The sequence below is a fragment of the Rattus norvegicus genome, chromosome 1, assembly GCF_021556685.1.
Source record: "Rattus norvegicus strain SHRSP/BbbUtx chromosome 1, alternate assembly SHRSP_T2T, whole genome shotgun sequence".
Classification (NCBI taxonomy): Eukaryota; Metazoa; Chordata; class Mammalia; order Rodentia; family Muridae; genus Rattus; species Rattus norvegicus.
Genome location: NC_141534.1, coordinates 76,020,266 through 76,159,151, shown reverse-complemented (window position 1 = coordinate 76,159,151; position 138,886 = coordinate 76,020,266). Strand labels below are relative to the sequence as shown.

General features: G+C 39.3%; 2 protein-coding genes, 1 long non-coding RNA gene and 4 pseudogenes across 5 annotated transcripts; 3 read left to right on the top strand and 4 right to left on the bottom strand.

Moving 5' to 3' along the window:
• Nucleotides 1–18,506: 18,506 nt before the first annotated feature.
• Nucleotides 18,507–30,038, bottom strand: Nlrp4b-ps3 (NLR family, pyrin domain containing 4B, pseudogene 3; annotated as a pseudogene).
• Nucleotides 30,039–39,913: 9,875 nt separating this feature from the next.
• On the bottom strand, nucleotides 39,914–62,615 carry LOC120099261 (uncharacterized). Its single transcript, XR_015654633.1, has 3 exons — nucleotides 62,528–62,615; nucleotides 62,299–62,427; nucleotides 39,914–40,271 (listed from the first exon to the last, which is right to left on the bottom strand). It is a non-coding gene; the product is annotated as an uncharacterized LOC120099261 (long non-coding RNA).
• Vom1r30 (vomeronasal 1 receptor 30) lies at nucleotides 59,544–60,802 on the bottom strand. The gene has a single exon (NM_001009511.2). The coding sequence runs from the start codon at nucleotides 60,679–60,681 to the stop codon at nucleotides 59,788–59,790; it is 894 nt and encodes a 297-aa protein (NP_001009511.1). The 5' UTR covers nucleotides 60,682–60,802; the 3' UTR covers nucleotides 59,544–59,787.
• Nucleotides 62,616–62,714: 99 nt separating the features above from the next.
• Nucleotides 62,715–109,506, top strand: Zik1 (zinc finger protein interacting with K protein 1). 3 transcript variants are annotated; one of them, NM_001446371.1, is made up of 12 exons: nucleotides 62,715–62,890; nucleotides 63,595–63,694; nucleotides 78,126–78,195; nucleotides 92,210–92,355; nucleotides 93,781–93,904; nucleotides 94,393–94,581; nucleotides 96,163–96,206; nucleotides 100,295–100,415; nucleotides 100,497–100,667; nucleotides 101,280–101,318; nucleotides 103,709–103,835; nucleotides 105,718–109,506. In NM_001446371.1, the coding sequence occupies exons 10-12, from the start codon at nucleotides 101,304–101,306 to the stop codon at nucleotides 106,956–106,958; spliced, it is 1,383 nt and encodes a 460-aa protein (NP_001433300.1). In that variant the 5' UTR covers nucleotides 62,715–62,890; nucleotides 63,595–63,694; nucleotides 78,126–78,195; nucleotides 92,210–92,355; nucleotides 93,781–93,904; nucleotides 94,393–94,581; nucleotides 96,163–96,206; nucleotides 100,295–100,415; nucleotides 100,497–100,667; nucleotides 101,280–101,303; the 3' UTR covers nucleotides 106,959–109,506. The 3 variants fall into 3 exon arrangements, with proteins under 3 accessions (NP_001433300.1, NP_001433299.1, XP_087413662.1); NM_001446370.1 differs by lacking the exons at nucleotides 62,715–62,890; nucleotides 63,595–63,694; nucleotides 78,126–78,195; ... (3 more) ...; nucleotides 96,163–96,206; nucleotides 100,295–100,415 and having other exon boundaries at nucleotides 100,437–100,667; XM_087557536.1 differs by lacking the exons at nucleotides 62,715–62,890; nucleotides 63,595–63,694; nucleotides 78,126–78,195; ... (3 more) ...; nucleotides 96,163–96,206; nucleotides 100,295–100,415 and having other exon boundaries at nucleotides 100,437–100,667; nucleotides 103,709–104,268; nucleotides 104,389–109,503.
• A 1,358-nt stretch (nucleotides 109,507–110,864) lies between these two features.
• Bud23-ps3 (BUD23, rRNA methyltransferase and ribosome maturation factor, pseudogene 3) lies at nucleotides 110,865–111,967 on the top strand (annotated as a pseudogene).
• An 8,711-nt stretch (nucleotides 111,968–120,678) lies between these two features.
• LOC148007202 (zinc finger protein 134-like) lies at nucleotides 120,679–121,770 on the top strand (annotated as a pseudogene).
• Nucleotides 121,771–124,906: 3,136 nt separating this feature from the next.
• LOC100911184 (vomeronasal type-1 receptor 4-like) lies at nucleotides 124,907–130,252 on the bottom strand (annotated as a pseudogene).
• Nucleotides 130,253–138,886: the final 8,634 nt, after the last annotated feature.

Here is a 138,886-nt window from a genome sequence, read left to right as displayed (position 1 = left end):
TGTGTCTATGGAACCATTCCTATTCAAACCACCTCAGCTTCCCTCAATGATGGACAGTAGCCTGAAAAATAGAAACATAAATAGTTTGGTAATGTAAGTGACTGATATTACAGGGACTTTTACTTCTGTATTCTACTTTCCTTCTTCCATTTTTTTTTCACTTAGTCAAGGCTGGACTTAAAGTCAGTCTGTAATGAGGCTGGTCTTGATTTCCTGATATTCTTGGCTCCACACACTCAATATTTTGGTTACTGGAAACGTCCCATCAGCCTATCTTGTGAGTATAGATTTATGTGCATGTGTGTACATGCACTCACATATGAGAGCACAAATAAGTGCATGTTATACATGCATGTGTGAAGATCACAGTTTATCTTTGTTATATATGTATTTGTTTTCTGTTTTTTTATCTCCACCTTGCTTTTTGAGACAAGGATTCTCAATGAATCTGAAACTTATAGGCTGGCTAGGTTGGCCAGTGAAATTCAGGAGATAAACCTGTCCCAATGTACTCAGCATTTACATGAGTGAAGGAATCTGAACTCAGGGCTTCACACTTGTATAACAGCCATTTTACTAACTTCTACTTGCTCCTCTTTCCAACCTTTTGAAAGTCTGAGGTTGCTTCTAAATAGCAAAGCATTTTAAGGATGAACTTCACAGGTCAAATAATAAGACAAATAAACTATCATTCAAGAGATTGAGGCAAGAATATTAAGAAGGCAGTTCACACGGACTAGTGATACATTGTCTTTTGAGTAGTAAGAACATATGCATTACATTACATACACACAACATTATACAAGATATGTGCAAGGATCTACTGGAAGGCCAGAAAGATAGTTCTGTGGGTGAAGATCTCTGTGGGATCCTAGTCTTTGGTGAGAACCTTCAGGCCTAATAGGGACATGGAATGAATGGTGTTATCATCCCTGCAGCCCCACAGATTATCGTCCCATACCCTGGGGTACGACAGACAACAATATTTTGTCACAACTACCAACTTAGTAAGGAGCTACCATCTTTTACCATCTATCAATCTGATTTTAAAAATAACAAATTAAATACTTTGAGTGTAGACATGACTTACTAAAAAGTTATCAGAAAGGCTGGTGTCCAAGTGAAAAGCAAAACACTCTCCATCTACAAGCTAGTGGATATCAGAGTCCATAAATAAGAGACAGCCAAAGCTCCAGAGTCCACTGTCAATCTTAGGATTTCTTGTTTTATGATTAACAAGGAAAAGATCCTTATTAAAGTTTTAGTGTCAAAGTTCCCGTAAAGTGTCCAGTGTTTGAACATTGTTCCCACCGAGTGTCACATTTTGAAGAAAAATATGGACCTAAGGCTGTGGGCCTAGCAAGAAGAAATAGGACCCTGGGCAACATTGGAGACAGATAATTTAGTTTAAGCTGCCCTCTACTGCCCCTCTGAGGAAGACCTGTCTTCTTGTCTTGGAGACAGAAAGCCAGGAAAACCAGGCCAGCCGCATTGGTCCATTTTTGCTCTGACATCCCAAGGAACCATTGTGGGAAATGATAGACACCTGTCTACTTACAGATCTTCCTGAGGCTGTTTACTTCCAGGAGCTGTTGAAAACTGACATAGTGCATTTCTTTCCACTTTGGTGACTTTGATTTATCTTTTTGTTTGTGATTTGCATAATTGCTGACTTGATTTATGTGTTTAATTTCCATGTTCTTTATTATCTTCCATATTACTTTTTATTAATTTTAATTTATGTTTAATTAGTTAGATCATTTTTATTTTCATTTATGTGTATATTTTGCCTTCATGTATGTTTGGACACCTGGTGTCTCCTGAGGAGGTCAGAAGAAGGAATCAGATTTTATGGAACTGGAGTTGCATGTAGTTGTGAACTTCTTATTCCATAATTGGTATTAAAACAATAACATATTCATATATCATAACTGAGTTTTTAAATAACCAAAGCTCTCACTACAACTGCCTCTAGATAAACTTCCAGAGAATCTAATACCCTTCAAAGGTCATAAATAATGCTATATAGAAAGATTTGTATAACTATTTTTAGTGAGATAAAGTGCCTGTGAGTATGTTGTATAGATGCCCCTAGAGGCCAGAAGTGTAGGATCTCCTAGAACTGGATTTACCACAGTTGTGGGTCACCTGACCTGTATTCTGAGAACCAAATGCAGGTTCTCTGCAGGAGTAGAAGACATTGTGGACTCCAGAGCTATCTTTCCAGCCTGGATACAATGAGTTTTGAAGTGACTATTGTCTTATCCACTCTTCTTGAATCTGATTTTCTTGGTGCATTGGCTCACAGTGAATTCTGAGATCAGGGCAGAGGATGGTTGTCCTTTCCAATGAATGCGATCCTTTGTTTTGTTCTTCAGTTTGCAGTTGGTCCCTGTCAACCCGATCTGTGCCATAGTTTGTATCTACTGCTTTAGAAGGTACTTTATTGTCTGCCCAAGGATTCAAAGTACCTGACTAGAATGTCTGACATATTTTTTTTACTTTTCATTTTATTTATTTATTTATGACTGTGACAATTACCCCAATTTTCTAGGAAGTTTTCTTTTGATACATCTGTAGTATCATAGTAAGGGGCTGTAAGTGTCATGATACATAAGGATCACAATTATTGACTGCAAATCATGATCCTGGGTAATGTTTGAATGAAAATATTTGTTATGGATGGTCAGGTGAAAGATGCCAAAATGTCATGTCTGACATATTTCTAATTTTTTACTGTCTTCTTGAGGTATTTGTAGCTATAAACATTGTCTTGGGCATGGTTTTAAATGTTCTATTTTTAATTTCTCTTTGCAATTTTGCTTCCAGGCTTATCACGTAGGGCCTGATCATGAAGCAGGACCTGGAGGCCTGCTCCTCTATTGATGAGAACTTCATACCTAACTATAAGATGCTGGCACCCTGGTTGAAGGAAACTTTTAAGAGGTCAAACTGCCTTTCCATGTCCCCACACTGACCTGTGTAGCTGTAAACATTTTCCAAAACACCAAGATCTATATCTCTCTTTTCTGCAGAAAAATCAGCAGTGTGAAATAACTTAGCCATCATAACTTTATGAAGCTGTTTCATGTGGTCTAGACAAGAGAGACCCCTCTACCAGGTGAAGGATCATGCCTCAGATGGAGAGCTACTAGAACAAATCACTGAAGGGGGTGGTCTTTAGGGGAAAAACTTCATGCAAGGTTCAAAGGATGTTTGCCCAGATAGTACATGCTGTGCATACTGGCATGCCCATCACATTCTCTACAGAGACATAAAGGCCAGCAAGATTTTGATCTACTGCAGTGAGAACACCAAGCTGTGTTATTTTGACCTGGCTGCTAAAGTGATTACTGGGCAGAAGTAGGCAGATTTCTGTGGCACACTGCCTTACATTTTCCCAGAATTTTTGCAAGCAGAGGAATATGAGAGCTGCCCTGTGGATATCTGGAGTTTAGGGGTCTTCCTAGGTGCTCAGGATCTTGCTTTCTGGGGGCAAATATTTTGCAGATGTGAGAGTGCAAATTATTGAGCTCCACAAACTTTAACATTCCTTTTTATGTTTCTATTGATATTTTTTTTCTTTTTTCCTTTATTTATTTATTTATTTATTTATTTATTTATTTATTTTTATTGGATATTTTTTTTTTTTATTAACTTGAGTATTTCTTATATACATTTCGAGTGTTATTCCCTTTCCCGGTTTCCGGGCAAACATCCCCCTCCCCCCTCCCCTTCCCTATGGGTGCTCCCCTCCCAACCCTCCCCCCATTGCCGCCCTCCCCCCATAGACCAGTTCACTGGGGGTTCAGTCCTAGCAGGACCCAGGGCCTCCCCTTCCACTGGTGCTCCCACCAGGACACCCATTGCTACCCATGGGGTCAGAGTCCAGGGTCAGTCCATGTACAGTCCCCAGGTAGTGGCCTAGTCCCTGGAAGCTCTGGTTGCCCGGCATTGTTGCACTTTTGGGGTCTCGAGCCCCTTCAAGCTCCTCCAGTTCCCTTCCTGATTCCTTCAATAGGGGACCTATTCTCAGTTCAGTGGTCTGCCGCCGGCACTCGCCTCCGCATTCGCTGCATTCTGGCCGCGTCCCTCAGGAGCGATCCACATCCGGCTCCTGTCGGTCCGCACCTCCCTGCCTCATCCATCCTGTCCAACTGGGCGGCTGTATATGTATGGGCCAAATGTGGGACAGGCTCTGAACGGGTGCCCCTTCAGTCTCTGTTCCAATCCCCGCCTCTCCCTTCCCTGCCAAGGGCATTCTCTTTCCTCATTTAAAGAAGGAGTGGAGCATTCACATTTTGATCATCCGTCTTGAGTTTCGTTTGTTCTAGGGATCTAGGGTAATTCAAGCATTTGGGCTAATAGCCACTTATCAATGAGTGCATACCATGTATGTCTTTCTGTGATTGGGTTAGCTCACTCAGGATGATATTTTCCAGTTCCAACCATTTGCCTACGAATTTCATAAACTCGTTGTTTTTGATAGCTGAGTAATATTCCATTGTGTAGATGTACCACATTTTCTGTATCCATTCCTCTGTTGAAGGGCATCTGGGTTCTTTCCATTTTCTGGCTATTATAAATAAGGCTGCGATGAACATAGTGGAGCACGTGTCTCTTTTATATGTTGAGGCATCTTTTGGGTATATGCCCAAGAGAGGTATAGCTGGATCCTCAGGCAGTTCAATGTCCAATTTTCTGAGGAACCTCCAGACTGATTTCCAGAATGGTTTTACCAGTCTGCAATCCCACCAACAATGGAGGAGTGTTCCTCTTTCTCCACATCCTCGCCAGCATCTGCTGTCACCTGAGTTTTTGATCTTAGCCAATCGCACTGGTGTGAGGTGAAATCTCAGGGTTGTTTTGATTTGCATTTCCCTTATGACTAAAGATGTTGAACATTTCTTTAGGTGTTTCTCAGCCATTCGGCATTCCTCAGCTGTGAATTCTTTGTTTAGATCTGAACTCCATTTTTTAATAGGGTTATTTGTTTCCCTGCGGTCTAACTTCTTGAGTTCTTTGTATATTTTGGATATAAGGCCTCTATCTGTTGTAGGATTGGTAAAGATCTTTTCCCAATCTGTTGGTTGCCGTTTTGTCCTAACCACAGTGTCCTTTGCCTTACAGAAGCTTTGCAGTTTTATGAGATCCCATTTGTCGATTCTTGATCTTAGAGCATAAGCCATTGGTGTTTTGTTCAGGAAATTTTTTCCAGTGCCCATGTGTTCCAGATGCTTCCCTAGTTTTTCTTCTATTAGTTTGAGTGTGTCTGGTTTGATGTGGAGGTCCTTGATCCACTTGGACTTAAGCTTTGTACAGGGTGATAAGCATGGATCGATCTGCATTCTTCTACATGTTGACCTCCAGTTGAACCAGCACCATTTGCTGAAAATGCTATCTTTTTTCCATTGGATGGTTTTGGCTCCTTTGTCAAAAATCAAGTGACCATAGGTGTGTGGGTTCATTTCTGGGTCTTCAATTCTATTCCATTGGTCTATCTGTCTGTCTCTGTACCAATACCATGCAGTTTTTATCACTATTGCTCTGTAATACTGCTTGAGTTCAGGGATAGTGATTCCCCCTGAAGTTCTTTTATTGTTGAGGATAGCTTTAGCTATCCTGGGTTTTTTGTTATTCCAGATGAATTTGCAAATTGTTCTGTCTAACTCTTTGAAGAATTGGATTGGTATTTTGATGGGGATTGCATTGAATCTGTAGATTGCTTTTGGTAAAATGGCCATTTTTACTATATTAATCCTGCCAATCCATGAGCATGGGAGATCTTTCCATCTTCCGAGGTCTTCTTCTATTTCTTTCCTCAGTGTCTTGAAGTTCTTATTGTACAGATCTTTTACTTGCTTGGTTAAAGTCACACCGAGGTACTTTATATTATTTGGGTCTATTATGAAGGGTGTCGTTTCCCTAATTTCTTTCTCAGCTTGTTTCTCTTTTGTATAGAGGAAGGCAACTGATTTATTTGAGTTAATTTTATACCCAGCCACTTTGCTGAAGTTGTTTATCAGCTTTAGTAGTTCTCTGGTGGAACTTTTGGGATCACTTAAATATACTATCATGTCATCTGCAAATAGTGATATTTTGACCTCTTCTTTTCCGATCTGTATCCCCTTGATCTCCTTTTGTTGTCTGATTGCTCTGGCTAGAACTTCAAGAACTATATTGAATAAGTAGGGAGAGAGTGGGCAGCCTTGTCTAGTCCCTGATTTTAGTGGGATTGCTTCAAGTTTCTCTCCATTTAGTTTAATGTTAGCAACTGGTTTGCTGTATATGGCTTTTACTATGTTTAGGTATGGGCCTTGAATTCCTATTCTTTCCAGGACTTTTATCATGAAGGGGTGTTGAATTTTGTCAAATGCTTTCTCAGCATCTAATGAAATGATCATGTGGTTCTGTTCTTTCAGTTTGTTTATATAATGTATCACGTTGATGGTTTTCCGTATATTAAACCATCCCTGCATGCCTGGGATGAAGCCTACTTGATCATGGTGGATGATTGTTTTGATGTGCTCTTGAATTCGGTTTGCCAGAATTTTATTGAGTATTTTTGCGTCGATATTCATAAGGGAAATTGGTCTGAAGTTCTCTTTCTTTGTTGTGTCTTTGTGTGGTTTAGGAATAAGAGTAATTGTAGCTTCGTAGAAGGAATTCGGTAGGGCTCCATCTGTTTCAATTTTGTGGAATAGTTTGGATAATATTGGTATGAGGTCTTCTATGAAGGTTTGATAGAATTCTGCACTAAACCCATCTGGACCTGGACTCTTTTTGGTTGGGAGACCTTTAATGACTGCTTCTATTTCCTTAGGAGTTATGGGGTTGTTTATCTGGTTTATCTGTTCCTGATTTAACTTCGATACCTGGTATCTGTCTAGGAAATTGTCCATTTCCTGAAGATTTTCAAATTTTGTTGAATATAGGTTTTTATAGTAAGATCTGATGATTTTTTGAATTTCCTCTGAATCTGTAGTTATGTCTCCCTTTTCATTTCTGATTTTGTTAATTTGGACGCACTCTCTGTGTCCTCTCGTTAGTCTGGCTAAGGGTTTATCTATCTTGTTGATTTTCTCAAAGAACCAACTTTTGGTTCTGTTGATTCTTTCTATGGTCCTTTTTGTTTCTACTTGGTTGATTTCAGCTCTGAGTTTGATTATTTCCTACCTTCTACTCCTCCTGGGTGTATTTGCTTCTTTTTGTTCTAGAGCTTTTAGGTGTGCTGTCAAGCTGCTGACATATGCTCTTTCCTGTTTCTTTCTGCAGGCACTCAGCGCTATGAGTTTTCCTCTTAGCACAGCTTTCATTGTGTCCCATAAGTTTGAGTATGTTGTATCTTCATTTTCATTAAATTCTAAAAAGTTTTTAATTTCTTTCTTTATTTCTTCCTTGACCAGGTTATCATTGAGTAGAGCATTGTTCAATTTCCACGTATATGTGGGCATTCTTCCCTTATTGTTATTGAAGACCAGTTTTAGGCCGTGGTGGTCCGATAGCACGCATGGGATTATTTCTATCTTTTTGTACCTGTTGAGGCCCGTTTTTTGACCAATTATATGGTCAATTTTGGAGAAAGTACCATGAGGAGCTGAGAAGAAGGTATATCCTTTTGCTTTAGGATAGAATGTTCTATAAATATCCGTTAAGTCCATTTGGCTCATGACTTCTCTTAGTCTGTCGACATCACTGTTTAATTTCTGTTTCCATGATCTGTCCATTGATGAGAGTGGGGTGTTAAAATCTCCCACTATTATTGTGTGAGGTGCAATGTGTGTTTTGAGCTTTAGTAAGGTTTCTTTTACGAATGTAGGTGCCCTTGTATTTGGGGCATAGATATTTAGGATTGAGAGTTCATCTTGGTGGATTTTTCCTTTGATGAATAAGAAGTGTCCTTCCTTATCTTTTTTGATGACTTTTAGTTGGAAATTGATTTTATTTGATATTAGAATGGCTACTCCAGCTTGCTTCTTCTGACCATTTGCTTGGAAAGTTGTTTTCCAGCCTTTCACTCTGAGGTAGTGTCTGTCTTTGTCTCTGAGGTGTGTTTCCTGTAGGCAGCAGAATGCAGGGTCCTCGTTGCGTATCCAGTTTGTTAATCTATGTCTTTTTATTGGGGAGTTGAGGCCATTGATATTGAGAGATATTAAGGAATAGTGATTATTGTTTCCCTTTATATTCATATTTGGATGTGAGGTTATGTTTGTGTGCTTTCATTCTGTTTGTTTTGTTGCCAAGACGATTAGTTTCTTGCTTCTTCTAGGGTATAGCTTGCCTCCTTATGTTGGGCTTTACCATTTATTATCCTTTGTAATGCTGGATTTGTAGAAAGATATTGTGTAAATTTGGTTTTGTCATGGAATATCTTCTTTCTCCATCAATGTTAATTGAGAGTTTTGCTGGATACAGTAACCTGGGCTGGCATTTGTGTTCTCTTAGGGTCTGTATGACATCAGTCCAGGATCTTCTGGCCTTCATAGTTTCTGGCGAGAAGTCTGGTGTGATTCTGATAGGTCTCCCTTTATATGTTACTTGACCTTTTTCCCTTACTGCTTTTAATATTCTTTCTTTATTTTGTGCGTTTGGTGTTTTGACAATTATGTGACGGGAGGTGTTTCTTTTCTGGTCCAATCTATTTGGAGTTCTGTAGGGTTCTTGTATGCCTATGGGTATCTCTTTTTTTAGGTTAGGGAAGTTTTCTTCTATGATTTTGTTGAAGATATTTACTGGTCCTTTGAGGTGGGAGTCTTCACTCTCTTCTATACCTATTATCCTTAGGTTTGATCTTCTCATTGAGTCCTGGATTTCCTGTATGTTTTGGACCAGTAGCTTTTTCTGCTTTACATTATCTTTGACAGTTGAGTCAATGATTTCTATGGAATCTTCTGCTCCTGAGATTCTCTCTTCCATCTCTTGTATTCTGTTGGTGAAGCTTGTATCTACAGCTCCTTGTCTCTTCTTTTGGTTTTCTATATCCAGGGTTGTTTCCATGTGTTCTTTTTTGATTGCTTCTATTTCCATTTTTAATTCCTTCAACTGTTTGATTGTGTTTTCCTGGAATTCTTTCAGGGATTTTTGCGATTCCTCTCTGTAGGCTTCTACTTGTTTATTAATGATTTCCTGTGTTTCCCTAAGTGTGTTCATGTCTTTCTTGATGTCCTCCAGCATCATGATCAAATATGATTTTGAAACTAGATCTTGCTTTTCTGGTGTGTTTGGATATTCCATGTTTGTTTTGGTGGGAGAATTGGGCTCCGATGATGGCATGCAGTCTTGGTTTCTGTTGCTTGGGTTCCTGCGCTTGCCTCTCGCCATCAGATTATCTCTAGTGTTACTTTGTTCTGCTATTTCTGACAGTGGCTAGACTGACCTATAAGCCTGTGTGTTAGGAGTGCTGTAGACCTGTTTTCCTCTCTTTCAGTCAGTTATGGGGACAGTGTGTTCTGCTTTCGGGCGTGTAGTTTTTCCTCTCTACAGGTCTTCAGCTGTTCCTGTGGGCCCGTGTCTTGAGTTCACCAGGCAGCTTTCTTGCAGCAGAAAAGTTGGTCTTACCTGTGGTCCCGAGGCTCAGGTTCGCTCGTGGGGTGCTGCCCAGGGGCTCTCTGCAGCGGCAGCAACCAGGAAGACCTGTGCCGCCCCTTCCGGGAGCTTCAGTGCACCAGGGTTCCAGATGGTCTTTGGCTTTTTCCTCTGGTGTCCGAGATGTGTGTGCAGGGAGCAGTCTCTTCTGGTTTCCCAGGCTTGTCTGCCTCTCTGAAGGTTTAGCTCTCCCTCCCACGGGATTTGGGTGCAGAGAACTGTTTATCCGGTCTGTTTCTTTCAGGTTCCGGCGGTGTCTCAGGCAGGTGTCCTGCTGCTCCTGGGCCCTCCCCCACGGGAGCCCAGAGGCCTTATACAGTTTCCTCTTGGGCCAGGGCTGTGGGCAGGGGTGAGCAGTGTTGGTGGTCTCTTCCGCTCTGCAGCCTCAGGAGTGCCCCCCTGACCAGGCGGTTGGGTCTCTCTCTCACCGGGTCTGGGAGCAGAGAGCTGCTGCGGGCCTGAATCCGCGGGTGTGGGTCTGGGAGCAGAGAGCTGCTGCGGGCCGGGATCTCTATTGATATTTTAAGATCATCATCAAACTGTTGATCAATCCCAGCAGAAGTTCCACCATCCACAAAATCAAGATGTGCCCAGTGATTATGGACACTGAGGCATGTTTACCACCTACTTCCACACAGATTTTCCCAGGTATCCTGAGCCCAAGCATTGTCCAGACCATGAGAGTCATTGGATATAAGGTTGACAGGAATATGTCCTCCTGTAGTCTCCCAGTGGAGCTCAGGGAATCTGTGAAGGCAGTTAAGACTATAAACCTTAGAGGCTCCTCTTCTGGGGATACCTTGCAGAAACACTGTAAAAGAGGAAATGGTCATCACCCAGGAATTGTCCACTAAACAGGAAGAGACCATTATTTAGGAAGTGACCATCATTCAGAAAGAGCCCATTTCTAATGGTCAGTCTCAGGATACAGGTCCAGCTTCATAACCAGCATCACATCTGGGAGGTGTTGAAGAAGGCAATCATGAACTGCCTCCAAGTCCTGAACTGCTGCTTGCAAACATCAAAGTGAAGTCAAACCTACTTATAAGAAACTGGCACTGAGGAAAGGTAATTGTGGAATTACCCACAGGACTTCATGGGTACAAGTCCTCATTCATTTTTATTCATACTTCTTGTAATATTCATACTTCTTGTCCGTTTGTGTCAAATGATGAGTGTGTCCACTTGTGACACACTTAGGAATTCAACAACCTGTCACCTCAGAAAGACCAGTTTCATAGCAACCCCTAAGGGGCTACCTCATGCTTGCTGAGCCAGAAGTGAACAGCATAAGTGCTGATCAAAGAAGGGAGAGAAGAGGGTGGGGGCATGGCCCATGGAAGCAGAGAATTCTTGGAGAGCCGGTGGGGGTGATATGTCTCTACAAGTCCAGTCCAGTAAATTCTATGTGTTTCAAAGTCACAAAAAGTCCTCCTTCCTTTGTATTTCTGCTTGGAAGGCCTGAATAGGAACAGCCCCAGCTCCATGGCTCATGAGCCATGGGGTTGGAGGTTGGCCTGCCTGATAATCGGACAGCCCCTCAAGGGAGCCAGGCCAGATGTCATGGAGCCAGTGTGGTTTAGAGGCTCCTCCTGCACAGGAGGAGGTGTCCACACCAACACAGATATGTCCAGATAAAACCCACACAGGAAGGCCTGGTTTTTCACTGGGTCTTGCTCAGAGGAGAGAGCTGAGTTGCAAAAGTATCCAAAAGTTGTATGTTGAACAGTAGTGCTGTGACCTCTCCTCAGGCCTAGATAGTCATCAGAGATTGTTCTATGGAAAATGACTGCCCTTTGCTCCTTGTTTCTTGCAGGGAACATGGTCTTCTTCCTGAGGTAGACTTATCTCCCCAGAGAAGCTTGCCTAGTCAGCCTGTCCTACCTGCCCCAAAATGTGTTCCCAAGTTGAGAATGAGGTCTGCAAATGTATCGTGAGACTTCTCTAGAGGGCAGCCTCCTGCCAACCTTTTACAGCTCTCCACCCTACCATATTCCCCTGCCAAAGCCATTAAGGGTTACATTGCTTGAGTCCTTGTACCAAACTCAGAGCAAAACTTAAGAAAACCACAGCTGTGGAGTGACTTTAGGGGCAGTTGGTCACTCTTCACCAATTCTGTCCTCTAGTTACTCACCTCCTGCCTTTCTATGCTTGTTCCCTCAAGGCTACCATTCACCTTGGCAACAGGATTTCACACTCAGCACCATGAGCCACACAGCTAGTGAGTAATAGATGTTGTGACCAGGGTCAAACTAGAAACTGTTATAATGAGACCAGAAGCTGTTGTGGCCCTGTCCAATGCCAGTTTCAGGTTTCTACCTGGAGTCCTCACTTACATGGACATATCCACAAGGTTGCTTAAAATTTCTGAGTATTTGCACTTTGCTTTTTCTTGCTCAAGTAAGCAGCCTTGCACACATTTTGAGATAGCTTCTGGAAAGCTTTGCCTGTTCCTACCACTGTCCTTTTGGTTCGATGTCATCTCCTGCATTCTTTCTTTCTAGGTGCCAACATCTGTCATAGCAAAATGTAAGTCTATGTGACTTAAGCCTATGTGACTGACATGGATGATACCTCCAACAAAATGTCTCCCCTAATTTGAACACAAGACAACAGGTTACCTGGCATAGCAATCCTGGGATATCTGCTGAATTTAACAACATGACCCTATAGCATTCTGCCCTTGAAAAACACACTCCTATTTCTTATCTACACTGTTCCCTGAATAGCCCTAAGCTCTAGTAGGACAGATATCTTTTTTTCCCACCTAATCTCAGAAGAGTGGAGTGTCTTATTTCACTCTGTTTCAGGAAGAGTCCCTAGGACCCTAGCTCACCAACCCAAAATGCATAACTCTAGGAAAGTTTATTTCACAGTTTCTATGCTTGTCCTAGTCACTAGACCAGGCTGAGCTACACAGAGAAAACCAAGGAGGACTTTTCCAGGCCTCAAGCTCACATGGATTGGACAGCTGGCATCATGTTTCCTTGCCACCCAGGCACTTTATCATGGAACCCCTTATGAGTCTTTGTTTGTTTTTTTCTTGTAAATGAGCAAATTCTAAACAGCCAGGTCTCAACTGTTCTTTCTTAAACTGGATTACTATGTAATCATAAAAAACTGAAGATGGTCTTAAATGACAAATACAAACCACAAACAACATTTAAAAGCACAATTGATGGATAGAGATACATGAAAATGAAAACCAACAGACAAATAGCCCAAAAAACAACAACAATAACAACAACAACAACAACAACAAAAATCCTTGACTGTGTTGCTCTTAATAACAGACTCAGAGAGGTATGCTAAGGGAACGTATTCCACCTACAGCAAAATTGGTTTTTATTCCCTGATAGATGTACTCAGATGTCTGAGGCATACTTCATTTTACATTCTGACATTTGGTTCTTTCTGCTTTAGTTAGTGGAAATACTATGGGGGTTTAAGTCTTTACATTGTCTCATCTATAATTCAGATGGGATGGAACCCAGAACACAGTCCTTGTGGGCTTTTACTTCCTATGGATTCTGCTGCCTCAGTTCCTTCTTAGGTGCATTGTAGGGTCCCATATAACTCAACAGGCCACCTTGTAAGCAAAGAGAACTTGAACGGGATCCTCCTTTTCTTTTTTTGATATCACCAATGCAGAAATATTAGTTTTTAGCTACTCTGACCTATTAAGTATCAAAAGTTCAAGGCCAGTGTAGGCAAGAGTAAGTTCCTGCCTGATTGTTACCCTGTCTGAAAAAGGACATGTGCATTCTATTTTGAACTATCAGATCTTCTCTTTGGGGCTGGGGAGGTAGGTGTTGGGGAACATGTCACGGTGAAACAAAAGGATCCTCTGACAACCAGACAAGGTAGAATCCTTGAATTGTCTTGGGTCTGGTGTTCACAAGATGCAGATGTGGGAGTCTTCTGGCCTGAGATCACTGATATACTCTGTCTCAAAAACTAAGGAAAAACATTTGATGAGTACTCCTGCCCTACACGCTTGAGGAAAAACACACAGACAACACACACACACACACACACACACACACACACACACACACACACACCCCTACTCCCTACTTCTATGGTCATATATGCATTATGCACAAATTCAGTCTTTATTTGTAACAGTATCTAGAGTTTTCCAACTATATCATTACCTTTTCCTCCTCACTGTTGATTAAACTTTGTAATCATGCCATTTTTGTTTTATTGCCAATGAACTTGTACTTAGTTCCCATGGTGACACAACTATCAAGTCTTTCTGTGGAGGAATTATTTTGGTCTTTCTCCCCTTATGTTTTGACTCCAGGTGTCTATATGCAGTATAGGTAGCCAAGGACTGGTCATCCTCTTGCCTTCTGCCAACTGAGGTAGCCTAAAAGTATTTATTTGTTTGATTGACTGATTGTTTTTTTAATATATGTAGGTGCGGATGTCCTTGAGTTTTGAATTCTTTGCCTCCCTTAACAGCCTACACAACTAACCCTGGGTTTCCTTCCTTCCTTCCTTCCTTCCTTCCTTCCTTCCTTCCTTCCATACTTTGTTCCTCCCTCCCTCCCTTCCTTTTTGGATGACTTATTTTTCCTACAAAGAATATTTCCATGTACCTCCAATATTACCTGCAGCTGTACTTCCCTCTTTTGAAACTGGTGAGCTGTGGGCTGGTTGGAGGGATGGAAAGGAGGTTGTCCCAGTCCCATGCCACCTCAAAAAAACTAGGGTCAGTGTGTAGCAGTTTTCAGGACTATCTATCTCTGTGTAGCCAGGTAGCTTTTCCAGAATGTTCTAAGTAGCAGCTCTCAAAGCTGATCTCATATAAGGTCTCTATGGACAGAAGAGAAGGCACAAACCACTACAAGCCTGAGCCAAGTCACACAGCTAAGGAAAATAAGAGATGGAGCCCCATGCCCATGTGTGAATGTTTTGTCCCCTCACTCCTTGTGCAATCCAACCTACCTTACATTTAGCCAGTTCTAGGATGTCTGTGGATTTTTCTTAACACTGGATGTCAGAGCTATACTGATATGTATACCTGTAATGTCAGGACTCTGGAGGCTTTTTAGACAGGAGACTAGCCTTAAATGTAAGGCCTACCTGGACTATATAGAAAGCAGTAGTTTTGCTTTGGCAGCAGTATGAGTCATAAAAAGAACAGCAGCAGGAGTAGTATGATAGCTCAGGGTGCGTAGCATGCAGGAGTCCCTGGGTTCTTAGCAATCATCAAACTAAACCATAATTCCAGGACTTGGAGGTGCAGACAAGAGGACCAGATGATCAAGGTCATCTTCCAACATAGGGATTTTGAGGCAAGGCTAGAATGTGTGACACTCACTCTAAAAACAAACACTATCCTACCCTTAAATCTTGAAGCCCAAGTCTGAAAAAAGTGACTTGGCAGCTCATAACAACCACATATACCCTGTGAATCAGAAGTGCCCTCTGTTGCAGAGAAGAAAACTCGGCATCCATATGTGTACTAATGATTTCCTGTGACTCATCTGGAATTGGCCTGAGTATTGACTTCATCCTCTGTGCACAGCAGTGAGAAGCTGTAAAGTAGTTACATCCTGCTGAGCCAGTGGGATGCTTTGAAAAACTGTGCATCCTGTGATCCCTGCTGGCCCTGTGGGAGAAGGCACTGGGGAGTTGAGTAGTCAGTGTTCCCTGATAGTCCCTTGGGAGAAAATGGGGAAGAAGTTTTGGAGGGTCTTGGGACTTTAACTTTGGTCATTAAGGAATGCAGGCCTTGTCACAAACTGATATTGTCCTACCACTTTGTGGTGGTTCTATAGAAGTACCCTGTCAGTGCACCTGATTTACTGGGGTCCCTGCCTCAACTCATAGCAACAAGGTCAAGAGAGCATGCACTGATACACTGATCTAATATGATTTTGCCCTTTTCTTTTTCTCATGCATACCATAATAAGGGAACCAGATACCTTTCATATCTGGGCTATTGGGGAATGTGCCTTGAAGAGATTACATAGATAAACTGCTGTTCTTGGCCCCCTCATTCATAATGAGGGTTACCTGTATCCCATGTGAGATCTGAGTTTATTCCCCAGAATGCAAGGAGAAGAGAGAGCATACAGGCTGAATCTTATCACCTAGCACTTTGAGATAGACAGATATACCTCCTTATTCTTTTGTTTATTATTTATTTTGTTTTTTGTTTTTTGAGACATTGTTTCAGTATTTAGCCCTGAAATGACCACACCAGCCTAAAAAGCACTGAGATCCCACTCACAGAGACACCGAAAGGGAGATCGATGCAATAAGCAAGAGATTTATTGATCCAGTGCATTAGAGTAGTTCTGCAATTGGGGCAGAGGCAACCCTGAACAATAAAAGCACACACTTTTTATATGTTTTCAAGGTATAGGTTTTAGGTTAAAGCATGAGTTGGTTATTTCTCCTTGGTGTGGCTTATTACCTTTTGAATTCATTGGTGGCCTCCTATTATCCTTTGAACTCATTGGAAGTCATTGTTGGAGAGATATCTTTGGGATGCAGAGGGGGTGGTGAAAGATCCTGCCCAACTACGGTTAGCTCATTAATGAGGATGGGGGACTGCTAAGGGCAGTTAGCTCATTTCCTGGAACAGGGTGATATCCTAAATTCTTTGGACAGTGTGTTAAAATCCCAGTCACCTAGCCTGGTGTTTCCCTAAGGCAGTCTTTGTCCTTAAAGTTTGAATCTTACAATACCTGTACATGTAAACAAGGATACACATACATCAGTACTCCATTTAAATGTGCTTGTGTGTGTGTGTGTGTTTGTGTGTGTGTGTGTATGTGTATGTGTGTTCATGTATGTGTGTGTGTGTGTGAATGTTTGTGCATGCACACTATAAGTATTTGTAGATAACTTTCATAATGGGATGTGTCTTTTCCTGTGGGTCAAAGCTAGTGTTGGTCCCACATAGAATGCACTACCCCATGCTTTAGCAACCGCCATTCCTACAAGTCCAGTCCTAAAACCCTAATGGCATTATGACCCATGAAGACCACACAGAAAAGGACTTCAAGACTGAAGAAGGCACTAATCCCCTTTGCTTATTAAAAACTACATATGAAGTCCTAAATATCACCCATAATAATTTTATTGTTAGCTATGTTTAAATGTTAAACACCTTTACTATGATGGCATCATAGTAAATATATTATGTAATATAGCATCTTGCCAAAGATTAGAACTTGGGCTAATTATAAACTGATGGATAACTATTTGTTCCACAGGGCAAATAATGTGTCCTTTTTATGTGATAAGTACCTATTCTTCGATTTGATTCAAAGCTAATATTTGGAGCTCTTGAACCTCAGTGACACATTCCTCTCCCACAGTGATGTGGTAATATTGTGTAAAATCTTGAACAAGGCAGAATACAAAATAAAAGAACTGGAGTGAGTCTTTGTGTTCTCTCATCTCACAGATTCCCATCGAAGGAGGCATCTTAATTTTGATCCATATGCTGTGATAAAAATGATCTGACCTAAGCAATAATAGAAAAAAATGCTTACTGGATTCAAAGTTTCAGCTTATGAGTCATCACTGTGGCTATTCAGAAGAGGAAAAAATACCTAGGATCATAGTCACATCGAATGCACAATGAAGAGCACAGAGCAGTGTATTAATGTACACATGCTAGTGCTCAATTAACTTCCTCCACTCCTGTACAGGTCACGCTACTGCTTTCTGAGGAATGTTGCAATTCACTGTGGACAAGTCTTACCACTTCAGTTAACTTCGTAAAGAAATCATCTGTAAACATGGCCAGAGAACATTCTTATCTAGAGAAGCCCATTTTAGGTGACTTTAGATTGTGTCAAGTTGACATTAAAACTATCACAGGACAACAGTATTTAATTTGTGCACTTGTGTCCTGTTTTTCTATTACTCATTCGTAGACTTCTTCACTTTAAAAAATGATCACCACTGGTCAATGAAATGGATCAGTCAGTTAAGGCACTTGCTGTCAACCCTACAACCTGAGTTCTATCCCAGGAACCACATGGAGAAGGGAAAGAACAAATTTCTACAGGATGTCCTGTTTTGCTACACATCTTCACATAATCTTTTGCATGCTGTAGCATGTAGCATATGTACGCAGGCACTCACATACAGTGTAAATAAATAAATGGAAGGAATTTATATTAATTTAAAACACTAGGTTGTTATGAGCATTTCATACTCTTCTAGAAGTTCTGAATTCTTCATCTGCCATGTGATAGTTCACAACCATCTGTAACTCTAAATCCACATCATCTTATGATTTCTGACATGTGCAGGCACTACGTATGCATGTGGTACACAGACACATGCAGGCAAAACATTCATATGTGAAATAAAAAATGAGTAAGACTCATTTAAAATTTTCCTAAAATTGAACTGATTATAGAGTGTGAAAGTTGATTTCTAGATGGGTATATCCACATTGGAAGCCATTGTTTTAGTTCAGATTTCATGGCTCTCTACATGCCATAGAACTCAGAACTCTCATCCCTGAGTGTAATGTCTATGGACACATGACTCCATGTGCTGAAAGATAGGTGCTTCCTGAATCATTTGTGGGAAGTATTTCCACCTGAGGAGCTAAAATTTTTACTGAGAGTAAACTTGAGGGAACTTCTATTGCTCTAGAAATTATATCTAGATGACTCTCAGATATTGTTGGTGGCAGGAATTTGATGACATGTGCTTTACATATAAAATTCAATGGTGGACAGTGTTGTGGTGTTAGAAGCAAAGATGGTGTTCCTGATTTGTGGCTAGTGACAGAAAAGGGGGTGGGAGTGTATGGGAATGTGTATGGAGTTCTAAAGTTCTTGATATGTACACTTTTATCCTATTTTTCTGCCTTGTATACTGTTATTCTGTATGCTTCTATGGTAAACATGCTTTTGGTTTTTCAATGGTTGAGTTTATTGTGTGACATTGTAAGACAAACTTTAAAAGAAAAAAAAAAGAAAGGAAGAAAAATACGTAGCGAGTAGCACCAAGAAGCCACAGATAGCTAGCAAATTATCTTCAGAGCTGTCCTAGCATCAGAGGAGAATAGGATAACCCAATCAGAGAGAAAAGTAAAATTTAAGTCATATAGGAGCCTCCAAATATCCAGGAGAAAATCACTGAGGAAATGTCACTGAATCAGAGGGAAATCCTCTTCTCCTGTTCTGAAAGATGAGCAGGGTGTCTCTTGTGCACCCCCAGGTGTGCACTATCAGAGAATTTGGATTATAGGCATGTACCACTATACTCAGTTTTATATGATGTTGAGGAAGAAATCTTTTACATGTGCAGTTCAGCAGGCAATACTCTGTAAATTGAACTTCTTCCTGGATCCCTGTACATATGAACTGATACAATATTTCTACTACTTCATATCCACCCATCTATCTGTCTGTCTGTCTATCTATCTATCTATCTATCTATCTATCTATCTATCTATGTCTATCAACTATAATTAAGAAACATACTCAGGCATGGAGGCACATGCCTTTCATTCCAGGACTATGGAGACAGGTAGATGGATATCATAATTCCAAGCTCAGTACAGCTATATAGTAAGATCCTGTCTCAAAACAATTAACACAAAATAAATAATAAAAAGATGAAATAGCATATATTTAAAACAGTCAATTTGGGGCTCAAGATGGCATCTATCAGACTGGAGAGAATTCATTGGTTAATTTAAGAGTGCTTATGTTCCTCCTGATATTAAGAATTTGGATCCCAGAACCCACAGTTATTTAAGTATACTTCCAGGGAATCTGATGACCTCTTCTGACCACTGATACCATTTTGACATGTGTGCATATTAAGAGATAGCCACATACACACAAAATAAAAGTGAAAGTTTCAAAAGTGGAAGCTATTGCCAAAAGAGGTGAATTCATTTTTTATATATGTGTGTGTTTTTGTACATACATAAACATATATATGGACATCTGTATGCCCATATATATGTCCATATATATGTACATATACATATACATACACACACAGACACACACATGCACACACACATACACACTGTTGAGTCTGTTTTTGTTGTTTGTGTGTATGTGGTTTCTAGACTGAACACTTGGCATTGCACAACCAGGAAGAGAGAGTTTTGAATCTGTCTATATAAGTCAGCAATGCACAGGGAGAGGTTCTGAAAATGGGACAGAAATAAAGATAATGAATAGTCTGACATGTACCTCTGGTCCATCCTTTCATTTAGGACATTTTGGATTCAGATAGATAAGTCTCTCAGTGCAGAACCATGGTTTAAGCAGTAGGCAGCAACAATAAAATCATAATAATCCTTAGCCACAATGCCAATCTCTTCCCTACGTTTTATTGTTGACTGTAGAAAGACTTCCTCTTCCATCTCAAAAAGACAATAAAGGAACTTCATGGTATTTACTTTTAGTTCAGGGTCCAATAGAATTTCTAGCCACTGAAGCAATTCTTACTTACTGAGACATCTGGTAGCCAAAAATTGCTTCCAGGTTTTTTGTGTTCCAATTCATGTAAAAGGCCAAAAATGAAATAGCCCCCAGCCACCCAAATACACCATCTTTTGACCTTCTTTAGAAAACAGTAGATCTTCTACATGGTGAACATCCTAACTAGGGTGGTTCATGTGGGTCTCTACCAGATAAAACATGGCAGCACAGAACTCCTGGCCAGAATATGTAAGAATTTTCAGATCCCTGCTCTGTTCAAAAATTCCAATGTTCAACAATGCAGGGATATCAGAGTCCACGATTCTATTTCTCCTGAGAGTCTCATAATTAAACACAGGTGTGTCAGTCCACATGCCTGCCACAGCTAGAAAATACAAGCCTTGCAGCTGGTGTTGGCTTTTTTTCACTTGGATATTGGAAATTTTGGGGAATGAACAAATTGAAGATGTGAGTAGTATACAGGGAGGTGGTACGTCAGCAGATGGAGACTGGGTCTTTTACCTTCTCTATCTCATTTTTTAAGACAAGTAGCTACCATGCAGCAGATCACAGGTGAACAGCTGCTCATTTTCTCTTATGAAACTGAAGGCCTCCAGGGCTCTCTTCTATCTTGGAACAAGGTGTGGAAAGATATCTTAATATCGCTTTCCTTGAATCCAGTTATTGTTCTCACATTTGTGTACTCAATCCAGTCCTTCAATTCCTCAAAAACCTCAAAATTAGCTGAGATGAGGAGAGATGATTCGGGGACTATCATCTTCCTGAGAAAACTGCTCAGCAGTTTGGCTGCTCTCTATGCAGTTGTCACACAGCTTTGACGTCTGTTTGGTAAAACCCCATTCCATCCCTTCTAAACTGTCAATGATAAATAAGAGTTTCTCAGGTTGGAATAGGATTTCTTCCATGGGAGCTGAGGGACTGGGCCACTGTCTGGAGATCAGTTAAGTCAGGCTTGCTGTCTTCAATTGTTTCACATCCTGACAGCAGAAGTAGAAGGTGTAGGAGAATTTATTCTGAAACACAAGGCCTTATGACCAATCATGAAAATTTTCAAAAGAATAGTCTTGCCAATTCCAGGAACATCAATTGTGGCTTCTCTTCAGTTCCCTTTGGTACAAGAAGGTTCTCAAATTGATCATATTCATCCCGGAAGAAATTCTGAATACTGATGCTGAACTTTCAAGAACAATTACATGTCAACTTCTTAAAATGAGCTCAATATATATTTGGGTGTACTGAGTCATATTGGGAGAAAAACCACAATATATCAAAATTGAGTTAAACATTTACCCATATATAGTCTTATCTCAATATTTTATTTCAGAATGTACACTTAAATATTTTTTAATAATGTGTTTGTGGTTTCCTCTGGAAGGCAGAGTTGTGAAATATACCCAGAGCTGGATTACTGTTGTCTCATGAGCAGTCCCACATTGGTGCTGGGAATTGAACTCAGGTTCTTTGCAAAAGTGAGGCATACTTCTAGCCACTGAGCCATTTCTTTGCCCCCCTTATGATGAATGTGGTCTGTGGGCCCAGAACAATGCTAGTTAATGTGCAAAAATTTTCACTGGCCCTGGAGCAGAGTTGCAATTCTCTGTGTGTCATGAATGTTATAACGTTTAACGGTCATGTGCTGTTTCAGAAGCTGGCACTTGAAGAGAGGTTGTCACTTTACCCCATTTCAGACCAAATCATGTTACCAACAGTGCCTTCTTGTGTTCTTGTCAGGGAATGGATTGAGCACTAACTCTGCAACAGGAAGGGAAGAGAATAAAACAGCTCAAGAGTAATCCTTGAGACCACCTACATTATGAACTATTTCAAGCAGATTTTTATAACAGGTTGCCTCAGAATATAAAAGGACCTGGAATGAGTAATAAAGCTGACATTAGAATAATGTGAAACTCAGCCACTGGAGAGATAGCTCAATTGGGAGTTCCAACTAGCTCCCCCTCCCCAATCTGGTTTCTGCTGGATTTTGTGAGATGATGATTTTTTTTTTGATGATGATGATGTTATGAGAGCCTGATTTGGGTATGTAACCTTCCTAACATTATTTGTTTTTCAACTGGAATATCGCTTTAGAGGATAATCTCTGCTTTGCATGGGGACTCCAGTTGTTCCCCCCCCCCTCTCTCTCTCTGAAACATTTTTATTGGGTAATTTTTATTTTACATTTCAAATGCTTTCTCTTTTCCCAATTTCTCCTCCAGAAACTCCTATCCAATTCTCCCTCCCTCTGCTTCTATAGGGTGCTCCCCTATGCACTCACTTCATTCCCACCACCCTGCCCTGGCATTCCCCTACACTGGCGCATCAAGCCTTCACAGGGCCAAGGGCCTCTCCTCCCATTTATGCCAGACAAGGCCATCCTCTGCTATGTATGTGACTGGAGCCATGGGTTCCTCCATGTGTAAATTTTGGTTGGTGGTTTTAGTCTAGGGCGTCTGGTTGGTTGATATTACTGTTCTTATTATGGGGTTACAAACACCTTCAGCTCCTCCAACTTTTTCTCTAACTCCTCAGTTGGAGACCCCTTGCTCAGTTCAATTGTTGGCTGAGATCACCCACCTGTGTATTTGTCAGGCTCTGGCATAGCCTCTCAAGATAAAGGCTCCTGTCAGCAAGCATTTCAGGAGACTGAAGGAAAGGCCCTATCAATTTCTCCCAGAAGTTATGAAGGCCAAATTTGATGCTGCTTTTTATGTATCTATGTATCTATTAATGTGTCTATCTAGGCATCTATCTAGATATCTAGTTATCTAGATATCTCTATCTGTCTGTCTGTCTATCTATCTATCTATCTATCTATCTATCTATCTATCTATCATCTATATATCTATCCTACCTACATACCGTTTATTTCTATCATTTGCAAGTTATTATTTTACTTTGACTTGCTGTGTATTAAACAAACATATTCATTCCAAATGAAAAGCATGACTTTCATAGATAATATGCTGGACCATATAGTATTCTCTGTTGTGTGCAACTGCTTTACTGAGACAACAAAAATAGCAACAATGTATGTTGGACTGCATGGCTCTCCAAACTCTAACATCAGTGTCTGTTAACTCCTGCCACATACTCAGATGTGCACACCTAACGGTGTAATTATACATGGCTGGCATAACAGCAGAAAACTAAAAAATGGCATTACTTTTAACATAAGATTGACTGCATAATAATGAAAATAGGTAGTGTCACACTGATATTAAAAGTATAGAATAATGGGACTAGAGAGAAGCCTCAGTAGTTAAGGGCATTGGCTACTCTAGAAGATATTCTGAAAATGGTTTCTAGCACACATACATATCTGTTGTCTCACAGTGCCTATGCATATGATGCATCTCTAGAAGGCCTGGACTCTGCAAGCACTGCACTCACACACAAAGCCCTGCACACATCCATGCACATGTGCAATTTTTGAAATGATACCTTAAATTTTTTCAACTTATACAAGCTAGGGGGAGGGAAAGGAAAGGAGAGAAGGGAGAATCACAGTGGGGAAATACTATAAGCAAAACACAATGACATATATACACACACACACATACATGCATACATACATACATACATACAAATTAAACATTGAAACATTTTGTATTCCAAGTATAACAGTTAATTTTTAAAATGTGCTCAATAATAATAAAAGGTAAGTTGACCAATTAGGGAAACAGTAATAGCAAGGCAAATTGTATACCTTCATAAAAGGTCTCAACTAAATTTAAGAATCACCAGATGGGGGCCAATGAGATGTCTTAGGGCATTCGTCACAAGGCATATGAGGTCCTCAGTTTCTTCCATAAACCTCACAGTACAGAAGCAGAATTAACTCAGAAGTTTTTCTCTGATCTTCGTTTGTGTACTATGTCATGCAAGTGTGCATATGTGTACATATCAAGATATGTGTAAGAAAGGTCAAAAGGAGCCAACACTGATTTTGATATTGATGAGAAATAGCTACACAGGGGAAGGAGGGCATAAGGTCAGTTAGAAACAAAATCCAACCTATAGCCAAGAAAAGATAAAAAGAGAGAAACACAAAACATTGTATGGAGATGTAATATGTGAAGCTCAAGAGATGGCTCAGTGGTTAAAAGCACTCAGAAGACCTGGGTTTAGGTCCAAGCATTCCCATGGTAGCACACACCTTCTGCTGGTTTAGTACCAGAAGAACCAATGTCCTCTTCTGGCCTCCAGTGGCACGGTCACACATGACACACATATGCAGGTACTCTAACAGACACATAAAGTAGTTTTCTAATAGTTCTCATACATATTTTGACCATCGTTTAAAGATTCAATATGTGTGACTGGAATCCCAAAATAAGGTGGGATAGAAAGAACAACACAGAGACAATGTTTAAACAAATGTAGAATGAAGGGTAAAGAATATTTTCTAGTCACAAATATAAGATTATCAGTGAATCCTAGCATAATGAGCAAAGGAAAATGAAAATGATCATAGCAAGATACTGAAACCTCAAAGACAAAAATATACATTAAATCTTAAAGCATCCATGGTATCATCTATCAGAATAAATTAAAGTATGACTTTTAGGATCATACTGTTTATGAAACATGACTTGTCTTTTATAATCTTTTGATGTTAAAGCAACAATGAAGACTAAGAAATCTTATTACATACTGTATTATGTAGCTATTTCAAATACATACTTGACATGTATGTGGGGTAGTGAGAGGGGGAGGAGTAGAGTGCACATGCATGTGGACACCAGAGGTTCACATTGGGTATTTTCTTCAGCTGCTATTTGCTTAAAAAAGATTTATTTTTTTAATATGGGTGAAAGGGTGCTTTTGTTTGCATTCATGCATGTGTACCAGCTGTGTGCAGTACCCTCAAAGAATAAAAGAATGTGCTGAATCCCCTGAAACTGGAATTACAGATGGTTGTGAACCACTAGGTAGATTCTGGAAACAAGCCGAGTTCTTCAGTAAGAACCAGCATTCTTAAACACTGAATCATCTCCTCAGGAGGTCCATCTCATTTTTTGAGACAAATATTTTTCAGCTAGCTCAGAACTTGTAAACTAGCTGACCAGACTGCTATCATGCCTTGATTGTATATGGTTGCTGAGATTAACCATCAAGGCAGATTTTCAAGTTTACACAGCAAGTACCTTGCAGACAAAGACATCACCCTAGATTCCATAAATATGATTTTTTACAGGTATCTTTGCTTGTTGCTGCCCTAAATCCTCAGTTCTACTATTTTATTCTAGAGTTAAAGCTCAAGTTTAGATGTGAAGAGAACATTAATAATGTCCTGTGCAGTAGTTTAATCATCTAGGTTAGGATTGTTACCCTTATATATTTGAATACACAGACTAGAACTAACATGTATACATGAAGCTGACTCCTTCCTCAGGGAAAATTATGTGCCATGACACCTTCTGTCCCTAAGGTAGATGGGCATAAAAACAGCTGTCAAAAACATGACACAAACCTCAGTATCTTAAAGCAGCTTTGACCAACTCACCAACAATCTTCCCTATTGCCCTTCAGTGAGATCATCCCTACTGATTTTCTGGAGGACTTTGAAGGTTGTATACTGGGCTTGCTTCCCATCACAATGTTTCACCAATAAGATGTCAAGGTCTTCCTGAGATGCATCCTTTACTTTGGTCCAAGAAATCTGTTTTAGGCCCATTTGAAGAATATCAAGTATGAATAATTCCTTAAATTTCATGAATTCCACCTTGTTTAGCTCTTTCCAGCATCACATAAAACCAAAATGAGAAAAGAGAGATGCCAGTTTTTTTCTTAAGGAAGATATATTTGTCTTTAGAGAAAATGGATCTGTTGGAAAATCATGCAAGTAGCTTAGTAACAAAAGAACAAGGAGGGTGCAAATGATTGGGGAATTGACTGAGCTGGTAAATTGCTGCACAGGTGTAAAGACATAAGTTGAAACTTCAGTGTTGATATAAGAAGCAAGAAGAACAGCCACACAATTTTTATCCTACAATATCTTCTGCCTGCAAGATATGCTGGGGTAATGGTGAAATAGAATGTGTATAAGTGGCCCACCAGTCTAGTCTAACTTGAGTCACATACCGTAGAAGGAGCCCACACCTGTCACTGTGTTGTTGGCCAGAAACTAAAAGCTGGTCATGTCAGAGATTAAGGATACCAAACACAGCTGGAAAAAGAAAGAAAGAAAGAAAGAGAGAAAGAAAGAAAGAAAGAAAGAAAGAAAGAGAAAGAAAGGAAGGAAGGAAGAAAGAAGAAAAGAAGGAAGGAAAGGACCAAAAAAAAGGAAAGAAAGATGGATGAAGCAAAGAAGTGCATGCTGACAGGAACTGGATATAAATTTCTCCTGAGAGACACAGCCAGAACATGTCAAATACAGAGGTGAACGCTAACAGCAAACCACTGAACTGAGAATTGGACCCCGTTGGAGGAATTAGAGAAAGGAATGAAAGAGCTGAAGGGGTTGCAACCCCATAAGAACAACAATGCCAACCAACCAGAGCTCCCAGGGACTAAACCACTATCCAAAGAGTATACATGGACTGAACCATGGCTCCAACTTTATATGTAGCCAAGGATGGTCTTGCTGGGCACCAATGGAAGGAGAAGCCCTTGGTCTTGTCAACGTTGGACCCACAGTGTAGGGGATTGTCTGGGGTGGCAATAAGGGACTGCTGATTGGGAGGGGAACACCCTTTTAGAAGGGTAGGGCGAGAAGTTAGGAGGATTATGGACAGAAAACTGGGAAAGGGAATAACATCTGAAATGTAAATAAGAAATACCCAATTAAGAAAAACTGTATAAATTAAAAATAAAAGATAAATAAAAGACAAAAAAATAGAGATGAATATTGATATATATGTATATATATAAATTTGAATGTCAATATTCTTATATAATTTTTATGCATAATACATATGCATATGCATAATACATAATGCATAATACACAAAGCTATAATAAAAGTTCTGTTTAAATTGTATTTAAAAAGAAAGAAAAGGAAAAAGATGAAAGAAATAAGAAATTAAGAAAAATGATTTCTAATGATTTTTCTGCTATTTTAATAGAATTTTGCCTGTCACAATCGTCTTAAGAGCCATGCATCATCCAGCAACTCCTTCAAAGGCATCATTCAGCAGCTGAAATGAACAGATGCAGAGACCACGGCCAAACAATTGGTCAAGCCAGCATAACCCCACTGAAGAGGGGAAGAAGAAGTGTAGATGCTAGAGTTGTCAAGGACATCATGAGAAAACACCCAGAGAATCAACTAAGCAGAGCTCACAAATGTTCATAGAGACTAAAGGGACAACCATGGACCCTGTGTGAAATCTGCACTAGAGGTCCACTGCTTACTCAGCTTATATGTTATGATTGTGTAACTTTGTGTTCTTGTTGGATCCTTAACGGAGGAGCAGAGACTGCCACTGACTCTTTTGCTTAAACTTGGGACAATTTTCCTCCTATGGCATTGCCTCATCCAGCCTTGATATGAGGGATTGTGCCTAGTGTTATTGTAATTTGATAGGCTGCATTCAATTGCTATTTCTGAGAGCCCTTCATTTGTTTAGGGGTAACAAGGGAGGACTAGATATAGTGGAAAGGGCAAGTGTGTTTGTGAGGGATCAGGGAGGAAAGGAGGTAGGAGAAACTGAGGCCAAGATATAAAATAGGTAGAGAAACAAATAACCAAACAAAAAGCAGGGTATGATGGCACAGCCCTGAAATCCTAGCACTAGGCAGGGCAAAAACAGGAGTATTGCTGTGGCCTCTGGCAGCTTGTCTAGGCAAATTTGCTGAGCTCCAGGTTTACTGAAAACTCCTGTCTCCAAAATCAGGTAGAGAGTAATTAAGAAAGTTACTTGGTATCAGTATCTGGCGTCCACAGAAATATGCCAATCTCCATCTACATATATGCATGTGGTCACTAAACTATCACCTACTATACTGTTCATTTTGTGTGATAAATAAGGCAAGTTTTTTGGTATGGTCTCATTTTAACTCTCATCCCATTGAAAGTTTCACTAAAACAACACTGTGGTTCTCAATGGTCTCAACGATGAAATCATTTAATACAGTTTCTCATGTTTTTGGTGACCTCTAACTATAATGTTATTTTTCCTAATTCTCTAATTTTGTGACTTTATGAATACCAATGAACATATCTGTTTTCCTAAGGTCTCGGATAACCCCTGTGAAATAGTCATCGAACCTCCAAAAGGGTCTCAACTCACAGCTTCAGAACCACTGCTAGAAACTTGGAAAAATTTCAGGAGCCATAATTGTACAGGCTAATAACTAGCAGGTGATCTTCCTGAGATGGCCGACTCTGGATTATTATCCTATCTGTGACAGGTTCCCCCTTATTAAGCAAGGCTGTAAATAAATTTAGGAAAGATTCCTGCTATTGATATGCTTTTCCTGTTATTATTAAACATATATAACTATCATTAAGTAGTAGCCATGCCTTTGGAACAGATATCTACAAATCTACAAAGATGTACATTTCTTGTAGTGATTCTATTCAGACATTAAGACCTAAGTCTAATGATGATTCTATAAGAATTCCTAAAATTATAACAGTGATTATTAAGCTCTTTTATAGTGGGACTGCTATTAGGTCCTTTTCTGAAAGTAGTGTAATTACTTTTCAAAGTGTCCCTTTTATTTCCTGAGGCTTCCAACTAGCAGGCTGAAAGCTAGAGCCCAGCAGTCCTGCTGATAAAGAACAAAGGCCACATTGCTTAATTCTCTGCTGTAAGGCTACCAGTGTTAATCTCCTAAACCATCAGATTTTTATCCTCAGAAAGAGCAAGAGTCTTTTTAGGACATTTTAGACATTATTATCAGCAGGTGCGTACAGTTAGAGAGCTAGAAAGTCCTGAGAGCCTCAGATTTAAATTCACCACCTCATCACCAGAGTCCTACACTGTGTACTCCACCACTACCTAGCAGAAAACAAAAAAAGTGACATGTATTACTCTAAAGAATTACTCATGGGGCTGGAGTGATAGCCCAGTACTTAAGAGTATTTGGTGCTCTTGCAGAAGATCCATATTTCATTTGCAGCATCGATACTAGGGATCTCACAGCTGTCTGTAACTTTAGCTCCAGGCAATCTGACACCCTTTATGGACTCTGAAAGCAGGGCACACATGTATTGCTCCTACATAGAGTCATGAAAAGACGTACCCATAAATCTTAAAAGAATTACTGCTACCTCTAATTCTGTTGATACTAGGTGCAATGCTAGCACAGGATCATATTTATGATGCTATTAGGATAACAGTACATGTACAGTACAGCATAAAACACCTGTAAATATTAACAGGTAGTTGAGTCCAGTGACATTAACCTGGAATTCCAGCTACTTTAGAGAAGAGGCAGGAAGATTTCAATTGTAGGGTCTGCCTACCTACTAACACAGTGAAGTTCAGGGAACCCTGAGCAACTTAGTGACTTCATATTACATCATCCTCCAACAAGATTTCAATGATGGTGAGGTGTGCATGGCAAAGGTTTAGCATACCAGATGATCTTAAAGTGAACTTGAGTTCAATTACCAGCATCAATATCAGATGGCTCACAATCACCTGTAACTCCGGTTCAAGGGCATCTAATAACTTCTTCTGGGTCTCTGGGTAACACGCATGTGTGTTGTACACTGAAAAAACACTCATACACTAAATAAACAATAAATAAATAAATAAATAAATAAATAAGATTTTTGACGTGTATAAAAACAAAACCTAAAGAGAGGGCTGGTGCTTCCAGTTTCCATCTGCACCTGGGAGCTGACCCTGTGCTACAGCCATCAACACTCCTCCAATCCTCCCAAAGAAACCTTGTTCACCAGAAGTGTTGACACACTCAACCTCACAAGTGAGATCACTATTACCCCTGCAATACCTGGCAAAATTAGGACTTACCAGAGCTCAGTGGATCCAGGAACCACAGCACAGCCATGAAAATGATCCTTCCTGTTTTCATCTGCACCATGAAGATGACCCTGTGTTATACACTTCACTACCCCAATCCTGTCAACAAAACTTTGACTACCAGGAATGTTGACACACCCAACCTCACAGGCTCACAAGAGGAACAGTTTCCAGTCAGAGACTACTAGGCCAGCTAACACTAGAGATAACAAGATGGTGAGAATGAAGCTCAAGAATGTAAACACAGAAACCAATGCTAATCGGAATTACCAGAAAATTATTCTTTTACCACACCAAGCCATAGATACCCCAACATACCTGAAAAGCCATATTTTGATTTAAATCACTTGTCGTGATGATAACAGAAGACTTTAGGAAGGACATTAATACCTCTCTTAAAGAAATACAGGAGAACAGAGATAAACAGGTAGAGGTCATTAAAAAGGAAACACATAAATCCCTTAAAGAAATACAGGAAAGTAGAACCAAAGAGGTGAAGGAATTGAACAATACCATTCACAATCTAATAATAAAAATAATAAATCACAAAGGGAGACAGTCTTAAAGATAGAAAACCTGTGAAAGACATCAGGAGTTATAGATGCAAGCATCACCAACAAGAAATAGAAGAGAGATTATCAGGTGTAGAAGATACCATAGAAAACATTGATATAATAGTCAAAGAAAATGCAAAAATCTCCTAACCCAAAACATCCAAGATATTCAGTACACAATGAAAAGTCCAAACCTAAGAATAATAGGCATAGTAGAGTGCAAAGATTCCTAACTCAAAGTGCCAGTAAATATCTTCATCAAAATTATAGAAGAAAACTTCCCTTACCTAAAGAAAAAGATGCCCATAAAAACACAAGAAGCCTACAGAATGCAAACTAGAATGTACCAGAAAAGGGATTCTTCCTGTTACATAGTAATCAAAACACCAAATGTACAAAACCAAGAAAATTATTAAAAGCATTAAGGGATAATGGTCAAGTAACATATAAAGGCAGACATCAGAGTTACACCAGACTTCTCCACAGACAGTCTAAGAGCAAGGAGATCTTGGGCAGATGCCATAAAGACACTAAAAGATCAAAATGCAAGCCCAGAATACTCTCAATTATGAACATCTATGCCCCAAATCCAAGGATACCCATACTTGTACAGGAAACATTACTAAAGCTGAAAGCATTGGGAGACTTCAACATCCAACTCTCACCATTGGACAGAGCATAGAAACTAAACAGAAATGCAGGTAAACTAAGAGAAGTCATGAACCAACTGAATTTAACAGATATCTACAGAACATTTCAGTCTAAAATAAGAGAATATATCTTCTCAGGAACTCATGGTACTTCCCCAAAATTGAGCATGTAATTGGTCACAATACATCTCTCAACCAATTCAAGAAGATTGAAATAATAACATGCATCCTATCAGATCATGACAGACTAAGACTGGTCTTCAATAAGGACTCAACCCCTGAGGGCCAGCAGAAAGAAAGGAAACAGGCAAACATGGAAGATAGGAGGTGGGAAGACACTCTGGAATGTACCAGAGACCTATGAGGTTACAGACTCTCAGAACTCAAATGGGAGAACTTAGATGAAATGCCCTGCAATGGGGAGAGGGAACTTATGGAGCCCACCTTCAGTAAAAAGACAGGGCATCAAGTGAAGGGATGGCGTTGTCATCCCACAGTCAAAAACTCTGACCTATTATTGTCCCTATCTGAAAGAACTGTAGGAAAAAATAGAGAAGAGCCTGAGGAAAAGGAGGTCCAATAACAGGTCCAAAATGTGTTCTAGCTTAGGGGGAGGCTCCAAGTTCTGAGACTATTACTAATGCTATTGTGTGCTTAGAAACTAGGACCTACTATGATTGCCCTCAGAAAGGCTCAACAAGTAGCTGAAACGGTCAGATGCAGATATTTACTCCTAATCAATGGACAGAAGCTGGTGCCCACTGAGATGGAAGTACAGAAAAGCTGAAAGAAGCTGAGGAGGTTAACGCCATCGGAAGACCAGCAGATTCAACTAAACTGGACTGTTGGTATTTCTAAGAAGCTGAGCCACCAACCAGGCACAATACACCAGCTGATATGAGACCCCCAGTACATACATAGCAGAGGACTGCCCAATCTGAACTCAGTTAGAGAAGATGTACCTAACCCTCAAGAGATTTGAGGCCCTAAGGAGTGGGGTAGTCTGGTGGATTGAGTGTGTACAGACATGCTTTTGGAGACTGGGGTTAGAGGAGCACAGGGGTGTGGAATAGTCTAGGGTAGGCTAGGAGAGAGATAAAATATGGACTATAAAAAATGATTAAAGGATAGATAGATAGATAAATAGATAGATGATAGATAGATAGATAAAATAAAAGGCATATTCAGCAGATGGTGCTTCCTGAAGTGTCAGTCTGTAGAATAATGGAAATTTGTCCATTCTTGTTTCCTTGTACAAGCTCACGGTCAAGTAGATCAAGTACCTCCACATAAAAACAGATATAATGAATCTATGAAAAAGAAAAAGTGGGAAAGAGCCTTGAACATATCTGCACAGGTGAAATTATCCTGAACAGAACACCAATGGCTTAGGCTCTAAGAGCAACTATAGACAAATGAGATCTCATAAAATTGAAATGCTTTTGTAAGACTCAGGACACTTTCAACAGGAAAAACCGGAAACCTACAGATTGGGAAAAGATGTTTACCAATCCTACTTAGATAGATAGGGCTAACCAAACTAGATAAGATGGATGCAAAGAAGTGCAGGCTGACAGGAACCAGATGTAGATCTCTCCTGAGAGACACAGCCAGAATACAGCAAATACATAGGCAAATGCCATCATTAAACCACTGAACTGAGAATGGGACCCCTGTTGAAGAAATCTTAGAAAGGACAGAAAGAGCTTGAAGGGGCTTGAGACACCATATGAACAATGCCAACCAACCAGAGCTTCCAGGGACTAACCCACTACCCAAAGACTATACATGGACTGACCCTGGACTCCAACTGCATACGTAGCAATGAATAGCCTAGTAAGAGCACCAGTGGAAGCGGAAGCACTTTGTCCTGCCAAGACTGAACCCCCAGTGAACATGATTGTGGGGGAGGACGGTAAAGGGGGGAGGATGGGGAGGGGAACACCCATATAGAAGGGGAGAGTGAGGGGTTAGGGGGATTGGCCCCGAAAACGGGAAGGGAAATAACAATCGAAATGTAAATAAGAAAAACTCAAGTTAATAAAGAAAAAAAAAAAGCAATAAAGAAAGAACACAGAGAAAAAACCCTGGATATAGAAAACTAAGGGAAGAGACAAGGAGCCATAGATACAAGCATCACCAACAGAATACAAGAGATAGAAGAGAGAATCTCAGTAGCAGAAGATTCCTTAGAAATCATCGACACAACTGTCAAAGATAATGTAAAACGGAAAAAGCTACTGGTCCAAAACATACAGGAAATCCAGGACTCAATGAGAAGATCAAACCTAAGGATAATAGGTATAGAAGAGAGTGAAGACTCTCAGCTCAAAGGACCAGTAAATATCTTCAACAAAATCATAGAAGAAAACTTCCTTAACCTAAAGAAAGAGATGCCCATAAGCATACAAGAAGCCTACAGAACTCCAAATAGATTGGACCAGAAAAGAAACTCCTCCCGTCACATAATAGGCAAGACACCAAATGCACAAAATAAAGAAAGAATATTAAAAGCAGTAAGGGAAAAAGGACAAGTAACATATAAAGGCAGACCTATCAGAATCACACCAGACTTCTCGCCAGAGACTATGAAAGCAAGAAGATCCTGGACAGATGTCATACAGACCCTAAGAGAACACAAATGCCAACCCAAGTTGCTGTATCCTGCAAAACTCTCAATTAACATAGATGAAGAAACCAAGATATTCCATGACAAAACCAAATTTACACAATATCTTTCTATAAATCCAGCCCTACAAAGGATAATAAATGTTAAAGCCCAACATAAGGAGGCAAGCTACACCCTAGAAAAAGCAAGAAACTAATCGTCTTGGCAACAAAACAAAGAGAAGAAAAGCACACAAACATTATCTCACATCCAAATATGAATATAACAGGAAGCAATAATCACTATTCCTTAATATCTCTCAATATCAATTGTCTCAACTCCCCAATAAAAAGACATAGATTAATAAATTGGATATGCAATGAGGACCCTGCATTCTGCTGCCTACAGGAAACACACTTCAGAGACAAAGACAGACACTACCTCAGACTGAAAGGCTGGAAAACAACTTTCCAAGCAAATGGTCAGAAAAAGCAAGCTGGAGTAGCCATTCTAATATCGAATGAAATCGATTTTCAACTAAAAGTCATCAAAAAAGATAAGGAAGGACACTTCGTATTCGTCAAAGGAAAAATCCACCAAGATAAACTCTCAATCCTAAATATCTATGCTCCAAATACAAGGGCACCTACATACATAAAAGAAACCTTACTGAAGCTCAAAACACACATTGCACCTCACACAATAATAGTAGGAGATTTCAACACCACCCTCTCATCAATGGACAGATCATGGAAACAGAAATAAAACAGAGACATAGACAGACTAAGAGAAGTCATGAACCAAATGGACTTAACAGATATCTATAGAACATTTTATCATAAAGCAAAAGGATATACATTCTTCTCACCACCTCATGGTACTTTGTCCAAAATTGGCCATATAATCTGTCAAAAAACATGCCTCAACACATACAGAAAGATAGACATAATCCAATGCGTCCTATCAGACCACCACAGGGTAAAGCTGGTCTTCAATAACAATAAGGGAAGAACGCCCATGTATACATGGAAGTTGAACAATGTTCTACTCAATGATAATCTGGTCAAGAAAGAATTAAAGAAAGAAATTAAAGACTCCTTAGAATTTAATGAAAATGAAGGTATAACATAGCCAAACTTAAGGGACACAATGAAAGCTGTGCTAAGAGGAAAACTCATAGCTCTGAGTGCATGGAGAAAGAAACAGGAGAGAGCATATGTCAGGAGAGAGCATATGTCAGGAGAGAGCATATGTCAGCAGCTTGACAGCACACCTAAAAGCTCTAGAACAAAAAGAAGCAAATACACTCAGGGGGAGTAGAAGGCATGAAATAATCAAACTCAGAGCTGAAATCAAAGAAGTAGAAACAAAAAGGACCATAGAAAGAATCAACAGAACCAAAAGTTGGTACTTTGAGAAAGTCAACAAGATATATAAACCCTTATCCAGACTGAGGAGAGGACACAGAGAGTGTGTACAAATTAACAAAATCAGAAATGAAAAGGGAGACAGAATCAGAGGAAATTCAAAAAAGCATGAGATCCTACTACAAAAGCCGATATTCAACAAAAATTGAAAATCTGAAGGAAATGGACAATTTCCTAGACAGATACCAGGTACCGAAGTTAAATCAGGAACAGATAAACCATTTAAACAACCCCATATCTCCTAACAAAATAGAAGCAGTCATTAAAGGCCTCCCAGCCAAAAAGAGCCCGGGTCCAGATGGATTTAGTGCAGAATTCTATCAGACCTTCATAGAAGACCTCATACCAATACTATCCAAATTATTCCACAAAATTGAAACAGGTGGAGCACTACCAAATTCCTTCTATGAAGCCACAATTACTCTTATACCTAAACCACACAAAGACCCAACAAAGAATGAGAATTTCATACCAATTTCCCTTATGAATATCGACTCAAAAATACTCGATAAAATTTTGGAAAACCGAATCCAAGAGCACATCAAAACAAGCATTCACCATGATCAAGTAGGCTTCATCCCAGGCATGCAGGGATGGTTTAATATATGGAAAACCATCAACGTAACCCATTATATAAACAAAGTGAGAGAACAAAGCCACATGATCATTTCATTAGATGCTGAGAAAGCATTTGACAAAATTCAACATCCCTTCATGATAAAAGTCCTGGAAAGAATAGGAATTCAAGGCCCATACCTAAACATAGTAAAAGCCATATACAGCAAACCAGTCACTAACATTAAACTAAATGGAGAGAAACTTGAAGCAATCCCACTAAAATCAGGGACTAGACAAGCCTGTCCACTCTCTCCCTACTTATTCAATATAGTTCTTGAAGTTCTAGCCAGAGCAATCAGACAACAAAAGGAGATCCAGTGTATACAGATTGGAAAAGAAGAAGTCAAAATGTCACTATTTGCAGATGATATGATAGTATATTTAAGTGATCCCAAAAGTACCACCAGAGAACTACTAAAGCTGATAAACAACTTCAGCAAAGTGGCTTGGTATAAAATTAACTAAAATAAATCAGTAGCCTTCCTCTACACAAAAGAGAAACAAGCCGAGAAAGCAATTAGGGAAACGACACCCTTCATAATAGTCCCAAATAATATAAAGTACCTCGGTGTGACTTTAACCAAGCAAGTAAAAGATCTGTACAATAAGAACTTCAAGCGTCTGAAGAAAGAAATTGAAGAAGACCTCAGAAGACGAAAAGATCCCCCATGGTCATGGATTGGCAGGATTAATATAGTAAAAATGCGATCTAGAGATTCAATGCAATCCCCATCAAAATACCAATCCAATTCTTCAGAGGTAGACAAAACAATTTGCAAATTCATCTGGAATAACAAAAAACCCAGGAGAGCTAAATCTATCCTCAACAATAAAAGGACTTCGGGGGGAATCATTATCCCTGAACTCAAGCAGTATTACAGAGCAATAGTGATTAAAACTGCATGGTATTGGTACAGAGACAGACAGATAGACCAATGGAACAGAATTGAAGACCCAGAAAGGACCCACATACCTATGGTCACTTGATTTTTGACAAAGGAGCCAAAACCATCCAATGGAAAAAAGACAGCATTTTCAGCAAATGGTGCTGGTTCAACTGGAGGTCAACATGTAGTAGAATGCAGATCAATCCATGCTTATCACCCTGTACAAAGCTTAAGTCCAAGTGGATCAAGGACCTCCACATCAAACCAGATACACTCAAACTAATAGAAGAAAAAGTGGGGAAGCATCTCGAACACATGGACACTGGAGAAAATTTCCTGAACAACACACCAATGGCTTATGCTCTAAGATCAAGAACCGACAGATGGGATCTCATAAAACTGCAAAGCTTTTGTAAGGCAAAGGACACTGTGGTTAGGACAAAATGGCAATCAACAATTTGGGAAAAGATCTTTACCAATCCTACAACAGATAGAGGCCTTATATCCAAAATATACAAAGAACTCAAGAAGTTAGACCGCAGGGAGACAAATAACCCTATTAAAAAATGGGGCTCAGAGCTAAACAAAGAATTCACAGCTTAGGAATGCAGAATGGCTGAAAAACACCAAAAAAAATGTTCAACATCTTTAGGCATAAGGGAAATGCAAATCAAGACAACCCTGAGATTTCACCTCACACCAGTAAGAATGGCTAAGATCAAAAACTCAGGTGATAGCAAATGCTGATGAGGATGTGGAGAAAGAGGAACACTCCTCCATTGTTGGTGGGATTGCAGACTGGTATAACCATTCTGGAAATCAGTCTGGAGGTTCCTCAGAAAATTGGACATTGAACTACCTGAGCACACAGCTATACCTCTCTTGCGGATATACCCAAAAGATACCCCAACATATTACAAAGACATGTGCTCTACTCTGTTCATAGCAGCCTCATTTATAATAGCCAGAAGCTGGAAAGAACCCAGATGCCCTTCAACAGAGGAATGGATACAGAAAATGTGGTACATCTACACAATGGAACATTACTCAGCTACCAAAAACAATGACCTTATGAAATTCATAGGCAAATGGAGAGAACTGGAAAACATCATCCTGTTTGAGGTAACCCAATCACAGAAAAACACACATTGTATGCACTCATTGATAAGTGGCTATTAGCCCAAATGCTTGAATTACTCTAGATGCCTAGAACAAATGAAACTCAAGACGGATGATCAAAATGTGAATGCTTCACTCCTTCTTTAAAAGGGGAACAAGAATACTCTTGGCAGGTTATAGAGAGGCAAAGATTAAAACAGACACAGAAGGAACACCCATTCAGAGCCTGCCCTACTTGTGGGCCATACATATACAGCCACCCAATTAGACAAGATGGATGAAGCAAAGAAATCCAGGCTGACAGGTACCGGACGTAGGTTTCTCCTGAGAGACACAGCCAGAATATCGCAAATACATAGGCGAATGCCAGCAGCAAACCTCTGAACTGAGAACGGGACCCCTGTTGAAGGAAGCAGAGAAAGGACTGGAAGAGCTTTAAGGGGCTTGAGACCCCATATGAACAACAATGCCAACCAACCAGAGCTTCCAGGGACTAAGTCACTACCTAAAGACTATGGACTGACCCTGGACTCTGACCTCATAGGTAGCAGTGAATAGCCTAGTAAGAGCACCAGTGGAAGGGGAAGCATTTTGTTCTGCCAAGACTGATCCCCCAGTGAACATGATTGTTGGGGGGAGGGCGATAATGGGGGGAGGATGGAGAGGGGCACACCCTTACAGAAGGGGAGGGGAAGGGTTAGGGGGATGTTGGCCAGGAAACCGGGAAAGGGAATAACAATCAAAATGTAAATAAGAAATGCTCAAGTTAATAAAGAAAAAAAAAGTATACCAGTATTATTCTGGACAAAAACAAAACAAAACAAAACAAAAAAAAAAAAAAACAGAGTCATAGGTTAATCAGAAAGAACAGTTTTCTGGCCTCCCTTTTACATAAGCCCTACAGGCTAACAAGTGTATATATTTCTGATTAGCTTTTTACCTTTATGTTCCCAACTTTGAGCAATCAGTGAATTGTGGTTCGTGAGAGAAAGACAGTGCTCAGATACTTCCTGTGTCTTAGAATAGGGTTAAAGAAAGCATGAAAAAGTTCAGAAAAGGCTTAGAAAGGAGAAAACAAGAAAGAGAAAAAGCTGAGAGCTGGTGTCAAGAGTGATTCTCCACCTCCCCTTTGTTGTCCACCCTGCTTTCTTCCCTGTTGGACCCCCTAGTAGTCCTTCTTTTGCTTATATCTTTTGGCCCTTGGACATTTAATCATTTAACCAGCTTTATTAAACAACATGTAGATAATATAGCAGCAAAACCTATTCAGGTATATTTTTATAGGCTAGCTATGGAGAATGCCTTTGGTGAGGGCCAAGCTCACCTACACATCCCCTCCCAGCCCAGGCAACGATCTTTTTGTCCTTGAGCCAAATGAAGCCAACATTCTTTTCTGCCTGCTGTCCTGATGCCTTTGGTGAAACATCAATGAATCATAACCCCTGTGAGCGGATCTTGACAGTCAATGACAGGTAAGAGAGGGATATATTCGTGAATAAAGGGCCTAATACAGGAGGGCCACCATTAGCCGCTGCCTTATCCCATAACTGGCCCTGTCCACGAGATTCTCTTGGCCATGTGACAAATATCGCTCGAACCTAAGACAGACACAGTTCCTGAGGGGCTCATTTCAGGACAGCGCAGCCATTGGTCACCTTTTCATTTGACCATAAGGAAGAGGGAGATGTTGGGAGTGATGCCCTTGTAACCCTCTATTATTGGCGTTAATAGTATAGTTAGTTAAGTATGACTGGGTTCATGGAAAATACCCAGCCAGCTGCAGAAGACTAATACAAATCTGGTGGTCAGGATGCCCAGTGATATGACAAAACTGTGACCTTTCTGAGAAACCAACATCCTGCTGACTAATGATATGACAAACCTGTGACCTTTCTGAGAAACCAACATCTCACTGACTGATGATATGACAAACCTGTGACCTTTGTGAAAAACTAACATCCTGGTGACATCTGCTTACCACAAATGTACTATGTCCTTGGCTTGTGTACATGCTTCCCACTTCCCTCTTTTACCACTGATATGGTAAATTCAGCCTTGGGAAAAAATAAGTTGTTGCCTTGATCAGACTCTTGTCTTGGAATCCTTTTTCATGTCTCTTGTCCAGCATTCTCTCCTAGGTAGTCCCCAACCTCTGCTGACTGCCCTGTGGGCAAAGACCTGAGGGACAGCAACCTGTTTCCAGGTTGGAGGAAGTCCCTAATAGAGTGTGACTGACATGATGACAAGCTCACTCCTGTGGTCAAGATGATATCACAGAAGATAGTCTTGACAACCTTCTGAGGTATTTGATGTCACCCTGAAAGAACGTTTCTTCCCATCACGAATTTTGACAGTCTTCCATTTATGCTTAGACTTGGGTGGAAGTATTTCTCTCCTTTGAAATTTATGAATTGGATGAGCTGATGAATTTCTGTTGGATGAAAAAACACTGTTTAATGTCAGTGGATGAAAGGTTTAAACATATCTTTTCATCCATGTTACTGTATGCATTCCTAGTGAAAGCCATTGGTTTCCCAAACTAAACATGGATAAAACAATTTTTTTCTATTATAATTGCCTGATCTTGGGGAAAAGTTGTTTCTTTTTGTTTCCTCAGAAAAAAATAAAACAATCGTTCATAGTCATCCTCACAGATTTCATACTCAATATTTTGTAATATGTAAAAAGTCTCCTAGTAAAAATGGCAATCAATAACCTCTGCCTCAGCTCCTGCCTCCACATTCCTGCCCTGTTTGAGTTTCTGTCCTGACTTTCTTTGTGATGAACACTTACATGGATCTGTAAGCCAAATAAAACCCCATTTCCCCAATGCAAACAATACTTTCTGCATCATACAAGTCAGTATATATGTGAATACAGGCTTCATTAAATCAATTGTTTAAAATGTCAAAAATTTGTGCACGTGATAAATATATTTTAAACAAATGTGTGCTTTCTGTGTTTCTTCAGAGAAACATCATGAACATTGAAAACTCAGCATTGGTCAAGGCACAGATGGTATTATTTAGTATTAGTGCATACACAAGGATATTAACGTTTTCTGGAAAATGTTGTGGAAAAAGTGGAACATATTTTCAATACAAATTCTTGAATAAACACACAATATTATTGAAATGTATTTGATTTGTTTAAAAAGGAAAGAACACCATATAGTAAAGAGAATGTGGTTACCCTCAAAGGGCAAGGTTCACATGCAATTTAGATCTATACTAGCAATGTGTGGTAGATGGGAAATGAACTCAGAACCTCTGGAGGTATATCCAGCACTCTTCTGAGATATCTCTCCAGCCCGTGTTGCTTATTTTCATTTCATAAAAATCCAGAAGATTTTTAGTAATGTATTAAACATAACAAAACATTGATAAAATCTGGTTACAAGTAAAAACCCAGATTTCCCTTCAGGAGCAGGTTAATTTCATTGGTTTGTCATTGATTTTTCTGTATTCTACTTCTCCCTTCTCTCCTCTCACCTCCCCTCCTCTCCTCTGTTCTTCACTTCTTACTTATTAAACTATTTCATGCAACCTTCTCTCCTATCTCTTCCCCTACCATCCTCCCTTTTATATACTCCCATTTTTCCATCACCACATATATATTTTTTCTCCTCACTTATCTTATGTGGACCTCATTTCTGCTTTGTACTCTTGTCCTTTCCCGTTCTTTACATTTTTAGTTTTCTGCTCCTCACTTCGATTGTATCATTATACCTTCTCCCTTCCAGACTACTTCACTCTTTCTTTCCCCCATTCTTCTACTATGCCTTCCTCTTCCATAATTTACCCTCTTTTCTCTTCAATGGCATGAATGTTTAGTGTAGATGTACCACCGATGCCTGCTTATATGCAACAACAATTCTGTCACAGACTTGGACCAGGAATAAATGTCTCCATGGCACTCTCATACCTTAGCAAACAGGATCAGTTCCCCCTCAATCTTTGGTGCCAATTATCCCCAGCAACCTGGACTGTATCTTCCAGTATTATGAATTTCTGCCAGTGAAAAACATATTACCAACTGAACCTAACCTGATTCCTCTGTTCTACAAGGGAGTGTGTTATTTGAAGAAATTCAGCTTTATCAAATAAGGTATAAATACAGAACTCTGACCAAAATCTTTTAATCTAGCAGATTAAAGTCTTCCTATGATATAAATGGCAAAGACTTGAATCATCGATGGAAATTTCTTTATCTTATGAGAATTTGCAGCAATATTGTTATTTCAATATTGGCCTGAAGAAAATTAAATATAAGTGAGCATTAATTTTAAAAGGATACTTATAAATTACCTAATTTTAAATTGGTACTAACATGTGAGCCACTATCAATCAGGACACATAAACACCTTTGTTTTGTCCTTGTGGGGTCTGTACCACCCACTAAAATACCTTCAAGTGTATGTTCAAATAACACCACAGGAAATGGTGTAGACTTCCTGTGGATAGCAGATTCTGACCACCAGGTACTTGCTTATTCTGATTTGAGGATATTCCTTGAAAATTTTGATTTTGTAACTTTTTATTTTCAAAGATTTTATGAAAGGTTTTCTCCTTGTATCAGAAAAGGAATGTACTCACAATCATTAAGCAGTCTTCTCTGGAATTCAAATTTGTGGAGAACCTGTTGCCTTTTATATTTCCTGAGCATAGGCCTTTAAACATTTCTTTTTCAACATGACCTTCCCTCCTCATGAGGATGAGAGTATCCTTACAAAGCCATTTGCATATATTCATGCAGAGGCCTGCAGTTTATAGCTGTGTTGTTAAACTCTGAGTTCTTTAGATGAATCATATGTTCTATTGATACTACTTTTAAACAGAATTTCATCTAAATGACACTGATATAAACTTGACTTGATGTTCACTGTTTGTACTCTCTATGTCTTTCATGATTTCTAATGCATTAGCATTTAAAGCAATGTGCTTAAATGCTCTGGGCACAAAAGATGTCTGGCAAGAATGCACACACCACTCAATTGCAGTTTGTATTTTCAATTCCAACTTTCACTCAAATATCCAACTCTAGATAGCTGGAATATAGTTAATGCTTCTGAGACTAGATCTTAGCATCAGAGACTTCCATTGTTCTGGTTCTGCTAGAAAAATAGTGGAGTTCTGGGTAGCCCATGAAGTGCTTCATGAAGCCTGTCTTTTCTCCAAAGGTATTTGTCATGAAAATGTTCTTTGTTAGACTGATTCTTCTTCAGAGATGCAGTTGCATATTAGTTTCCCATGATGTCTTAAAGAACCCTTATCCATGCTGCTGTACACAATCAAAGTAGACTACCTGACTTAATAAACTAGTATTTTAGCATACTATTTCTTTTGTTCTTCCACAGCTGCCTTTATGGCAGTACCTAATATTCCTTCCCATCACACCAAGCAATTTCTTTCATACAGGCACAGAAAGAGGGACAAAATAAAATCAAAGTCGAATATGAGGATCAGGTGCATTTTCCAGCTGAAAATATGAATGAAATGGAAGCCACCTCATTTGGTGAATTGGGTCTCTCAGGAAATCCTTATGTTGCCTTCTTGCCATTTGGTATTAGCTGTGTGTATTCTTTTAGGTACAATTGTTTTGTCCCTACTTAGTAATAAGAATGGTACAAGAGAACAGTCAGTTTCAGAACAGTGTTTCTCTTGAGGATACACAAAAGGTTGTTATCCTAACTGATGAAATATTGAGTTGCACACATCATTAGTAAATGGTATCACCCTTTAAGTTACAAAGTTTTTCAAAAATGTTTAAGAACACCAGATACATTTTACATAATCAGAGTATGTTTGGCACTGTAAACAGTATCTGTGTGCTATGGGACAAGCCATTAAAGTTTAGTTATCTCTCCAGGTGGGATTTGAGATCATATGGAATAATTACAATTAAAAAATTACCTGAATTATGCCACTAAATTAGAACTTAATTAGATTTTTCAATATTACATTGTAGTTTTACACAGAAGGAGGTTTTATTGTGACATTTAATATATGTATGTAAAGTATTTTCAAAATAGTCATGCTCTCTTTCTACTCTATGCCATTATCTCAACTGTCTACCTTCCCTACTAAATCTTCCCATATGTATTGCCTCAAATTGATTAATTAAATAATTAACTTGTTGACTCAATAAAAATAGTTAAAATTAATTATTGTAGAATGGCTAAGGGGTTATTGACATGAATATGGGTAATTTACTAGTAGCTATAATACTGAAGAAAACATCCCATTTTCTTTTCCTTTCAGAAATAGTTAATTTCAGACGTCCCATAAATGCTTATGTAAGAGAAGGCCCTCCAAGAAAAAACAATCTCCTCTCTCCGTGATAAAGTGTTAGGGAGCCAATCTTTGTATCTGTGTATGTATTTGTGCACAGGTGTTAGGGTTTAAAATTTATTACCAGCCATTTACCTCAATTGATGTCCATTTAATATTTTGGGACAGAGCCTCTCACTGGAAGTAGCACTCACTTATTTTTCCAAGCTGAGATACTACTGTCTCTGCACTGTAAACACTGGAATTTCATGTCCAAATTATCAGACCCAAATTCTACATGGGTTTGGAAAACAAGCCTCGAATCTTCATGCTTATGTGACAATCTATTCTCTAATGAAAACATTTCAATAGTACAATGTCCCAGTCATCTCAAGGCCTTACCCAGGTGATTATAGCTGCTAAGTAATCAAAGGTGCAATGAACATGCTACTCCTGAAAAACAATGTTTCAGCTCTTATTTTCTGTCTTCTTCTTTTTCTTCTTCCACGATGTAATACAGGTTTAGAGAGGATGATATTTGATTTTTGATAATAATGAAGGAACCAACCATGTTGCCTTGACAGCTAACATAGATTTTATGAACGTAAATATGTACCTCTATTCTGTGCTAATTAGTCTCTCCTAGGAGCCAATATCTTGAGAGTCATTGAGAGAATCTGAGAGACAACAGTAAGAAAACTATATATCATGAATAATTCCTCTTAAGTATGAACCTTAATATCTGAAAAAAGAGAAATCTATGTCAGTGAGAAACAGTGACATCACTCTTCAACTTTGCTTGGGATAAACACTTGCATGGAGGAAACTGTTATTAGGGATATGGATGATTATTAGTGGCGAGGCACTCATGAATATCAGAATGGCACACATTAATGGAAATGCATTCCTGGTAAAACTAGGCATGAAAGAGTTGTTGTTTGATGAGAAGTTTAATGAATTAGAACTAAAGAAGGATGTTAATTTGACTGGAATATTATTTAGGTACAGATACTTCAGTGCCTTTGTAGATTCACACATTAGACAATGACGTTTATGAGATAATATTGCCACCATAAAACTGTGTATGAATTGGCTTTATAAAGTGCTAAGGCAATATGTATCAGTCTGTGTTTCCTAAAGGAAAAATGAGAACAAGCCAAATAAAGATTTGTCACCCATAAAAGGTTTAAAAGCAGAAGCAAGAATCAAGCAAAATCTTGAACCAGCAACCGAGGTAATAGTACAGGTGAGAAAAAGACTGTTGCCCCAGGAAGAAGCACTTTACCATTCAGACTGTAATATCTATATTTCTCATTATTAAACGAGCATTCTACACTGCCTCCAGCTCATTGCTCCCAAACCCCGTGGGAGAGAAAGCTCACCACCAAGACAGGTGGGCACTCCTGAGACTGCAGAGCGGAAGAGACCACCAACACTGCCCACCCTTGCCCACATCCCTGGCCCAAGAGGAACCTGTATACAGCCTCTGGGTTCCCTTGGATAAGGGCACAGGAGCAGGAAATCTGCTGTGCCTGAGACACCGCCGGACCTGAAGGGACCGACTGGATAAACAGTTGTCTGCACCCAAATCCCAGGGGAGGGAGAGCTAAACCTTCAGAGAGGCAGACATACCTGGGAAACCAGAAGAGACTACACTCTGCCCACATCTCTGACTCCAGAGGAATACACCAAACGCCATCTGGAACCTTGGTGCACAGAAGCTCTCGGAAAAGACTGTGCAGATCTTCCTGGTTGCTGCTGCCGCAGAGAGCTCATAAGCAACACCCCACAAACAAACTTGAGCCTCCGGACCACAGGTAAGACAAACCTTCCAGCTCCAAGTGACATGCCTGGTGAACTCAAGACACAGGCCCACAGGAACAGCTGAAGACCTGAAGATAGGAAAAACTACATGGCCGAAAGCAGAACACTCTGTCCCCATAACTGGCTGAAAGAAAACAGGAAAACAGGTCTACAGCAGTCCTGACACACAGGTTTATAGGACAGTCTAGCCACTGTCAGAAATAGCAGAACAAAGTAACACTAGAGATAATCTGGTGGCGAGAGGCAAGTGCAAGAAACCAAGCAACAGAAACCAAGACTACATGGCATCATCGGAGCCCAATTCTCCCACCAAAGCAAACACAGAATATCCAAACGCACCAGAAAAGCAAGATCTAGTTTCAAAATCATATCTGATCATGATGCTGGAGGACTTCAAGAAAGACATGAAGAACTCCCTTAGAGAAACACAGGAAAACATAAATAAACAAGTAGAAGCCTGTAGAGAGGAATCACAAAACTCCCTGAAAGAATTCCAGGAAAACAGAAATAAATAAGCAGAAGCCTATAGAGAGGAATCACAAAAATCCCTGAAAGAATTCCAGGAAAACACAATCAAACAATTGAATGAATTAAAAATGGAAATAGAAGCAATCAAGAAAGAACACATGGAAACAACCCTGGATATAGAAAACCAAAGGAAGAGACAAGGAGCCGTAGATACAAGCATCACCAACAGAATACAAGAGATAGAAGAGAGAATCTCAGGTGCAGAAGATTCCATAGAAATCATCGACACAACAGTCAAAGATAATGTAAAGCGGAAAAATCTACTGGTCCAAAACATACAGGAAATCCAGGACTCAATGAGAAGATCAAACCTAAGGATAATAGGTATAGAAGAGAGTGAAGACTCCCAGCTCAAAGGACCAGTAAATATCCAACAAAATCATAGAAGAAAACTTCCCTAACCTAAAGAAAGAGATACTCATAGGCATACAAGAAGCCTACAGAACTCCAAATAGATTGGACCAGAAAAGAAACACCTCCCAATACATAACAGTCAAAACACCAAATGCACAAAATAAAGAAAGAATATTAAAAGTAGTAAGGGAAAAAGGTCAAGTAACATATAAAGGCAGACCTATCAGAATCACACCAGACTTTTCGCCAGAGACTATGAAAGCCAGAAGATCCTGGACAGATGTCATACAGACCCTAAGAGAACACAAATGCCAGCCCAGGTTACTGTAATCTGCAAAACTCTCAATTAACATAGATGAAGAAACCAAGATATTCCATGACAAAACCAAATTTACACAAGATCTTTCTACAAATCCAGCCTTACAAAGGATAATAAATGGTAAAGCCCAACATAAGGAGGCAAGCTACACCCTAGAAAAAGCAAGAAACTAATCATCTTGGCAACAAAACAAAGAGAAGAAAAGCACACAAACATAATCTCACATCCAAATATGAATATAACAGGAATCAATGATCACTATTCCTTAATATCTCTCAACATCAATGGTCTCAAATCCCCCAAAAAAGGACATAGATTAACAAACTGGATACGCAATGAGGACCCTGCATTCTGCTGCCTACAGGAAACACACCTCAGAGACAAAGACAGACACTACCTCAGAGTGAAAGGCTGGAAAACAACTTTCCAAGCAAATGGTCAGAAGAAGCAAGCTGCAGTAGCCATTCTAATATCGAATAAAATCAATTTTCAACTAAAAGTCATCAAAAAAGATAAGGAAGGACACTTCATATTCATCAAAGGAAAAATCCACCAAGATGAACTCTCAATCCTAAATATCTATGCCCCAAATACAAGGGCACATACATACGTAAAAGAAACCTTACTAAAGCTCAAAACACACATTGCACCTCACACAATAATAGTAGGAGATTTCAACACCCCACTCTCATCAATGGACAGATCATGGAAACAGAAATCAAACAGAGACGTAGACAGACTAAGAGAAGTCATGTACCAAATGGACTTAACAGATATTTATAGAACATTCTATCCTAAAGCAAAAGGATATACATTCTTCTCAGCTCTTCATGGTACTTTCTCCAAAATTGACCATATAATTGGTCAAAAAACGGGCCTCAACAGGTACAGAAAGATAGAAATAATCCCATGCGTGCTATCAGACCACCACGGCCTAAAGCTGGTCTTCAATAACAAAAAGGGAAGAACGCCCACATATACGTGGAAGTTGAACAATGCTCTACTCAACGATAACCTGGTCAAGGAAGAAATAAAGAAAGAAATTAAAGACTTCTTAGAATTTAATGAAAATGAAGGTACAACATACCCAAACTTATGGGACACAATGAAAGCTGTGCTAAGAGGAAAACTCATAGCTCTGAGTGCCTGCAGAAAGAAACAGGAGAGAGCATATGTAAGCATCTTGACAGCACACCTAAAAGCTCTAGAACAATAAGAAGCAAATACACTCAGGAGGAGTAGAAGACAGGAAATAATCAAACTCAGAGCTGAAATCAGCCAAATAGAAACAAAAAGACCATAGAAAGAATCAACAGAACCAGAAGTTGGTTCTTTGAGAAAATCAAGAAGATAGATAAACAGTTAGCCCGACTAACGAGAAGACACAGAGAGTGTGTCCAAATTAACAAAATCAGAAATGAAAAGGGAGACATAACTACAGATTCAGAGGAAATTAAAAAAATCATCAGATCTTACTATAAAAGCCTATATTCAACAAAACTTGAAAATCTTTAGGAAATGGACAATTTCCTAGACAGATACCAGGTACCGAAGTTAAATCAGGAACAGATAAACCAGTTAAACCACCCCATAACTCCTAAGGAAATAAAAGCAGTCATTAAAGGTCTCCCAACCAAAAAGAGCCCAGGTCCAGACGGTTTTAGTGCAGAATTCTATCAGACCTTCATAGAAGACCTCATACCAATATTATCCAAACTATTCCACAAAATTGAAACATATGGACCACTACCGAATTCCTTCTATGAAGCCACAATTACTCTTATACCTAAACCACACAAAGACCCAACAAAGAAAGAGAACTTCAGACCAATTTCCCGTATGAATATCGATGCAAAAATACTCAATAAAATTCTGGCAAACCGAATCCAAGTGCACATCAAAAGAATCATCCACCATGATCAAGTAGGCTTCATCCCAGGCATGCAGGGATGGTTTAATATATGGAAAACCATCAATGTGATCGATTATATAAACAAACTGAAAGAACAAAACCACATAATCATTTCATTAGATGCTGAGAAAGTATTTGACAAAATTCAACACCCCTTCATGATAAAAGTCCTGGAAAGAATAGGAATTCAAGGCCCATACCTAAACATAGTAAAAGCCATATACAGCAAACCAGTTGCTAACATTAAACTAAATGGAGAGAAACTTGAAGCAATCCCACTAAAATCAGGGACTAGACAAGGCTGCCCACTCTCTCCCTACTTATTCAATATAGTTCTTGAAGTTCTAGCCAGAGCAATCAGACAACAAAAGGAAATCAAGGGGATACAGATTGGTAAAGAAGTCAAAATATCACTATTTGCAGATGACATGATAGTATATTTAAGTGATCCCAAAAGTTCCACCAGATGTCCCGTGCGCGACTTTCCGCTGGCAAGAAGCACGCGGACATTTCGAAATCCTTGCTATGACCAAACTGTATTTTAATCTTAAACAGAAGCGCCCGCCGCGCCAAGAAGGTGCGCTTATAAACCCCTAGTGCGGTGCACCCACACCTGATTTGTTGTTTACCCATGATCTCATAAGGCACGCCCCGGAGTGGGCAAAGACCTGGCACGAAGGCACTCTTGCACGTGCGCACAGTTAACTTCCTGAAAGGGGGCCGGCTGGCGTGGCGAAGGCTGGCGCCATCTTGTAATGGCGGAGGCTATCCTGGCCTTCCACGTGGGGCACAGTGGAAGCCAGCACCATCTAGTGTTGGCAAATGTTATTGCTGCCCTCTACATCTCCCCCTATTTATTTATTTTATAACAAATCAATTATTTTATAACAAATCATGATCACCCTATCGCGTGCAATGAGGAAACCTCAGCGATGTGCACGGGCTGATCAAAGGATCACTGAGTCTCTCTCATCCCAGTGCAATGGATCCACAGATCCATGGGGTGCACGAGCAGAGAACTCAGATACAGAGAGAGTCCCTCTCCTCCCAGTGCAATGGATCCACAGATACATGGGGTGCAGGAGCAGAGAACTCAGATACAGAGAGAGTCCTGAGCAAGATAACCAAATTCCAGGGGAGGCCCCTAGTACAATGGCCACAAGTACTTGAGTGATAACGGCCTTGTCACGTTTCTGTTGAGATCTGAGTTTGCAAACCAACCATAGTATGAACACTGATCCACAGCATAGGGCTGCACCAGACAGAGCCACTCCCGATAAGTAGTGGGCACCTCATTTGGTCCACCTCAGCTGTTACCACCAAGGGCCGTAGTCAAGCCGCTCCTATAATAAAATTTAGAATTCCCAATTGTTAGTAACTACTCTAGAAAGTTCACCCACTGTACTTGTCTAACAATAGATTGGGGGAGGATAACTCCAGACACTGCAGACACTATGTCTGCAGCAGTAATGGCTGCTGCAATAGCAGCGAAAGTGTCAAGGTCTTTTCCAGGACAGTTCAGGATCAGTCATGTTTCTCTGGAACAACCAGCAGACAATGGAACCATTTCTGAGATCTGTATAACCAGGACAGAGTTCCCCAGTCTACTGTAGCTTTAAGCAGGTAGCATTCCTGTAAAGCTACAGTCTGTAAAATGACCAGTTAAGGCAGCAAGAGTCACCAGGGAAAATGAAGGGGGCAGCAACGGCTGGAGTCCAGTCTTCCCTAGCAAGCAGCAGTGTACAGAGGGTCAGAGAGCAGGCCATAGTGGGACGGGACACGCGCAGCGGTAACACTGACTGCAGCAACGGCAAAATCTCTGTGATGACAAAGGATGAAGGGGAATCTTTCATCTTCGTCTCAGGGCAGAGGGATGACTCCAGGGACCCGAGCCACGAGAGCTGAATAACCAGGATCAGCAAGTCTCAGCAACCACTCAGGCAGCTGGCACACTCTTGTAGCATCCTGTAGAAAAAACACAAACATTCCCTCTCCCCCATATAAAATATCTGGACAGGATCATGTCAATAAGTGGATCTCTCTATTTCACCTAGGCAGCAGTATGCCTAGTTGTAGGGTGCCATAAACCTTGGCATCCAAAATTTTAAAATTGAAATAAAAGGAGCATTATTTAGCATACAGGGATAACTCCCACTTTTTATTTATTAAGATATAGTAAAGATATTATTTATTAAGGTAAGTCCTCGAGGATTAAATTGAGGACACTGAGCACTTGTATTTATAAATTGACTTGTATACCAAATTATTGTCTCCAGCATTATTGTATTGGATATATAAAGAATGAGATTTTTTCACTAATTGTTCTTATGTAAGGCCTATAATCTGTCTGGTATCTTGTCCTCCCTTGCTAAAGAGCCCAGGCAATCCAGTTTGAGTTCTTAGATGTCCTATAAAGGAACAATATTTAGTGCTCTTAACCACTAAGCCATTTAACCTCACAAACTTTATTTACCTAAACATAAGCATTAATTAGAAATGCCAAATCCTGTAAATATTGTCCAGATTCAGTCTTACTAGAAATCCCTGAGCTGGCAGGGCGAGGCTGGGAATTTAAAGTAAGCAAATGGAGTCTTCTTCTTTTCATATCAACTCTATTACCATTTTCAAAGTTAGGTATGAGCCTAAGGTTTAATTTAGTTGTCTGAGCCAGAGCACTGAAAGGACAGTGAGTTGTCAGACATTCACACTGAAATCACTCACTGATTTTAAGTAGAAAACCTGTCTCTAATAAAGCATTAAGTAATTGAAATCAATTGTAAAACACAAGCCACACATTGGCTATCAGTATGTAAATTGAAAGCTTGATTTTTTAAACAAGTGATCTAATCATACATGTAGCCTTTTCATTAGATGAACCACCTATAAATACAGTAAGCGCATTTCCTATGGGTTGTATGCACAAATATACAGGAAGTACAAAAGCATGCAAAGAGTAAAATTATCAATTTTGCCTGAAAAATTTGTATATGTAATAGGCCAAATATCAGTATTTTGTAATAACCAATTAACTGTTGTTTGGAATAAGATATGTTTTACCAGGTTTCTTTTCAAAATACTTCTATGATTCCAGTCCACAACTCTGTACTAACACAGCTGAAGCTTTATCTCCAATGTGCATAACAAAGACCTAAGTCCTCTGTTAGGGTGAGGTACTTAGCCAATTAACATATCCTTAGAAGCTTACAATTAGCTTCAAATATTCTTATCTGGAGTAGTGTAACAGCTACTCCCCAAATATCAAAGCTCATTTTGAGAGCAAAGGTTTGTAGTAAAAATTTCCATATACATTGAAAGATTTAAGTTCTAACTTCTTACACTGAAGAAGCAACAAAAGTACCTAATAGAAGGCTGTTAGCAATCCTCTAAATCTATCCTGAAATGGCAGTTGGAGTAAGTAAACTGGCTGTAATGTTCTCACAAGTTCCAAAACCTCATCAATCCTTCATAAATCTTGTAACAATCTCTACCTGTATGATTTTTCCTTAATTAAAAATAAGTTTGAGTTAGTCAATGTAACACTGGCAATCCTAAATCACAATCTTTAAGTTCTCTTTGTAACACCAGAACACAGCCACAAGGTCACCTGAGTTCTGAGTATGTGACTAGGCAGCTGTCCTTAGGGCAGTGGAAATTAGCATAAAAATACCGATAGCTTTAGGGCAAACCACAACTTTGGAGAGCAAAACTCGCTAGGCAACTGTTCTTGGGGCAGTGGAATTAGCATTAAAATACAGATACAAAGTTTGACTGCCAATTCTTATATATGACACGATGGTGAGGTCTCCAATACCTCAACAAAGAGACAATGTCCTAAATTCTTTTAGAAGCCTGGTTTCTAGGATAATAATTCCATAAAAATATTATTTCAATTTAGACCTGTTTCCCGAGGTTGGCCCATGTCACACGCTATCTAGAATGACTCTATCCAGATTACCAGCTTTATGTCAACTTTCTGTTACCAATATTATACCTTTTTAACCATATCCAATAACTTGAAAGCCAATAGTCCATAACCAAGGCAAGTAGAGCATATTTATACATTTAAAACCAATGAGAAACAAAATTGAAGTGGCTACACATATCTTTAATATTTAGACCAAACACCATTTTTACCTTTTTAGCTATGATTTTAAGAGAAGCACCTTGTCACCTGTTGAGTCAAATAATAAGTCAGGGATCTCTCTAAGAGAAACAGCTATCAACTCTTGTATCGAAGAAGCTGAGAAGCTGTTGGCGCCTTTAAGATCAGCTCGTGTATACGCTTAGCCTCTGGGCAGCTTCTCCAGCTAATCTAGACACCTGGCTCCAGGCACAGGGCTCTAAAAACCTGATTGAAACTGTTTTTTATTCATCTGTTCCTTTTTGAAATGAGTTAAAACCAAGTCAAGGTGTGAACGACCGGCAGATAAAGTTTTTACCATGTTTTCTTTTGAACATGAAACATAAAACATTTAAACAACAAGAAATAAAAACCACAGACATACACTGACAGGCATGGGGACATCCTGGTGCACCAGAGACAAACAATAGACAAAGAGAGAAAAAACCAGATGGTGTTCACCGCGACTATCCACTCGAGTGGAGTCGATATGGGCGATGGATTGTCTCAATTCCTGGACTAGTCCACCAACGTGTTGAAACCCAATTCCTGTAAGATACTGAGATATATTATCTGAGCAGAACGACTGACATTTGCCAATGGTATGGAAATGAAACACAGCCCTGAATATATTTACTCACAACCCAATTACATTAACTCCATCAGGCTGTGTATGGGCACTGAGATGTCCTTTTGTTTGATTCTCCTGAATAAATTTTCAGGCGGTCTGCCTCTATCAAATCTGATCAGTATGACTCTGTAAAGCTGTTGCGTCAGCGCAGGGACGCCGCGGTGTCCCCAGAGCCGGCGCCGGAGCTTAAGCACACTTCTAACAGGCACAAAGACAAAATTTTTCTCCCAAAATGCTATGTTCCTTTTATCTCCTCCCTTCTCCTCACCCGGGGCATTCTTTCCCCAATCTTTTGCTTCTGAATTGGAAGGGCCTGGTGCTTGAGATCGGTCAGGATCCTTTTCTCATTGCAACTTTTCACTACCCTCTGTTTCTGACACTCTGTCGCCTTGCCCTTCCCCCAACACTCTCCGCTTTGCTGTTACAGCTGGGCAGATCCCACGCGACCTCTGACGCCGTTTGGCGGTAACTAGAAACTCAAAGGTCCATAGAAACAACCCGAGGGCTGCCAGAGCAACCATAGCGGCTCCTGCCGCGTCCGGCAGGGGACTGAGCTGGAACAGATCAAGGCTAAACATGATCTCTCAGAGTCTTATCACCACTCACAGCTTCTGGATTTCTTCCGTGAAACGGAGGCTTCTCGTAGCGCCGGCGATGATGTGGCTTTTTGTCCCGGGTTCTCGGCACCAAATGTCCCGCGCGCAACTTTTCGCTGGCAAGAAGTACGCGGACATTTAGAAATCCTTGCTATGACCAAACTGTATTTTAATCTTAGAGAAGCGCCCGCCGTGCCACTATGACGCGCTTATAAACCCCTAGTGCGGCTCACCCACCCCTGATTGGTTGTTTACCCATGATCTCATAAGGCACGCCCCGGAGTGGGCAAAGACCTGGCACGAAGGCACTCTTGCACATGTTCACAGTTAACTTCCTGAAAGGGGGCCGGCTGGCGTGGCGAAGGCTGATGCCATCTTGTAATGCCGGAGGCTATCCTGGCCTTCCACCTGGGGCACAGTGGAAGCCAGCACCATCTAATGGTGGCAAATGTTATTGCGGCCCTGTACAACCAGAGAACTACTAAAGCTGATAAAGAACTTCAGCAAAGTGGCTGGGTATAAAATTAACTCAAATAAATCAGTAGCCTTCCTCTACACTAAAGAGAAACAAGCTGAGAAAGAAATTAGGGAAACGACACCCTTCATAATAGACCCAAACAATATAAAGTATCTCGGTGTGACTTTAACCAAGCAAGTAAAAGATCTGTACAATAAGAACTTCAAGCCTCTGAAGAAAGAAATTGAAGAAGACCTCAGAAGATGGAAAGATCTCCCATGCTCATGGATTGGCAGGATTAATACAGTAAAAGTGACCATTTTACCAAAAGCAATCTACAGATTCAATGCAATCCCCATCAAAATACCAATCCAATTCTTCAAAGAGTTAGACAGAACAATTTGCAAATTCATCTGGAATAACAAAAAAGCCAGGATAGCTAAAACTATCCTTAACAATAAAAGGACTTCAGGGGGAATCACTATCCCTGAACTCAAGCAATATTACAGAGCAATAGTGATAAAAACTGCATGGTATTGGTACAGAGATAGACAGATAGACTAATGGAATAGAATTGAAGACCCAAAAATGAACCCACACACCTATGGGCACTTGATTTTTGACAAAGGAGCCAAAACCATTCAATGGAATAAAGATAGCATTTTCAGCAAATGGTGCTGGTTCAACTGGAGGTCAACATGCAGAAGAATGCAAATGGAACCATGCTTATTACCCTGTACAAAGCTTAAGTCCAAGTGGATCAAGGACCTCCACATCAAACCAGATACACTCAAACTAATAGATGAAAAAGTAGGGCAGCATCTCGAACACATGGGCACTGGAAAAAATTTCCTGAACAAAACACCAATGGCTTATGCTCTAAGATCAAGAATTGAGAAATGGGATCTCATAAAACTGCAAAGCTTCTGTAAGGCAAAGGACACTGTGGTTAGGACAAAATGGCAACCAACAGATTGGGAAAAGATCTTTACCAATCCTACAACAGATAGAGGGCTTATGTCCAAAATATACAAAGAACTCAAGAAGTTAGACTGCAGGGAGACAAATAACCCTATTAAAAAATGGGGCTCAGAACTAAACAAAGAATTCACAGCTGAGGAATGCCGAATGGCTGAGAAACACCTAAAGAAATGTTCAACATCTTTAGTCATAAGGGAAATGCAAATCAAAACAACCCTGAGATTTCACCTCACACCAGTGAGAATGGCTAAGATCAAAAACTCAGGTGACAGCAGATGCTGGCAAGGATGCGGAGAAAGAGGAACACTCCTCCATTGTTGGTGGGATTGCAGACTGGTACAACCATTCTGGAAATCAGTCTGGAGGTTCCTCAGAAAATTGGACATTGAACTACCTGAGGATCCAGCTATACCTCTCTTGGGCATATACCCACAAGATGCCCCAACATATAAAAAACACGTGCTCCACTATGTTCATAGCAGCCTTATTTATAATAGCCAGAAGCTGGAAAGAACCCAGATGCCTTTCAACAGAGGAATGGATACAGAAAATGTGGTATATGTACACAATAGAATATTACTCAGCTATCAAAAACAATGCCTTTATGAAATTCATAGACAAATGGTTGGAACTGGAAAATATCATCCTGAGTGAGCTAACCCAATCACAGAAAAACACACATGGTATGCACTCATTGATAACTGGCTATTAGCCCAAATACTTGAATTAGCCTAGATGCATAGAACACATGAAACTCAAGACGGATGATCAAAATGTGAATGCTTCACTCCTTCTTTAAAAGGGGGAACAAGAATACCCTTGGCAGGGAATAGAGAGGCAAAGATTAAAACAGAGACGGAAGGAACACCCATTCAGAGCCTGCCCCACATGTGGCTCATACATATACAGCCACCCAATTAGACAAGATGGATGAAGCAAAGAAGTGCAGGCTGACAGGAGCTGGATGTAGATCTCTCCTGAGAGACACAGCCAGAATAGAGCAAATACAGAGGCGAATGCCAGCAGCAAACCACCGTACTGAGAATAGGACCCCCGTTGAAGGAATCAGAGAAAGAACTGGAAGAGCTTGAAGGGGCTCGAGACCCCTTATGAACAACAATGCCAAGCAACTAGAGCTTCCAGGGACTAAGCCACTACCTAAAGACTATACATGGACTGACCCTGGACTCTGACCTCATAGGTAGCAATGAATATCCTAGTAAGATCACCAGTGGAAGGGGAAGCCCTTGGTCCTGCTGTCTGAACCCCCAGTGAACGTGATTGTTGTGGGGAGGGCGGCAATGGGGGGAGGGTGGGGAGGGGAGCATCCATAAAAGAGGGGAGTGGGAGGGATTAGGGAGATGTTTTCCCGGAAACTGGGAAAGGGAATAACATTCGAAATGTAAATAAGAAATACTCATGTTAGTAAAAAAAAAAAGATTATTCTAGGTTTGGGGGATGATTCTTTTAGTTAAGTCCCTTTAGTATCCAGCTGTCTGTCAGTGGAGGAAGCAAGGGAATATTCACCTCTATGCCTACTTTTAATGGGAAGGCACCTATTGTAGCAGATAATGACATACTAAAGTTCCTCTTGGTATAGGTAAGGCTTAAGAGGGAAAGCCAACCTTGCATTGTAGGTATGTGATAGAGAACTTATAAGTGTGTGTGTGTGTGTGTGTGTGTGTGTGTGTGTGTATGTTTGTCTATGTATATGCATGTATCTTTGTATATGTGTCTTGTATACATTTGTATGTATGTATACATGCATATGTGTACATATAAATGTATGTATGTGTATATTATATATATACATATATATATATACTTGTACACATGAGTATGTATACACATATCCATACACATATTATACACATATACATACATGTAGTATATATTATAAATCTCTCTCTATATATATATATAGATTTATATATATGGAGGTAGAGAGTTAGAGAGAGAGAGAGAGAGAGAGAGAGAGAGAGAGAGAGAGAGAGAGAGAGAGAGCTGTGTGCATCACTACCAAAAGAAGCAGATGGGTAATGGATGATGATTGTACATTGAAGAGTTTACGAAGACACTGCCCCACATCTATAACACTGTACAGAATGTAGCTCAGCTGATGAGAAAATTACATGCTGTAGCATGAGTCAGAGAGAAACCAGAAAATTATAAGAAATGTCCTCAGCATCCTATGCCTACAATCATAAAGTATTGAAGGAGATTATATTTGAAAGGCATCCAAGATTTTAGGAAAAGGAACAACCAGAAGAGAGAGCTTTTAAATGAAATTTCCAGTATATTTTGCATCAACAAAGAGACTTTGCAGATCCTAGAAGAGTAGCAAATCTTGCACAGATATGGGTGTGGATAGCAGATCAAGATGCCAAGACATGTTTCTAAGACACTGCACCAAGTGTTTGAAAGACAAAGGATTTCTATTGGACAAATTATCTTTCTTGTTGTTACCTGGCTTTTATATTGTAAAATTGGAGCCAGAATTTATACTTAGTGGTTAAACTGTGTTTAATACTAATAATTCCAGCTGAGATGTGCACAGAGCAGTGAAGACATTATATGTACCAAGAACTATATTCAATTGGATTTAACACATTCCAAAGCAAGCAGGAGAAGTTTCTTTTGTTCTGTTATTGATGGATATAATTTAAACAATCTTTTTGGTCATGCAGTCCTGCTATAGAGCACCTTTTTAGGGGGAGATTATTTTGCAGTGGATAGTGATTCTGTAAATACATGACTGTTCAATTTTCACATTTTGGATTAAATTGAATATATACTGTTTAGTTTCAATAATAACTTTATTTTCCTGGTAATTATATTTATTAACTACTCCTTTAAAACTATCTTTGTTTATTCCTGAAAGGATTCTATTCTACCAAAAATTTATAAAAATTAACTCATAAGAATTCTATCAAAATTGAACAATCAGCATGGATTTAACAATCATTTTCTTGGATAATCCCATATAGGACAAATTGCCTCAATGAAGAAGCATTCTATTCATATGACTTACTGTTTTTCCATGTGGGCCAATTTTTATCATGTCTGTTATCAGCCACCTTCTTTCTAAAGAGCCCACAATCCTGTATTCATATGTTTTGCATATATGATCTATTATAATTATTATATTTAGAAGGGTCTCATTTAGTAAACAAATATTTCAAAATCAATGATCCTCTCCTTGCCTAGGAATTCATTTTTTTATTTCCAAATGTACATGATGGTTCACAGGCATCCATGATTTAAATTCCATGTGATATACAACCATATTATGAATTATGAATGCATTATGCACACACACATACACAAAAGCAAAACACTTAGATACATAAATAATGAATACTTAAGGTTAAAATATCTGTTTAGTTGTGTTTTAATAATTTTCCCATGATTTCTAAACATCTAATATCTGAATGTTCAACTGAAATGAAAAAAAAAAAGATGACATCCCAAATCCAACATTACAGTTTCCCAATGTTGGTAAATAACCATCAGTACATAAGAAACACAACCCAAACAAAATTCTATGTGGCATCCAACACCAGTAAACCATAAATGTGCCCCACTGTCACCAATCTCTTAGATATCCTCTACAACAGTTTATTTCCTTAGAGATATTTTGGCACTACATTCTGCATTCAAGTTTACAGCCTAGCTTGAAGCCAGTGTTAATATTTGTTTACACCTGAGATAAATGAATGATAAAGCCATGTAAATTCTCACAGTCTTTACAACTTATATATCACCCAATTTAAATTTATCTAGCACTAAAATATTCTAAATTGAAACAATTTAAAGTAACTGAATTCAAGAGTATGGGGAGATATTATACCTAGAGCATGGATCTGATGGGGAAATTACATACTGAATAAATAATAGTGTATACAACCTATGTTTTAAAGGGCTGACTATGCTATAAAATAGCCCATGATTCACACCTAACTATTGCTGAGCTTATAAACCCTAATATAGTTTCTTATGAACAGAAAGGGGCACAGTGCTGGGAAGCATGCATTCATGGCCACACTGACATTGGCAAGCAATGTCAATTGAAAATATAAAGAAAAATACAACGCTAAGATGACAGAAGTTCCATTAAAAACTACAAAACTGCTCACTAGGGTAACAATACTTTGTGTAGCTTTGATCTCATGAAAGGGCTTATTAGCCAAGGACCTGTGAATATACTGGACCCTTTGCTTATGCTTGAGCAAGAAAAACATCATGGAGCCACTGGTCCACATCATGAGTCCTAAACACATGACATCAGTGGAAGCCAATATGATCGCATATCCTGCATGAAAGAGCTTGGAATCCTTTACTCCTACACAGTACACCAAGTGGATAAATTCAGTAAGATTTCCTTTATCTGTCATGTCAGTCACTGCCATGATTAAGAAGATATTTAAAAGTAGACACAGGGACCAGCACAGTACCAGGGAAGGACCAATGATTTGGGGGGCTCTGGCCTTCAGCTGTGCAGACTTGCAATTGCTGGGGCTAATAGTGATGGCCTGAAAGACACTTAACAGGCATGTGGAACCAAGGGAAAATCCCCTAGAAACTCTATGCAAATAAAAGATAAGTTTACATGTAGTTTCATCTAGAAAATATGTATGACCAAAAGCAGTCATTGTCTGAGGGATTCCTTTGCAGATAACAACCATGATGTTGGCCCAAGTCAGATGTTTGACAATTCGGTCTATAGGCTTTGTCCTGATCCCAGTGAAGTCAGCGATGATTAAACAACAAAGCAAGGCTGAGTTCCCCAGCATTCCCAGAACAGTCTGAGACAGGAAAAAGATGCCCATGGTCAGGTCTCTGGATGCCATTCTCTCAAGTTATGGAGAATGTCAATCAGTATTATAACTCAACACTTCACAATAGACATGAAGGACTAATATCTATATTTCACATAAAGTTTGTGCTGTTAAACACTCAAATATATTTTATATCAGACATTATATCCATTCAGATGTAAAAATAAACTACTTCTATTTTTTTTTTAGTTTTTAACCATGTATATGTATTCATGACTTTAATTGGGAATATTAACTTCAGTTCATATACCTTTGTAGCCGGAGATGTTATAGTCAGTGGTGAGCAGCCAGATGTGTGTGCAGGAGTCTAAAACTGTGTCCTTTGTAAGTTCAGCCTTCTTTCTTAACCCAGAAAGAAGCTGATCCCCAAGATGTTTTTTAAACCAAAATCGTTTCTATGGCTCAACCTATTCCCTTCTCTTTCCACAGACCTTGGTCACAACATTGTGGTTAAAGTAATGACAAACTTAGCAAAATTCTTGCTAGGTGTCAGAATTTTTCACATGGATCTACAAATGAAGTGTGATTTACAGCTCACAGAAGTCCTGTGTGAGGGATTTTAACTGTAAAACAAAGTGTTACTATGGTTTTAGTAACCATCCAGATTTCCCATGCTCTTTTACTGTCAAGGAGAGATGTAATGCAACTGACTCCACCTTTGAAATATCTACCAGCTTATGTGGAACAACATTGTTTTTTTTCTTTATAATAGGCCTCATATGATACATACTATTCATTTTGGCATTCTGGGTCTATTTTTCATACTCCAATATGTTTTCGACATATGCTATTAATTTCCAAAATATGCTATCGGCATATATCACATAGAAAATGTAATATATCAAAATGACAATGCTAATCACATGTAAAACACATAAATTTTATACGAATATAAACTTATTAACTTAAAATGTTCAATGCTGGGATGATAGCCATGAAAATTTTATCCATTTAATGAGTTAAGACAACATTATAGCTAAAAATATAGTTATGATTCTAATTCAATTCTCTAAACATATGTCAAACGAAATTTTTTGTGTATCTAAATGTACAGTGGAAGATATTTTTCTGTGAGACAGAGAACATAAGTGATATATAAACACATTGGTCCAAAGAAGAAGATGCTGATCAAAGGCATTTCTGCAAAGTAGAAACCATAACTCCACTGACATGAACACTCAGCATTGACAAAGTGATGTCTAATTTGGCAAGACAAAGAAACACTATTAAAAGCAATTGAAATTTGAATCTCAAGTGTCTGATTTTTCCCACACCATAATGCTCATGAATTAACATGAAGTTGTTATTGCTGCTCTTAATTTCTACAAAAGAAAAAATTGCCTCCTATCCCTGTGCCACTTAGCACCAGTGTTTCCAAAAGAAAACTACCAATTGCTGAGGTGACCTAGAGTTAAAGTAACAGCCTAAAGTAGATAAGGGGTTATCAGATTTAAGTTCAGCATTTCAGGTAATTGAGGTCCTGCCAGGTATTATATCTCACTCAGCATGCCAGGAAAAATCTCTCTCTCTCTCTCTCTCTCTCTCTCTCTCTCTCTCTCTCTCTCTCTCTCTCTCTCTGCCCTTGATCATGTTGACAAAAAATGGACACCTATAGCAAATTGCTCTTACCAAAGAATATCAGAAAAAGGAGAATAGGCACAGGGGTCTCTCTTTAACAGGCTCCCTGCACCTGTGCAGTGCTTAGGACTCAGATGATCACCATCTCTAACAGCATTCAAAAGGTGCAGCACTGTGTCTCTAAAAGAGAGAGAGAGAAGAGTTCAGTGAGCTTCATTCAAACAGTTGCCCACAAAATGTCCTGTCTTCTACAGGCCTGAAAGAAGGCGTTAAGACTCACCATGGATAATATATATATCTGCTATAACAGATGCTGAATGGAGCATTACTTGTCTGTGAGCCAGATGCCTTATCTCCTTGTAAACACCCACATGTGGTGATATGTTGATATACTGAGAACTCATCTCCTCTGAGGTCAAGATGATCTCATAGAGGTATCCATGACACTTCCCAATGAGGGAGTTGACATCATCCATTTCACCATCACAAACTTAAAGAAACTTTCAATTGTGTTTGATCTGCACAGGGGCAGTTTGAAGAATTGATCTGAATTCTGCTCTCCTTTGATGTTAGGACACAAAAGGAATCCAAGGAGCTGGAGCAGAGGGATCAATTTTAAGGAAGAGTAAGAGATGATGAAAATGTGAGCTATGGTTAATTTTTGAATATTCGTGGAGCCAGTAACTCTAAATCTTACAGAATATACAAACAGAAAGCAACCAGACCATACACACACACACATGCTCTGAAACAAAACATTTTCATTTTGCTTTGCTATGTTGCTGTTTATTTTTCCAGAGAGCAAAACACTAATTGTAGAAATCGCTTATGATTAAATAACATAGATTAATTAACTTCACAGTCCTTAATTTTTCTCAAAATATAATTGTTTTATTCCAATTTAGAAGCATAGAAAGTTAAATATGCAATATAAAAATAAAACCCACATTAGCTGACTTGTGTTATTCAACATACCCCTAATTAAATTGATAACTTTAATCACACATGCCAAACTGCACCTTAATGTCATCCTGAGAATCTATGACTTTCTCTTCCATCTTTGAAGGCCTATATACCAGGAAGACAGATGAAACACCCTATCAAGTAAATTCAGATTCTTCTCATTTCAATGGCATTTTCCTTGTACATCTCTCTACCTTTTAGTTTCTTGGATAACAGTTCGTCAATTTTACTGATTTCACCAAAGAACCTATTATCTAACTCTCTGACTTTGTATTGGATTTTTTCATATTGTTCTGTCTGTTTTATTGATTTCAGCCTTGAATTTGATTACTTCTTCCTGTCTCCACATCTTATATGTGATTCTTTCTCTTCTACCACTTTTAGGTGTGTTGCTAAGATGCCAGTATGAGATCCCTCCATTTTTGTTTTATGTAGTTATTTAGTGCTATGAACTTCTCTTCTACAATCACCTACATTTTGTCCTGTAAGTATGCTGTATATTCAATTTTATTTAATTCACATTATTCTATAATTCCTATCTTAATTTTTGTCTTAAAGCAATTTTTTCATTTAAAAATGTTATCAATTTTCAATGAGTTTTTAAGTTTTCTTTTATTTCTGTAAGTTTTGATATTCCACTTAAACTCATATTAGACATATAGAATAGAGGGTGTTATTTCAATTTTGTTGTATGTCTTGAGACATGGTTTGTGTTCAAATATATGTTTAGATTTGGAGAAAGATTCATAATGTATTGAGAAGAATGCATATTCTTCTGTTATGGAATAAAATGTTGTACAAATATCTGTAGTTCCATTTTACTGATAATGTCAGTTAGCTCTAGAATCTCTCTTTTAGAGTTTTTGTCTGTAAGACCTACTATTTTGATAACAGTGGGTTATTGACCTTCATTGCGTGAGGGTCAACATGTGATTTAAGCTTTACTAGTAATCCTTTTTTTAACTTGTGTGTGATTTTCGCTAGTTAGTACATTTTAAGGATTGCAATTTACTCATGGTGGGTATTTACTTTGATGATATCTAGTGTCCTTTGTATCACTTAAAATACTCCTGGGTGAAAGTCTATTTTTTTCTGATATCATGGCTATAGTAGACTGCTTGTTAAGCTTATTTTCTCAGAATATAAATTTTCATTCTTCAACATTAAGGGATTTTTGCTCTTAAAGTGAATGTGTATTTCTCACGTGCAGAAGAAGGTGAATACTCCATTCACATCCATCCTCTTGGTCTGTGCCTTCTTATTGCAGCGTTTAGACCACTGACATTGAGAGGTGCTAACAACAGCATTGCGGTGGAGTTGGGTGTATAATACATTTCTCCTCTTTTTATTTACTGTTCTGGGATTATTTTTAATATTTTTCTTAGATATATTTCTTTACTTACATTTCAAATGTTATTCCCCTTCCCAGTTTCCTGTCCATAAGCTCCCATCCCCTTTCTTCCCCCTCACCCATATGGGTATTCTCCCCATACTTCCCCCTTACTGCCCACCCCATATTCCCCTGCAGTTCAGGTCCAATCTTGGCAGGACCAAGGGCTTCCCCTTGCACTGGTACTGCAACAAGTTATTCTCTGCTACATATGCATTTGAAGCCCTGGGTCAGTTCATGGGTAGTCTTTACGTAGTGGTTTAGTCCCTGGAAGCACTGGTTGGTTGGCATTGTTGTTTTTATGGGGTTGTAAGCTCTTTCAACTCTTTCAATACTTCCTCTAATTCCTCACCACCAAAGGGGTCCTGTTCTCAATTCAGTGGTTTACTATTAATATTGATCTCTGTATTGGACATGCTCTGGATGTATCATTCAGGAGAGATCTATATCCAGTCCCTTTCAGCATGCCTTTTTTTAGCTTCATCAATCTTAACAAGTATTGGTGGCTGTATATATATATAAATAAAATTTATATATATATAAATATATATATATATAGATATATATATATATATATTTAATCCATTCTTCTGTTGAAGGGCAACTGGGTTTTTTCTAGCTTCTGGCTGTTATAAATAAGACTGCTATGAACATAGTGAAGCATGTGGCTTTGTTATATGTTGGGGCATCTCTTGAGTAAATGCCCAGGAGAGGTATAGCTGGGTCCTCAGGTAGTGAAATGTTGAATTTTCTGAGGAAACTACAGACTGATTTCCAGAGTGGTTGTAGTAGTTTGCAATCCCATCAACAATGGAGGAATGTTTCTCTTTCTCCACATCCTCACCAGCATCTGCTGTCACCTCAATTTTTTATCTTAGCCATTCTGATTGGTGTGTATATATATATATATATACATATATATACATGTGTGTACATATATATATATATATATAATATATATATATATGCCACATGTGGGACAGGCCCTGAATGGCCATTCCCTGAGTCATGCTCTAAATTATGCTTCCATATCCCCTCCTATGGATATTTTCCCCCTTTTTAAGAAGGAGTAGGAGCATCCACATTTTGGTCATCCTTCTTCTTGAGCTTCCTGTGGTCTGTGGATTGCATCTTGGGTAATTTGAGCTTTTGGGCTTATATCCACTTACCGATGAGTGCATACTAAGTGTGTTTTTCTGTGATTGGGTTACCTCACTCAGGATGATATTTTCTAGTTCATACCATTTGCCTATGAATTTCGTGAAGTCATTGTTTTTGATAGCTGAGTAGTCCTCCATTGTGTAAATGTACCACATTTTTTTAATCCATTCTTCTGTTGAAGGGCAACTGGGTTCTTTCTAGCTTCTGGCTGTTATAAATAAGACTGCTATGAACATAGTGGAGCATGTGGCTTTGTTATATGTTGGGGCATCTCTTGGGTAAATGCCCAGGAGAGGTATAGCTGGGTCCTCAGGTAGTGAAATGTTGAATTTTCTGAGGAAACTACAGACTGATTTCCAGAGTGGTTGTAGTAGTTTGCAATCCCATCAACAATGGAGGAATGTTCCTCTTTCTCCACATCCTCACCAGCATCTGCTGTCACCTCAATTTTTTATCTTAGCCATTCTGATTGGTGTGAGGTGGAATCTCAGAGTTGTTTTGATTTGCATTTAACTGATGACTAAGGATGTTGAACATTTCTTTAGGTGCTTTTTGACCATTCGATAATCATCAGCTGAGACTGTTTTGTTTTGCTCTGTACCCCATTTTTAATAGGGTTATTTGGCCTTCTGGAGTCTAACTTCTTGATTCTTTGTATATTTTGGATATTAGCCCTCTATCAGATGTAGGATTCGTAAAGATCTTTTCCCAATATGTTGGTTGCGGCTTTGTCTTCAGGACAGCGTCTTTTGCCTTACAGAAGCTGTGCAGATTTTTGAGGTCCCATTTGTCAATTCTAGATATTAGAGCATAAGTCATTAGTGTTTTATTCAGGAAATTTTCTCCAGTGCCCACGTGTCTTCTAATAGTTTAAGTGTATCTTGTTTGATGTGGAGGTTCTTGATCCACTTGAAGGTAAGCTTTGTTCATGATGATAAGAATGGATCGATTTGCATTCTTGTACATGTTGATCTCCAGTTGAACCACCACCATTTGTTGAAAATGCTATCTTTCTTTCATTAAATGGTTTTAGCTCCTTTGTCAAAGATCGAGTGACCATAGGTGTGTGGATTCATTTCTGGGTCTTCAATTCTGCCTGTCTATGTCCCAATACCATACAGTTTTTTATGACTATTGCTCTGTAATACTGCTTGAAGTCAAGGATGGTGATTTCCCCAGAATTTCTTTTATTGTTGAGTAAAGTTTTAGCTATCCTGTTTTTTTGTTATTCCAAATGAGTATGCAGATTGCTCTTTCTATCTTTATAAAGAATTGAGTAGTAATTTTGATTGCACTGAATCTATAGATTGCTTTTGGCAAAATGGCTATCTTTGTTATATTAATCTTGCCAATCCATGAGCATGGAAGATCTTTACATCTTCTCAGATCTTCCTCAATTTTCTTCTTCAAAGGCTTGAAGTTCTTGTCATACAGATCTTTCACTTGCCTGGATAAAGTCACACCACAATATTTTATATTATTTGGGAATATTGTGAAGGGTGTCATTTCCTTAATTTCTTTCTCAGCCTTTTATCCTTTGAGTAGAGGAAGCTACTGATTTGTTTGAGTTAATTTTATATCCAGACACTTTGCTGAAGATGTTTATCAGGTTAAGTGAAACTTTTGGGGTCACTTAAGTACACTATCATACCATCTGAAAATAATGATATTTTGATTTCTTCCCTTTCAATTTGTACCCTTCCACCTCCTTTTGCTGTCTGATTGCTCTCAAGTACTATATTGAATAAGTAGGGAGAGAGCGGGGAGCCTTGTTTAGGCCCTGATTTTAGTGGGATTGCTTCAAGTTTCTCTCCATTTAGGTTGATGTTAGCTACTGGTTTGCTGTATACTGCTTTCACTATGTTTAGATATGGGCCTTGAGTTCCCAGTCTTTCCAGGACTCTTATCATGAAGGGGTGTTGAATTTTGTCAAATGCTTTCTCAGCATCTAATGAAATGATCATGTGGTTCTTATCTTTGAGTTTGTTTTTATAGTGGATTACCTTGATAAATTTTTGTATATTAAACCAATCCTGCATCCCTGGGATTAAGCCTACTTGATCATTATGGATGATCATTTTGATGTATTCTTGGATCCGGGTTGCAAGAATTTTATTGAGTATTTTTGCATCAATATTCATAAGGGAAATTGGTCTGAAGTTCTCGTTCTTTGTTGGGTCTCTGTGTGGTTTCGGTATAAGAGTAATTGTGGCTCCGTAGAAGGAGTTTGGTAGTGCTCTGCCTGTTTCAATTTTTTGGAATAGTTTGGACAGTATTGGTATGAGGTCTTTTATTAATGTCTGATAGAATTCTGCACTGAACCCATCTGGACCTGGGCTCTTATTGGTTGGGAGACTTTTAATTTCTGCTTCTCTTTCCATAGGAGTTGTGGGGTTGTTTAGATAGTTTATTTGTTCCTGATTTAACTTTGGTACCTGATATCCATATAGACAGTTGTCCATTTCCTCCAGATTTTCCAGTTTTGTTGAATATAGACTTTTGTAGTAGGATCTGATGATTTTTTATTTTCTTCAGATTCTGTTGTTATGTTTCCCTTTTCATTTCTGATTTTCTTAATTTGGATACATTCTCTATGACCTCAGGCTAGTCTGGCAAAGGGTTTATCTACTTGGTCAATTTTCTCAAAGAACCAGCTCCTGGTTTTGTTGAATCTTTTATTGTCCTTTTTGTTTCTACTTGGTTGATTTCAGTCCTGAGTTTGATTATTTCCTGCTTTCTACTCCTCTTGGGTTTATTAATTTCTTTTTGTTCTAGAACTTTTAGGTGTGCTTTCAAACTGCTGACATATGCTCTCTCCTGTTTCTTTTTGCTGGCACTCAGTGCAATGAATATTCCTCTTAATACCACTTTCATTGTGTATCATAAGTTTGGGAATGTTGTATCTTCATTTTGATTAAATTCTAAGAAGTCTTTAATTTCTTTTGTCATTTCTTCCATGACTAAGTTGTCATTGAGTAGAGTATTGTTAATCTTCCATGTATACGTGTGGTTTATGTCATTATTTTTCTTATTTAAGACAAGTCTTAGTGTGTGACGATCTGATAGGATGAAAGGGATTATTTCTATCTTCCTGTGTCTATTGAAGCCTGTTTTGCGAGGAATTATATGGTAAATTTTGGAGAAGGCTCCATGCGGTGCCCAGAAGAAGGTATATCCTTTTGTTTTAGGATGAAATGTTCTATAATTATCTGTGAAATCCATTTGGTTCATAACTTCTTTTAGTTTCTCTATGACTCTGTTTAATTTCTGTTTTCATGATCTGTCCATTGATGAAAGAGTGATGTTGAAATCTCCCACTATTATCGTGTGAGGTGCAATGTGTGCTTTGAGTTTATTAAGGTTTCTTTTATGAATGTAGGTGCCCTTGCATTTGGAGCATAGATATTTAGGATTGAGAGTTCATCTTGCTGGATATTTCCTTTGATGAATGTGAGGTGTCCTTTCTTATCTTTTTTTAATGAGTTTTGTTTGAAAATCAAATTTATTTGATATTAGAATGGCAATTCCAGCTTGTTTCTTTGGGCCATTTGCTTGGACAGTTGTTTTCCAGCCATTTACTCTGAGGAAGTATCTGTCTTTGTCTCTGAGGTGTGTTTCCTGCATGCAGCAAAATGATGGGTCCTCTTTAAGAATACAGTCTGTTAGTATATTTCTTTTTATTGGAGAATTGAGTCCGTTGATGTTAAAAATTAAAGAATAGTGATTGTCGCTTCCAGTTGTTTTCATTTTTAGAGTTGGAATTATGTTTGTTTGTCTCTCTTTTGGTTCCATTGCAAGGAAATTATATTCTTGCTTTCTGTACAGTGTAGTTTCTCTCCTTGTTTTGGAGTTTTACATTTACTATCCTTTGTAGGGCTGGATTTGTAGAAAGATATTGTGTAAATTAGGTTTTGTATGGAATATCTTGGCTTCTCCATCTATGTTAATTGAGAGATTTGCTGGATACAGTAACTTGGGCTGGCATTTATGTTCTCTTAGGGTCTGTATGACATCTGTCCAGGATCTTCTGGCTTCCATAGTCTCTGATGAGAAGTCTGGTGTAATTCTTATGGGTCTGCCTTTATATGTCACTTGAACTTTTTCCTTTACTTCTTTTTTTTCTCCATCTTTATTAAATTGGGTATTTCTTATTTACATTTCAGTTGTTATTCTTTTCCCAGTGTCCAGGCCAACATCCTCCTAACCCCTGTTACTCCCCTTCTATATAGTTGTTCTCTTCCCCATCATCCCCTCATTACTGCCCTCCCACCAAAAATCACTTTCGCTGGTGGTTCAGTCTTGGCAGGACCAAGGGCTTCCCCTCCCACTGGTATTCATTGCTACCTATGCAGTTGGAGCCCATGGTCAGTCCATGTATAGTCTTTGGGTAGTGGGTTAGCCCTGGAAGCTATGGTTAGTTGGCATTGTTGATCATATGGGTCTCAAGCCCCTTCAAGCTCTTTCAGTCCTTTCTCTGAATCCTTCAACTGGGGTCCCGCTCTTAGTTCAGTGGTTTGCTGCTGGCATTTACCTAAGTATTTGCCATATTCCGGCTGTGTCTTTCAGGAGAGATCCACATCTGCTTCCTGTCAGCGTGCACTTCTTTGCTTCATCCATCTAATATAGTTTGGTGGCTGTATATGTATGTGCCACATGTGGGCCAGACTCTAATGGGCGTTCCTTCACCCTCTGTTCTAAATTTTGCTGCCCTATTCCCTCCTAAGAGTACTCTTGTTCACCTTTTAAAGAAGGAATGAAGCATTCAAATTTTGGTCATCCTTCTTGAGTTTCATGTGTTGTGTGCATTTAGGGTAATTCGAGCATTTGGGCTAATAACCACTTATCAATGAGTGCATACCAGGTGTGTTTTTCTGTGATTGGGTTATCTCACTCAGGATGATATTTTCCAGTTCCATCCATTTGCCTATGAATTTCATAAAGTCATTGTTTTGATATCTGAGTAGTATTCCATTGTGTAGATGTATCACAATTCCTGTATCCTTTCCTCTGTGGAAGGGCATCTGGGTTCTTTCAAGCTTCTGGCTATTATAAATAAGGCTGCTATGAACATAGGGGAGCATGTGTCTTTGTTATATGTTGGGGCATCTTTTGGGGATATGCCCAAGAGAGATATAGTTGGATCCTCAGGTAGTGCTATGTCCAATTTTCTGAGGAACCTCCAGACCGATTTCCAGAATGGTTGTACTAGTCTGCGATCCCACCAACAATGGAGGAATATTCCTCTTTCACCACATCCTCTCCAGCATCTGCTGTTGCCAGAGTTTTTGATCTTAGCCATTCTGTCTGATGTGTGGGGGAATCTCAGTTTTGATTTGCATTTCTCTAATGACTAAAGATGTTGAACATTTCTTTAGGTGTTTCTCAGCCATTCGGCATTCCTCAGCTGTGAATTCTTTGTTTAGCTCTGAACCCCATTTTTTCCCTTTTTTTCATCTTTATTAACTTGAGTATTTCTCATTTACATTTCTATTTTTATCCTGCTTCCTGGTTTCTGGGCCAACATCAACCTAACCCCTCCCCCTCCCCTCTCTATCTGTGTTCGCCTCCCTATCCTCCGCTCATTACCACCATCCCCCCAACAATAACATTCACTGGGAGTTCAGTCTTGGCAGGACCAAGGGCTTCCCCTTCCACTGGTGCTCTTACTAGGATATTCATTGCTATCTATGAGGTTAGAGCCCAGAGTCCATGTATAGTCCTTGGGTAGTGGCTTAGTCCCTGGAAGCTCTGGTTGGTTGGCATTGTTGTTCATATGGGGTCTCAAGCCCCTTCAAGCTCTTTCAGTCCTTTCTAAGTTTCCTTCAACAGGCTTCCCATTCTCACTATAGTGGATTAATGATGGCATTTGCCTAATGTATTTTCTGTACTCTGGCTGTGTCTTTGAGGAGAGATCTATATCCAGTTCCTGTCGGCCTGCACTTCTTTGCTTCATCCATCTTATCTAGTTTGGTGGCTGTATGTGTATGGGTCACATGTGGAGCAGGCTGTGAATGGGTGTTCCTTCTGCCTCTGTTCTAAACTTTGCCTCCCTATTCCATCCCAAGAGTATTCTTGTTCCCCTTTCAAAGAAGGAGTGAAACATTCACATTTTGGTCATCCTTCTTGAGTTTCATGTGCTCTGTGCATCTAGGGCAAGTCAAGCATTTGGGCAAATATCCACTTATGATTGCATACTTCATGCGTGTTTTTCTGTGATTGGGTTACCTCACTCAGGATATTTTCCAGTTCAATCCTTTTGCCTATGAATTTGATAAAGTCATTGTTTTTGAAAACTGAGTAATATTCCTCTTAAGGAATAATAAGGGCATCTGGGTCCTTTCCAGCTTCTGGCTATTATAAATAAGGCTACTATGAACATAGAGGAGCATGTGTCATTGTTATATGTTGGGGCATCTTTTGGTTATATGCCCAGGAGAGGTATAGCTGAGTCTTCAGGTAATTCAATGTCCAATTTTCTGAGGAACCTCCAGACTGATTTCCAAAACAGTTGTACTAGTCTGCAATCCCACCAATAATGGAGGAGTGTTCCTCTTTGTCCACATCCTCGCCAGCATTTGATGTCACCTGAGTTTTTGTACTTAGCCATTCTCACTGGTGTGAGGTGAAATCTCAGGGTTGTTTTGATTTGCATTTCCCTTATGACTAAAGATGTTGAACATTTCTTTAGGTGGTTCTCAGCCATTGGGTATTCTTCAGCTGCGAATTCTTTGTTTAGTTCTGAACCCCATTTTTAATAGGGTTATTTGTCTCCCTGCAGTCTAACTTCTTGAGTTCTTTGTATATTTTGGATATAAGGCCTCTATCTGTTGTAGGATTGGTAAACATCTTTTCCCAATCTGTTGGTTGCCGTTTTGTCCTAACCACAGTGTCCTTTGCCTTACAGAAGCTTTGCAGTTTTATGAGATCCCATTTGTCGATTCTTGATCTTAGAGCGTAAGCCATTGGTGTTTTGTTCAGGAAATTTTCTCCAATGCCCATGTGTTTGAGAGGCTTCCCCACTTTTTCTTCTATTAGTTTGAGTGTATCTGGTTTGATGTGGAGGTCCTTGATCCACTTGGACTTAAGCTTCATACAGGGTGATAAGCATGGATCAATCTGCATTCTTCTACATGTTGACCTCCAGTTGAACCAGCACCATTTGCTGAAAATGCTATCTTTTTTCCATTGGATGGTTTTGGCTCCTTTGTCAAAAATCAAGTGACCATAGGTGTGTGGGTTCATTTCTGGGTCTTCAATTCTATTCCACTGGTCTATCTGTCTGTCTCTGTACCAATACCATGCAGTTTTTATCACTATTGCTCTGTAATACTGCTTGAGTTCAGGGATAGTGTTTCCCCCGGAAGTCCTTTTATTGTTGAGGACAGTTTTAGCTCTCCTGGGTTTTTTGTTATTCCAGGTGAATTTGAAAATGTTCTGTCTAACTCTGTCAAGAATTGGATTGGTGTTTATATGGGGATTGCATTGAATCTGTTTTGGTAAAATGGCCATTTTTACTTTATTAATCCTGCCAATCCATGACCATGGAATATCTTTCCATCTTCTGAGATCTTCTTAAATTTCTTTCGTCAGAGGCTTGAAGTTCTTATCATACCGATCTTTCACTTGCTTGCTAAAAGTCACAGAGGTATTTTCTATTATTTGGGACTATTATGAAGCGTGTCATTTCACTAATTTATTTCTTGGTTTGTTTCTCTTTTGTGTAGTGGAAGGCTAATGATTTATTTGAGTTAATTTTGTACCCAGCCACTTTGTCAATGGCCTTTGTCAGGTTTAGTAGTTCTCTGATGGGGCTTTTGGGATCACTTAAATATATTATCACATCATCTGCAAATAGTGATATTTTTACTTCTTCATTTCCATTCTGTATCCCTTTGATCTCCTTTTGTTGTCTGATTTCTCTGGGTAGGACTTGAGGATATTGTATAAGTAGGGAGAGTGTAGGCAGCCTTGTCTAGTCCCTGATTTTTGTGGGACTGCTTCAAGTTTCTCTGCATTTAGTTTAATGTTAGCTACCGGTTTGCTGTATATGGCTTTTACTATGTTTCGATATGGGCCTTGAATTCCCGATCTTTCCAGGACTTTTATCATGAAAGAGTGTCGAATTTTGTCAAATGCTTTCTCAGTATCTAATGAAATGGCCATGTGTTTTTTTTCTTTCAGTTTGTTTATATTGTAGTTTATGTTGATGGTTTTCAGTATTAAACCATCCCTGCATGCCTGAAATGAAGCCTACTTCATCATGATGGATGATTGTTTTGATGTGGCCTTGTATTAGGTTTATAAGAATTTTATTGAGTATTTCTGTGTCGATATTCATAAGGCAAATGGGTCTGAAGTTCTCTTTCTTTGTTGGGTCCGTGTCTGTTTTAGTTGCAAGAGTAATTGTAGCTTCATAGAAGGCATTTGGTAGTGCTCAATCTGTTTCAATTTTGTGGAATAGTTTGTATAATATTGATATGAGGTCTGTGATGGTCTGATAGAATTTTGCACTGAACCCATCTGGACCTGTGCTCTTTTTTGTTGGGAGACTTTGAATGTCTGCTTCTATTTCTTTAGCAATTATGGGGTTGCTTAAATGGTTTATCTGTTCCTGATTTAACTTCAGTACCTGTTATCTATCTGTCTAGGAAATTGTACATTTACTCCAGATTTTCAAGTTTCATTGAATATAGGCTTTTGTAGTAGGATCTGATGTTTTTTTGTATTTCCTCTGATTCTGCTGTTGTGTCTCCCTTTTCATCTCTGATTTTTTAAAATTTTGACACAGTCTCTGTGTCCTCTGGTTAGTCTGGCTAAGGGTTTATCTATCATGTTGATTTTCTCAAATAAACAAGTTTTGGTTCTGTTGATTCTTTGTATAGTCCTTTTTAGTCCTTTTTTTTCCTACTTGTTTGATTTCAGCTCTGAGTTTGATTATTCCCTGCATTCTACTCCTTGGTGTTTTTGCTTCTTTTTGATCTAGAGATTTTAGGTGTGCTGTCAAGCTGCTGAAATATGCTCTCTCTTGTTTCTTTCTGGAGGCACTCAGAGCTATGAGTTTTCTTCTTAACACAGCTTTCATTGTGTCCCATAAGTTTGGGTATGTTGTACCTTCAATTTCATTAAATTCTAAGAAGTCTTTAATTTGTTTCTTTATTTCTTCCTTGACCAGGTTATCACTGAGTAGAGCATTGTTCAACTTCCATGTAAATATGGGCATTCTTATAGTTATTAAAGCCAGCTTTAGCCCATGGTGGTCTGATAGGACGCATGGGATTATTTCAATCTTTCTGTATCTGTTGAGGCCTGTTTTATGACAGATTATAGGGTCAATTTTGGAGAAAGTACCATGAGGTGATGAGAAGAAGGTATATCCTTTTGCTTTAGGATAGAATATTCTATAAATATCTGTTAAGTCCATTGGGTTCATGACTTCTCTTAATCTGTCTATTGTCTCTATTTAATTTCTATTTCCATGATCTGTCCATTGATGAAAGTGGCGTGTTGAAATCTCCTACTATTATTGTGTGAGGTGGTGCTTTGAGCCATAGTAAGGTTTTGTTTATATATGTAGGTGCCCTTGTATTTGGAGCATAGATATTTAGAACTGAGAGTTCATCTTGGTGGATTTTTCCTTTGATGAATATGAAGTTTTATTCCTTATCTTTTTTGATGACTTTTGGTTGAAAGTCGATGTTATTCGATATTATAATGGCTACTCCAGTTTGCTTCTTCTGACCGTTTACTTGGAACGTTGTTGTCCAGCCTTTCACTTGAGGTATTGTCTGTCTTTGTCTCTGAGGTGTGTTTCCTATAGGCAGCAGAATGCAGGGTCCTCATTGCATAGCAAGTGTGTTAATATGTGTCTTTTTATTGGGTAATTGAGTCCATTGACGTTGAGAGATATTAAAGAATAGTGATTTTTGCTTCCTCTTATATTCGGGTTTGGATGTGAGATTGTTTGTGTGCTTGTCTTCTCTCTCTCTCTCTCTCTCTCTCTCTTTTTCTTTCAACATGATTAGTTTCTCGCTTTTTCTAGGGTATAACTTGCCTCCTTGTGTTTTTGCTTTACCATTTATTATCCTTTGTAGGGCTGGATTTGTAGAAAGATATTGTGTTAATTTGGTTTTTTCATGGAATATCTTGGTTTCTCCATCTATATTAATGTATAGTTTTGCTGGATACAGTAACCTGGTCTGGCATTTGTGTTCTCTTAGGGTTTGTATGACATCTGTCCAGGATCTTCTGGCTTTCATAGTCTCTGGTGAGAAGTCTGGTGTAATTCTGGTAGGTCTGCCTTTATGTGTTACTTGACCTTTTTCCCTTACTGATTTTAATATTTTTTTATTTATTTTGTGCATTTGGTGTTTTGACTATTATGTGTTGGGAGGTGTTTCTTTTCTGGTCCAATCTATTTGGAGTTCTGTAGGCTTCTTGTATGTTTATGGGCATCTCTTTCTTTAGGTTAGGGAAGTTTTCTTCTATGATTTTTTCGAAGATATTTACTGGTCTTTGTGTTGGGAGTCTTCACTTTCTTCTATATCTATTATCCTTAGGTTTGATCTTCTCATTGTGTCCTGGTTTTCCTGTATGCTTTGGGCCAGTAGGTTTTTCCATTTTCCATTATCTTTGACAGGTGGATCGATGATTTCTATGGAATCTTCTGCTCCTGAGAGCTTCTGCTTCTTTTCTCTTCTATCTCTTGCATTCTGTTGGTGATGCTTGTATCTATGGCTCTCGTGTCTTCCTTTGTTTTTCTGTACCCAGTGTTGTCTCCCTTTGTTCTTTTTTTATTTCTTCTATTTCCATTTTTAATTCCTTCACCTCTTTCTTTGTGTTTTCCTGTAATTCTTTCAGTGAATTTTGTGTTTCCTCTTTATAGTCTTCTGCTTCTTTTCAGTTTCCCGAGGTCCCATTTATTAACTGCTGTTCTTTTTTTGTTTTGTTTTGTTTTGTTTTCGGAGCTGGAGACCGAACCCAGGGCCTTGCGCTTCTTAGGCAAGCGCTCTACCACTGAGCTAAATCCCCAACCCCAACTGCTGTTCTTAGTGTAGTCTTCTGCTTCTTTATTTGTGTTTTCCTGCATTTCTCTAAGGGAGTTCTTTATTTCTTTCTTGAGGTCCTCCATCATAATGATCAAATGTGATTTTACAGCTAGATATTTCTTTTCTGGTATGTTTGGATATTCAGTGTTTGCTTTGGTGGGAGATTGGGCTCCGTTGATGCCATGTAGTCTTGGTTTCTGTTGCTTGGTTTCCTGTACTTGCCTCTTGACATCACGTTATCTCTGATATTACCTTGTTCTGCTATTTCTGACAGTGGGTAGACCGTCCTATTGTCCTGTATGTCAGGAGTGCTACAGTCCTGTTTTCCTGTTTTCTTTCAGCCAGTTATGAGAACCAAGTTTTCTGCTTTCAGACGTGTAGTCATTCCCGTCTTCTGGTCTTCAGTTGTTCCTGTGGGCCTCTGTTCTGTGTCCACCAGGCAAGTCACTTGTAGCAGAAAAGTTGGTCTTACCTCTGGTCTCGGGCCTGAAGTCACTTCCCGGAGCTGGGTTTCAGCTCTCTGTGAGAGCAGCAACCAGAAAGGCCTGCCCTGCCTTCTCTCGGGTCCCTGTGCACAGGGGGCCCAGATGGCGCTAGGTGTTTTTCTCTAGAGTCAGAAATGTGGGCAGAGAGTAGTCTCCTCTGGCTTCCCAGGCATGTTTGCCCCTCTGAAGGTCCAGCTCCCCCTCACATGGGATTTAGGTGCAGGGACCTCTTTGATCGGGTCCCTTCAGATCCAGGCGCAGTCTGGACTGCAGCCTGGACTGCAGTGTTCCTGCAGCTTGACTGCCCCTATCTTCCTGTTTCCAGTGTCCCTATACAGTTTCCTCTTGGGCCAGGGATGTGACCAGTGTGGGCAGTACTGGAGGTCTCTCCTGCCCTGCAGTCTCAGGATTGCCCACCTGTCTGGGTGCTGAGCTCTCTCCCCTATGGTGTTTGGGAGCCTGGAGCTGTGGGCCGGGCAATTATTTGTTAAATATATGTTCATATTTCATATTTCATTTTATACAGGGTAATTACTATGTTAGTAGGTCACCTGTATTTCCTCCTATTGTCTTGGCCCCTTTAGTGGCAAAAATGTATATTTCTAGTGATATATTAAATATCAAGCCCAACTTCTGTTTCTGAAATCAATTTGGGACCTGGGATATCTTTCAGTTAGGTTAGAGCATACCGGGAAAACTGCATTTTATTAAAAGCTCAAAAGCCTAAGCATTTATTCGTATCCTAGGAAATAAAACTTTATTTTAAGGTTAAAAGTTATTTTTAAAATGGTTTATGTATTGATTTCTATTTTCCTTGTGTGTATGTTTTCTCAGGAAATATATATGTGCACTTTGAGAATGCTGTGCCTATCACCCTGGTCCTCTAACACGCCTAGTATCACAGGTGAGGGGGGCACAACATCGGCCACATTACGTGGAGTAACTGGGTCCCCCCGGATCCAATGATGCAGGAACCCTGACCCAGCAGACCTTGGGCAATGGACCTGCACCTATTCCCACAATACTCAGAGGAAGCCCATCACCCAGCTGCTCTAGCATGCCCAGGAACACAGATGAGAAAGGCTCAATATCTTCCCCAACACCCAGAGTGACTGGATCCCCCTCCATGATTCAGGGATGCACGAACTCCCCCTCAGCTATTGGCATGGGTCCTTTTCCAGTCTGAAATTGTTCCCTGAACAGACCTTGGCACTGGTCCCCCACCTGTTCCCACAACACTCAGAGGTAGCTCATCACCCAGGTGTTCTAACACCCCCAAGATCTCAGGATCTCAGGATCACAGGAATAGAGTACGCTAACAGGCCGAGGATCATAGGAGCATAGGATCACAGAGGAAGCTTGTCTCCCAGAAGATCACCCATACCCAGAAGCATTGGAGCTCTGACACACTCAATGTCACAATTGAGACCACAATGCCTTCACAAACAACCAACATAGCTAGGACCCATATAGTCACCAGAGAAACACAAACCACTACCTAACCAGAGGCATGGGTTCCTTTCGGCTTGTATCTGTGCCAGTAGCAAACTCAGGGCTCTGGTCTCCTCTCACGCACTCCTGTGAAACCCAGAGAAAGCTTGATTCCCAGGAGCTCTGACACAACAGAATCTCAGGAGCTTGGTCATACCAAGACTTCTGTATCTCAGAGGTAGCTTGACTCCCAGGAGCTCTGACACACTCAGGATCCCAAGATCATAGGATCACCAAGATCACCTGGATTCTGAGGAGTTCTGACACAACCATGATCACGAAAGGACAGGTTCCAGTCAGAGACAGCTAGTACAGACACTACAGATAACCAGATAACAAGAAGCAAGTGCAAGGATATAAACAATAGAAACCAAGGCTAATTGGCACACTCAGAACCAAGTTCTCCCAATACATCAAGTCCTAGATACCCTATGACACCTGGAAAGCAAGAATCAGAGTTAAAAAATCAAAGCTCATTATTATTATTATTATTATTATTATTATTATTATTATTATTATTATTATTAATAACTTTAAGAAGGACATGAATAATTCCCTTAAAGACATACAGGAGAACATGACCAGACAGGTAAAGGAATTGAACAAAACCATCCAGAATCTAAAAATGAAAGTAGAAACAATAAAGAAATCACAAAAGAAGACAACCCTGGAGATTGGAAACCTAAGAGAGATCAGGAATCATAGATGTAAACATCACCAACAGAATACAAGAGATAGAAGAGAGAATCTCAGGTGCAGAAGATACCATAGAAAACATTGACACAACGATGAATTTTTTTTTTTTTTTTTTGCAAAACTCAAAAAGCTCCTAGCACAAAACATCCACGAAATCCAGGATACAATGAGAAGACAAAACCTAAGAATAATAGGTAGAGAAGAGACATAAGATTATTCATTTAAAGGGCCAGTAAATATCTTCAGTAAAATTATAGAAAAAAGCTTCCCTAACCTAAAGAAAGAGATGCCTATAAAAATAGGAGAGGCCTACAGAACTCCAAATAGATTGGACAAAAAAAAAAAAAAAAGAAATTGCTCCCCTCACACAATAATCAAAACACCAAATGCATAAAACAATGAAAGAATATTAAAAGACCTATCAGAAATACACCATACTTTTCAACAGAGACCATGAAAGCTAGATGATTCTGGATAGATGCCATACAGACCATAAGACAACACAAATGCCAGAACAGGGTACTATACCCTGCAAAACTCTCAATTAACATAGATGAAGAAAACAAAATCTTCCATGACAAAACCAAATTCATACAGTATATTTCCATAAATCTAGCACTATGAAAGATGATAGATGGAAATCTTCAACACAAAGATGGAAACTATACCCTCGGTAAAGCAAGAAAATAATCTTGCAACAAACCCAAAAGAAAATAGTCAAAGAAAAAAATTCTCCCTCTGACAACAAAAATACCAGGAAACAACAATCACTACTCCTGAATATCTTGTAATAAAAATGGAAACTATTCCTCAATAAAAAGATATAGACTAAAAGACTGGAAACCTAAACAGGACCCAGCATTTTGCTGCTTAATTGAAATGCAGCTCAGTGAGAGAGACAGATACTACCTCAGAATAGAAGGCTGGAAAAAAGTTTTCCAAGCATATGGTTCCAAGAAACAAGCTGGAGTAGCCATTCTAATACTGAATAAAAGATATTGACTTTCATCCAATGTTATAAAAAAGGATAAGGAAGGGCATTTCATACTCATCAAAAAAAATTATCCAAGATGTACTTTAAATTCTGCATATCTAGGCTCCAAATGCAAGGGCAACAACATTCATAAAAAAAAAACTTTACTGAAGCTCAAAGCATACATTGCACCACACACAATAATAGTGGGAGACTTCAACACCCCACTCTCATTAAGGGACAGATTATGGAAACAGAAACTGAACAGAGACACAGTAAAACTAAGAGAAGTTATGGACCAAATAGATTTGACACATATCAATAGGATATTTCATCCTAAAAGAAAGAATATATCTTATGCTCACACCTCATGGTACCTTCTCCAAAAATGACTGTGTAATTGGTCACAAAACAGGCCTCAACAGATAGAAGATGATTGACATAATCTCATGCATTCTGTCAGATCACCATGGACTAAGATCGATCTTCAATAACAACAACAACAACAACAACAACAAAATGACATAAAGCCCTTATAAAAATTGAAGTTGAGGGGGCTGGGGATTTAGCTCAGTGGTAGAGTGCTTACCTAGGAAGCACAAGGCCCTGGGTTCAGTCCCCAGCTACGAAAAAAAAAAAGAACCAAAAAAAATTGAAGTTGAACAACGCTGTACTCAAAGATAACTTGGCCAAGGAAGAAATAAAGAAGGAAAGTAAAGACTTTAGAATTTAATGAAAATGAAGGCACAACATACCCAAACTTATGGGACACAATGAAAGTAGTGGTAACAGGAAAATTCATAGCCCTGCGTGCTGCCAAAAGGAAACTGGAGAGAGCATACGCTAGCAGCTCAACAACACACCTGAAAGCTCTAGAACAAAAAGAAGCAAAGATACCCAAAAGGAATAGATGGCAGCAAATAAACAAATTCAGAGCTGAAATCAACCAAGTGAAAACAAAAAGAAATATACAAAGAATCAACAAAACCAGGACATGGTTCTTTGAGAAAATCAATAGGACAGATTAACCCTTGACCATACTAACCAGAAGGCAGAGAGACAGTATCCAAATTAACAAAATTGGGAATAAAAAGGGAGACAAAGCAAAAAAACTGAGGAAATTTTAAAAAATCATTAATTCCTACTACCAAAGCCTATACTCAACAAAATTGGAAAATCTGGTGGAAATGGACCATTTTCTAGACAGACACCGGTACCAAAGTTAAATCAGGATCAGATAAAACTTGTAAAGAGTTCCAGAACCCCTAAAGAAATAGAAACAGTCATTAAAAGTCTCCCCCCCTAAAAAAACCCCAGTGTTTAGTGAAGAATTCTATCAGACCTTATAGAACATGCAATATCAATACTCAACAAACTATTCCACAAAATTGAAACAGAGGAACATTACTCAATTCATTCTATGAATCCACAAATACACTCACACCTAAACCACACACAGACCCAGCAAAGACAGAACTTCAGACCAGTTGACCTTAGGAGTATCGATGCGACAATACTTTATAAAATTCTTGCAAATCAAATCCAAGAACACATGAAAATGATCATCTATCATGATCAAGTAGACTTCATGCAAGGGATGCAGGGATGGTTCAAAATATGGAAATACATATAGTTGGGGAATGGGATGGGGGTTCCAGAGGCCAAATTGGGAAGGGGATAACATTTGAAATGTAGATAAAGAGTAATATCCAATAAAAAATAAAGGGGAAAAACCTAGCCAGGATAGATGGGCTGGGATTTACTTCAGTTGACATAATGTTTACTTGTGTGCTCAAAGTCCTGATTTGGCTCCAAAGCCCCAGACATGGTGTCATATATTTCTATGACAACACTCAGAAGATGGGGGCAGTCACTCAAAAGTTCAAAGTCATTCTGGACTATGTAACATGTTAGAGGCAAGCCTTGACTACAGGAGAACCTGTCTTAAAATATGAAGAAAAACTAGAGTCCCTGGGAAAGTGTCTCTTTTCAGCGATTTTCTCTGTGGCCATCTCCCTAAAAGAAACTACCCTGTTTTCTGATTAGGAATACAGAACTCTCCCCTCAGTTTTCTGAAGGCTGCCACTAGAAACAAGGTTCTTTGCCCATTTTGCATTCGGGATTCATTGTATCTTTAATTTCAGCCATGTGTCATTGCCCCACACCAACGGAGCCTGGATCCTTGTTCACTTACCTTTTGGTAACACATCCCAGAGCATTCATGTTGAGTTCATCAGGCTTGGCAGCAACCACTTCTACCCAATTAGCCATCTTACCACCTCAGTCACCTAAATAGAATCAGAGAGGAACTAAGAACCCAGAAACCTGGATTCTAAAATTCACCCAGATCCAAGAAAGAAATCTACAGCATCTAGTTTGAAAAATAAGCCCTTCCTTCCAAAGCTCGCACAACCTCCATAAGTAAATACCCACCAAAGGAAGTCGTAGACAAAACTGTAACCCTTCTAGATATAAAAGTTTTTCCTCAGAATCAAGATAGAAGCCAAGTCAATGTCATTTAGAAATAAAAAATATATATTTGATAAAATAGAATTTGTAAAAATAAGGAAATTCTTATGTTAAGAAAGAAGGAGAAATGTACATGCAACAATAAGTGTGAGTTAGAATAGAGACATAGGACCAACAATATTGGTTCAACCAAAACATTAAATGGAAGGAACCCTAAAAAGGCTTGCCCCATTGAAGCTAATTAAAATTAGTTACCAAAAACTGAACAAAAATTAAAATGAACAAATGTTGTAGGAAAAAAAATTGACATTACCAAATTTGTGTGTAGTTCTAGAAATCCAAGAATATCATGGCATTGCAATGACTGTGCATGTCACTAAACATGGTAGAAAAGTGGCCCTATCTTCTCACATGAAAGAAATACAAACCTACATGCCAATAACCTCAGACCTTAGAATAACATTAAAAATTAATTTTGTTGTATCATAGAGAAAAGTAGAATTTGCAATATAGTAATTGTCCTGACAGTTTTCAACTGCATATTACCCATATATTATCAGTAACAATGATGAATTAATCAATATAAACACAAAGTACATAGAATTTTGTAAACGCATAGACTCTTGAAAATGTTAAAGTATTTACTCATGCTTTACATGCTGGCTTCCAAGTCAGGTTTCACTTGCGAAATTCCTATGAGTTGTGTGATTATGAGGTTTGTTTCCTTAATTGAAAATGAATAAAGCAGTAATAATAAAGAAATTGAGTTTAATTTAAGGTTTTGAAGGAGTGGCAGGTGGTGTCTCCCTATAAATGGAAGGAATCAGAACTTGTGATCAACATCCAAAGACATATTATCAAATATTGTGAAGAAAAATACTGAGCTGTGAGTTCATTAAAATGTTGATCAGAACAATATCATGCCTGTCCTTTATTTCTGTTTTGCTGCTTCATCTGATGATCATATATGTGGGAATTACAATGTAGTCTAGAATAAATCTTGTTTATTTCCCGCTTCTGGCTATTATAAATAGGACTGCTATGAACATAGTGGACCATGTGTCTTTGTTATATTTTGGAGCATCTTTTGGATGTATGCCAAGGAGTGGTATAGCAAGGGCCCCAGGTAGTACTATGTCCAATTTTGTGAGAAAACTCCAGATAGATTTCCAGAGTGTTTGCACCACCTTGCAAACCAGTCCACAATGGAGGAGTGATGCTCTTTCTCCATATCCCCACCAGCATTTGCAGCAACCTAAGTTTTTGATCTTAGCCAATTTGACATGTGTGAGGTAGAATTTCAGGGTTATTTTGATTTGTATTTCAATGATGACTAAGACTGTTGAACATTACTTTAGTCATTCATTATTCCTCTGTTGAGAATTCTTCGTTTAGCTCTGTACCCCACTTTCAATAGGGTTATTTGATTCTCTGGAGTCTAACTTCCTGAGTTTTTCACATATATTGGATATTAGCCCTCTATCAGATGTAGGACTGGTAAAGCTCTTTTCCCAATCTGTTGGTTCCTATTTTGTAGTATTGACACTCTCCTTTGCCTTACAGAAACTTTGACACTTTACACTTACAGAAACATTTGTCTATTGTTGATCTTAGAGCATAAGCCATTGATGTTTTGTTCATGAAATTTTTCCCTGTGCCCATGTGTTCAAGACTCTTCCCCACATTTTCTTCTATTGCTTTCATTATATCTGGTCTAATGTGGAGGTCCCATATTCATTTGGACTTGAACTTTTTACAAGTCAATAAAAATGGATCTATTTGCATTCTTCTACATGCTGACAAAAGGAGAAACTAGTGCCATTTTTGGAAATGCTATCTTTTTTCCACTGGATGGTTTTAGCTTCTTTGTCAAATATCAAGTGACCATAGATATGTGTGTTCATTTCACGGTCTTTAGTTCTATTCCATTGATCTTCAAGCCTGTCTCTGTACCAATACTATACAGTTTTTAATCACTATTTTTCTGTAATATGTCTGGAGTTTAGGATGGTAATTCCACCAGAAGTTGTTTTATTGTTGAGGATAGTATTCGCTCTCCTGGGTTTTTGGTTATTCCAAATGAATTTGCAAAGTGCCCTTTCTAACTGTATAAAGAATTGAGTTGGTATTTTGATGGGGATTGCATTGGTCTTTTGACAGGAAAGCCATTTTTACTATATTAATACTACCCATCCATGAGCATGAGAGATAAATCCATCTTCTGAGATCTTCAATTACTTTCTTCAAAGACTTGAAGTTCTTATCACACAGATTTTCACTTGCTTGGATAGAGTCACCTCAGGTATTTTAATTGTGGTTATTGCAAAAAGTGTCATTTACCTAATTTCTTTCTCTATCTGTGTATTCTTTGAGTAGAGGAAGTCTACTGATTTGTTTGAGTTGATTTTATATCCAGCCACTTTGCTGAAGTTGTTTATCACCTGCAGGAGTTTTCTAGTGGAATTTTGGGGGTTACTTCATCATACTAACATATCATGTGCAAATAGTGATATTGACTTCTTCCTTTCACTTGGAAACTCTTTGAGCTCTTTTTGTTGTCTAATTACTCTGGGTAGGACTTCAAGTACTATGTTGAATAAGTAGGGAGAGGGTGGACAGCCTTGTCTAGTCCCTGATTTTAGTGGGATTGCTTCAATTTTCTCTCCATTTAGTTTGGTGTTGGCTCCTGGTTTGCTGTATATTTCTTTTACTATGTTTAGGTATGAGCCTTGAATTCCTGATCTTTCCAAGACTTTTATCCTGAAAGGATGTTGAATTTTGTCAAATGATTTCTCAACATTTAATGAAACGATCATGTGTTGTTGTTGTTGTTTTCTTAAGTTTGTTCACATAGTGGTTCACTTTGATGAATATCTATGTATTGAACCACCCTTGCATCGCTGGGATGAAGCCTACTTGATGATGGTGAATGATCACTTTGATATGCTTTTTGATTCAGATTGTGAGAATATTATTGAGTATTTTTTCATCAAAATTCATGAGAAAAATTGATCTGAAGTTCTCTTTCTTTTTAGGGTCTTTGTGTGGTTTAGGTATAAGAGTAATTGTGGCTTCAACGGTCAAATTGGGTAGTATTCCTTCTGTTTCTGTTTGTAGAATAGTTTAAAGAGTGTTGATATACCTTCCTTGAAGGTCTGATAGAATTCTGCACTAAACCCATCTGGTTCTGGGCTTTTATTAGTTAGGATACTTTTAATGACTCCTTCTATTTCTTTAGGTGTTATGAGACAGTTTAGATAGTTTTTATGATCCTGATTTAACTTTGGTACCTGGACTAAGTCTAGAAAATTGTCTATTTCATCCACATTTTCCAGTTTTGTTGAGTATCAGCTTTGGTAGTAGGATCTGATAACCTTTTTAAATTTTCTTAGTTTCTGTTGTTATGGCTCCCTTTTCATTTTATTTTCTTAATTTGGATACGGTCGCTGTGTTCTCTAGGTGTCTGACTAAAGGTTTATCTATCTTGTTGATTTTAACAAAGAACCTGATCCTGGTTTTGTTGATTCTTTGTATAGTTCTTTTTGTTTCTACTTGGTTGATTTCCATTCTGAGTTTGATTATTTTCTGCCATCTACTTTTCTTGAGCAAATTGGTTTCTTTTTCTTTTAGAATTTTCCGGTGTTCTCTCAAGCTCTTAGTGCATGCTCTATCCAATTTCTTTTTGTAGGCACTCAGAGCTGTGAGTTTTCCTCTCACCAATGCTTTTATTGTGTTCCATAAGTTTCAATATGTTGTGCCTTTAATTTTATTAAATTCCAAAAAGGCTCTAATTTATTTCTTCCTTGACCAAGTTAACATTATGTAGAGCATTGTTCACTTTCCATGTTTATGTGGGCTTTCTGATGTTTTTGTTGTTATTGAAAATCTGTTTTATTCCATTGTGATCTGATAGGATAGGTCTGTTTCAATCTCTTTGTATCTATTGAGGTCTATTATGAGACCAATTTTATGGTCAATGTTTGAGAAGGTACCATGAAGTGCTGAGAAAAAGGAACATTCATTTTTTTGGATGAAATGTTCTATAGATATCTGTGAAATCCATTTGATGCATTACTTCTGTTAGTTTCACTGTGTAACTGTTTAGTTTCTGTTTCCATGACCTGTCCATTCATGAGAGTGGTGTATTGAAGTCTCCTACTTTTATTGTGTATGGTGAAATTTATGTTTCAGTAAAGTTCCTTTTGTGAATGTGGGTGCCTTTGCAGTTGAAGCAGAGATGTTGAAAGTGAGAATTCATTGTGGTAGATTTTTCTTTAGATGAGGATGAAGTGTCCTTCCTTATTTTGACAACTTTTAGTTGAAAGACAATTTTATTTGATATTAGAATATATGCTCTTCGCTGATACCAGTCCACAGCTCCCTGCTCCCAAACCCCGTGGGAGAGAGAGCTCAGTGCGCAGAGAGTTGGGCACTCCTGAGACTGCAGGGTGAGAGAGACCATCAGTACTGCCCACCCTTGCCCACACCCCTGGCCCAAGAGGAAATTGTATAGGGCCTCTGGGAACAGGAAGATAAGGGCACTCAAGGCCGTGGTCCAGAAACCACCTGGATCTGAAGGGACCTGGTCAAACAGCTCCCTGCACCCAAATTCCATGGGAGGGAGAGATAGACTTTCATTGGGGCACACACTCCTGGGAAGCCTGAGGAGACTACTCTCTACCCACATTTCTGACTATAGAGGAAAACACATAGTGCCATCTGGGCCCCCTATGCACAGGGTCCCGAATGAAGGCAGGGAAGGCCCTTCTGGTTGCTGCCCTCACGGAGAGCTGACACTCATCCCTGAGGAGCGACTTCAGTCCTGAGACCAGAGGTAAGACCAAATTTTCTGCTCCAAGTGACTTTCCTGGTAGACTCAGAACACACGCCCAAGGAACACATGAAGAGCAGTAGACAAGAACGACTACACACCTGAAAGCAGAACACTCTGTTCCCATAACTGGCTGAAAGAGAACAGGAAAATGGGTCTACAGCACTCCTGACACACAGGCCTATAGGACGGCCTAACCACTGTCAGAAATAGCAGAACAATGTAACACCAGAGACAATGTGATGGCAAGAGACAAGAGCAGAAACCCAAGCAAGAGAAACCAAGACTACATGGCATCATTGGAGCCCAATTCTCCCACCAAAGCAAACACTGAATATCCAAACACACCAGAAAACCAAGATCTAGATTTAAAGCCACATTTGATCATGATGATGGAGGACTTCAAGAAAAACATGAAGAACTCTCTTAGAGAAATGCAGGAAAACATGAATAAACATGCAGAAGCCTATAGACATGAATCACAAAAATCCCTGAAAGAATTCCAGGAAAACACAATCAAAGAGTTGAAGGAATTAAAAATGGAAAGGAATTCGGTAGCACTCCATCTGTTTCAATTTTGTGGAATAGTATTGGTATGAGGTCTTCTATGAAGGTCTGATAGAATTCTGCACTGAACCCATCTGGACCTGGGCTCTTGTTAGTTGGGAGACGTTTAATGACTGCTTCTATTTCGTTAGGAGTTATGGGGTGGTTTAGATGGTTTATCTGTTCCTGATTTAAGTTCGGTACCTGGTATCTGTCTAGGAAATTGTCCATTTCCTGCAGATTTTCAAGTTTTGTTGAATATAGGCTTTTGTAGTAGGATCTGATGATTTTTCTGAATTTCTTCTGATTCTGTAGTTATGTCTGCCTTTTCATTTCTGTTTTTGTTAATTTGGACACACCCTCTGTGTCCTCTTGTTAGTCTGGCTAAGAGTTTATCTATCTTGTTGATTTTCTCAAAGAACCAATTTTTGGTTCTGTTGACTCTTTCTGTAGTTCTTTTTGTTTCTACTTGGTTGATTTCAACTCTGAGTTTGATTATTTCCTGCCTTCTACTCCTCCTGGGTATATTTGCTTCCTTTTGCTCTAGAGCTTTTAGGTGTGCTGTCAAGCTGTTGCTATATAATCTCTCCTGGTTCTTTCTGCAGGCACTCAGAGCTTTGAGTTTTCCTCTTAGCACAGCTTTCATTGTATCCCATAAGTTTGAGTACGTTGTATCTTCATTTTCATTAAATTCTAAGAAGCAAAAATTTTCAATAAAATTCTGGCAAACTGAATCCAAGAGCACATCAAAACAATCATCCACCATGATCAAGTAGGCTTCTTCCTAGGCATGCAGAGATGGTTTAATATATGGAAAACCATCAACGTGATCCATTATATAAACAAACTGAAAGAACAAAACCACATGATCATTTCAATAGATGCTGAGAAAGCATTTGAAAAATTCAACACCCCTTCATGATAAAAGTCCTGGAAAGAATAGGAATTCAAGCCCATATCTAAACATAGTAAAAGCCATATACAGCAAACCAGTCACTAACATTAAACTAAATGTGGAGAAAATTGAAGCAATCCCACTAAAATCTGGGACTAGACAAGGCTGCCCACTCTCTCCCTACTTATTCAATATAGTTCTTGAAGTTCTATCCAGAGCTAGACAACAAAAGGAGATCAAGGGGATACAGGTTGGAAAAGAAAAGGTCAAACTGTCACTGTTTGCAGATGATATGATAGTATATTTAAGTGAACCCAAAAGTTCCACCAGAGAACTACTAAAGCTGATAAATAGCTTCAGTAAAATGGCTGGGTATAAAATTAACTCAAATAAATCAGTAGCCTTCCTCTACACAAAAGAGAAACAAGCCGAGAAAGAAATTAGGTAAACGACACCATTCATAGTAGTCCCAAATAATATAAAATACCTTGGTGTGACTTTAACTAAGCAAGTGAAAGATCTGTATGATAAGAACTTCAAACCTCTGAAGAAAGAAATTTAAGAAGTTCCCTAAGATGGGAAGATCTCCCATGCTCATGGATTGGCAGGATGAACATAGTAAAAATGGCCATTTTACAAAAACCGATCTACAGGTTCAATGCAATCCCCATCAAAATACCAATCCAATTCTTCAGAGAGTTAGACAGAACAATTTTCAAATTCATCTGGAATAACAAAAAACCCAGGATAGCTAAAACTATCCTCAACAATAAAAGGACTTCTGGGGGAATCACTATCCGTAACTCAAGCAGTTTTACAGAGCAATAGTGATAAAAATTGCATGGTATTGGTACAGAGACAGACAGATAGACCAGTGGAATAGAATTGAAGAATCAGAAATGAACCCACACATGTATGGTCACTTGATTTTTGACAAAGGAGCCAAAACCACCCAATGGAAAAAAGATAGCATTTTCAGCAAATGGTGCTGGTTCAAGTGAAGGTCAACATGTAGAAGAATGCAGATCAATCCATGCTCATCACCCTATACAAAGCTTAAGTCCAAGTGGATCAAGGACCGCCACATCAAACCAGATGCACTCAAATTAATAGACGAAAAAGTGGGAAAGCATCTCGAACACATGGACACTGGAGAAAATTTCCTGAACAAAACACCAATGGCTTATGCTCTAAGATCAAGAATCAATAAATGGGATCTCATAAAACTGCAAAGCTTCTGTAAGGCAAAGGACACTGTTGTTAGGACAAAATGGCAACCAACAGATTGGGAAAAGATCTTTACCAATCCTACAGCTGAGGGCTTATATCCAAAATATACAAAGAACTCAAGAAGTCAGACCACAGGGAGACAAATAACCCTATTAAAAATGGGATTCAATCCTAGTAAGATCACCAGTGGAAGGGGAAGCCCTTGGTCCTGCTAAGACTGAACCCCCAGTGAACATGATTGTTGGGGGGAGGGCACCAATGGGGGGGAGGGTGGGGAGGGAAACACCCATAAAGAAAGGGAGGGGGAGGAATTAGGGGGATGTTTGCCTGGAAACGGGGAAAGGGAATAACATTCGAAATGTAAATAAGACGTAATCAAGTTAATAAAAAAAAATGGGATTCAGAGCTAAACAAGAATCACAGCTGAGGAATGCCGAATGGCTGAAAAACACCTAAAGAAATGTTCAACATCTTTAGACATAAGGGAAATGCAAATCAAAACAACCATGAGATTTCACTTCACACCAGTGAGAATGGCTAAGGTCAAAAATTCAGGTGACAGCAAATGCTGGCGAGGATGTGGAGAAAGAGGAACACTCCTCCATTGTTGGTGGGATTGCAGACTGGTACAACCATTCTAGAAATCAGTCTGGAGGTTCCTCAGAAAACTGGACATTGAACTACCTGTGGACACAGCTATACCTCTCTTGGGCATATACTCAAAAGATGTCCCAACATATAACAAAGACACATGCTCCATTATGTTCATAGCCACCTTATTTATAATAGCCAGAAGCTGGAAAGAACCCAGATGCCCTTCACCAGAGGAATGGATACAGAATATGTGGTATATCTACACAACGGAATATTACTCAGCTATCAAAAACAATGACTTTATGAAATTCATAGGCAAATGGAACTAGAAAATATCATCCTGAATGAGGTAATCTGATCACAGAAAATCACACATGGAATGCACTCATTGATAAGTGGATATTAGCCCAAATGCTTGAATTACCCTAGATGCACAGAGCACATGAAACTCAAGAAGGATAACCAAAGTGCAAATGCTTCATTCCTTCTTTGAAAGGGGAACAAGAATACCGTTGGGAGGGAATAGGGAGGCAAAGTTTAGAACAGAGGCAGAAGGAACACCTATTCACAGCCTGCCCCACATGTGGCCCATACATATACAGCCACCAAACTAGATAAAATGGATGAAGCAAAGAAGTGCAGGCCGACAGAAACTGGATATAGATCTCTCCTGAGAGACACAGCCAGAATACAGCAAATACATAGGTGAATGCCATCATTAAACCACTGAACTGAGAACGGGAACCCCTTTGAAGGAGTCAGAGAAAGGAATGAAAGAGCTTGAAGGGGCTCGAGACCCCTTATGAACAACAGTGCCAACCAACCAGATCTTCCAGGGACTAAGCCACTACCCAAAGACTATATATGGACTGACCCTGGGCTCCAACCTCATTGGTAGCAATGAATAGCCTAGTAAGAGCACCAGTGGAAGGGGAAGCCCTTGGTCCTGCCAATACTGAACCCCCAGTGAATGCGATTGTTGTGGGTAAGGACGGTAATGGAGGGAGGTTGGGGAGGGGAGCACCCATAGAGAATGGGAGGGGGAGGGGTTAGGGGGATGTTGGCCCAGATACCAGGAAGGAGAATAACAATCGAAATGTAAATAAGAAATACCCAAGTTAATAAAGATGAAAAAAAAAAAAAGAAAAAAAAGTCCTGATTAACTGATTCTTCTTTCAATGCTCTTCTTTCAGCGTCTGGTGTGAGAAATTGGTCAGGATTTCAAAACAGATCTGTACTTCCAGATTACAGCTATTGGTGCTTTGCAGCAGGCAAGAGAGGCCTATCTGCTTGGCCTTTTAAGATACCAACCAACTTGTGTGCTGTCCATGCCAAACGGGTAACAATTATGCCAAAGATATCCATCTAGCATGCTACATACACCGAGAATGTGCTTACTAGTCCACTATGAGGGGAAACATTTGATTCTCAGAAATTTTTTTTTCTTCTTCCTGTTATCAGTTCTGAATGTTAGAAATTTTTTCCATGGTGTCAAAGGTACCTAAGTATATGATAGAGTAGAAACATAGTGGACAGAATCAGGTATTGGCAGTTTCTTCACAATCATTTGTGTTTAAGTTTTTCAATACAAAAGTGAGCTATAAAGCATTAATACAAGCAAAATATTTCAGTAAACACTTTGTAAAAGTTCAATTTTATAACAATTATAACCTGTTAAAATAAAAAAAAGGAGCTGGGAGGACAGTGGGAAGAGATAGTTATAGCTGTCCTGCACATTATTGGGGCAAGCCTTTAGAGAAATCCTTTGAAATAATTCCACACTACCTGATTCAGTTTGACTTAGCCTATATACCAAGGAGCCAAGTCCTCAGTTGAATCATATGTTTACCTTGCAGCTATTGGTGGGAGAAGGAAGAGGAGGAGATGGGACAGTAGTGCTTTTTACCCTGCCCAAGTTGATTACATAGTCTATTATGTTCTGTGCCCTTGGAAACCAATCACAATAGAAGTCAGTAGAACTGTTTTGTGTATTTACCCACAATAAGCTTGGACCTGAACAAACCACCCAAAAGGACTTCCTGCACCTCTGTATACACTTTTATGGTATTTATTTTATAAGCTGTTCCTGGAATAGACCCCAACATAAGAGACACCTGCACCAATATAAGAAAGTATTTGGAGTAAGACTTACATTTTGAGTTGGGGGTCAGTAAAGTTTAAGTTCCCAAGGCCTCCCTGGTAACTGACATCCTATTTGCAGAAAGAGACATGTACATGGATAACTGGAATCCTTGTTGGCAAGTTAAGACATGAATGTTAGACAAGTCATATCCTGGTTGACAAATGAATGTTAGGCAAGGCAAGTTCCCTACCACAGTTGAATGTCCTAACCAATGGGAGCAGGATACGTGTACAACAAAGATAATATTCTAGGAAAATCCCTTTTCCCTAAGCCCACATTGATGGAATAACTTAACACACTTGTTTGTAGAGTTTAGGTTTAAAAGCCTGTAAGGTTTTAACTTAAGCTCACAACTAGCTCTCAAGTTGGGTTTGTGACCCTGATTTTGGGGTATATGATCAATAAACTATTTCTGTCTGATTGAGATCAGTGTTCATTTGTTTGTGCGGTGACTTCTGGATCACAACAAGGACCATTATGAGAGTGGGAATTAGTGTCACCAGTGATCTCCCCTGGTGGGTACTAGGGAAGTATTTCAGGGGAAGAATGACTTTGGGGATTATGTGTTGAACAATGGATCCTAAGAGGTGATAATGGAAAACTCTGCTCATATCATGACAGGACTTTGTCACCTTTAAGGATGTCGCCATCTTATTCTCCAGGGAGGAGTGGAGGCTCCTCAATAAGTCTCAGAAGCAACTGTGTGATGCTGGAGAACGTTACTTTGCACTTGTAACTTCATTGGGTAAGACACCATACCCACCCAGCCCATCCTTGAACTTGTCTGTACTTGTTTGTTTTTCCCATAGAGAAAGCTTTGCAATTTCCAGAGCAAGATGTTGGGTTCCATTAACTTCTCCACTGTATTCTTACTTATGTAAGAATTAGTTATGTGCCCTAACCTAAACAGTACCCAGACTAGTCTGGGCCTTAGGAACCCTGATCAGTAAAATAAGACTCTTCTTATTTATATACTTCATTTTGTGGTTACTGTAACCTAGATATGTGGGACTGTAGAAGAGCATTTCTTTTCCTCTTTGTAAATGCTAACTCTTTATGACTGCTACAGTTGGAAATGACAGGCATTGGCATGGTTGATATTTATTTACTCAAGACAACAACATGTTGCCAATACTTCCTTCAATTATATCATTTTCCATCCTGGGCATTTTATAAGCTGAGTCTTTTGGGCCAATCCCGGAGGCTCATCTACTCTGCTTGTCTTTCTCTTAGGATTTGCTTCAAGATGGTTCTGTGCAGATTTCTGGCAAGGAGCCTGGGGATAGCTCTGGATGCTTTACAGTGAGGTGCAATCACAGAGGACCTTGATGAGTTGTCCAGTCAAAAAGGGAGACTTGTTTCCTGTTGCTCTGTACTACCTGCTGTGTGGCATTTTCCACTACTCATATATTTACACTTGAGGTATCCATAGATGTTTAATATTCCTTGAACATAATAGATTGTCCTTAGGTTTACTCGGATTTTCCTGTCTCTGAGCATCAGTAACCTTCAATACCTAAGTCCTATGTCTCTAGACAATAAGGTCTTACTTATCGAATGCTGTTGACTGAAGAATAAGTTGCATCTCATGTATGTGATATAATTGAACCTTGTGTCCTTTGTCTCATTAAGTCTCCACATTTTGTGATATTGACCTAACATTCCCTGGCAGTCCCTTTCCATGAATCTACTTCCCTCTTCTTCACTAAAGCACACTGTGGCCTCAATCCTTGAGATGTGAGTCATGAGACTTTTTAAATCTTGTGTGAAGTGTACCTGGAGGATTCTACCTGTGGAGGTGACTGAGTAATAATTATACAGAGAGCTTAGTAACACTGATGTAAGATAGTGGGTGATCATGTGAGAAGTACCTAGTGATTTGGAGGCAAAAGCGAGAGTTGATGGGAAACATTAAGTTATAACCACCATTAGAGTTGCCTCTTGAAAAGCAGAACCTGGTAATCAGTTTAGTATTGATCAATTTAAATAATCACTGCAGGTTTGTGGGCCAGTTGGCCTCACGTATCTTTTACCTGAACTCACGATGATTAAGGGAAGGAATATTACATCTTGAAGTGTCTAAGAGACAGAAAATAATAACATAGAAAATATGGGCTCTTGACTGGTTTCACTGCATATAAATCCTATAGTTCTAGTGATGCCTTTTGTCATCTCTTAAGCATTGCCTTTCCTAGAGGCAGAAAACCTCTCTGCTGACAGCAGAATTTTAAAAAAGAAAATCCAAGTAACCAGTCTTCCTGTTTTGCTCAGGCTCAGCCTGAACACCTTAGCTAAAAGAGTTCTCCAGCATCAGTCTCCAAGATAAGTAGGATAGCAGACATATACCATCATGCCTTGCTTTTAGGCAAGTTTCTGAAGATACCTGAAAGTCAACCCATGGTTATATTGCTCAGTGGTACTTGACCTAAGATATGTAAAGCCCCAGGACAGTGGTTCTCAACTTTACTAATGCTGTGACCCTTTAAAACAGTTTCTTATGCTCTAGAGACTCCCCACTCCAAAATTACTTGTTTATTCTTGACAACTGTAACTTTTGTACTGTTAAGAATTGTAATGTAAATATCTGATATGCAGGATATCTGATATTTGTCCCCCAAAATGGTCACAATCTATAGGTTGAGGACTGCTGCCCTGGGGTGATTCTTGGCGCCATGGGGGGGGACTAAAAATGAAAAAAATTACATTATCTATAGGACTGTGGGTATAGTTTAGTTGTAAACATTTGGCCAGCAAGCATGAAGCTGTGGGTTTGATCACTAATACACCGAGAAAGCTGGTAAATATCTGTTGAGGGAGGATTCGTCATAATCCGTGACTATATCAGTGTTGAAGTTAACATGGGATATATAAGAACTTATCCAGAAAGTAAAATAAAAAGTAATAAAATATATAGGTAAATAACTTTGTGAAAATATCTTTTGAATGATCAATACTCATTTATCTTAATAAATATTTGTTTTATAGTAATTTCTCTGTTTTCAGATTGCTGGCAAGAAATGGATTATGGAAAGCTACCTTTTGATCAGGTATCTGTAGAAGGATTGCCACTGGTCAGGACTCCAAAAGCAAGTCCAACTAAGTAACTGTCTAACCTGTGTACATATATGTGCTAGTCTTAAAAGGTATTTTGCATCTGGTCAATCAACTTAGGCAGATCGGTACATAGAAAACCTTCCCCAGGACTGGAATCATCCTAGCTCAGAAAACTCCTTGAAAAAAGACTAGGATACATCCTCACAGGGTGAGTATTATAGAATCCGTGAGTCATAAAAGCCCTTTCCCTCTGAAGAAATCAGAGAGAATCTCCCAGCTGCATTAGACAATATTCGTCCAACGACTATCCCCACTTGTAAGCAACCAAACCTATTCACTGAATGTGTAGAGCACTTTCAAACTAAAGCAAGGCATTCTAAGCAGGGTGTATTCAGAGAAGCTGCCAGCCATAAACCCATTCAGGATCACCACCCAAAAACTAATGATGGAAAAAGACATTCTGAATCTACCAAATGTGGGAAAGTCCACCATTCCAAAGACTCTCCTACTCCACCTATAAAGTCCACCATAGAGAAAGGTCTTAATAGTGCAGTGAATACGGAAAGTCTTTTAGCCAAACTTCCCACCTAAAAAATATCTCAGAATTCACACGGGTGAAAGGCCTTATGGGTGTGGAGAATGTGTGAAACCATTTACCCAAAGAGATACCCTCATTGAACATTACAGGGTTCACATGGGAGAAAAACCCTGTGCGTGTGATGAATGTGGAAAATCTTTTAGGCACATTTCCAACCTTACTGAACACCTCAGAATTCACACTGGAGAAAGGCCTCATGAGTGTGATGAATGTGGGAAGTCCTTTGGGTGCAGTCAACTCTTGTTTGGCACCAGAGAATTCATACAGCTGAAAAGCATTATGAATGTGATGAATGTGGGAAGTTCTTTACACAGAGCTTGAACATAGGATGATTCACACTGGAGCCAGGCCTTATGGGTGTCATGAGAATGGGAAATTCTCTAGCAAAAGAGGCACTCCAAACAAACATCAGAAACCTCACACTGCAGAAAAGCCTCATGTGTGTGGGGATTGTGGCAAAGCATTTATTTACAAATCTAAGCTTGTTTGACACCAGAGATCTCACACTGGGGAGAAGCCATTTGAGTGCAAGTAATGTGGGATTTTTTTTTCTCACGAAACCAATGGTCTTATGCAACACCAGAAACTTCACACTGGATTAAAGCCTTATAAATGTGGCCAGTGTGGTAAGCCTTTTGTCCAAAAGTTTCAACTCTTTCAACACCAGGTAGTCCACACTGGAGAAAGGCCATATCATTGTGGCAGATGTGGGAAATCATTTCCTCAGTAGCCCACTCTCTTTCTCCACCGAAAAATTTCACACCATGGAAATGCCTTATGCAAATAACATGCATAAGAGCATCAGTTCCAGGTTTAAAGGCTAGCTTGTGGAAGTTTATACTGTGCTCAAGAAGATGTAGCCCTGCAGGGAATGTTCTGTTTCGTTGTTATTGATGTTGTTTTTCCAGTATTAACTTTTATAATGGAACTACTTACCTGAAGGTGAACCTTATGTTTATAAACATCCATGGCTTTTGTATTCCTTACCAGTTCAGGCATGGGTACTGCTTACAAGAATTGCTCCATATGTGCAGGTGTGATTCCGGCCCTTATTGGAATTAAACTCATGCCATGTTCCCTGGTAAAGACCATCTTCCTCCATCAGCTTGTTTATTGCTCTTTAGTCATCTCAACATGCTAAGGAAGGGCAAACATTTGAATGTTCCACGGAGGAAATCCCGAGCAGAGCAGGGGTGGTTTCTTTTCTGACTAATTGAAACCCATCTGTCATAGTTTTTAACTAGTAGGACCCAGTGTTCAATTAGCTGGTGACTTCCAGCAATGCCTTTTTCTTCCTCATAGAAATCAATCTCACACTGACCTTGTGGTTATTTTTTTCCAGCGTTCCATTTACAACCTGGTGACTACCAACATCTAGTCTACACACCAGCAAATATTTTACTGTTGAGTCTACCTGTAGTCATTGGAATTCTGGTTACAATTCTCAGTGGGAGGAGACAAATTTGGCCTCTGCATAGATCAATAATAGCTTTTGTGGGAATCTCACTTTGTCTTGTATGCACAGGAGAGCTGAAAGTAGTTTTCATTATTTCTTTTATCTAGTTTGTTTTCCTACCTAAGGCCTAGGCACCATGTGGGACTTTGTGGCCTTCATAGCTCCATTTTGGAGAAACCAGATGTCACTGAAGAGGGTTTCTTTTTTCTCCACTTTTCTTTTTTCTTTTTTAAAAAAGAATTATTTATTTATTATATATAAGCACACAGTAGTTGACTTCAAACATATCAGAAGAGAGCACCAGATCCCAGATATTTGTGAGCCACCATTCAGTTCCTGGGAATTGAACTCAGGACCTTTGGAAGAACAGTCAGTGCTCTTAACCACTGAGCCATCTCTCCAGCCCTTTTCTCCACTTCTAATGACAGCTCTTACACACACCTGTTTAGGGGCTGACATTATAAAGGGCAAGTTTCCACCTGCCATATGAGGAGATACATGTCCTCATGTGTGTTGATTCACCTGGTGTTCCTCAGGCTTAGTAAGAGCCAGATGTGATACCTGGTAGGAAATGAAATATGTGATAAACAGGAAGTGCGAGAGCTTTACAACAAAACAAGCGGCTTCTGCCTGTTGGGACAACTCACAAGTCTAGTGACTCCGCCTTCATTTAGTTCTACAGTCTCCCTAAAATGTATAATAATGTATCTATAGCTTTGTTGTATGACTGTTCACTGTGAGATTGAAACATTCTATCCTTAAGCAGGCAGTTAAGACAATGCAAAATAGCTTCAGAAAGTCCAGTAACTTGAGGAGATTTGCTAGGCATATTTTTCCTTAGAGAAGTAAACCAAGCCGCAAAGAAGACTGAGACCAGACCAGTTTCCTAAAAGAAGCCGAGAGCCTAGCTGCCTGGAAGTTTAGACAACTGAGTATCTTCTGAAAAGCATTCTCCAAACTGTTGACTTGGCTTTCCATGTTGGTATTTGTTGATATTTTAGTTTGATTCATGCTATGTAGCCGTGCTAGCCCAGAACTAGTGATCCTCTTACCTCTGAAATCTTTTGCAGTAATTGAATGGTGTACATCAGCATGAGTTACAACTTCAGCTATCTGGTCCTGAGATTGATGGATGCCAAATACACAAATATAGAGAAACACAAAACTTCACATGCTAAGAGTTTAAGATTTGCTTAAACTCTGTTCAACTTTGTCTTGTTGTAGTTGGGGACCATAGTAACCTTTAACATTAGTTTAGGACCAGTTGATGACTATGGCTCTCTACCTCCTTATGTGCCAGGGACTGTTTCCAAAAGACTGTGCCCTCAGGAGAGGGAGAGTTGCAGAACTTGTGGGCCTCACACAGATCCTGATTTATTTATTTATTTATTTATTTATTTATTTATTTATTTATTTATTTATTTATTTATTTTTCTGGAGTGGCAATTTCTGCCTCTCATTGATATTCCAGGCTTTTCAGCCAACTCTCTATAGCTACTGGATAGATTTGAAGTTTTGAGATCTGTGTGTGAATATTTGAAATTTTGAGATATGTGTGAGATCTGTGTGTGATCTTAGGGCAACACTGAAGAAAGGGCAAGTCAAGTACCGTGAAAGACAGGGGAGGTGTTAGAATGCCAAGGGAGTGGGATCTAAACAGACAACAGGGAAATGTAGGAGTCAAAACAGATTTAGATACATCTCCCCGCAAGTGTTTTCCAACAGTGAACCAGGAGGCCAAGTGCCCTAACGTAGTTCAAGACGTTAGGCATGGGCTCTCCCATCAGGGTGTCTGCCCAGCATTTGGGTACAAATGGAGACGCATTACTGCGTCCTCTGACTTGAGTTTATCTATATAACCACCACAGCCTTTTTTGACCTGCAGTTTAGCATCCTTGTATTCTTTTGTCCCAGGTTGGAAAACTGGGGTAGCTCAAGACTAGGGTCGAGGACTTCAGACGGAAAAGGGTTGTTTGCTAGCGTCCATGACATTTCCCAGCATCCATCCCTCTCGGTCTTTGTTCCAGGTGATGATGTTGCAGAGCTTCCCCACCCGGACTCATTTGTAGGAACTACGTTACCCAGAATGCGCTATTTACGGCGAGAAGAACTTGAGCCAATGAGCATTTAGGATAGTACGATCTTCAGGTTTGGATGGAGGGATGGGGCGGGGTTTCCGGCTGCTCTCTGTGGCGCTCATTTTAGCGGTTTTTGGGTCCCTCCTTTCAGATCATGTGCAAGATCCCTTTGTCCAGAGGTAGGGGATGAAGAGTCTCAAGGAGCGGTTCTAAGGGAGTGCACGGACAGTGGCAGTATTGTCCAGGTCCCCGGTCCCCATCTCCCCGTCATCTGCGCTCGCCTACTTGGATGACTGTGCCTAGGCTCATGCACCAGGCTTAGGTAAGTAATGCGACATCTGGGGCTCCCTTTCCCTCACCACTTACCTTCAAAGTCGGAGTTAAGGAGTTCACTTAAGTCTCTTCTCCCAAAATCCCTGCATTAATAGGAGTTCGTGAATCGGGTTTCCTATTTTGCAAAGCTACAGTGAGAAATACAGAGTGGGACAGCCAGGGCCATAGTGTGTGTAATTTCTTGAAGCGACGCTGAAAGGTGGAATATTTTGGCCCGTAATAATGAGATGAAGTGTTGTACCGTTTATTCCCATGACAGGAATTTGTGCTACGGGAAAACTACACAGACTTGAGTCTGAATATATATATTCGTGTGTGTGTGTGTATGTATGTATGTATGTATGTATGTATGTATGTATGTATGTATGTTCTCACCTCAGCTACTTTTGGGCCGCCCTAGTGTTTTCCAACCTGTGGGTGGATGGAGATATATCACAGGCCAACTGAGTCATTGTTCAAGTGCTCATGAATAAGTACCAGCACTGAGGAGGATCGTATGTAATGAGGACATCCCTATGTCACTTGCTCCTGGTTGGGAGAGGGTATGAAAACCTAAAGCTTTGGATCCCTGTCGTCATTCATGACATCTCTCATCTCACAGGTATCCACAACTGCAGAAGTGGATATGGCCCTCATGCAGGTGAGGAGAATATGTCTCAGGCTGTCATTGAGACATTTGTCTTGATCTAAAGGACCCTTAAGAAACTGAAGGTTGGAGTAGTTCCCTTTGGTAACAAACAATAGAATGTGCTATGTAAGGTTGACCCAGGCATTGGTATATGTAAATGATTGGAAATGAGTCCCACGTGGTGTGGTTCCTAGAACCCCAAATGTTTTCTTCTGGGTGAATTGAAAGCAGCAGGGCAAGACTCGAATCTGGAATGAATCTCAGTGTTCTGCTTTAGAGTGATGAGAGTAATTTAACATTTAGGGAAAGGAAAGGAGAAGAGGAAGGAGGTGATCTAATGTTAGTTACATAAGCCTCCATGTTTCTATAGTGTGGAGAACCTGGTTATTGTGAGGAAGGCACTAAGACCATGGGGTAAGCTGCTATATTAGTTCAGTAGAGTTAACAGTGACTAGACCAGGATGAAGTTTGAGGGAATGGTGGAAGTCTAGATTAGTTTCGAAATTAGAGCTGCTTAGAGTTTCAGATTTTAAAGAGGGGAAGATAATATCTATTCAGGCTCTAGGACAGTGATTCTCCACCGTTCTAATGCTGCTGCCACCCTTTAATATAGTTTCTCATGTTGCAGTGACCATCAACCATAAAAGTATTTTCATTGCTACTTCATAACTATGCTTTTGCTACTTTTATGAATTGGAACATAAATACCTGTGTTTTCCTGTGATCCTAGGCATCCCCAATGAAAGGGTCTTTAACCCCAAATGGGTCACAACCAATGAAGGAATATGTCATGAAGTGGGTGGCCTTATTTGAGAGGAAGTTTAAGATAGAAAATATCCAAATAAAATGCTACGTTTTTGGATAAATACTGACCAGCACTTTTGTTTTCCTTCATTGATTTTGAAAGTCCTTAGAAGTAGCCAAAAGGAGTTAAAATTTATTCAATATGGAAATGAACCTGATTACCAACTTTACATTACATTTGATGGTGTTTCCATCCTTCCAGATTTAAACGCCTAAAGCAGTGATTTTCAACCTTTTGAGTTGTGACCCATTTAGGGGTAGTTCTGTTTCTCATAATAGTAATACTATTAGCTATTCAGGAAAGGTGGAACAATGATTGAGTCTTGGGCATCTAGGTGGAAGTGATAGGCATTAGAAACACAGTTATGAGAGAACTAGTCATAGATGGACATGAGCAAGAGGATGATCCAAGTTTCCAAGGCTTAGGGCAATAAGGAAGTCAGCAATACGAAGTAGGTGTCCGGTGGTTAGAACTGAATGTTTTTGTTTTTTTCAAATGTAACTTGTTGAATACTATTCTGTGTGGCCTTTGAGAGATTTAGATTAAGTTAGGTGTAGGATTAGTGAGTACCCTTGGAACAAGATGCCAGAAAACTAGTTAGTGCTCCTTCGTCCATATGAGGCTATCAAAAGCAACCAGTGCTCTATAGTACCTTCACCAGAGACTGCCACTAATGGCTCCTTTACATCAGACTTAAAGTCTTTAGATCTGTGAGAAGTACATTTCTGTTGTTTATAAGCCACCTAGTTGATCGGAGTTTGTAGGAGCACCTGAACTATAGCACTGAGCATATTCACCATGCTGTCAGGTTTATGAACATTTTCTTGTGATCCTATGACTTTTGTGAAGTTTCATTCAGGCACATGGGTGAGTTGAGGTACGCAGATCTGTATCTGTGAGTTTACTGACCATGGTGTACAGAGCCAATGAGGTTTTGAACCACCGAGTAGAAATGATTAAGAGCAAATGTAAGGCTGTGACAGTTGAGGGCATGTTGAAGATCAGCAGAAATAGAAGACAAGTGTGTGGCAGACTGCAGGTGATTCTGGGTAGCTAAGATTGAAGCAAAGAACAAATGGTCTTTGAAGCAGGATCCTGGACTGCTTTTAACAGTCGGGGCTATTGGAGGTTTAGAGTATTACTTGATCTTGTTTTATATTTGCCTATTGCTCTCTGAATGCTGTGTGCTAAATATGTAGGGAAGATCGCGATATGGCTAAGATATGGAGAAGGGGTTTAAAAGATATGTGATTTTTTTTAAAAGCTAGACCCCTAACTTTGAGGATAAAAAGGTGAAGGGTGAACTCATCTGATTGTATCTAAGAGGGATCATCAGGATGACCCCTGAGAAATAGTCTGCCAAGGATAGGTATAGCCTTACATACCAGTTTAGATATATCATTCTATTTGCTATTGGTGCTAGGACACCAATACGGGAACTATTGGAATATAATGGTTACCAGAGGCAATGGGGCTTGGTATTGCTTTCAGGTAGGAATGTGGGGAGGAGGGAGAAGTGAGATAGATAAGTATGTTGGTATTCTTGGCAACATGGGGGTGAAGTTGACTATGGAATAAACTGTCCCTATTATGGCAGGGCTGTGTGACATTTCAAGATGTGGCCATTAGCTTCTCGCATGAAGAATGGAGACTTCTTGATGAGACTCAGAAGCTCTTGTACCTCAGTGTTATGCTGCAGAACTTTGCACTTATAAACTCCCAGGGTAAGACTTTCACATGTTCTTAGCATCCTCAGACCCTGTTATCTCTTTGTCCCTATAGGCAGAATGATCTTTTCCATACTAGACTTTGAGAGCTGTTAATTTCTGCATATTTTGGGTAATATATCTTATATGTGATAGTGTTGAACTGTGTCTACTTCCTCAAGTAGATCTCGAAGTAGCCCTCTTAGCAGCTTCTCATTGTATGGGAGATGGGTACCTTGTGGTCATCCTAATTAATGGGTGTCATCTTGCTTGTCTTGCCACTAGCTGTGTCTACAATCATGGCACTTTGCATAACAAGTGCTTAGCAATGACCAGCTTGCTTTTTTGTGGCTGCATGTGGCATGGCTTCAGTTTTTGGAGCCATGGATTGTTCTTGCTAGACATTGATTTTGGATATTTTGAAACTAATGTTTCCTTCCTGGGATCTAGAGTGATTTTTTTTTTTTTTTTTTTTTTTTTTTTTTTTTTTTTTGGAGCTGGGGACCAAACCCAGGGCCTTGCGCTTCCTAGGTAAGCGCTCTACCACTGAGCTAAATCCCCAGCCCCTTAGAGTGATCTTTTGTGAGATACTCTTGCTGAACACTTTTTATATTTTTTCTTTCTTATGGACCTTGTATCATGATGTCATATGTAGTAATAGCATTTCATGACGTCATGTAATGACATCAAGTTTGAAATCTGGTTCTTTTGAAAAGCCACAATGACTTCATAGCAGGCCTGGGTATAATAAGTTGTCGATGCCCCATGCCTTCACCAACATGGTACCGAGAATTGGGCGAAAGCCTGCGGGATTAAAGAAACACACACACACACACAGGTTATTTGTGTCAAGCCAGAAGAGGAAGGGGCTCCTGTAGCTTTATTCACCAAATATATACCCAAGTTCACCAGATAGAAAATATCTGGGAAGCACAGTGGGAAACCCTGGCTTTAGACTTCAGTAATGAAAGACCGACTACTGCCCTGAATTAACTAGGAGAAATCCAGGAAGACCAGCCTAAATCTCAAAGACAAAGGCTGAGAAGACAAAAGGCAGGAACGAATTGACCACCGCCCAGGTGTGGCCCAGGTGTGTTGGTACCAGGCCAGGCTGTTCCATTGTTAGGAACAAAAGGCTTCCACATGCTTCAGCAGGACTCAGCAGGGGTCAAACCCTGCAAGGGACCTAGAAGAGTCTGACAAGGGGGGTGAAACTTTGCCGGGGACCCAGGAGGCTCTGACAATAAGTGACATCTAGAAGAAGGCAAAACATCCAGGACATCTTCCAAAACATCCTGTATCCACTGATTTAGGTGCAAGTACTACCAACCAAGCCTTATTTTCATATTCTCTTCCCCAGACATGGTAGTGTTCTGTCTTCTAATGTTATCTTTGATCTCTGCCACCTGGGTACCCCTTTCTAGTCTCCACGTCTAGTCTTCTGTGCTATATACTGTTCTTCTGTGGTTCCTTTGTTGTTTCCATCACTACCTCACACAGGAATCTGAACACATGCTATATATTTTTTATTGGAGTTCTGAGGCTTGTGTGTAACCTGTCTCCTGTAAAGCTTACACTTAGCACCAGCAAATGACATATTATATACTCTGTCATAAATTTTAGAAATTTAGAAGCTAATCCATGATGAATGTATGACCTCTGTGTTTTAGTAACTTTTGGCCATTGGTAAAAGTTATTGGTTGTCCCCTTGTGGTTCATCTTGGCCTTTATTCAGTGAGGCCTTCCCAGTTCTGTTCTTTTTAGAGACTTGATGTTTCCATGCAGATCCTTCCTACCCAGCCCGTTGTCTTTGGGGAAAACATTGTGTGGAGTGTGTATGTGTTTGGGCTTCCTCCTCTGAGCATAATCAACATGCATTTCATCAGTAATTCTCTTTCAGGTTGTGGGCATAGAACAGAAGATGAAGAGCGGAGGGTTTCTACACGAGCGTCAAAGGTTTTGAGATCTGAGACAGTTCCATTCACACAAAAATCTCACCTCTGTGAAAAGTGTGTCCCAATTCTGCAAGACATTTTGTGCCTGCCTGGTTTACCTGGGCAGAAACATAGTATAGAAGCAAGTTCAGAAGTTGATCAGCACCAAAACCATAATACTACAGGAAAACCCTTGAAGAAGAATGCTGACAAGGCTTCATACCTATTCTACTTGTCAGCAAAGTCCTTCCCTAGTTGGGATGTTGAAAAGGACCTCCCAGACATACTGAGCCTTCTGAAGTCTCAGGTCTGTCCCAAAACTAAGAAGCCTAGGAAAAGCACTGATGATAGGAAAGAAACAAGTCATGAAAGTCACATGTCAGAAGAATGTCAAAGGCTTTCCAGTCAAAAGCAAACATTTGCTCACCACCCAAAAGCCTCCAATGGGAAGAAGCTTTATGAGTGCAGCAAATGCGGAAAGACCTTTCGTGGCAAATACTCCCTTGATCAGCATCAGAGAGTCCACACTGGAGAAAGGCCTTGGGAGTGTAGAGATTGTGGGAAATTCTTTAGCCAGACCTCCCACCTGAATGATCATCGTAGAATACACACTGGAGAAAGGCCTTATGAGTGCAATGAATGTGGGAAGTTATTTAGACAGAACTCCAGTCTTGTTGATCACCAGAAAACTCATACTGGAGCAAGACCATACGAGTGTAGCCAGTGTGGGAAATCCTTTAGTCAAAAAGCTACACTTGTTAAACATCAGAGAGTTCACACAGGAGAAAGGCCTTACAAGTGTAGTGAGTGTGGGAATTCCTTTAGTCAAAGTGCCATTCTTAACCAACACCGGAGAATTCACACTGGAGTAAAGCCGTATGAATGTAGAGAATGTGGGAAGTCCTTTAGCCAAAAAGCTACCCTTATTAAACACCAGCGAGTTCATACTGGAGAAAGGCCTTACAAGTGTAGTGAGTGTGGGAAATCTTTCAGTCAAAGCTCCATCCTTATTCAACATCGCAGAATTCATACAGGAGCAAGACCCTATGAGTGTAACCAGTGTGGAAAGTCCTTTAGCCAAAAGTCTGGCCTGATTCAGCATCAGGTAGTTCACACTGGAGAAAGGCCTTACGAGTGTGACACATGTGGTAATTCTTTTAGCCAATGCTCTAGTCTCATTCATCACCAAAAATGCCATAACGCTTAAGAAACCTCATGAAAGAAGCAAATGGGGATAAGCCTTCAACAGGAGGCCTAACATCATTTAGCTCCTCCAAATTCGTACTTGAGAAAAGCCTTAGATTTATAGGGAATGCCCTCTTCTTTGATCTTTGTGTTTTGTTTTGAAGTACCATGATACTATAGAACCTTCCCAAAGGATACAACTACTATCTGAGCTTGGCCTTCCAGCATCTAGGGGGAGTGACATTCCTCAGGAGTTCAGGCATGCATAAGCTGAGGAGCTGGTTTGCCCATACTGAACTGGCCAACATGCTTCCCATTTCTGTCAGTACTAGTGTTTATGGTAGAAGCCATCATTCTCTACCACGTGACCAGAGTACAATGATCACGCCATCATGGTAAGGAAAAGCCAACTGTGCAGATTGCCTGGAAGAACTCTTAAATGGAGTATTTATGGAGAATTCGTCCCCCAGTTTTAACTGATTAAAGTGTGGATATGACTAAGCTTTCACCAAGAAGATCAAATTTATTGTCTGCTGAAGGTGTCTATAATTTACTTACCTGCTTTAAAAAAAGTAGTTTTTAATCAGTGTCATGTGACAGGTAGGTGAATGTTTCCAGCCTTTCAATTACCAGTTGGTCACTGCCTTCTCCCCATTGCTCTGGTTTGTACACTGATAAATGCCTTATTCTTTAAGCTACCTTTACTCTTAAGAGTGCAGTTTACTAAGTGGGAAGGCTGGGAAACAGACTGATCCTTCTAGGGAAGGATGGACAGCTTTTATAGATGGTTTCAACTTGGTTTACCTCTGCAGGGACAGCAAAATGATGAAAGCAAATTTCTATTGCTTCCCAGGCCAACATCAGAAGCTACAGGAACTTCATTATTACAGTTTATGAACAACTGAATATGTATTCATATACATGAATATGTAGTTGGAAACTTTCTGTGGTCATCTCAAGAGGTCTGCTATTGTGATAAGCTCCTGTACTTGTGGGAATGGAATGAATTGGCTCTATTTTTCTCAGAAGATGTCCTTAAAATGCCCATGATGGAGAGAGGTAACTCATAAGGATGTACAAAAAATTTGCCCCAATAGCATTTATTCCGTAGGCACCAGCCTATAAGATGACCACTTATGAGGTGATCAGAGTTAGGTATAAACCATCTTTGGCATACAAAATATGGGTATAGTGTAGTCTTCAGCCATCCAGATGGCATATGGCTCTTGTAAAAGTGCACCCAGCAATCTTTGTCTTTTGCTGTATTCACAGGACTGAAAGATCTGTGAATGTATAATGGTGGAGGTCATTGTCAAAAACAATATGCCTTTGTGGGATATTGGAGTCTGACCTGACTGTTTACCTCCAGCCTTGTTATAGAGATAGGAAAATAAGGAGCTGGAGAGCCTGTAGTCTTAGAAAGTAGCTGTTGTAATTGCAGTCCAGGTGCTGCATTTGCAGTCTGGTATTGACAAAACTTCACTGCCAGTATTTCCTGTATTAACAAAGGATGCCATGAGGATAGAGTTCAATCAAAATGGGGGTTACTAAGACTTCTGGTTTCTGGAAAGTAGGAATTCTGAGCTTTGTATTTTAAGTAACATTTTATAAAGTTCATTGATATGTTAGTGTAATGCAGTCATCTCTGATTTACCCTTCAGAAATTTTTAAAATTCATCTTTGTGACTTACCTCATACCCTGTTAAAATCTTTCTTGTGTTCCCAGGCTTATAAGTGTTCAGTAACTTACATTTTGTTTACAAGAGTGCAGTTTATGAAGGAAAACAAAAGTTCTTTTTTTTTTGTTAGATATAATGTGTTTTAGGAAGTCATAAATATTTTGACATTTATCACTACTGCTTTTTAAATAACTTTATACTGTTATACCATGTTTGGTTTTTTAACTATACAGCAATCTGTTGACCTATTCATTCGAGTCTTGGTTGAATCCTTTCTTGAGCTGTTATGTTTAAGACTAAAATGGATATAAGCATATTACTCAGTGTGCTCGTAGCATTTTTTAATTCTTCTTGAGCCAGGAATTTAGTATATGTGAATGCTTTCATTTTTAAGAAAGTGTCAAACTGATGTAGATTGGTGTAGACTCGTGGTTCTCAACCTTCCTGATGCTGCAGTTCTTTAATATATTTTCTCATGTTGTGGTAACCCTCAACTGTATAATTACTTTTGTTGCTACTTCACGAGTATAATTTTGCTGCTGATATGACTTGTAAATATTTGTGTTTTCCTATGGTCATAGGTAACATCTGTGAAAGGGTCATTTAACTCCCAAAGGGGTCACGACCCACACATTGAGAACCACTGATGTGCAAAGTAAATGAACATTCTTGCTAGTGCTTAGTGTGGTTAATGTGTTTGTTTTGAGCCATTTTAATAGCTGTGTAATAACACATTGTATAGCCTTGTTGGCTTTTTTGGTGTTTTATGATACTGAATATTTTTGTGTTTATTTGCCAGCTGTATGTCTTTAAAACTTGTTATTCTGCCTATTTTCAGATGACAAATCCTGTTACTGTCCTTTTCATTAATAAATAGATGTACACTAACAATATGTATTAAGACTTCATTTATTCATTTTCAGTTTTTTTGATAGATTAGTCCTTGGTAAATGGGGGGAGGTGTTTATACTGGATCAATATTTTAACATTTTTTTCCCTTCTGTTCACAGTGGTAACAGCCATAGGCACTATATACTTTAAACATGGTCTGTATTATTAGCATATTCCCTGTCTCTTAAGTCTAGCTTTTTCATAAGAAGTAAATATGGGTTTTAGTATTTGTTCATTGCATTCCCACCTTTGGTCAATTCCAATCTGTGAAAATGATGTTAACATGCTGAGTGGGGAAAGGATATGCAGTAGTGGGTTTGGCTTATCTTCATTATGTTGATGCAGTCATGACAACTAACCTGAAGAACATGAATATGGAAGTAAAGCATTAGATCCTGACGGGTTTTCATTGTCATCCTTCCTTTGTAAAGTTGATTTAATGGAGGTGTAATTATCTTACTAAAATTTTATATGCACATTCATAGTTTCCATTTTGGTATACGTGCTTAAAAACAGGTTTCCTGATTTCCTTAATCTATCCCTCTGAATATGAAATGGGTATTAGAATATATTCAAAATTTCCAATGGATATTTTCACATATGCAAATAGTAAAGATTATGTGAGGAGGCTCTAAGAATCCTTATAGATTTTGTCATTAACTATATATATATATATATATGCATATTATCAAGTAGTTATTGTTTGTGTTGTGTCATGTAGTCTATGTTGGCCTTGAGCTCAATAGCTGAGAATGATTTTAGTCTTTAATTATTCTACCTCTACCTTTCTAGTGCTGTGGTTACATGTAGGCTAGGTAAATATCCAATCAACTAAGCTACATCCTAGTCCTGCATTTTGATATACCCCTAAATTCTGGTTTTTGTTACTTATTTATTTTTTATTTTTCATTGTGCTAATGTCATTTAACTTACTGTATACCTTGTGACTAGATACTGTATTACCATAATCAAAAGAAATAGAACTAATTGGAAATTATATGTAATTATAAGGAGAGTCAGGGTAAAATAGATTATACAAAGACTGAATAGTCCCAGAATGACTGGGATGTCCAGAAAACCAGTGTTACTCAGTCTAAGAAGCTGGAAGATTCAGAAAAATAGGACAAGTTGACTCACCCACAGTTTAGGTCTGAAGGCCTAGGGGCCCCTAGAGAATCACTATAGTCTGAGCCAGGTGGAAGTGGGTCTACAATTTCAGGACAGTCAGAAGAACTATATAGTGAACCCTATCTCAATAAATAAACAAATGAATGAATGTTGAATGATCTGCAGTCTGGTGTCCTTAAGTCGTTGCAGATTCAAAGAAAGGGAGGGAGGGGGAGAGAGACAGAGAGAGACAGAGACAGAGAGACAGAGACAGAGAGAGAACAAACTTACCTAGTTAAGAGGAATCAAGAGCCGCAGCGTATTGCCATCCCTTAGAGATGGCATCTCATAGCCGGAGACCCGAACACAGCAGACCTCCAGAGCTGTTTAATGACCCGAATGAAGCCTGGAAATACATTCGCAACTCACAGATGATTGACATCCAGACCAAGATGACTGAGCGAGCGCTGGAGCTTTTCTGTTTGCCAGAAGGTAAGCCCTCTTAACTGTTAGACATCAACAGTGGGTTTCTGGACTGAATGGAGATTATGTCTCAGAAGAGGAACACTATTGGGTGGGCATTGACATCAGCCCTGCCATGTTGGATGCCGCCTTGAACCGAGACACAGGGAGACCTACTGCTAGGGAACATGGGCCAGGGAGTACCTTTCAGACCGGGTTCTTCTGATGGCTTCCTCAGCTCTCTGCTGTGCAGTGGCTCTGCAACTCAAACAAGAAGTCGGATATCCCTGCCAGGTGCCACTACCACTTGTTTTCTTCTCTGTACCCTTGTCAGTGGGTCCTACAGCTGTACCCAGAGAACTAGGAGCAGCTGGATCTGATCACAAGCCAGGCCACGAGGGCAGGCTTCACTGTCAGTGTGGTGGTAAATTTCCCCAACAGAGCCAAAGCAAAGAAGTTCTACCTCTGTTTTCTTGGCCTTTCATCTCCCTGCCAAAGGGGCTGACTGAGAATTAGGATGCAGACCAGGCCTCCGAGTCTACTTTCATCAGTGAGCGGACTCCACAAAAGAAGGCAGAGAGGGACCTGGTGAAGAAGAGCCAGGAGTGGGTCTTAGAGAAGAAGGAGAGATGCAGGCACCAGGGTAAGGAGGTCAGACCTGACACCCAGTATCCTGGCTGCGAGCACAAGCCCCGCTCTGAGGGCCTGGGCACCCAGACCTGTGTCCAGTCCTGCAGAGGTCCCTGGCCACCCACTCTGTTCAGAGAGTGGAAGCTGTCTAAACCAGGACCTGCCTCTGAGGAATTTTCTGGATTGAAGGTTTAAGGTCAGCAGCTTGCAATATAGTATTTTAGAAAAGTTGGGAAGCTCTCAAAATATTTTTTTTTTCTAATTGTTGCAGGGATCTGGGTTTGGCAATCCCAACACCTGTAATCCCAACATTCTCCTGGGAATCTGAGACAAGAAGGTGGAAAGTTCCAGGCCAGTCTGGGCTACACAGCAACAACCTGTCTTAAAAAACCCAAAAGAAAAAAAAAATTCTAAGGATGTTTTATTTTGTCCTTAATGCATTAAATTACTTTCTAAAAAAAAATGGAGGAATCAGCTTGGTGGTTGTTTTATTGTTTGTATGGCAGCTTCACCCTTCTGGGTTTTGCTCATCAAATCCCCAAATGAGCAGTGCCATCAGTGTTGAGGGCCAGTCTTTCTCCTTTATTTTTTTCATCTGATGCCAATGACCTTGAGAAATACTGTTATAAATATGCCCAGAAAGAGCAGTGAGCTACGTCAGTGGCTAAAGCTGCTTGCCACCTAAGTTCACTCCCTCATATCTACAATGGTGGAAGAAAAAAATGACTTCTTCACGTCAGACACACACACACAACACACACACACACACACACACACACACACACACACACACACACACACACCACTAAATAAATGTTTTAGACCTCTTTCAGAAGTGTGCTATACCAATTTTCTAGGAATTTTTCAACCCATTTAACATAACTAAGATTCATAATGCCTAAGAAAATGATCGATGGAATCTATACAGAAGCTTAGTACAGTAGTACAATGTCCTACAGTGAGTCTGGGTTTTCTCTAGTCACAGTATATATTTAAACATCATTTCTATAATGCAATTTACTACCATACCACTGTTTAGAAACAAAAGAGTAAGTGGTGTATTTTAAAGTCATAAATGGAGTAGGAGGGTGTGTTCTGTAATAGTTTTAGAGCATTCCAATCTAGAGACAGTTACATAGTCCAATCTAGAGGCAGTTACATGGTTGGCACTAGTTGAAACAACTTGAATAAATATGTATTACACAGCTAAATTAAATATGATGTGATAAACATATATGACAGGTATATGGTATCAAATATGATGCAAACAAATATGTAGACATGCATATGTAAAATAACATGTAAAGTGGATGAGAGATCTTTAAGACAGAATGGTCAGACATTGATAACTACCAGCTTTCTAAGATTTTACCTGTATGTGAACTGAAGAAAGCCATGTGTGCTTCTTTGATCACACTGGATACCAGACCAGGTGTCTTAGAAACCCACCAAGAGTTTACTTGTGCCAAGAGCTTCCAATCATGTCACTTCCCCCCAACCGTCGCCAACATATTGCTTTTGTTTCTCCGTCATAGCAATCACCATGCTTGATTATTTTTTTTTCTTAAGCCAAACCTATTATCATTTTTGGTCTGATTTTTAAAAAGATTTTTATTATTTTGGAATAATAAAGTGGAATGTGAATGGAAATGTGCACAGCAGTGAGGGTGCCCATGAAGGTCAGAGGCATTGGATCCCTGCAAGCTGGAGTTAGAGAGTTATGACTGACTGAGTCCTGAGGACAGGACCCAGATCCTCACTCAGTGACGAATGTGTCCTTAACTTCTGAACCACCCAGCCCACAGTCTGTGTTACACGCTTGTAGTGAGAATTTTGGATCTTTTAAAAACTCGGGTGAATATGTTTTTGTTTAAATCCTAGATGTGGGATATGGGGCTGCTTCCGTTTGTCCTCAGTCATTGGTTATGATTGTCTCTTGATCTAGGATGGCCATGATATTTTGCCAGCCACAGATAATGTAATTATTGGGACTCCGGAGAGTGAATGAATGCAGAGCTTTGCAAGCAGCCAGACTTGCTTGAAAAATGGAAGAGGCTGCTGCCCCTCCCTGCTGGTCCTGGTTGTTGCTGTTGCGGTTTGACCAAAGAAGTTGGAGATATCTTGAAGTCGAAGATTGGACTTTCCCCAAGGAACCTAAGCACCCTAATTCACAGGAAGTATGTTATTTGTTGGCTAAAAGAGGTCTCCAACCCATTCTGCTCTAAGGTTCTGCTCCTACCTAGTGTTGTGGTGTTAGAACGGATTAAGGTGGAGTAGGGTTGGGAGGATTGTGGAGCTGTAGAGATGGCGCAGTGGTTAAGAGCACTGACTGCTCTTCCAGAGGTCCTGAGTTCAATTCCCAGCAACCATAAAGTCGCTCACAACCATCTGTAATAGGCATCTGATGCCCTCTTCTGGTGTGTCTGAAGACAGTGACAGTGTATCCACCTACGTGAAATAAAGCTTAAAAAAAAAGAACCCAGCAAAAATAGCCTAAACACGCCAACAAACACCCCACAAACACCCCATACCTCTGTAAACTGTGATTGGCCCTCCTCTTTTAAGCCTTACATCAGGTGTAATTTCTTTGGAAGAACTATGACAATATAGAATAACAAAGAGTTTGTGCTTGTGAAAGCCTTTGTGAATGCAGTAAATGCACAAGACTCTTTAGATAAAAGTCCTACCTCAGTAGACTCTGAGGTGATCACATAGATATAAAATTATATAAGTGAGTGCACACAGTCTCCATAAGAAACAATTTTCCTCATTTAATACGAAAGTATACACTGGAGAAAGGACTTATTAGTTTTTAAAATCTTACTATATTTTATTTCATTATTATTCAAATAAACAAATGAAACAATGAAAAATGAATTAATAAAAACCTAGTCACTAGGATAAATATTAACTACTGAACTGTCACTTAAACCTGCTAGAAGAGGAAAACTCAATTTTTCCAATATAGTGACACTGGTTATATCAGCCACTCCACGACAGGTCTCATGTTCAATAGTAGTTTCCAACATACAATGGGTTCCACAGGGGTGTGTGTGTGTGTGTGTGTGTGTGTGTGTGTGTGTGTGTGTGTTTATTTGGTTACAGTATTTTGTGTTTTGTTTGTTTTTTGGGGAGTGTTATTTTGTTTCCTTGGTATGGGGGGACTCGTGGTTTTGTTCAGTTTTTGTCTTTTGAGAAAAAAATCTCTATCTCTATCTATCTGTCTGTCTGTCTATCTATCTATCTATCTATCTATCTATCTATCTATCTATCTATCTATCTATCAGCCACATGATCCAGCCCTTGGCACTCTGGAATCTAAGGAGACCGCTCAGATACCTATACATAAACACACATGTATGCAATGCAGATGTTTCTCATCTGACGAACCGATTATATACAGACATATGCAACACAGACTATTTATAACGACAAATGGTATCTTGAAATGCGGGGCAGTAGAAGTAAAGGTGATTAACTGAAATGAGCTCATCTGAAAAGACAATTTCTATCTCCTGTGAAAGTTTAAAAAATGTGTTTGAAGTAGAATAGCAACTAGCACAGGTTTTGGGGAAGGAACAGCATGTTAGAGGTAGAATGGAAAATACTCAGAAGTATAGCTTGTGAACCAGTGAGTTTCTTGAAATTATTTTAGGAACTAGGTGAGAGGTTAGAGGAGCACAGTTGTCTGAAAGGCAGCTGGATGGCCAAGATCCATCCCATCATGGGTGATGACTGACAAAAGCTTCAGTTTCATCATTGTAGGTCCTGGCACAGCTTGCAGGCAGCTCACATAGAGAGTCTCCTCTAACCAGCAATTGTTTACTGTTTATAAAAGCTTTCACAGGGAATTTATGAATTTTGTAATTTTCTGAGCTTTGGAAATTTTATTAGCTTCTCAAATCTTATGAAGTTTCTCTCCTTCTCTTCCTTTCTGGATGCAGTGTTTTGATTCCAAGGAGGTAGCTGTGAAACAGACTCTCACTATGCAACTCAGACTGGCCTTGATTATCTTGTTGAAACAGCCCAAATCTTGCAGTTATAGCTGTGTATCACGCTGCCCAGCTTATATTCCTTGTCTTTGTTGGAGCTAACACATTGCAGAATTCCAGCATCCATACAATTTTGCATTTTTCATATGTCTTTCTTTCTGAATAGAAGTTATGTTGTGTGTTTGTCCATTATTTCCATATTTGTTCTACCCACATACAATAGTTTTCTGAAATGCAATAAGTATTTGACACACATTTGCTCTATGCATATAAAAGCACAATAGTCTAGCAGCCCTATGTATATTCACCATTTTACCAACTGTCAATATTTCCAAGAACTATTCCTAATGGTAATATTACTCATTTAATTTTAATGTTGGAGAACAAAATCTTGCTGTGATCCGCAAGCTGACAGAATTTCCTATCCTCCCTTTTCACTGTGTGCCACAAATTCACTTAGTTTTTGGGAACATGAAGAAGTTACACTTTAGAGCTAAGCTCAGGAATATTCAAAGTTCTAGAACCCCTTTGCTCAGCTTTAGTACATCTTAGACCTAAGTATATATCCCTACGTTATCCCGAGGCCTTAATTCTTTCTACCTGCCTCCCCCCACCCCCAGAAATATGTATGTACATGTGTAGACAATGGTTTATGGCTAACTTTTAGTGGTTTGAACAATTCAAACTTCCACCAACATCACAAAGCATTTGAAATTTCCATTCCAATCTTGTTCCTGTAATGATAGGTGAAATGAGATCAGCTATTCCAAGTTGGCATTTCCACACTGTTATCTTTGCACACAAGCATGCAGAGAGACCATGCTAACCCTTTATGTTAACATACGGGACTCTTAGAATGGTTCTCATTTTAAATAGAGAATGGCATATTCCTAAATGGAAATAAATGTATCTCAGTTTGAGGGCTAATGGGTACGTAAAGATAAGACTATTTCTTTCTTTGGTTGTCTACCATATAGAAAGGTGCCTCTATTGCTTTCAGAATATTCTGCTATTCCTCTCATTGGCCTTCTCTTCTTGGTCCCTCTTGCTTGGAATTTATGTCCGAGGAGGTTTCCCACTTTAGTTCACCTGGGAACTCAAATATCTCTTCAAAAATCATTCTTCTACTTTAAGGCTTGAAAAAACTCTCACCTTTGAAGGTTGAACAGTTGACCTAGAGCTTTATATTTTACTTTTTTAAAACAATAAATAACATATGAGTGGACAATTAATACACTTACTGATTTTAGTGTTGTGTGTTCATTAGAGGAACATCTGATGTAATTTATTTCAACATTAGCAATCCTTTCTCTGGATATGGGCCCTTTCCAAAGAAGGAGATCCCACTTTTCGTATTCTGTGAACTTTCCTAGAACTTTCTGCCATGTAATAATTGCTTAGGTTCCTGCTGCTCACAGAGTCAGCACCCAATTTCTTGCTTTCTCTGAAGGAACTACATTTTCCAGAATCCAGTGTGTACTGTTAAGAGTTTTTCCGTTTAGGCGGGATTTCCTGCAGCTTGGCGGTTTTATTGTTCACTGGTAGACTGTAGACTGAAGTACCTGAAGAAGAGTTGTTTGCCACTGCATGGAGTATGAGGAGGTAGCGGCGCCAGGTGCTGCAGTTTCCATGGCCAGATGACATCGGTCTCCACTCTCCCTACTTTGGTGTGGCTTTCAGTCAGGTGATGTCTATGGCCTTGAGCACAGCGCAGGTGGGTTCTAAGTTCTCAGCCATTCACCTGTCATAATCAAGCACCTTAACACATCCGTCAGTGGCTGCTGTGCAGGACGGCTTTTAGCATAGGGACCTTTGTCAGTGGGAGGATTGATGATGTCGGAATATAAGGAAATGAGATAAATGAGATAACAAACAAACAATCACAACAACAGCAGCAGCAGCAACAACAACAACAACAACAACAACAACAACAACAACAAAAACCAACCAAACAAACAAACAAAAAAAAAGGGCAGGGACAGAGGCTTGGCAAGTGTAGAGAACAGTTGAAAACTGTACCCTTCCCCAGCTCTGCTCCCAGGCAGCAGAGATTGTAGCAATCGTTCTTTTTACATGTGCCAAACCTAAGGTAGTGCACCCTCATTGGGAAGCCAAGGAGCATTTTACATGATGGAAAGAAATCATCTTCAAAATCATTTCTAGTGTTCACTCAGGAAACAAGCTTCTGTGAAATTGGTGTATGATAAGGGCCAAAGCAGGGACTCAGGTCAGGAAGCTATTACAACTGACTCAGAATGTTTTGGTAATAACTGGACTAGCCCAGGGTCAGTAGGAGCTTGGGTGTATTCTGTTTTTTTTTTTTTTTTTTTTGCTTCTTTTTTTTTTTTTCAGAGCTGGGGACCGAACCCAGGGCCTTGCGCTTCCTAGGTAAGTGCTCTACCACTGAGCTAAATCCCCAGCCCCCTTGGGTGTATTCTGAATGGACATTAAAGTCTGGAGATAAGTTTGGAGATGAAACCATCAGTTTCCTGCTGTATCAAATGTGGTTGTGAAAGTAGGAAGTTAAGAGCTGTCCCACTACCTCTTACCTCATTTTGTAAGCATCTGAAAGATGGAATGCATTTTAGAGTGGTGAACATTTTCCAGAAGGATTAAGATTTGGGTTTGGACATGGTAAATCCAAGATGTCTCACAGTGCAAATGGCAGGAATGTTTAGTAAGCATCTTAGTCCAACCTCCTGGGGGAAGAGTCTCTGGAGTTCTCACAGGTGAGGCATGAGACATAGAAATGTAACTAAGGTTGAAAGTTATTATGGGTCTTGTTTTATGAGGTGTTTGAGATGAGAAACAGGATAGTTTTCCATTTGGCTAGGGATCATGGAACCTAGCCTATGAATGAATTTAGGTGTTCTTGTTGAGTGAAGTGGGAGTTTCTTGATGAAGTCCAGACCTTCTGCTGTTCTGGTATTATGCATTTTGCACTTTATATTTACCATCTCCTAGATGGCGTAATTATCCTAGATTTGTGGACTGGCACTGCTTCTTATCCTCTTCCTTCTCTTTTAAAACTCTCAGACTGTACATGCCTTGTCTTACCATATCTAGACCTGTACCTATTCCCACATACAGGTTCTCTGCATGCCAAGCCTCACATGTAAGGAATTTTCTCCTCCATTCCCTTTGCTCCTCAATTACTGGAGACTTGCCAGGAACTTGTTTGGGGATCAATCACAGGTCTTCAGATCATCACTGTAGATGTTTACTCTCTGGTGACACAACTTTGTCCACAGTCAGGATACTTCATGGCTCCATGTTCTACATTTGTCTCACATCTTCCTGGGTCAGCAAATATAGGTGTCAGTCATCATAGTCATTGATCATGGAATCCTCTGGTCTGTCCATGCATGATAGGCTTTATTTTATTCTATTTTCCTTCCAGTTATGGTTATGAGTTTTATACTCACCTAGACTTTCCCTGGTGACATCTATTTTCCTAATCTTCTATGAATCCTGAACTATGGCAAACAGAAGAGCCCTGGCACTTGACTGAGAAGGCATGCCTCTAAGGACAGCAGAAAGAGCTTGGATCAACTTTGGTAAGACCTGGAGGACGACATGACTTTCAGATGTCTTTCAGATAGCATCAGAAATCTGTCTTGTATCTACTACTGTAGGCAGTAATCTAATGATGATAGCCTTATCTGTTCCTTTTCTAGCTACCAAATATTTGACATAAGGACCTATTAAGTTTATTAACAAGCTGCATGCTTAACATGGACTGGTTCTGAGCTATTTAAACCTCTAAGGATGCCTGCTTTCTAGCCATGTGTTCTTTTATATTCAGTATGAGTTTGCACTGACTTGTTCTACTCCATGTATGTCATGGAGACTCCCTTTGCGACTCATGATGACTCCTTATGTTCTCTCTACATCTTCCTCTGCTCATGGTCCTTCTTCACTCTGGTCTCTCCTTATGACCTTCTAACTGGGATTGGAAGTCCCATTCAGTTTTCTTCTGTCCAGATAATATGCTGATCAACATTTATTAAGCATTTAGTGGTACTGCAAAACAAATTTTACATAACTTAAAGATCAGAGATGGCTAACTATGCCATTGTGAAGAACACAACCAGCTATCTGGGCATAGAATTCAGGATCTGAATACACAGAGCTCCATTAATACACTACTATTTGATGCCAACACCAGATGCCGTACCTTCTACTTTTCCTCTCCTTCTGGATAAGTTTGTTATTTCTGTCCTAATTTATGACACAGGGCTTTCTTATCCTACTCTAATACATCTGTCTTCTGTTGCTTCCCCTGCAGTCCTTTCCAATATTGGAATGAACTATAGTCATTGGACTGAACTAGGATCATCAGATGTACACATACTCATTTAATAGTCCTTGGATATAAACCACTAACTTTAAATCAAATATTCCTGGACATATATTTATGCATAAATCTGACCTGTTACTAGAAGTCAGATAAAGCCTTTCTAAAAGTCATTTTTAGAGAACTAATATGGAGGCTACTTTTTCTCCTTGTACTAACTTCACTCTGTGTCTTATCTTTCAGCCTTCCCTTGTCTATGATCACTGGATTCCAGGATTATACAGATTATTCCAGGATTATAAACATGATTGTGCTTTTTGTCCTCTTGCAAAACCCTATGAACTTAAAAGTAGACATATTCCCTGGCTAGTTTTATATCAACCTGACACAAGCTAGAGTCATCTGAAAGGAGGAAACCTCAACTGAGATAATGCTTCCATAAGATTCAGCTGTGAGGCATTTTCTAAATTAGTGATCTTGGGGCCCAGCCTTTGTGGGTGGTGACATCTCCTGATGGGGTTCTATAAGAGAGCAGCCTGATCAAACTGTGAGGAGCCAACCAGTAAGTAGCACACGTCCATGACCTCTTTCCTGTCCTGTTTGTTTCCTGATTTCCTTTAGAGACGAACAGTGCCATGGAAGAGTCAGCTAAACCAACTTGCTTTTAGTCATGGTGTTTCATCACAGTAATACTAAGTCACATACATTTCAAAGTGTTCATCACCAGCGTTTTTCTGCCTTCAGGTTATTGGTGGGCACTGAACGATGAAGAGGAACTTTCTCAGCAGAACATTTCTGAAGGAGTGGCATATGCTACTATGCCTAAGGCAGGCTCTTTCTTGACACAAACATCTTACCCTTGTAACATATTTGACCCCATTTTAAATAACCTTTTGGACTTGGAGGAACACCACAGAACAAACCATGCACTTATAATTTATTCATGCAGGGCATGTGAAAACATTGGCCAGAACCTAAAATATCATACTATAGAGAATTCTTCACAAGAAGAGGACAATAAAGCCTTGTTAAGAATTTCAAAGTTCATGTAGAGCCTTACTCATCAGAGAGCCCTCTTCCTGTGAGATGGAGCAGAGGAACCTTCCAGATAATGTGACTGGGCATGAAAAAAAGGCCATCCATAGCAAGAAGACTTCAGGGAACATTGAGAATGGGGAGGGACTTTCATGTTGGACAAATGCATTATAAGTGTAGTGTGTGTGGGAAAGGTTTTGGCCATAAAGATACACTTGTACAGCACTATAGGATCCATAGTGGAGAAAACCTTTATGAGTGAAGAGAATATGGGAGAGCTTTCAGTTGCAAAGCCAAACTTACCTAGCACCAGAGGATCCACACTGGAGAAAATCCTTACGGTTGCAGTGATTATGGAAAATCCTTCGGGCAAAGATATATTCTCATTAAACATCAGAGAGTTCACAAGAGGACAAAGCCCTTTGAGTGCACTGAATGTGGGAAACTTTTTAGTAGAAACTCTGATTTAATTGCACACCAAAGGGTCTATACAGGGGAAAGGCCTTTTGTGTACAGCAAGTGTGGGAAGGATTTCATCTGAACCTCCCACCTTGTTCAGCACCAGAAAGTTCATTCTGGAGAAAGGCCATATGAGTGCAGTGAATGTGGGAAAGCCTATAGCTGTAGCTCCCACCTGAGTAGGCACCAAAAGATTCATGGCACAATTCTACATTAGGGATGCACACTTCAGTGTTCAGTTAGGTATTAAATCTCATGTAGTGAATAATATATCAGGGAGATGCCTTAGGAATGGCATCTAGGAACTTTCAGATCAGCGCAAGTAACTACCCAGAGTTCTGTCACTCAGTAGGTACAGTTGAAACCATCTGAACTCCAGTATATTCACTCCAACATCCTCTGGGAAGACAAGACTTATTTACTCTGCCCAGTCCCTACAGTAGTTGTGAAGCACATGATAATAAGCTTCCTCAATCTGTCACATCTGACTTGTAAAGCTGTATACAAGGCCAATCTTCAGCCAAGGGGATCAGAGATACTCTTTCTATGTGGCTTGCAGAGATGTTTTATTTAGTGGATGTTGGGAGCAGCCTTGAGATGGCAAAAGCAGCCTTCAAGTTAAAAAGCAATTGTGTTCTAGCCTTATGCTTGAATAATAATCAATAGTCTTCAGGTTAAAAAGCAATTATATTTTAGCCTCATGATAGAACAAAAAGCAATAGCCTTAGTTTAGATCAAAGCAGCACCTGCAGCTCTACATAAATTCAATAGATAGCATAAATCTAGGTGTCAGATCACTGAGTACCGGTGGTCAGGCACTGATGGTCAGGTCACTAAGCAATCCACCCTGCTGTTCCCCCGCTTGGCCGATTTACCCAGCCAATATCCTGGTTATCAAGCCAGGCCCATTCTTTGTGGTCACCCAACCCCACCCCACATTTTGCTTCTACCAGTATATCTTCAGCCTGAGAAAAATTAAAAATTGTCAGCTTGATCAGACTTCTTGACTTGCTGTCCGTTCTTTGCGTCTCTTGTCCCCCATTCTATCCTAGGTGAACCCCAGACCCTGGTCGACTTCCCTGCGGGACGGGGCAACTGGATGCTATTTTTTTGTAAAATATGTTGTTTTTACCTATTTAAGACATTATTAATTTCCCAACTAGCCTTGAACTTCTCTTTTCTTGGCCTCCTCAGTAGCTGAGAGTTTAGACATGTGTCATATTCCCAGCTCTTTATGATCTTTGTAATGTAATGGGCTCTGCCCATCTTATAAGTCATCCAGACAGAACAAGCACTTGCCTCCTTTTACTCAAATTTCTAATAATAAATGCCTTAGAATTGAAGTTACTTTTAATCTAAGGGGATGATAGAGTATACTGAAAGCAGTGTGAGAATCTGACAACCTAAAGAGATAGACAATTTTGTATTTAAATATGACAGTGGATTGCTGGGGAACAGTCCTCAGTTCAGTTACCCTGTACTGTTAAAAAACAGCTTCATAAATAATACTTCCAAGTATTTCAGTATCTGACAACTAACTAGATTTCATAGTAATTCTAAGGCTCAGAAATTGATATTGTGACAACTTGCCATGCGTATGGCAGCAGAATGGATTATGTGTCTCGGTTTTAGCACATGCATTATGTTTCCTTGCATGTTTGAGGAGAATATTTGGAATTACAGAGAAATTTCAACACTACAGGGGAAATTCCCATGGTAAAGAAATTCCTAAATGTACCACTCATGATAGCTGTGTGTTACCAGAGGGTTTATAGAGTTCTTTATAAATTACTGTATCACTTACTTAGTATCAGGATCACAAGTTCAGCATCACCCCCTCCACAACATTCTTATGCCTTCCATCTTTGCCAAATGTCTTTGATGTTTAAACAGTAACCCCGAAAGAGCAGGGATATGATCCAAGAATGTAACTTTTATGAATAGCTAGATAGAATTCTTGGTCACCAGTGGAAATGAACATTATGGCTTACCACCAGCGGAAGGGCGCTTTCTTTAGGCATTTATGGTAAGATGTTAGAATTGCTATATTGATATCCACTTGCTTAATTTATCAGTAGACTTGAGTGATCTAGAATTTCAAAAAAAATTATTTATTTTATGTATACAAGTACATTGCGGTTATCTTCAGACACACCAGAAGAGGGCATTGTATCCCAATACAGATAGTTGTGAGCCACCATGTGGTTGCTAGGAATTGAACTCCTAACCTCTGGAAGAGCAATCAGTTCTCTTAACTGCTGAGACACCACCCCGACCTCTGATCTGGAATTTTAAGTAAACGTTTTATGGAATATAATCAAAATACTCTATATTCTATATGTTTGATATATTTGTTTATTATACTGTAAAGCTACTCTAGCAGTGATGTTTTAACACTGGAGAGTTATAAAGTTATGTGCTGCTTTATGATTCTTCTTAGTGCCCTTCTTCATGCCATGGACTCTACTATTCATTAATTCTTTAAGAGGTTTCCGTAAATGTGACTACCAATTTTTTATGTATATTTTGTCTCCTGGTAGTCTGTATAAGTAATCTGACATGTATTTGTCTTATGTGTTTGGACAGCCTTCATTATTGATCATGGGTAGTATAGATTTACCACAATTATCAGTTTATCATATTTCTTATTTTTCCAGCCCCATCTGTTAAATATTAAAAACGCAACAGTTACAGATATTCATATATGGATTTTCCTATGGATTTCTAACAAAACGTTTTAAACAGAAATTCTTTAGTCAAAGGAATATAATAGTGTGAAGAGAAAAAATTTAAGACTTGATTTGGGAAATTGCGCACCCACCTTAATCACAAAAGTAACAGAAATGAAAGAGGCTTGTTGTCGGAAAGTAGGTTCTGAAGTAGTAGCTTACAGTATCATGAAACAGCATGTGCTAATATCAAGATTACAAAGTCAGAGCAGTCTATCACACAAAGTCTTTAAAGAGATTGTGATACAGGCTTCCCTTAATATAACCAGAGAGCATTTAGGAAGTTGAGAGGAACTCCTTAGACATATCTGGAAAAAGGTGTGAGTCCATTAAGGTCATAAATCCTGGGTAAACCTCGTAAAGGCACCATCAGCTTGTATCGAAAAGAACAATGCATATAAATTTGAAGGGAGTCCTAGTTTGCTTTCCATTGCTGTAATAAGTGCAATAACGAAAAGTACCTTGAAGAAGGAAAAGGTTTATATGGCACCCAGGTTACAGATCATCATCATAAGAATCCAAAGGTGAAATTCAAGCAAGAATCTGGAGGCAGGAACTGAATTAGAAGCCAAAGGGGGAAAGCTGCTTGCAAATTTGTTTCCTGTTGCTTGCTCAGCCTGTTTTCTTATACAACCAAGAACCACTTACCCATGGGTGGCACTGACCATAGTGGACCATACCCTCCCACATCAAACATCAGTTAAAAGAAATGCTTTGTAAACAGGCCCACAGGCTAATCTGAGGGAGGAAATTCCAGGATTTAGGTCCCCTCTTCCTAGGTGACTCTAGTTTGTGTCAAGGTGACAAAAATTGACCAGAACAAAGACTTTACAAGCTCTTAACATTTTACCCTTAACATACAGGCTAACAGGCCTAAGCTGCAAACTTTGGATAATTTTGACAATTGAAGTTTGGCTGAGTAAATGGAAGCCCAGTTCTCAGAGGCCTAGGCACAGATAATGCCAGACTCTGATATATTGTTGAGTTTGCCAAACTTGTTGAAATTTCAGATTTTCTTGGGATTGGACACTTTTTATTTGTTTCTTTATTATTTATTTAGTTAATCATTCCATTCATTTACATCTCAAATAATATTGTCCTTCTTTGTTGCCCACCCGAAACCCTCTCATCCCACATCTGTCCTCTTCCCCCTTCCGTTTGCCTCTATGAGGGTGCTCCATCACCCACTCCACTCCAGCATTCCACATACTGGTGCATCAGACCTCCACAGGACCAACAGCCTCCCCTCCCACTGATGTCAGTTAACACCATTCTCTGCTACAAATATATCTGGAGCTCTGAAACCTTGCCTGTATACTCCTTGGTTGGTGGTCTAGTCCCTGGGAGCACTGTGTGGTCAAGCCAACCGAAATTGTTCTTTCTATGGGGTTGCAATCCCCTACGTTCCCATAGTTCTGTCAGCTCCCCCACCAGGGTCATTGAGCACAGTCTGATGGTGTAACCAAGCATCTGCATCTGCACTGGTCAGGTGCTGGCAGAACCTCCCAGGGAACAGCCATACCAGGATCCTGTTAGCAAGTATATCTTGGCGAACAGTGTCTGGGTTTGGTGTCTGCAGATAGGATAGATCCCTGGGTGGGTTAGTCCCCTGATGGCCCTTCCTTCAGTGTCTGCTTTTTTTTTTGTCCCTGTCTTTCCTTTGGATAGGAATATTCTTGGTTTAAACTTTGAGATGGGGGGTAGACCCACCTTTCGACTAGGAGCAGTGCGTATCTGCTGGTGGTAGTCTTTTGAGGTTCTATGTCCCCATCGCTGTGCATTTTTGGCTAAAGTCATTCCTGTTGGATCCTATGTGTCTCTTGCTTCCCTGGCGTTAGGGACCCTCCAGTGGCTACCTACAGTTCCCCATCACTACTGATATATATTGCTATTTTATTTCCTGACCCTCTTGTACTTCTCTCCTGTCCCTTTCAGTACCTGATCCTGTCCTCCCATTTTTCCCCTTCCTCTCTCTCCCAGTTTCCCCCTCCCTCTCCCTCCTTAATCTTCTTGTTCCCCATTCTATACAGGACTGAAGCATCTACACCTTGGTCTTCCTTCTTCCTAAGCTCCATATGGTCTGTGGGTTGTATCATGATCATTGTGAGCTTTTGTGTCCGGGTTACTTCACTCAAGATGATATTTTCTATTTCCATTCATTTGCCTGTGAATTTCATGAAGTCATCATTTTTAATAGCTGAGTAGTACTCCATTGTGTAAATATGCCACATTTTCTGTATCTATTATTCTATTGAAGGGCATCTGAGTTGTGTCCAGCTTCTATTATAAATAAGGCTGCTATAAGCATAGTGGAACATATGTTCTTGTTATATGCTGGAGCGTCTTTTGGGTATAAGCTCAGTAAGATGCTGCAACATATAACAAGGGATTGGGCATTTCTTTTAGTCCCTTAGATTTTCTCTTCTTTAGAAATAATATGCATATAACTATGGAATGGACCATCTCTTTATTTGAGAATACATGATTGGTTCCTATTTCTTGAAGTACGCAGATGAAGATGAACTGTGCTCTGGGGTGGTTTATACCAGAGCTTTATCCATAATTTAGATGATGAAGTTCAGGCCTGTGTAGTTGGTATTGTGATGAGACTTTAATTATATGTTGTAAGGTAATTTAATGAGATCTTGGGGACCTTGAAATGGAATCATTTTATTTTAAATGGGTTGATATAGACCTGTGGGAATCTAAAGTCACAATCTGATAAGCAGCTTCTTTGAAATTTACTAAAAACATTCTCTAAAAACAGGGCCTCACTAGAACAGTGTATGTTTGCAGATTGATTAATATTGTAATGGAACATGACAGATGTGTAAACAGATAGTGCAGTATGATGTGGCTCTTTAACACTCCATTGATGGCTCTGATGATCATTCTGAGAAAGTTAATACTGATGCGAGTGTCTATTAAAGGGGATAATCATCAATTCCTGCTGGAAGTACAAACAGAATCCACTCACGACGATGAGACTCAATCTACCCCAAGAAGCAGCTTTACCACTTTTGAGTTTTATCCCAATAAATGGCTACTATAGAGATACTTCCTCCACAATGTTCATTGCTGTTTTCTTCATAATAGCAGGCAATTGGAACCAAGTTAGAGGTTCCTCAACAGAAGAATGAATAAAGAAAGTGGTACATTTACACAATGGAGTACAAAACAACAACAACAACAACAACAACAACAACAACAACAACAACAACAACAGCAACGACAAACCCATGAAATTTGTAGACAAATGGATAAAAATAATCATCCTATGTGAAATAATCCAGATGTTGAAATACAAATATGGCATGTATTCATTTATATGTGGATATTAACATTTAAGACAAGGAAAATAGTCTATATACAACCCACAGAATTCTAAGTTAATATAAAGTAAGGGATTAGGATATCTAGATAGACTCATTAGTATAGAGAAATACAATAGATAGTTTTGAATGAAGTGGGCGACAGGAACAGAGGAATCAAGAGGAGATGAATGTTGAGGGATGCAATGGAGCAATACAGGGTCAGAGACAGCTGAAATTGAGGACCATTTGAGGGGCAGTATGGAAATATCCTATAGTAGAAGTGATTTCTAACTGAAATCCCCAAATCATGCTAGAGACTGAGTCACAACTGGCCATTTCTTGTCACCAAATGAGCCTTCCCATACTGGGATTGGGTTGTTAGCCAAAATGGTCTGATTGGAATCCACAGACAACCTACATAAAAATATACATTCCTCTTTATAAGTTTATGGCAAGGTGTTCATTGCTGAAAAAAAAGTGCCTCCATATCTCTTAGAGAAGTTGAGGTGGTACCTACAGAAAGCTTTCACCCCTATGCTTTAGCATCTTTGGTAAAGGAAGGCTATCAAAAGAGAAAAATGAACAACAGGGTAGCCAGAATTTCTTTGTTCTACAATGCTGTCCTGTCTTCAAAATACACAATGGTAATGATGGCAGAAAGCTTTTGGATGTAACCATTAGAATCTGATTTGACATAAGGGTCATTCCACAAGATGAAACCCATATCAGACAAGATAGTTCAGAGATCTCAGGTAAACAAAAATGATACTGGTTTAAAAATAAAGTAGCAATACATTGAATTCTAAAGAAATTTTGTTATACTCACAGACCAGTGCCTTGATGGGGTATTATCAGAGGCACTTTCTCCATCAACAGATGGAAAAACTACAGAGACACTCAGCCAGACATTAGGCAGAGAATGTGAGGCCCTGGAATATTCAGAGCTAAATGGCATGTCTGTTTTAAATGCCTCCTCTCAGGGCTCATGAAACCCTATGGAAAGGAGGTATAAAGAATATGAAACTTGGGGTGAAAGAACCCAAATATCAAAGCTTATATGAATTCACAGAGAGTCACTATGCATAGGGCCTGCAAAAGTCTGCTTCAGTTCCTCAGCATATATATTATACCTTTCAGTTTAGCGTTTTGTGGGGATTTATGAGTGTCAAAGGTAGCAGAGCTCTAATTTTTATTCATTCTTGTGGGCTCATTTACTTCTGTTTGTTCATCTGGTCCAACACCAATGTGTTAACTCTTGCTTTATATTACCTTTTAAAACAATCCTTTAGAAACCTGATTGTTTCCTAATGAGAGACAGAAAGGGAATATATCCAGATGGGAGGCAGGGGATTAGGTGGAACTGAAAGGACTAGAGAGCAGGGAATCCAGAATTAAGATATTTTGTGTGAGGAAAAAAATCTATTTTAAATCACAGGAATTTTTCCCAAACATTTAGCCTATAGTTTTAATGAATTTCCTATCATAATTCTGCTGTCATAACATACATGTTGAAATGAAAACTACAACAATTAATATGAAGCCAGGAAAGACCATACATAACAGGCAATTATAAGAAATAAAAACAAAGCTGAAAGAACACAGATACTTGGCCTCAAATTTTTCCACAGAGCCGTAGTGATAAAGACAACTTGGCACAAGCATAGACACAGTCAAGTAGAAAGAACAGGATAGCAATCATAAGCATCAATTCACATGTTGACCAAAATGAGTAGTAAGAACATACACAGAGAACATATTGTTTATATATTTAAAATAATAGTAAGAGGTTTTTATTTAATGTCGAGACCAAACAGAATCTGGACACAATGGAGTAATGACTTATAAAAACAAAGGGTGCAAAGAGGGAAAAAACAGAGAAGCAATGGGAGTGATGTTCACCAGCCACAAATAGTGATTATGTGAAAAAGTAATACAGCCTCTTAAGATTGAAGAGAGAGTATAAAAAGCCAAAAAGGCAGACACCAGGGCCAGGATATTTTGAGTGGCTCTGAACTCAGGAGAATTTCTGCTGGAACCATGAGAACTGTGAATGTGTTGAACCCTCTGCTTGTGTCGGTACAGAATGACAATCATGGATGTACTGGACCAAGTGATGAGCGCAGAGAAGAGCACTTCAGGGCACATCACCAGTGCAGCATAGAGTGATAAAATGATATCATCTTGCCCTACAATGGAGCAGAATGCAAATTCTAGTTCTTTTGTCATATTTTTGCTATTCCTTTTGATAAATGTGTACATAAAGAAAGTGGAATGTATCAACAAATACAAAACCCAGAGGAGAGAAGTGGAGCAACAAATGTAGTTGGCTGTTCTCATTTTATGATCTGTCAAACACGATTCCCTGGGGCTGATTTTCATGACCCGGAAAACACTCAGAAGGCAGGTGGCACCAATGGACACACTCCTGCCAAATCGTTGAATATACAATAGGAGCTCGCATGCAAAATCATTCAAGAATGGCTTCTGTCTGAAAGCTGACATTGTGCTGGGCACTCCTGAAGAGAGAAGGATCACAGCATTGGCTGCCATTATGTGCATAAGAATCAAATCTGTGGGTTTTAATGTGCCTTGTCTGTAGTAAAGGATGAGGTAGTAGAACATAAGAGAGAAGTTTCCTAGAATTCCAATTGTAGTTTGAGACAAAAAAATGATTCTGATTGTCAGATTCCAGAAGTCCATGCTGTGATTTGACACACTTTTTTTTAGAATATTGCCAATGATAATTCCCTGGTCCAATGAATTATGACAAGTGTTTGTGGCCTTGGGTGAAGAAGGAAGCCTTTATTCCATGGAGCTTCTGAAAGACTGAAACAAATGATCCCCTAACGTAAGGTGTTCAAGGCCTGCATACACCATATAAAAATTTATCCCAAAAATTTTGACAAGACGAGTTATTTTCCATATATGTTACACTGAGATTGCTCAGTTCTGGACAATGCAGATATTTATGGAAGGGAAGCTATCTAGTTTCATACAAAGTACACCATTTTGTGTGATGTGATGTTGAACTGTGAGAAATAATGAAATGTGACAGCCCTATATAAGCAAATATAAGGTAAGTTTTCCAGAATATATTTTCTAGTCACAAAGCAAAGCAATAGAAAACATCAATTGTTACCACAAACCATAAAATATCAAGTTATAATATGTATTTCATCTATAGTTAAAAGATAAGTAATGGGATATTTGTAATACAAATCAAAATATTCCTCTGGTCTAGACAGGGCAAAGATTTCTCAATTTTTTCTCACCAGGGGCCATCTTTAATTTAGCCTGAAAATGAGCTACCTCTTTTTTAACCCTTTCATTAGGAGACTTTACAAAACCAAACCAAACCAAACCAAACCAAACCAAACCAAACCAAACCAAACCAACAAAATCCAGAACTGACCAAATAGCAGAAAACCTGTGATTGTGTTGTGGCAACTGCAGTTGATCCAGTTATGATGCATTTCCTGTACTCAATGCTCAGGGAACATTGAGGTTGTCAAGGCAGAAAGATTCTAAGAGGCAGAGAACAGATATCTGCTGTGAAGCGAAATCTTCTAGGTATTTCAGAGAATCTACACACAAGAAGACTCAGCATGGATGCCCAAATTAAACTGGGCAGGGACATCAACAGGCACATTAGCATATTAGATGGAAATGCCACTGGGTTCTAGTAATCTCAATATTAAAAATAACTGTACAAATTAGTTTCATTTTTGAGAGGATCCAGTAATAATCATGGGAGTTTTTCCTTGCAGATTACAAGCTCATGGCAGCCCATGATTAATCCCTATAAAAGTAGAATTTTACATACCAATCTGGGCACTGAGAGATTTCCTGCCATTGCTGCTGGAGCTGCTGCTCGACAGAAAGATGGGCATGCACCAAGGTCACCATGCCTTGAAGCAATGCAACTGCCATTTTCAGAGTGAGTATTGATGGGTTCACAGCTTGAAGGAAGTATATGGAGATTTTGTTGTGCTGGAGGACCTCAACATTGTTCATAGCCTTCAGGAAGAAGAGGTTGAATAGCATTTGGCACCAAACATTGAGCAGAATCATTTATATCTCCATTCTCTGCAAGTTGCAAAGCAACTTAGGAAGAAGATCTACAAGTTCAAACTCAGTTCTAGAAGTGCTACAAAAATCTTGAGGGAAAAGGTTGAGAAATTTCTCAGGAAATCATGAGAAGCTGGAAACTTTTGCCTAGATTTGACATGCAGGAAAAGACAATTGATGACAGAGTTTTTGCAAAGAAAAGGGTGGGGTTACAGGAATAGAAAAAAGAAGGTGCACATTCCAAAGTTCTCTGCAGGCAACAGTCAGTATGGAGAAGAGGGAAGAATGGAACAAAGAGTGATGAAAGAAAGTGTTGCTAATTGAGCAAGAGTGCCCCACAAAGATCAGAACAATTATGTGTTAAAAGTGCCCAGAAATTCTAAGAAAAAATTAGGAAATTTCATTGAAGAAAGAAAAGATTACAGGAAAGAAAAAAAGTAAAGAGAGAAAAAAGAAAGTAAATGAAAAGAAAAAAATATTAGTTGTCTTGTATTTGGACACAGGAAAACATGACCCTGAGTGCAAGCAAAAGCAGCTAAGACAATACAGACAATAAACTCAAAGTCAAAAGATTGTGATGAAAAGTGTTCTGAGATTGACAGACCATAACAGACACTATCACCTACAATGGTGGAATCTGAGGAGATTGATCACAGTCATTTTACAGACCACTATAGTACCACTTCTCATTTCTCAAAATCAGAGTCCTCTCCGAAAGAATTCAATAGTATGTAGTAATAAAAATTGTGCCTCAAAAGTGGTCTTACTCTAGCAAATATCACTGAATGATAAAACATGTATCCCACATTTGATGTTTTTCTTCTATCTGGCAAACAGGGAAGTTATTCACAAGTGTTTTCCTAACTGTAAAAAATTTTAGATCATTTTTTAAAAATATTTTCAAATACCAGTACTGAGGACAAGAATACATTCATGATGTAAAGTAATAAAAATATCAAAATGTACAATAGTTAATGAGAGCAGGATTTCATGTATAAAAGCCCCACGCAAGGAAAGTGTGGTCTAATCTCTGAAATGTTTACCAAGAGTTCTTTTCCCTTCAGCAATACAGTAGAGATCTGATTTTGGTTAATTAAAAGGAACTTTGGGAATCTTATACTATTGTTTTGATTCTGTTATGTTTCAAGTTTGCTTCACTTTTGAAAGTTTTCTGAAATGTAAGGTTATAATTTTTATTGCATTATTTAAAAACATACATGTGAAAACAGAGGAGGAGGAGGGAGAGAGGCAGGGTGCAAAAAAGAAGAAAGAAAGTAAGGAAAGAAGGAAGGAAGAAATTAGTGTGAGTTTAGATTGGTTGTTAAATAGCACTGGTGTCTGTACATAAATAACCCTTTTGGAATTACAGTGTGAGACCATGATGCAAACAAACGTCATCGTATATTTGGGAGTTTTGAGGCTGACTGAGGTGTGAGTTCACTGAAATGTCAGAAAAAAAAACCTCAAGCATGTTCTTTATCTATGCTTTTAGTGCTCAATCAGACTATCATCCATGTAATAAATATGACATCATTTAGGACACAAACTGGCAAACAGGAGTCACATGAAAAAACATTATCCCTCAAAGTTTTATAAAGCTCTGCCTACCTGGGCTTGTGCTTACTGAGAGGCCATGCACATTCACACAGTGCAATGCCTCTTTTGTATTCAGATATGTGAGGTCACTCTGCTCAATTCTGGAAAAGGCTCTTTGGCTTTACAGAAATAGTACTGTGCATAAGAAGGTATAGAATGGTCATACTGGTCACGTCCACTGAAATTTTTTGTGTCTGGCAAATATTCACTGTTTTATTTTGCTGTTTTATTAAGTTAAATGTAAATTGGCAACTATAATTATTAAATAGATGTGTTTTTATTCATATTATATGCATACCAATCTGTGTAATTCAAGTCCTGCAGCCTTTCTTACCAGAACATGGTCATGGTATCATGTTTTGGCACAGCACCAAAAGTCCATACCAATGAAGTCCTTCTGCTTTGACTTCTTTTCTTTCCTCCCTCCCTGGCTTCCTCCCACCCTCTCTTGATCCATCCCTTCTTCTCTTTCTCTTTTTTCTCTCTTCCTTCATTCTTTCTTTTCTTTCTCCTCCTTCATTTCTTACTAATTTCCTTCATTTTTTCTTTCTTTCTTTTTTTTCAAGACAGGGTTTGTTTGTGTAATTCTGACTGTTATGAAAGTTGTTTGTAAAGCAAGCTAGTCTTGAACTCAGAGAGCTGACTGCCTCTGCCTCCAGAATTCTGGGATTGATGGTATGTGCTACCACCATGCAGCTTCATTCCTTTCTTTTTTTTTCTTTTTTTTGTTTGTTTGTTTGTTTTTTTTATTAACTTAAGTATTTCTTATATACAATTCAAGTGTTATTCCCTTTCCCGGTTTCCAGGTAAACATCCCCCTCCCCCCTCCCCTTCCTTATGGGTGTCCCCCTCCCAACCCTCCCCCCATTGCCGCCCTCCCGCCATAGTCTAGTTCACTGGGGGTTCAGTCTTAGCAGGACCCAGGGCTTCCCCTTCCACTGGTGCTCTTACTAGGATATTCATTGCTACCTATGGGGTCAGAGTCCAGGGTCAGTCCATGTATAGTATTTAGGTAGTGGCTTAGTCCCTGGAAGCTCTGGTTGCTTGACATTGTTGTACTTTTGGGGTCTCGAGCCCCTTCAAGCTCTTCCAGTTCTTTCTCTGATTCCTTCAACGGGGGACCTATTCTCAGTTCAGTGGTTTGCTGCTGGCATTCGCCTCTGTATTTGCTGTATTCTGGCTGTGTCTCTCAGGAGCGATCTACATCCGGCTCCTGTCGGTCTGCACTTCTTTGCTTCATCCATCTTGTCCAATTGGGTGGCTGTATATGTATGGGCCACCTGTGGGGCAGGCTCTGAATGGGTGTTCCTTCAGTCTCTGTTTTAATCTTTGCCTCTCCCTTCCCAGCCAAGGGTATTCTTTTTCCTCATTTAAAGAAGGAGTGAAGCATTCACATTTTGATCATCCGTCTTGAGTTTCGTTTGTTCTAGGGATCTAGGGTAATTCAAGCATTTGGGCTAATAGCCACTTATCAATGAGTGCATACCATGTATGTCTTTCTGTGATTGGGTTAGCTCACTCAGGATGATATTTTCCAGTTCCAACCATTTGCGTACGAATTTCATAAACTCGTTTTTGATAGCTGAGTAATATTCCATTGTGTAGATGTACCACATTTTCTGTATCCATTCCTCTGTTGAAGGGCATCTGGGTTCTTTCCATTTTCTGGCTATTATAAATAAGGCTGCGATGAACATAGTGGAGTACGTGTCTCTTTTATATGTTGAGGCATCTTTTGGGTATATGCCCAAGATAGGTATAGCTGGATCCTCAGGCAGTTCAATGTCCAATTTTCTGAGGAACCTCCAGACTGATTTCCAGAATGGTTTTACCAGTCTGCAATCCCACCAACAATGGAGGAGTGTTCCTCTTTCTCCACATCCTCGCCAGCATCTGCTGTCACCTGAGTTTTTGATCTTAGCCATTCTCACTGGTGTGAGGTGAAATCTCAGGGTTGTTTTGATTTGCATTTCCCTTATGACTAAAGATGTTGAACATTTCTTTAGGTGTTTCTCAGCCATTCGGCATTCCTCAGCTGTGAATTCTTTGTTTAGCTCTGAACCCCATTTTTTAATAGGGTTATTTGTTTCCCTGCGGTCTAACTTCTTGAGTTCTTTGTATATTTTGGATATAAGGCCTCTATCTGTTGTAGGATTGGTAAAGATCTTTTCCCAATCTGTTGGTTGCCGTTTTGTCCTAACCACAGTGTCCTTTGCCTTACAGAAGCTTTGCAGTTTTATGAGATCCCATTTGTCGATTCTTGATCTTAGAGCATAAGCCATTGGTGTTTTGTTCAGGAAATTTTTTCCAGTGCCCATGTGTTCCAGATGCTTCCCTAGTTTTTCTTCTATTAGTTTGAGTGTGTCTGGTTTGATGTGGAGGTCCTTGATCCACTTGGACTTAAGCTTTGTACAGGGTGATAAGCATGGATCGATCTGCATTCTTCTACATGTTGCCCTCCAGTTGAACCAGCACCATTTGCTGAAAATGCTATCTTTTTTCCATTGGATGGTTTTGGCTCCTTTGTCAAAAATCAAGTGACCATAGGTGTGTGGGTTCATTTCTGGGTCTTCAATTCTATTCCATTGGTCTATCTGTCTTTCTCTGTACCAATACCATGCAGTTTTTATCACTATTGCTCTGTAATACTGCTTGAGTTCAGGGATAGTGATTCCCCCTGAAGTCCTTTTATTGTTGAGGATAGCTTTAGCTATCCTGGGTTTTTGTTATTCCAGATGAATTTGCAAATTGTTCTGTCTAACTCTTTGAAGAATTGGATTGGTATTTTGATGGGGATTGCATTGAATCTGTAGATTGCTTTTGGTAAAATGGCCATTTTTACTATATTAATCCTGCCAATCCATGAGCATGGGAGATCTTTCCATCTTCTGAGGTCTTCTTCAATTTCTTTCCTCAGTGTCTTGAAGTTCTTATTGTACAGATCTTTTATTTGCTTGGTTAAAATCACACCGAGGTTCTTTATATTATTTGGGTCTATTATGAAGGGTGTCGTTTCCCTAATTTCTTTCTCGGCTTGTTTCTCTTTTGTATAGAGGAAGGCAACTGATTTATTTGAGTTAATTTTATACCCAGCCACTTTGCTGAAGTTGTTTATCAGCTTTAGTAGTTCTCTGGTGGAACTTTTGGGATCACTTAAATATACTATCATGTCATCTGCAAATAGTGATATTTTGACCTCTTCTTTTCCGATCTGTATCCCCTTGATCTCCTTTTGTTGTCTGATTGCTCTGGCTAGAACTTCAAGAACTATATTGAATAAGTAGGGAGAGAGTGGGCAGCCTTGTCTAGTTCCTGATTTTAGTGGGATTGCTTCAAGTTTCTCTCCATTTAGTTTAATGTTAGCAACTGGTTTGCTGTATATGGCTTTTACTATGTTTATGTATGGGCCTTGAATTCCTATTCTTTCCAGGACTTTTATCATGAAGGGGTGTTGAATTTTGTCAAATGCTTTCTCAGCGTCTAATGAAATGATCATGTGGTTTTGTTCTTTCAGTTTGTTTATATAATGTTTCACCTTGATGGTTTTCCGTATATTAAACCATCCCTGCATGCCTGGGATGAAGCCTACTTGGTCATGGTGGATGATTGTTTTGATGTGCTCTTGGATTCGGTTTGCCAGAATTTTGTTGAGTATTTTTGCGTCGATATTCATAAGGGAAATTGGTCTGAAGTTCTCTTTCTTTGTTGTGTCTTTGTGTGGTTTAGGTATAAGAGTAATTGTGGCTTCGTAGAAGGTATTTGGTAGAGATCCATCTGTTTCAATTTTGTGGAATAGTTTGTGTCATTCTAACTGCTATGAAAGCTGTTTGTAAAGCAGGCTAGTCTTAAACTCAGAGAGCTGACTGCCTTTGCCTGCAGAATTCTGGGATTGATGGTATGTGCTACCACCATGCAGGTTGATTCCTTTCTTAAGTCAAGGGTGAACACAGTCTTGTGCCAATCTGAACTAGAAAACAAAAGCTGCCTCTCATGTGTCCAAATCATTCTATCATGCCTGATCATCTCCTGTGATCTTTCAGTCACATATATTCATTGACAAATCAGCCAAAAATAACAACATATCTTTGATAACTTATAAAAGCCAGTATATCAGGAACCTGTTTCCTATATGGACTAATATATGGATCTTTGTCTTAAGGAAAGATGGTAGGTTGCATACTTCAATTTTTGTGCTTCAAAGCTCTCAAAGTGATTATATTGGACACATTTTCAGTGACACCATGGTCCAGGTTATGTTAAACACCTTTTTTCCTTGTCCTCCATACTCCCTGATATAGGCAGCTGAGAAACAGAATGTTTCTTCAATTTCATAAAATTCTGTGCTGAGTTATGATAATGACCACATTTCCAAACTAAGCCTTAGATCTTTTCTTTTCTATTGATTACAGATTTGACTTCATCTTAGATTTCTATTGTTTCTCCTGTGCTCTTGTTTCTTGCATCCTGAATCTTATAATAAATTGGAGATGCCATTTTTTATTAATTATATGTATAAATAGACAACAGCAGTAACAATTTTTGAGTCAGTGATATCCTATTAGTTTGTCACCTTCTTTTATTTTTATAATTCTCTGATTTAGACTGTAGGTTTGCCTATCAAGGGGGATGTTTGCCCGGAAACCGGGAAAGGGAATAACACTCGAAATGTATATAAGAAATACTCAAGTTAATTAAAAAAAAAAAAAAAAAAAAGAAATGTAAATAAGAAATACCCAAGTTAATAAAGATGAAAAAAAAAAAAAAGAAAAAGCAAAAAAAAAAAAAAATAAAAAAAAAATAAAACTGTGGACAGAATTCAGCATGAAAAAAAAAAAAAAAAAAAAAAAGATGAGAACTGAGACACAATGGGGAAGTGAATCTTTACACACAAAGCTCTTCACTTTAGAGGGGATACTTGAAGATCTTTAACATGGATATTTTATCATGAACACAAACACCACAATCTGTTACCACAAAAACATGAAATGCATTCTCAAATTCACTGTAGTTTTTTTTTATGTAGTTTGTGTTCTCTGTACAACATTTGCTCCACATTTTTGGTATTTTGTTGTTTTCTTTTTGTAGTATGAATTTTTACTTGAGGGTAATAAAGAGAGGGCTCAATTATAAGAAACATTTGATGGTGTTGGAAAGAACCTAGGTTTGGTTTTCAGCACCCACATGGTAGCTCACAACTGCCTCTGATTTCAGTTTGAGGGGCTTCTGACGCACATTCTGACCTCAACATTACTTCAGTCTCAAGCACATGCACACGCACACACACAGACACAGACACACACACACACACACACACACACACAGAGACACAGACACATTAAAACATGGAGGCAAAATATTCATGCACATAAACCAATAAAAAGTCAAATAAATATTTAAAAATATTTGGAAATATAGGTTTATTTCATAGGGAAATATCAAGTGCAAATAAAGCTTTTGAGATTTCAGTAAAATAAAGTGTTCTAAGTTTGATCTGACATGACAGCTGTCCCATCACTATCCACCATTTTGAATTCACAAACACAAGATGGACAGATATTTATGATGGCACTGGAAATATGCATTGTTATTGCTGATATAAAAGCTAAAGTGGCAACCACTGATGAATTACTCACCCCATACTCTGTTCAAAGGGCAACATGAAATCCTAACATATTTAAATAGCATGAGAAG

Bases quoted from the DNA above. Each gene is read 5' to 3' on its own strand.
- Vom1r30 (NM_001009511.2), bottom strand. From the start codon at position 60,681: ATGGCATCCAGAGACCTGACCATGGGCATCTTTTTCCTGTCTCAGACT.
- Zik1 (NM_001446371.1), top strand. The intron at 103,836-105,717 runs GTAAGACTTTCA...ATTCTCTTTCAG, and splicing joins TGCACTTATAAACTCCCAGG to GTTGTGGGCATAGAACAGAA.